The sequence below is a fragment of the Hypanus sabinus genome, chromosome 2 (genome assembly GCF_030144855.1).
Source record: "Hypanus sabinus isolate sHypSab1 chromosome 2, sHypSab1.hap1, whole genome shotgun sequence".
Taxonomy (NCBI): Eukaryota; Metazoa; Chordata; class Chondrichthyes; order Myliobatiformes; family Dasyatidae; genus Hypanus; species Hypanus sabinus.
This window is the reverse complement of record NC_082707.1, coordinates 15,053,138-15,197,316: the sequence shown is the minus strand read 5'-3', so window position 1 is coordinate 15,197,316 and position 144,179 is coordinate 15,053,138. Positions and strand designations below refer to the sequence as shown.

General features: G+C 43.3%; 1 protein-coding gene and 2 pseudogenes across 1 annotated transcript; all 3 read right to left on the bottom strand.

Moving 5' to 3' along the window:
• Positions 1-10,336: 10,336 nt before the first annotated feature.
• Positions 10,337-22,420, bottom strand: LOC132390549 (extracellular calcium-sensing receptor-like; annotated as a pseudogene).
• Positions 22,421-56,021: 33,601 nt separating this feature from the next.
• On the bottom strand, positions 56,022-61,271 carry LOC132404270 (extracellular calcium-sensing receptor-like). The gene is made up of 5 exons (XM_059988420.1): positions 60,999-61,271; positions 58,308-59,144; positions 57,969-58,196; positions 57,021-57,144; positions 56,022-56,932 (listed from the first exon to the last, which is right to left on the bottom strand). Exons 1-5 carry the CDS (start codon positions 61,254-61,256, stop codon positions 56,022-56,024), a joined length of 2,358 nt encoding a protein of 785 aa, XP_059844403.1. The 5' UTR covers positions 61,257-61,271.
• Positions 61,272-82,921: 21,650 nt separating this feature from the next.
• On the bottom strand, positions 82,922-130,138 carry LOC132390539 (extracellular calcium-sensing receptor-like; annotated as a pseudogene).
• Between the last annotated feature and the right edge of the window lie 14,041 nt (positions 130,139-144,179).

The window sequence follows — 144,179 nt, the reverse complement described above, 5'->3', positions numbered from 1 at the left end:
CCTCAAAGTGCCTTCCTGAGATATTCTTTGTGAAGAGCAAAATAGTGCTGGTGATTTTATAGTGTTTTTCATTTCAAACATTTTCAGGGTTTGCCTACAAAAATGATTGCTTTATTTCCTTCTTGTCAACTATCGCGTTATTTATCCAATCAAAACTGTCAATGTGAGGGAAATATCTGGAAAACATAATTTTATGGTGTCAATTTTCAAAATGCCCTCCAAGCTTCAGAGTACTCTATCCCTGACATTTACAATGCGCCAACCCCATACGTATCTACCGAATACTGAAAACCCTAGATAGAGTGTATGTGACAAGATGTTTCCAATAGTAGGAGACTGTACGACCTGAGAACACAGAAGGACATAAGGAGGAATGACTTTAGCAAGAGGGTGCTGAATCTTGGAATTCATTGCCACAGACATCTGTAGAAGTCAAATCATTCAGTATATTTGGAGCAGTGGTACATAGAGAAGACACTGTCTTTGGCCCAATGTTGGGTTATAAAGAAATAGAGGGCATGGGCTTAAATTGACACAGGGAATTTTCATACAGGATCTGGGAGGCAAGAGTTTGGTAAATATGAGGAAGCAGCTGTCAGAAGAAGTGGTTGCTACAAGCAATAACGTTAAAAAGAGACTTGAATAGATACATGGACAGAAAAGGTTAAGAGCGATATGGCCAAATCTGTAAAAACAGGGACTAGCATAAATGGGAATCTTGGTCAGCATTGATGTGTTGGGCTGAAGGGCCTGTTCCCATGTTTGATGAATTTATATCTGTGAATAAAACAAAACATTTGTGCAACCGGTATAAATTTAATATGTTTCCATTTAGTCTCACGTTCTGGCACTCGGCACACAAACCAAGCGGAGAATGGAAACATTCCCACACGACCATGCAGACGGTTGGAAAACAGTATAGACGTTTCCGGTCACGCACTTTACTAGAAAGAGCAAAGGTGTATAATATTTTCTAAACTGCGAAAAGCTAAGAAACAGGAAGTGCAAAGAAACTTGGGAGTACTCATGCAGGTTTTCCTAAAGGTTAATTTAAAGGCTCAGTAGTGGTAAAGAAAAGAATGTGCATTGTTAGCATTCAATTCAAAAAGACTCGAATATAAAGTAGGGATGAGGCCATAAAGACTGAGGCTTTATAAGAAGATATATAGAAGAATAAAAGGGGTGGGGTCTTCATGGAATCCTATGTCATTTGAAATGCCGAGATAGGTAGGAGGTGGAGAGGATATTTGCTACAGCCAGGAGTCCAGGACCAGATGCACAGGCTCATAATAGGAGGATATCTCTTTAGAAAAGAGATAAGTAGGAATTTCTACAGCCAGATGGTGATGAATCTGGGGAATTCATTGCCACAGATGGTTGTGGAAGCCAAGTACTTGGGTATTCTTAAATTAGCGGTTGATAGTGTCTTGGTTAGTAAGGGCATTGAAGGTAGTGGGAGACAACAAGATAATGTGGTTGAGAAACAAAATAAATCAGCCAGGATGAAATAGTAGAGCAGACTAGATCGGCTGAATAGCCTTATTCTGCTCCTTTGTTTTATTGTCTAAAATCCTGATCCACCCTGTGTCCCAGTGTCTGTATCAAGTATGAGTAAACCTCCTGTCATCCTCTTCCTGCCTCTTCTTTCAAAGAGAAGTAAATGTTAGCAAACTCAAGGGGCGGACCCTCACAGAAGAGACCATACTCTACTAAGACCCAATTCTGGTTCTCTTGGTTATTCTGTTACCGACTCATTAACAATTCTTATTGACAATATTGGCAAATTTGCGGGGGAGGAGGGAGAGTAATTTCAAACCCTCAGAAAGAGCAACATCATAATTAGAATCAGAATCTGGCTTAATATCACCGGCATACCTTGCGAAATTTGTTTTTATGCTGCACGACATCAGGGATATATGGGTGCGCAGGGATGGATAGTACATCTTCTGTAGGTCTTGTCGTGTCCATTCAGCGTCAACATGCTTATCTTTGGTCCCTGCCGACATTCACCTCTCTGCTGCGTCTCCAAATAGCTGTTTGTAACAGAGGCCACGAACCCGTTAACTTCTCCAACTACCGATCTGAACCAGGAGAGGGTCGTCGGAGGCCACATAACCCGGTGTGATAAGGACATGCTTGCCCTAACATGAAAAGTCAGCTCTGGCACATTTGGCTGATGAGATTTACGGTGAGATCCAACGGCTATTAAGGCGGTAAGGCAACGATCCAAGGAAAGGGAAGGCAAAGAAGGCTCTATCGTCGTCCACTGCAAGCAAGTCAGACACCATTTTGTGACGCTTGTTCTCACCAATGGACCTGGACTCCTGAGATTCAGAGAGTAGAACTTCCCCAGTGCAATAGCTTTTTTCCGCCTTAAAAACACTCCCACACTGCTTTCCTTTCAGCTTCGGATATGATCGACAACCAACACAAAGCAACACATTCAAAACATATAAATTAAAAGAAGAAAAAATCGATTTCATAAATAGTGCAAAAAGAGATCAAAAAGTAGTGGGTTAATTTTCATAGGTTAGCAAGTTTCTGTATAGAAATCTCACGGTGGAAGGAAAGAATCTGTTCCCTAAATTTTGAGTGTGTGTCTGCGGGTTCCTGTACTTCCTCACTGATGGTAACAATGAGAACAGAGCATGTCCCTATCGAGGAATTGCAATAATTTTCTACACCGCAATTCTACCCCTCGAAATTCCATTATTATAAACAATTTAGCAATTCTTATTAAAACTCTTTCAGATTTCAACACTATCTTTGCACCATTATTCCATTTTGCACTCTTCACTCTATTTATTGTTGTTATTATGGTTGCCATATGTACTGTTTACTCTGTGAGCTTAATACTATCTCATTGTGTCGCTGCCCATAATCTGAACGTAAACCCTCGATTATCACAAAGGAAATGTCTAAGGAAAAGGAATTCAAACATTCGTTTAATATCTGAAGTAAGAATACTTTGAAAAATCATCCAATACTAGATAAAGTCCAGAATAGACAGACAGAGTAAATCTTGGGAGATTACGCTTCTGCTGTCCATTTCACAGGAGGAAGCTACATATTGGGAAATGATTGGAAAATTATGAATGTATCGATAGGGTGTCAAAGTATATAGGGGTACGCAGGACAAGGGATGGAGAGCTGCTTTTTCTTCCTTCTTGTGATACAGCATGGTAGCAGGCTCGTTCGACTCTCCAAGCCTGCACCGACCAATTACACACGCGACGAATGAACCCACTAACCAGTATGTGTTAACAACGTTGGAGAATCGGGACCACACAGAGAAAACCTCTGCAGTCACGGGGAGAATGTACAAACTGTTACAGATATTGGCGGGTATTGTAACCAGGTCCCAGGTGCTGTAATAGTGGTTTGAGACACAAACTATCTGTGCACACCCTACTAGAATTCCCTGACAGTCCATGACAAGTCAATGAACAGAAAAGGATATTACCCGGGAAAGGAGTCTCTGCTGGCCAGGTGTTCTTCGTGGTTTCGATATTCACGTGTCCGTGGGGTCATTGTTATTATCCATTGCTACCTTGGGGATCTTCCTTCGCTCCAAATAGAAAGCGTCTAGCTCAGTCACTCTTCACTCATAAGAGAGGTTCTCTAATCCAGGCAGCATCCTGGTAAATCCTGGTAAAATAAATGCACCCAGATACATGGCCCGAACAGCTGTCTGTCGCAACGAACTCCACATATCCATCATACACTGGCTAAAGAACTTTCTTTTCAACTATGGACATCCCTCTATACTGAGGTTGTGCCCTCTGATTGTTAGAAAAGCACAATACTCTGGAGGAATTCAGCAGGCAGGCGACATCTATGAAAAAGAGTAAACAGTGGACATTTCAATCTGAAGAGGGATCTTGTCTCGAAACGCTGACCATAGATCCTGCCTGGCCTGCTGGGTTTCTCAAGCATTTTGTGTGCGTTACTTTGGATTTCCAACACCTGCATGTTTTCCTGTGTATGTGATACTACTACTACATCTGTGGAGTTTTCTCTGGTTCTTAGTTTGTTTCTTTGTGGATTATGGACTTCATGAGCAACAGCCCATCCTGAACTGCTGTTAAAACAGCTGGTGACTAACACCTTGGATTACTGCAGTCTTCTGGTGAAGGGACTCGCACAGTATCATCGGGTAATGCTTTAGACCCGCTGAATATGAAGGACCAGAGATATATTTCCAGATCAGGAAAACAGAAGTAAAGCAAAATCAATATTTAGATTACTGTTATCTGCACAAACGCATGTGTGCATAGCTGCAATAAAAAAAAAGACCTGAAGGAGCATCACAGAGGCATAGCGTCATATAAGCAGAAATCACAAGACTAACAATTTATACACAGTTTGCAGGAAATAACGCAATTCAGGCAAATAAAAGGCCCATTGTAGTGTAAAATTATCAGTGCTGCTAAACCGTAGTGCACTGGTGTCTTGTCAGCTGGTTCAAAAACCAAACGGTTGAAGGTATGTAGCTGTTCTTGATTTGGTGTGGGGTTTCTGTAACATTCATGCGCATTGGTACCTGCCGGAAGATGGCGGCCATTCATGACGAATGTTGCCTTCGGTTGGCAATGTCTCCTGAGATGGCACCAGTGGGCTGGAAGGATGTACTGCTCAGACTTTGTATTGATGTATCATTAGTCCTAGGAACAGAATTATGCCACATTAGCCTCGTCTGTTCTGACATTTAATCATGTGTGATATAGTTCGCCCCTATAGGCGGCACAGATATCTTAGCTGTTTGCAGACCACTATTACAGCACCCAGGTTTAATGCAACCAGTTTTATTCAACCCATAATGCAACCCAGCAAATATTTTTAATGGTTTTAAGCATCATGGGATCAATTACTGATTCTATACAAGACATTCTGTATCATTCTTGGATTCAATGTGCAATACATCAATTAGTGCAAGACACCTAATTTAAATCGGACAAGGGAAACTTCAAACTAAATTCTTTTTTTTTTTTGGGAAAGGTTCCGCCCGTAAGAAATCGTTTGGTGTTCTGCTTTGTTTTTAGAATTATAATGTATCATTTGGGAAAAAATATGCAGATTCGCTGGCCAAAGCTTGATGACAAATTGGCAATGATCTCGACAGCCACGGCGTACTTCCCAGGAGAGCTGGCTTAGTCCGGTATGAAGGCCAGCCACAACGCACAGAAGATCAGCATACTGAAGGTGATGACTACGGCTTCGCTGAAATTACCGGGGAGTTTCCGAGCCAAGTACGCGAGGACAAAGCTAAGGCATGACAGACAGCCAATGTAACCCAATACAGAGCAGAAGGCAGCCACCGACCCTAAATCGCACTTTAAGATAATTTGATCCTTATAGTACTTGGGAATGGGGAGCGAGGAGCAGCCACAACAGGCAGGTCACCAGCTGGACTGCTGCGCAGAGCAAGAACCACAGAATTTGCTGCAGAATCCGGAGACATTTCATCACGTTGCTGCCAGGAAGAGATGCCTTAACTGCTGTGAGCATCACCAGTGTCTAGGCCAGCACATAACAGATGCAGAGAACTTGTCTCTCAAGCCCACTATTGAAAATGACCAGGGCAGCAGATGAATCGGATCAACCCAATCTCCTATATTGACGTGCCTGATACATCAATACAAAGTCTGAGCAGTACATCCTTCCAGCCCACTGGTGCCACCTAAGGAGACACTGCCAACCGAAAGCAACATTCGTCATGAATGGCCGCCATCTTCATGCAGGTACCAATGTGCATGAATGTTACAGAAACCCCACACCAAATCAAGAACAGCTACATACCTTCAACCGTTTGGTTTTTAAACCAACTGACAAGTCACCAAACACGACAGCACTACGGTTTAGCAACACTGATGATTTTACACTAAAATGGGCCTTTTATTTGTCTGAATTGCGTTATTTCGTTTAAACTGTGTATAAATTATTAGTCTTGTGATTTCTGCTTATATGATGCTATGCCTCTGTGATGCTCCTTCAGGACAGTTTTTTTTCTTGCAGCTATGCACACATGTGTTTGGGCAGATGACAGTAATCTAAATATTGATTTTGTTTTACTTCAGTTTTCCTGATCTGGAAATATAACTCTGGTCCTTCATATTCAGCGGGTGTAAAGCACTACCCGATGATACTGTGAGAGTTTCTTCACCAGAAGACTGCAGTTATCCAAGGTGTTAGTCACCTGCTGCTTTGACAGCAGTTGAGGAAGGGCTCTTGCCAATGAAGCCCATAATCCACACAGAAACAAACGTTTTCAGAGAAAACTCCACAAATGTAGTAGTAGTATCACATACACAGGAAAACATGCAGGTGTTGGAAATCCAAAGTAACACACACAAAATGCTTGAGCAACTCAGCATGCCAGGCAGGATCTATAGTCAGCGTTTCGAGACAAGATCCCTCATCAGATTGAAATGTCCACTGTTTACTCTTTTCCATAGATATCGCCTGCCTGCTGAGTTCCTCCAGAATATTGTGCGTTGCTAAGAATCAAAGGACACAAACTCAGAATAGAGGGATGTCCATAGATGAAAAGAAAGTTCTTTAGCCAGTGTATGACGGATATGTGGAGTTCGATGCGACAGACAGCTGTTCGGGCGATGTCACTGGGTGCATTTATATTACCAGGGATTTACCAGGATGCTACCTCGGTTAGAGAACCTCTCTTATAATGGGAGATTTCCTGAGCGAGAGGCTTTCTATTTGGAGCGAAGGAAGATCCGAAAGTAGCAATAGATAATAACAATGACCCTATGGACACGTGAATATCGAAACCACGAAGAACACCTGGCCCGAGCAGACTCCTTTCCCGGGTAATATATTTTTCTGTTCATTGACTGGTCATGGATTGTCAGGGAATTCTAGTAGGGTGTACACAGAGACAGTTTGTGAACCCACGTGCATTTAGTTGAAACAACAATATTTATTTGTCAGTAACTACAGATTATCACTGCCTCACCGGTCGTTATTTCAAGGGGTGGTTCTTGTTGCCGAAGGTTTACAACAAAGCAATATTTAGAGGGAAGACAGAGGATTAGGAAGTTTTTCAAAACCCTACAAGAAGCAATTAAGATAAACATTAGAAGGGAAAAAAAGAAATATGAAATCAAGTGAGCAAAGAATATTAAATTGTATAGTAAAAGATCTTTTTCCAGAAGGTGAAAACATAAAAGACAGGTAAGAGTGGATATAGAACCTCTAGAAAATGGAGTTGAAGTAATAATAATGGGCAGCAAGAAGACAGCAGATGAAACAAAGTTCGTGTTCACAACACACGGCACCAGCAGTATGCCAAATGTTGTAATGTGTGAAGGAGTAGATCTGAGTGCAGTTACTATTACAACGGTGAAGGTGTTCATATAGTTGAAAGATCTAAAGTAATTATCTAAGGTATCTAAGGTATCGCAGATCTAAGGTATCTAAGGTAAAGATCTAAGATCTGGTCAGGTAAGGCACCTGGACCAGATGAGCTGCAGCCTAAGGCTCTGAAAGTGGTAGCATTTGTTGTTGTGGAGGCATTGGTAATGATCTTACAAATATCACTGTTCTCTGGCATGGCAGAGCACTGGAAAATTTGAAATGTCAGTCCGCTCTTAAAGAAAGGTGAAAGGCAGCAGAATAAGTGGCGTGACCACAGCATTTGGGAAGGTGTTGCAGTCAATTGTTAAAGCTGAGTTTGTGGAGCATTTGGTGACACAAGACAAGATAGGACAAGTTCAGCATGGTTTCCTGAAGGGAAAACCTTGCCTGAAGAAACTGTTGACATTCATTGAGGAAACTACAAGTATGATAGATAAATGGGACGCAGTAGATGATACATATTTGGACTTGCAAAAGGCATGTAAAAAGGGGCCACACATGAAGCCGCTTATCAAGTTAAGAGTCCATGGCATTACAGGTATATTACTAACATGTGAAAAAAATTGGCTGAGGATAGGAGGCTGCGAATAACAGGATCCTTGTCTGATTGGCTGCAAATGACTAGTAGTGTTTGGACCGCTTCCTTTTCTATTGTATATCAATGACTTAGATGATAGAATTGATGGATCTATTCCCCAGATTGTAGACGATACGAAGATTCGTGGAGTGGCAGGCGGTATTGCTGAAAAATGGTAGGCTGCAGAGGAAGGAAATGGACAATATAGCGACAAATTAAATGCAAGGTTGGCAAATGCATGGTCGTCTACTTTATCCATACAAATAAATGGGCAAAGGGACTTGTGAATCTCTGTGCAGAACACCTTAATGTTTAACCTGCAGGATAAGAAAATGGTGAGGAAAGTTAAAGCAATCTTTGCTTTAATTTCAACAGGTCTTGAATGGAAGAGCGGGGATGGGATGCTCAGGCTTTTTAAGGCATTAGGGAGGTCTCACTTTGAGTATTTTGAACAGTTTTGTGCTTCTCATCGAAGAACAGTTGTACGGGCATTGGAGAGGGTCCAGAGGGGTTCACATGAATGATTCAGGGTATGAAAGGGTTATCATACACGAATGGTTTGCTGGCTCATGGCCTGTATTTTGAAGCATGAGAGGGATATAATTGAAACTTTGCGAATTTCGAAGACGAAGACAGAGTACTTGTGGAAAGGATCTTTCCCCGGGTTGGATAGTCCAGGAAAGCGAACAGACCTTCTGGATAGAAGGTAGCTCATTTAACTCAGAATTGCCGAGAGATTTAATTCGACAGAGGGTGTTGAAGGATCTAGTTACCATAGGGAGCTGTGGATGTCAGGCCGTCGATTCTATTTATTGCAGAGATTTCTAGGTTGTTGATTGGACACGGCATCAAAGCCGGGAAATGGGGTTTAGGAAGGGGGAAATGATCACTCATGATTGAATCTCGGAGCAAACTCAATGGGCCAAATTGCTTAAGTCTGCTCATCTGTTTCATGATCTTTTGGTCCTAAAACATCCAAAATGTCCCGGAGATAAACTGGGGGTCCAGAGTCTCTTTACAACCCAGGTTAAATGTGGTCATCTCTTAATTTCATTGTTTCCGTATGTAACGCCCTGGGAAAGGTTTCCTTCTTTATGTAATGGTTTCTCTGTTGCAGTAACGTTTGGGATGCGACTGGAGACAACGGGGGCTTTGGAATATGTGCTCTCCAATGCGGGGAGTGTTTTTGCTCTTTTATTTCTTGTGCGTCCAAGAGCGAGGCATTCGTTGTATTTTGTTCGGCAGGAGATGGGGAGCGAAGCTGCCAAAACGGAGAGGTCGTAGACTGCAAGACGGAGTGGACTGGGATTGGAGCGGGGAGTCGACGCTGCCCGGGGCCGGCAACCGGTGCATTTCATCGAAATGGGTCCTTTACATTTTGGTTTCTTTACTAACACTCTTGTCAAGTTAAGAATCACAGAGCTTAATATGTACATATGATGTACTGTTTTTTATTTAGTGGTACCGATTTGTAACACAGAAATACATCACACAGAACCCACACAATCAGAGGTTTTGCCCCTCAGATTTCATAGGTTTGGTGGGGCCAAAGACTGTCTTCCCTCGGTAAACGTCGCCGGCCAAATCTGAGGGTTACACGTAGAACGTTAACAGTTTATTTCTTCGTTTGTTGCAAATTGCGTTTGTTCGCCCTTATATTTTATACCTGTGAGTTTTCCTACTTTCGAAAATTTAAGGTTTTTTTTTCAATTTCGATCTGCACTCTTTAACCCACTCACTTGCCAGAAGTGGGGTACGTTGTTCCTGTCCTTGGAATGAAAGATCCAATTAATCTAACCACCTGACAAAATCTTGTACAATTTCAGGAAGAATCTAAGATATTTTGAAAGCTATTGTTCAATATTTGTCTATCGCCCTTTCGATAATACATTACATTCTCAATCTTGAATCATACAGCCATCAATAAACAAAGAAACCAATGACTCCATTAAATTGTAGAGGAGTTAAAGTACCTTTATTTTACTGTGAAACCATGAGTGCATTCAAAACATATCAACATCATTTCCCAATTACAGTCTTCGATGGTAGTAACTTCGATGAAAAGGAAGAAATAATCTGAAATGGTTAGGATGTCACTATATAGCCAAAGTTACCTTTATCAAAAAATAGACATCACGGCCTCCAACACCACATTTGTATGATCTTTGCTTTAATTTTTGCCTGCACCGTTCTTTTTTCTAGAGATTTTAATATTCATTCTGCATTATTGTTGATCTCCTTTGTTTTGCCTCACTGAATTGATCTCTCAGAACAGCATGCAAGACAAGCATTCCACTGTATCTCGGTACTTGTGACAATAATAAATTCAAAGCCAAATAATATAACAAATGCTACTTGCAAATTTTTACGATGACACTTTCTCCATCATTTTTTTTTTGTATTTCTTTCTGGCTTTAACAATATGATGTAACATTTAGGCACAAAGATACAGACAAGTAAGCCAAAACTGGAAGCCAAAATTGCGAATACTTCCACGGCCACAGTGTATTTTCCGGGAGAACTGATGTCAGCTGGAATGAAAGATATCCAGACAGCGCAGAAAATCAGCATGCTAAACGTGATGTATTTCGCTTCATTGAAATTACCCGGCAAATTTCGTGCCAAAAAGGCAACGGTAAAGCAAACCAATGACAGGCCCCCAGTGTAACCCAGGACGCAGTAAAATGCTACTTTTGACTCGACATTACACTCCAGAAGGATCACTTCGTTCGAATAGGCCATGTTTTCGACAGGTAGGGGTGGGGATTTGATGAGCCAGACTGTACATATTAAGCACTGTAGTAGTGTAAGAAGAAACACAGTCCGGCGTTGTTGTAGGGGACCAAACCACTTGGCCACGTTATTGCTGGGTCGTTTCGCCTGAAAGGCCATCAACACAACAATCGTCTTGCCCAAAACACAGGAGACACAGAGAACAAAAGTAGAGCCAATCATGGTGTGGCGTACCATACAGGACCATACAGTCGGCTCGCCAATGAATGTAATTTAACAGAGGAAGCAAAGGGTCAATGCGAGTAGAAGAAGGAAGCTGAGCTCTGAATTGTTGGCCTTCACGATCGGGGTATCTTTATGAAGCAAGAAAATGCCGCCTATCGCGGCAGTGATGCAACATCCTATCAGTGCTAGAGTGGTCAGACCAATCCCCATCACCTCGGCAAATGACAGGAACTCAAGTTGCCTCTTTATACATTGGTCTTGCCGGTCATTGGACCAGGAATCGATGGCATACCTCATGCACTTAATTGAATCTTGAAGGAGGAAAGTGTAGGTTAATTTAATAAGCGGTCTGGAGACACCTGGGAAATCTCGAACAAAGCGAATTTTACCTGTCCATACCTGTGGTGTTACTGATCGTTCCTTGGGCGCACGGAATGCAATCAAAACAACAAATAGGCTGTCCCTTACGAGCTGCTTTTCATGTACCAGGGGAACAGCTGTTGGAACAAACTGCCTGGGGGATCTGGTGGCAGAGAACGATAACGCGTTTATGTCTTAATATTTCTTTCAAAAGCTCTAGGAGGGAAGCGACAATGACAGGGCATAGTGTTAAGATGAGTGTACGAAAATCTAAAATACAGAAATTTTTGCGTATATGGGACAAGCTTCTAAAGTAAGTGAAGGAAACAAAGGGAATAACAACATTCAGAATAAAGTTAGATGGTTAATAATTTCGGACGAAAGAATTGAACCCACGGGTCTATTTCGGTGTTGTATGACTCCATGAATCTGATTTTTCGTACACTGACCGATAATACGTACACCTTGTTATGCAGAGAAATTAATGACCCACTTGTCGAGAACCTTTCCGCTAGTAATAAAGGGAAAATATAAACGAATATCACTGTTCTCAGCAATATCTCTTTCAAGGAAAAATCTGATGTCACCCTGATATTATAGTATTTGCCCAAAAAGTTTATTGTCTTATGCTTGCAATAACATCGGTGAGGGAACTTCAGACATTCGTGTTGTTACCACACTTCAGTTATTAATGGTATTTTAAATGTATGAATTTATAATCGGGTGGTAATATACCATCTATGTCCATGTAACGATTGTACCGATTGTAAGCCCATTCCTCTGCAATTGTACTTTGGACTTTCTGACTAACAGGCTCCAATCTGTTAGTTCCACAACTTCTCCTCCTCCATTCTCACCCAGAATACAGGTGTGCCCCAACGCTGTGTGCTGTGCCTTTTTCTGCACTCCCTTTTCACCTATGACCGCGTTCCTGTACATGGTTCTAAGTCTATATTCAAGTTCGCAGTCGATACCATGGTGGTTGGCCTGATCAGAAGGGATAACGAGACGGTCTACAGGGACGGGGTCCAGCACCTGGCTGCGTGCTGAGCCGATAACAACCTGGCCCTTAACATCCAGAAGACCAAAGAGATCATTGTGGACTTCAGGCACGCACGGAGCCACAATCATGTCCCCATCTACATCAACGGAGCTGCAAACGCCTTGGTGTCCACATTTCGCATGATCTCACCAGTTCACTAGCCGGTTGGTGGCGCAATAGCATTAGCGCCGGACTACGGGAGCGAAGGCTCCCAAGTTCGAACCCAGCAGTCACCCGCGGCACGTGCCGGGTTGAGCTGCGAGCTAGCCACTCGGACTCGTATAAAACAAGGGTCGAGTCAGGAACGTTCAAACCGTGAACCGCTTAAACCGACAGAAGACCAATCCTGAAACTACGCGCCAAACAAGAATGACTGACTGCCTGCTGTGACAAGCTATGCAATGAAATGAACCTGGACCCTGAAAACCTCCATCCTGATCAAAAAGGTGCAACAGTTCCTTTATTTCCTGCGCAGCATCAAGAAAGCTCAACTCTGTCCCAGGATACTGACGGACATTTACCGTTGTACCATTGAGAGCATACTCACCAACTACATCTCAGTGTGGCATGTCACTTGTCCCGTATCTGACAGCAAAGTTTTCCAGAAGGTGAGGAAAACTGCCATCAGCAACGAATTGCCCACCATTGAGAACATCTACAAAAAACGGTGCCTGGGCAAGGCGAAAAACATTATCAAGGACGCATCACACCCTAACCGTGGACTTTTTATTCTCCCATCCGGTAGGCGCTACAGGAGCCTCCGCTCCCGCACCAGCTGACCCAGGAAGAGCTTCTCCCCTGGGTCTGTGACCCTGCTGAAACTCACATCGCAGTGTTAAGCAATATTGCACCCATATTGTACTGACTCAGTATTTTTACATTTCTGTGCTATAGTACAGACATTTTATTCCCAATACTTAGTAAATAACGCTAATCATTTGCACTTGTGTTTAGATACTAATTACATTACATTGGATTTGTATCTGTACTCGGCACAGTGACAGTAAAGTTGAATCTAACCTAATCTAAGCAATTCTGCCACAGAATGGAATGGATGCAAAATCCCCACGATAGGGTAACCACATCCCCACACTATTGCAATGAATAGCATAAAAAGCACATTAGTCTGATTTCAAAGAACAATTACAAATAGTGTAGTGTAGTGCGAGTGGGTGCGAGTGAAGGAGACAAAGGGAGAGAGAGAGATAGACAGACCGATAGATATTCAGTCAAGTGGAAAGACAGACGCAGAAATAAATAGATACGCCCTTCGAATCAATAAAGATGTATTGTTACGGTGGGGTTCATTTTAATAATGTTGATTTTAATAATCATCCAGTTCTTCTGTAGAGGTTTCCACACATTCGGACGTTCTGATGTTTAATCATCTCATGAAACTAAACATGGTTGCTCTGTTACAGAAATAATGTAGGAACTCAAGCTTCAAAATTACTTTTATAAAAATGCAATTAATTTTTCGCATATTACCTCTCTGCGACTACCAGTCCACATTATCGATTCTTCATTTATTATGACTTCTTCACCTGAAGGAGCGGATCCATCATAATGTCCAACAATCAAAACAGTGGTATCCCCCTCGCTGTTGACCTGCCAGTTCACAATATCGTACGTAGACGTCGAGTCGCCATTTTCGTCGAAATTTACCCTTTCCCCGACCTTTGTTGTGAAGTTTAGCGATGGCAAGTAATGCAAAACCTACCAGAGGAAGATACAGACGGTGGAACATGGCATTGGCCACATAATCATCAACAAACAGTAAGAATTTTAAGCGATAAACAAAACATACTTTGCGGATGCAGGAAATCTATTGCAAAACACAACGAATACGGACGAAACTCAGTAGGTCACTAAGTCAGGAGGCATCCATGGCAATGAACAGTCAGCGTTTCGGGCCGAGACCTTTCATTAAGACTGGAGAGGAAAGTGGAATATGCCAGAATAAGTAGTTTGAGGGTGGTGGGGACAAGGACAAGAAAGTGACATGTGAAGCCAACTGGACAGAGGAGGCGGGGTGGTGAGGGTTTGAAGCAAGGAGCTGGGAGAATTTTAACTGCGCCATGTTCGAATTGCTTAGTCAATTCTACGTACCTGCCACGGTTGGAAATGTGAAATGTTTCCACAAGACTGGTTGACAAATGGACCTTCGCTGCTTTTACAGAAGAACATATTGTGCAGTGCATGTGCTATAGTATAAGTAGCCTCATAAACTTTGTTGGTCACCCTCAGCTGAGATGTGTCCGTGTAGGTGTTAGACACAGTCTTCAGGGTCTCCGTTCCAGTACATTGACGAAGCTGAGCAGAGGCCAATGTGATCCCCGTGTTGTTATCTATTCTTTTCAGGCTACAGCCGAAGGTCTTTTCCCAAGATTCTTCAACTAAAAGATTACCAGGATACGTAGATGGATGAAGACCCGTTAAAAAGTCTTTAAACCCCGGGATATGCACATTACGTATGGCTACCCCGATGGACCCAGTAACGAATTTTTTGCTCTCCTCTGGATGTAGCAGCGAAGTGGCGATCCAACCCTCACTGCCCACCCACTGAATGTCAGTAATATTTTGTCGAACAATTTCCCTCAATAAAATGGTCATGTCGCCTTGACCAAGAAAAGCCACCACGACTTTCGTGGAGGCTGTGCGTATAACGCGGGTAACACGAAGTAATCTTTCTCTCGAATGCGTCCTGTGGAAAGTCTCGGAGAAGGCAATGCAAACCCCAAGTTGCTGAACCATTTCAGTGAAGGCCTGCATCCCAAAGTTTCCGAAATCACTATCACTCTTCACCGTTCTAATCCATGTCCATCCAAACTGCTTGACAAGTTGGGCCAACGCTTTAGCCTGGAAGTAATCACTTGGGATCGTTCCAAAGAAGGATGGAAATTCACGCCGGTTGCTGAGACCAGCACACGTGGAGGAGTAACTAACCTGGTCAGTAGGCACAAGAGAAAGAGAAAAAAGTAAACGGTGAAATTACGGGGTAAAGCCCATGCAAAGACTAATATCTACAGACGCATTGCTGCAATCAACGTATTCCTAAGAGGTGTAGATTCATGGAGTAGTACAAGATGGACACGGGCCTTCTAATCCAATTGTCTGGCAATCTACATCTCCATTAAGCTGGCCTCATTCTCCTGCTTAGCCCATGTACCTCTAAACGTTTATGTTTATTTTATATAAAGCACCAAATGTCTTCTGAATATTGTAATTGTTCCGAGTTCATCTACTTCATCTGGCTGTCCGTTCAAAACATCTGTTGCCTATGGGCGTGGAAAGACTTCTTCTCAGGTTCTCTTTAAAGCTTTTCCACCTCATTTTCAAACGATGCCCTCGAGTTCGTTATTCTCCCGCCGTGGGGAAAATCGCGCAATTCATACAGAAAAGTGAGAAAATAGCCCAAAGTCAGCCAAACAGAGGGGAGCAGAGGAGAAAACCTTTCGGATCAAACATCAATCAAGTCTTTGATTTAAGGTCTGTCAGCAGTTTTTATTTTTAATTTCAGATTCGATTGAGTGGTCATGATTAACTGAGCTTTTAGCCTTTTTTCCTGAAAGGGGGCAAGAATGAAATTAAACATAACAGAGATTTGCAAATAGGGCTTGGTAGATGCGTGGAGCATTTCATTTTTCACTTCCTTGCACAATGCACATCTCCAGATCAGGGCAACCTTGAGTGAAATGCAATCCCTGCTATCAATGGTGACACCGGGGTAACAAGTTCCCACAGACAGTTGGAATATCCAACCAGATTATTTTAGTCATAATGGTAGATAAAATACCCGATTGTTTCCTCCTGTGTAACATTTCAACAGTCTCCACCGGAAACGTTCACTGTTCATTCCCTTTCACAGACCCAGCCTGAACCGCTGGGTTTCTCCAGCATCTCCTTTGTAAGAGTACTTTTTGAAACCTACTTACACTCTTCGACCCCGACACTTTTTGCTGTTTGCGTAGAGTTTGCGTGTTCTCTCTGCGGCTGCAATACATTGTCTTACATGCTCATAAAGTCGAGGTATGCATGAAGTGGCCAAAATGTAATTAATGGACAGGTGACAATAGAAATATATTAGAGGAATGGCAGAAATGCGGCGCGATGAGTGGGGGTTCAATGATTGGTTGAATGGGATCAGGAGGGGCATTATACGCAGAATGTCCTCTTGCAGTGTGAGATTAAGTATTAGGTGGTGATATAATATACTACAAAACAAAATATGGACCCACAACCTGTGAACTGATCAACAATAAATAAACTAATATACTGCAGGGGCAATCATGAAAAAAAACTATTTTACCAGCAGGAAATAAAACCACGAGGTCTTGTATCTAGAGTCAATGTCGTACGCCCGTAGATCAAATATGACGACTTGAGAAGAGTCTAATAAGACTCCAGCAGTTAAAGACTGGATTACCATAGGAACTTTGGGAACAGTTTGCAGAACGTCCTATTGTAGTGTGGGATTAAGACTTATATGGTGATTACCACATAATGTAAAACAAAGAATGGCTCAACAGTAAATAAACTAACGTACTGCAATGGAAATCATGAAAAATTATTTTACCAGGAAGAAAAATAGAGCAACGGATTTTGTATCATGATTCGCTGTTTTATAGCCGTAAAGCAACTATAGAGCTTAAATATTTCCTTCTCTAAGCGTTAGCAGTTATACACAGGTCTTACCATAGGAACTTTGAAAGGACCTTTTGACGCTGCAACCGCCAGGGACTGCGAAGATGCTGCATCAGCCACGATAGCAGGGACCAGTGAACGCGGGGGGGCAGGATTGCTGCGAGTATGTTTGTTCCCGTCCATTGATCATTTCGAGAACGGCTTTCACTGAAAAGTGAGGTTGACTGCACGAATCATAAATCTTGTAGCCTAGTGTAATATTGGGAAGCAGAGAGGGACTCCGGTTTATCTCTTCAATCGCAAATATCATCGCCTGTGTGAAACGGAATTGGCGGAGTTCAAAACTGTAGGACAGAGATACACCGTTAATTAGTAAACTGGTAAATTGTTTTATGATCATCACGTGCACAACGAAAAGATCTTTGGCATGCCATTCATTCAGATTTCATTACAACAATAGTTTCATATAACACAAGGGAGTGCAGAATGAGGCGTCAATGTCGCAGAGAAAGTGCAGGGAAGGTTGACAAAAAGCCGTAAGGCCATAACGAAGTAATTATAAGGTCCTATCCATTTTATGATACGAAATGACCATTCAGTAGTCTTAGAACAACAGTTCAGAGGTGTCCTGCGCCTCGTGTTACATGTTTTCAGACCGTTGTTTCTTCATCCGGATAGGTGGATGGGGAGCTAGGAGAAGAGAGATACGGGGTGTCTGGGGTTTTATTACTGACAGATTGGAAGTAATGCACAGCGACTGTTTTTCTGCAATGTTCTTTCTTTTCAAAGAGACTAACTCGTTTAATATATAATTTGGGCAATTTATGGAGGTTTACAGCACTTTTTGTGTTTAAGTCAAATTCCCAACTTTTTTTGTACAGTTGTGATTTGTTTTCGGAAGATAAAGGCATTGCGATTCGCACCACCACGCTGTCGGGAGCAAAAGATGACGCGCTGCCGGACCTCAGTAATTCAGACAATTTTTGCCGAGGGAAGTGGACTGATGACGTTTGGAGTCGAAAACTTAGGTGACTTGTGTTGACTGCTCTTATTGTAGTCACGGTGCTCCTGTGACGCAGTTATTAAATGAAAAAATATTTTTGCATTTAAATGAATTGAAAAGTATTTTTGTATCCAAATTTTTGTAAGGTAAGCAGTTTTATTATTTTGATTACGTTTTCTAGCACTTTTATCAAATCTTTCTGGCGTTAGCACAGCTGCCATGGGTGCTTCAACAAAGAGGTTCGTTTCCAAGTCTCTAACCATGCCAATATTTTGAACACCAGTTCTGGTGCCAGTAATCTCAGACTCTTTACAGGGACGCCGGCATCACAACAGGGAGGACATTTAAGATTTCAGTACAAAAAATGCACTGTTTCTTTTCCTCCACTTATTCTGCCAGACCTGCTGAATTCCTCAAGTGTTTCGGTTGTGTTTTGCTCATTGATCATTTTTGTGTTATTCTTAATTGAGAAGATAAATCACTTATCAATATGACTGCGTGCTTTCTTAACGCTCATTCAGTTTAGAACAGGGTTCAAAACTGGCCACAGGTAATTTGCACTCTCATCATTCGTAATGAAGTCTATGAAATGCCTGGTCATGTCGTTTCTCAAACGCAGCACCTAAAATTTTCATGCTCCGCTGCTGTTTACCCACGGAGCAAACAGATCTGTAATTGATGCAGCAAAATTTTGTTTTGAATGCCAAATATAGCACCTCGACCTCCCTGATACATATGCCAGGATACTTTGTTGATTTCAGTTCAGTCTTCAATATCGTCGTCCCTGTGTTTCTGCAAGAACACCCCAAACTTAACATACCAGCTGCAGTCTACAGGTGAGTCACAATCATCCACTCTAACAGGAGGCAGAGTTTCTCATTCCAGTTTGTCCGCACTAGCGTTGCGTTCTCTCCACTCTTCGTTTCTGTCTACACAACAATAACTATCTTGAATAATATATCTGATAACTGAGGAAGTTTGCGAATGACACCATTGCTCTTGAAATTTCCAGACTTGACGAATCCAACTACTACAAGGAATTAAACAAATTAATGCCCTGGTGCAATCACAGCACCTTGAATCTGAATGCCCTCAAAACCGCAAATATATATCGACCAAAAGAATTGTTTCTCTTCTGCACCCACTTATCATCCAACAATTGTATAGTCACCACCGTTCCTACATTCAAGTTTCTGTATATCATTTCGTTGATCCTCAGCTGGGGACACCATATCTCCTTCATTAACAAAAGGCTCGACAGAAAACGTACGTCTTGCTACAATTGGTAAAATTCTATGTTCCCTAAAACATACTGGAGCAATTCTATACGGTCGTTATGGAAGACTTCTTCCTATCAGCCCACTATTGTCCAGTTTGTTGCAACATTCACTCAATAGATGGCAACTACAGCCAACTGTCAGGTCAGCAGAAAAGGCCATTGGCTACAGTGGATCGTCACCGCAGGACGTGTATGTAGTCAGGGTAAAGAAACAGGCAGGAAAACTCGAGCGGGTCGTATTCAGCCTGAAATCATCCGTTTCCAAACGCTGCCTCCTGGAGAGCACTGTAGAGTTATTAAACCACAAAGCTTTACGCAATCTTGAATGTCAGTTTCCCTAGGATCAATCACTCCAATTATCCCTCCAATTCTTCGAATAACTTGTCGTTGCATTGTAATCCCCTGATACATGTGTTTCAAATACTGTTTACTTTGCAAATGCATGCTTGTATTTATGCACATTTCATTTATTTTTTGTACTTGTACATATGTATTTATGCACATTTTATTCCATGTCTGCAACTTAAACTGTAATTTTATTTTATATAATTCTTATTGTTTTTTTAATATTTGACCCGTTATCTTTATTTTGATGTGTGTCGCTCCCTAACCAAAACCCCACATCAAGCCCTTAGTACATACAACAAACAGAGCTATTGCAAGTTCTACATATACGTTGGTGGTATTTATGGGATTATGTATAGACAGGTAAATTTGCTGAATCTATGATAAAGGCTTTATGTTCATACTAATACGTGATTAAATTCTGGACTACAATATGGAGACAGCAAAAAATAGGAACACAGACGGAAAGTTAATATAATTCGATCGCACACAGTTTTACGCCTTTGCTGTCCCCAACTAACAAGCTAAGTAAAATCAGAAAGAGTTGTAAACTTTCAAAAGATCAGGCAGCATCTGACGACAGAAAAACAAGCGTAAAATTTCGGGGGGCACGACCCTCCATCAGAACATGAAAAGAGAGAAAATGCAACTAGCCTTAATTTACAGAGAAAGATATAAACCCATCACTCGGCTCAATCAACTGACCTTTCACATTTCACCGTTCCGGGTTTGGTTTTAAATGAAAGAACTGATTTCTCTGTACGGGAGTGCAGAGCAAAAATTCCACCGATGCCGATGTCTCCTTCCTTCGATAAACTGAACAAATCAAACATTTCACTGCGTTTACACATCAGGCTGCCAGTTGACACTAACAGGGATCAATAACCACCAAATCAGCACACAACCCATATTTCCTTTTCTTCAGACTCTTGCTGACAAGGGACTACGCAGATTTATGTTAGAGCTCATGCTTGGGCGAACAATGTTGTTTTCCCTGACTGAAGAAATAACGCTCTGGAGGGAATATATTAGCATTTTAATCTCATTCCAGACATAAACAAAGAAATTGAATTAACGGTGTCATGCTGTGAAAGCCTGTAAATCGCGAAAAAAAAACTAATATGGCCGAGTTGTTCTTTGGGGAAAAGTAAAATAATCGAATTGATTGTAGCCAATTTATAGCATTTCTTGCTATGATAATCATTCCATCTGTTGCATTGCTTTCCCCAACCCAACGGGTTATATGCCCCGCAATAACTACTTTATCATTTCTCAATAGAGTCACCTTATGTACAGACATTCCCGTATCTTTCGTCTCTATATGTACATACAATCAATCTCTGTATATAGGCAATGTTATGTATTTATATCAAGTGCGCTTTTTTATTATTGTGTTCTTGATTTCATGTTGCATCGTAACCGGAGTAACGATTTTTTTCTCCTTTACTCCTCACAATTATGTAAATCCTGCTGCACTACGTACTGTCCGAATATGACAGAAGTTATACAAACTTCCCCAGAGACTATGTGCCCTTCAGACATAGGAGCAGATATTGCGCATTCGGTTGATAAAGAACACTCCACTATATGATTTATTAACACCCTCAAACTCATTTTTGACTTCTCCCCGTAACATATGACGCCCTTACTCAAATATCTTTTAACCTCCACTTTAAATATTCCAAATGGCTCTTCTTCAACAGGCATCTGGAGCAATAAATTCCATAGGTTCTCCACCCTCAGGGTAAAAGGCTTATCTGTTCAAAAGTGAAGTCCTATTCTGAGGATGTACCGCTGGTCCAAGTCCTCCCCACCCCCAAAACACTCGCCAAACCCTTGCCCCTTCCCACTATAGAAAACCTCCTGTCCCATTCCACTCCATCCAGATCTTTCAATATTACATATGCTTCAATGAGATCTAACTCACTCTTTAAACTGCAGCACGTGCAGGCTCAGAGCTATTTAGCGCTCCTCAAGTCGTACTTAAAACATTTTTATTACAGGGAATATACTCGTGAATATTTTCTCAACTCTCATCTTTGGCAGCAATAGCTTGTTAGATTAGGGGCCCAAAATTCCTCAAAATATTCGCTGATGTCTGAGTCATGCCTGATAAACACTCAGTATAATAACCTTTATTTTGTATCATAGTGCTCTCGAAAATAATGCTAACATTGTCTGTGCCTCACCAACGGTTCATTATAGAAGTTAATATTTTGGGATTCCTGCACGAAGACTCCCAACGCCTCCAATTCCTCATTAGAAAGTCATCTGCAACTTTACTTCTTCCACCAAAGTACAAAGCCTCATGTATTCCTACCATATTCCATCTCCCACACATTTGCCTACCCTCCTAATCTGTATAAGTCAATCAGGCGACCTCCTGCATCCTCAAAAGTATATAACCCTTCACATAAAATTGGTACCGTCGGTAAACGTGGTTAGAATGGCACAATTCCGTCATCAAAATTGTGGACGCATGTGAAAACAAGCAGTCAATAAATGATGCGGTACACCACTAGTTAACGACAGTCAAATAAAGACCACTTTATAACCATATTTTGCTTCCTGCTGTCAGGTAATCTGTAATCCATGGTAATATCTGCCCTATTTTACTATGGGCTCTTTTAAAGTCATAGACAAGTACAGTACAGAAATAGGCCTTTGAGCTCATCTAGTCCATGTCACTCCCACTTAAACTGCCTATACAAATCGACCTGCACTGTTACCATGGATTTCCATACCCCGATCAATCACGTACGCATTCAATCTTCTCTTAAACTTTGACATCGAGATCCCAAGGACCACTTGTGCTGTCAGCTCATTCGCACGTGACATCTTGAGTGAAGGAGTTTCCCCTCATGCTCCACTTCAACTTTACACCTTTCACTCAATCTCTGGTTGTAGTCCTGCCCGACATCAGTGGATTTCATTCTATTTACAGCCCTCCTGACTGTATATACCTCTAAAATCTCCTCACAATCTTCTGGCTTCAACGGAATACAGTCCTAAACTATTAAATCTTTCCTTATATCTCAGGTTGGCCAAGCCCAATATCGTCCTCGTAAATGGTCCCTGTTCCCTTTCAAGTTTGTTTTACACGTTAATATAGGTAGGTCACCAAAACTGCCCACAATGCTCCAAACTATGCCTCAGCAACGTCTTATACAATTCAACATAATATCCTATCTATGTACTCAATTTATCGGTTTAAGAATGTCAAACTATCTTTACGGCCCTATCTACACATGAAACTACTTTCAACAAATTATGGATTTGTATTCAATCATCCCTTTCCTCTGCCATATTCTTCAATAACGTTCGCTGCTTAAGGCCTACACCTGTTGGTCCTCCGTCTCTGTAAAACCTCGTACTTGTCTACATTAAATTCATTCTGTCATTTATCAGCCCTGTGTTCTAAGAGATGCAAAACGCATTGCAAGCCATGATAGCCTGTTTCACTGTCTTCTATATTGACAATATTGGTGCCCAGCAAATTTGCTGACCATTTCAACCACATTATCATACAAATCAATGATACAAATAACAAACAAGGATCCAGCACCGATCCAAACAGCACGCCAAAAATCATGAGCCTCCAGTCAAAGACGGAACCACCAACTTCCTCTCTGGCTCCTCCCACAAAGCTAACGTCTTATCTAATTTACTACTTCATCTTGAATGCCGAGCAACTGAAACTTATTTATCACCATCCCATGTACGACCTTGTCAAAAGTCTTGCTAAAGCCCACGTTGGCAACATCCACTACCTTGCCTTTAGCGACTTTAGACCACAAGATCACAAGATATAAGAGCAGAATTAGGCTATCTGGCCCATTGAATCTGCTCCGCCATACAATCATGACTGATCCTTTTTTTTTCTATCTCTTCTTCAACACCATTTCCCGGCCTTCTTAAATACACCCAACTACAAGGCCTCCACAACTGCATATGGCAGCAAATGGCACATATTCACCAGCGTTTGACTCAGGAAATGTCTCCGCTTATCTGTTCTGAAAAGGTGCCTCCCTATCCTGAAGTTTGTGCCCTCTTGCCATGGACGCTCCGACCATGGGCAACATCCTTTCCGCATCTACTCGGTCTATGTCTTTCAACATGTGAGATTTTGATGAGATCACACATGATCTTTCTGTACTGCAGCCTGTACAGACAAAGAACCACCAAGCGTTCCTGGTATCAATATTCTTTCACTCCTGGAATCAGCCACATGAACATCCTCTGCCACCTCTCCAATGAGAACACATCTTTTCCGAGATGGGGGGGAGGGGCAAAACTACACAATACTCAATATGTGAGGCCTCACCAGTGCCTTATAAAGCCTCAGCATCACACCTTTGCTATGGTATTCTTAACCTCTTGAAATTAATGCTAATATGGCATTGTAGCGGTGTGCTACAAACAGCGCTAAAATAACGACACGGAGTCGGTAACTGCAGTCGAAGGAAAAAACTTTATTCGAAAACTTCAGCCTCACGTTTAAGCCTCTGCCAACCGGCCCCCCATGGCGAAGAGGCTCCAAAGCTCTGTGCTCGCAAACCCCCGTAGGCTATCTAATTGTGAGTCGGTTCGCATACGCTAGGAAAAGAGCCGCCACATAACCCCCCCCCCCAGAACCGGCGATACACCCCCCAATGTCCACAGCCTGGGCCAGAACCTGCTTGGGAGGTCGGCCTCTGCGCCGAGGCGCCGGAAACTCGGCCGGTTGCGCCAGGTCCACATGGGCCGGCTTGAGGCGGTCCACCGTGAAAACCTCCTCCTTCCCCCCAACGTCCAGCACGAACGTGGACCCGTTGTTCCGGAGCACCGTAAACGGCCCCTCGTATGGCCGCTGCAGCGGTGGCCGATGCCCGCCCCTTCGTACAAACACAAACTTACAGTTCCGTAGGTCTTTGGGTACGCAGGTCGGGTGCCGCCCATGCTGTGAAGTGGGTATGGGGGCCAGGTTACCGAGCTTCTCGCGAAGTCTGCCCAGGACTGCAGCGGGTTCTTCCTCTTGCCCCCTCGGGGCTGGTAGGAACTCCCCGGGGACGGCCAGGGGCGCTCCGTATACCAACTCGGCCGACGAGGCGTGCAGGTCGTCCTTGGGCGCTGTGCGGATGCCGAGAAGGACCCAGGGAAGCTCGTCCGCCCAGTTGGCTCCTCGCAGGCGGGCCATGAGGGCCGACTTCAGGTGACGGTGGAAACGCTCCACTAGCCCGTTCGACTGTGGGTGGTAGGCAGTGGTGTGGTGCAGCTGAGTCCCCAAAAGGCTGGCCATAGCTGACCACAGGCTGGAGGTGAACTGGGCGCCTCTGTCGGAGGTAATGTGGGCTGGTACACCAAAGCGGGATATCCAGGTGGCGATCAGGGCTCGGGCGCAAGATTCGGAGGTGGTGTCGGTGAGCGGGACCGCCTCTGGCCATCTTGTGAACCGGTCCACGATAGTCAGGAGGTAACGCGCTCCGCGCGACACTGGCAGGGGGCCCACGATATCCACATGAATGTGGTCGAAACGCCGGTGGGCGGGATGGAACTGCTGCGGTGGGGCTTTGGTGTGCCGCTGAACCTTGGCCGTCTGGCAGTGCATGCACGTCCTGGCCCATTCACTGACCTGTTTGCGGAGTCCGTGCCAAACGAACCTGCTGGAAACCATCCGGACAGTTGTCCGGATGGAGGGATGCGCCAAGTTATGAATGGAGTCGAAAACACGTCGCCGCCAGGCTGCGGGGACGACCGGACGGGGCTGGTTGGTGGCGACGTCACAGAGTAGGGTCCTCTCACCTGGGCCCACGGGGAAGTCCTGGAGCTGCAAACCAGAGACTGCAGTCCTGTAACTCGGAATCTCCTCATCTACCTGCTGTGCCTCTGCCAGTGCCTCAAAGTCTACCCCTTGGGAAAGGGCATGAACGGTAGGGCGAGAGAGCGCATCCGCCACGACATTGTCCTTACCCGAGACGTGCCGGACATCCGTTGTGTATTCAGAGATGTAGGACAGGTGGCGTTGCTGGCGGGATGACCAGGGGTCGGATGCTTTCGTAAACGCAAAGGTAAGCGGTTTGTGGTCCGTGAACGCGGTGAAGGGCCGACCTTCTAGGAAGTACCTGAAATGCCGGATTGCCAGGTAGAGCGCCAACAGTTCCCGGTCAAAAGCACTGTACTTGAGCTCGGGTGGCCGCAGGTGTTTGCTGAAAAACGCCAGGGGTTGCCAGCGACCTGCGATGAGCTGCTCCAGCACCCCACCGACTGCCGTGTTTGATGCGTCCACTGTGAGGGCGGTAGGGGTGTCCATTCTGGGATGTACTAGCATTGCGGCGTCAGCCAAAGCTTCCTTCGTTTGAACGAAAGCGGCGGCGGACTCCTCGTCCCAGGTAATGTCCTTGCTCGGACCCGACATCAGGGCGAACAGGGGGCGCATGATCCGGGCAGCTGAAGGGAGGAAGCGGCGGTAGAAATTGACCATACCTACGAATTCCTGAAGGCCTTTGACCGTGGTGGGTCGGGGGAAGTGGCGGACCGCATCTACCTTAGCGGGCAGAGGGGTTGCCCCGTCTTTAGTAATCCTGTGGCCCAGGAAGTCAATGGTATCAAGTCCGAACTGGCATTTGGCAGGGTTGATTGTAAGACCGTACTCACTCAGTCGGGCGCAGAGTTGACGGAGGTGGGACAGATGCTCCTGACGACTGCCGCTGGCTATGAGGATGTCATCCAAATAGATGAACGCGAAGTCCAGGTCCCGTCCCACCGCGTCCATTAACCGCTGGAACGTCTGTGCGGCATTCTTCAGGCCGAACGGCATGCGGAGGAACTCGAAGAGGCCAAACGGGGTGATGAGAGCCGTCTTGGGGACGTCGTCAGGATGCATCGGGATTTGATGGTACCCTCGGACAAGGTCGACCTTGGAGAAGATCCGGGCGCCGTGCAGGTTTGCCGCAAAGTCCTGAATGTGCGGCACAGGGTAGCGGTCCGGTGTGGTAGCCTCGTTCAGCCTGCGGTAGTCGCCGCACGGTCTCCAGCCCCCCGTCGCTTTGGGCACCATGTGCAGGGGGGAAGCCCAGGGGCTGTCGGACCGCCGGATGATCCCCAATTCCTCCATTCTCTGGAACTCCTCCTTCGCCAGTCGGAGCTTGTCCGGGGGAAGCCGCCGAGCACGGGCATGGAGGGGTGGTCCCTGTGTCGGGATGTGGTGCTGTACGCCGTGCCTGGGCATGGCTGCTGTGAACTGCGGTGCCAGAACCGATGGGAACTCCGCCAGGACCCTGGTGAAGTCGTTGTCGGACAGCGTGATGGAGCCGAGGTGAGGGGCTGGCAACTGGGCCGCGCCCAGGGAGAACGTCTGAAAGGTCTCGGCGTGTACCAGTCTCTTCCTGGGCAGGTCAACCAGCAGGCTGTGAGCTCGCAAAAAATCCGCACCCAGAAGCGGTTGGGCTACGGCGGCCAGTGTGAAGTCCCACGTGAACTGGCTGGGGCCGAACTGTAGCTGCACCTGACGGGTGCCATAGGTCCTTACTGTGCTGCCATTCACGGCCCTCAGGGGGGGACACGGTGCCCTGCTGCGAGTGTCGTAACTTGTCGGAGGTAAAACGCTGACCTCAGCCCCAGTATCGACCAAAAAGCGGCGTCCCGACCTGCTATCCCACACATACAGGAGGCTATCCCGATGGCCAGCCGCCGTAGCCATCAGCGGCGGCTGGCCCTGGCGTTTCCCGGGAACTTGCAGGGCGGGCGGCAACGGCGGGCTTCTGCGCCCCACCGCTGGTGGTAGAAGCACCAGTGGTCATTGGGCCGGGGGTTAGTGGGCTCTGCGGCCGGGCCTGGACTGGTTTGCTGCCGGGAGCGTGGCTGGGTGATCTGTGCGATGGACGCCCCGCTCACCTTTTTGGCGTTCCACAGCAAGTCCGCCCGGGCTGCCACCTTCCGGGGGTCACTGAAATCCGCGTCGGACAGCAGCAGGCGTATGTCCTCGGGCAGCTGCTCCAGGAATGCCTGCTCAAACATGAGGCCTGTGTGTCCCTCGGCCAGAGACAACATCTCGTTCATTAAAGCCGATGGAGGTCTGTCGCCCAAGCCATCCAGGTGCAGTAAACGGGCAGCCCGCTCGCGCCGTGAGAGTCCGAAAATCCTGAGGAGCAGGGCTTTGAATTCCGTGTACTTGCCGTCTGTCGGGGGCGACTGTACGAACTCCGCGACCTGGGCAGCTGTGTCCTGGTCGAGGGAGCCCACCACGTAGTAGTAGCGGGTGTCTTCTGAGGTGATCCGGCGAACGTGGAATTGGGCTTCGGCTTGCTGGAACCATAGGTCCGGGCGCTGTGTCCAGAAACCCGGCAGTTTCAACGAAACCGCATGAACAGAGGCGGCGTCGGTCATTTCTGGTCCAAAAATCGTTTGGACCGTCGGGGTCACCAATTGTAGCGGTGTGCTACAAACAGCGCTAAAATTACGACACGGAGTCGGTAACTGCAGTCGAAGGAAAAAACTTTATTCGAAAACTTCAGCCTCACTTTTAAGCCTCTGTCAACCGGCCCCCCATGGCGAAGAGGCTCCAAAGCTCTGTGCTCGCAAACCCCCGTAGGCTATCTAATTGTGAGTCGGTTCGCATACGCTAGGAAAAGAGCCGCCACAGCATTTCCCTTCATCACCAACGATTCAACCAACAAGATAACTTTCATGGTCTTCTGCACAAAGACACCCAAGACACTCTGCATCTCAAATTTCTGTACTTTTCCCCCTTTCGAAAATAGTCCGCACGTGTATTCCAACTCCCAACGTGCATGACCACGCATTTTCCAAGGTTGTATTTCATTTGCCATTTTCTTCCCCATGCTCCTAATATGTCTAAGCCGTTCTGCATCCGCTGTTCCCACGACCTGCTCCTCTACCAGTCTTCGTATGATCTGCAAACTTGGCGAAAAATATATCCATTCCATTATCAAAATCATTTATTTGCTGCAGAAGAAGAAGTGGTCCCAGCACCGTATTGTTGCAAGGTGGCCACAAGGGTGCTGGGAGAGGACCCACAAGCAAGGCACAAACACATTCTTCCTTAGGTTCAATAAAATAGCCTTCATAACTCGCTATACAGAGAACCGGGAAAACAAGGAGGACAAAGAGTAACACCAACCTCAGTCTAGGAGACCAGGGACTTGGATCGCCACGGACTTTGGACATGGAAACTGGGAATTTGGATCGCCGCGGCCATGACTGGGACCCTGGGGACTGGGACCGCCGGAGAACATGGTACTGGAGACTGGGAGCTTGGAACGCTGCGGAACTTGGACCTGGAGTCCAGGACCTTGAATCGCCTCAGCCGGAACGTGCACACCAACGATCGCCGCAGCCGGAACGTGCACATTCAAACGCAGGAAAGGAACGTGGAGCATGGACTCCGCCTTCAACACAGGCACCCAGCCGGGACTCTTCTTCGAGGGACAAACACGGACACTGGGCATGAACATTGAGCCAGGACTCCACCTTCAACTCACCCCTGACGGTTTGCCCTTCCCCGGACCCACTCGAGCGAAGGAAGGCGATTTGCCGGCACACTGATGCGGGCTAGATAACTCAGGCTTGTCGTAGCGATGACGACTTGTTAATGCTTCTTAATACTCTCGCCACGAACGGCTAACGTCAGGGGCTTATAAACTGCCGGTTCGGGTCTAGAGTAGGTTACCTGAATGGCCAAGCTCGAGAGATACGTGAAACAGAATTCGAAGCAATCAAGGGGTCAATGGTACGGATCATAACGCAGCCTGACGAAATTTAAAGGGGAACCGATCAGGATCATGACAGGACTCCTGCAGAACACCAATAGTCACTGACAACCAACCAGAAAAGTATATTTTTATTCCTACTCGCTGCCTTCTACTAATCAGCCCGTGCTCTAACCATGTGTGTAACTTTCATTTTATACCATAGGCTCTTAACTTCTTAAACAGCGTCATGTATGGCACCTTATCAAAGGCCTTCTGAAAGTCCAGATATACAACATCCACTACATCCCCTTTAACTGTTCTATTTGAAATCTCTACAAAGAATTCCAACAAGGTTGTCAGCTAAGACTTTCCCTGAAGGAAACCATGTTGACTTTGTACTGTCGTATCCTGTGAAACCAAGTACTGCATGACTTTTTTCCTTAACAATCGACTCCAACAGCTTCCCAACCACAGAGTCAGGCTAACTGGACTATAATTTCCTTTAGGCTGTCCTCCTTCATTCTAAAAGAGTAGAGTAACATTTGTAATTTTCCAGTCCTCCAGCACCATGCCAGAGTCCAATGATTTTTGAAAACACATTTCTAATACCACAACAAACTCTAAACGTAACTCTTTTCGAACCATAGGGTGCACTTCCTCTTATCCGGATGGCAGATGTACCTTTAGGTCTTTCAACTTTCTGAGCACCTTCTCTCATGTAACAGTAACTGCACCTACTTCTGCTCCTTCACACACTGCAACATCAGGCGTACAGCTAATGTCTTCTACAGTGAAGACTGAGGCAAAATACTTAGATCAGCAGCCATCTCCTTGTCCACCGCTATTTCTTAGAACATAGAACATAAACCAATACAGCACAGAACAGGCACTTCGGTTCACAATATTTTGCCGACCCTTAAACCCTGCCTCGCATATAACCCCAAACCCACCTTAAATTCCTCCATATACCTGTCTAGTAGTCTCTTAAATTTCACTAGTGTATCTGCCTCCACCACTGACTCAGGCAGTGCATTACACGCACCAACCACTCTCTGAGTAAAAAACCTTCCTCGAATATCCCTCTTGAACTTTCCACCCCTTACCTTAAAGCCATGTCCTCTTGTATTGAGCAGTGGTGCCTTGGTGAAAAGGCGCTGGCTGTCCACTCTATCTATTCTTCTTAATAGCTTGAATAGCTTTATCATGTCTCCTCTCATAGAACATAGACCGGTTCTGCACATTACACGCCCATCGGCCCATAATATTTTGCCGACACTCAGTCCCCGCCTCCCATATAACTCCCCACTTTAAATTCCTCCATATACATGTCTAGTAGTCTCTTAAACTTCACTAGGGTATCTGCAGCCACCACTGACTCAGGCAGTGCATTCCACGCACCAACCACACTCTGAGTAAAAACAAATCCTTCCTCTGATATCCCCCTTGAACTTCCTATCAATTACCTTAAAACCATGACCTCTTCTACTGGGCAGTGGTGCCCTAGGGAAAAGTCGCTGGCTATCCTCACTATCTATTCCTGTTAGTATCTTGTACAGCTCTATCATGTCTCATCTCATCCTCCTTTTCTCCAAGAAGTAAAGCCCTAGTTCCCTTAATCTCTGATCATATTGCATACTATCTAAACCAGGCAGCATCCCGGTAAATCTCTTCTGTACCCTTTCCAATGCTTCCACATCCTGCCTATAATGCTTGACCAGAACTGGTCACAGTACTCCAAGTGTAGCCTAAACAAAGTTTTATAGAGCTGCATCAGAACATCGCGACTCTTAAACTCTATCCCTCTACTTATGAAAGCTAACACCCGATAAGCTATCTTAACTAGCCTGTGAGGCATCTTTCAGGGACCTGTGGACATGTACACCCAGATCCCACTGCTCCTCCACACTACCAAGTATCTTGCCATTTACTTTGTACTCTGTCTTGGAGTTTGTCCTTCCAACGTGTACCACCTCACACTTCTCCGGGTTGAACTCTATCTCTCAGTTCTCAGCCCACTTCTGAATCCTGTCAATGTCTCTCTGTAATCTTCGACAATCGGCTACACGATCAACAACACAACCAACCTTTGTGTCGTCTGCAAATTTGCCAACCCACACTTCTAACCCCACATTCAGGTCGTTAATAAAAATCACGAAAAGTAGTGTTCCTGGTACAGATCCTTGTGGGACACCACTAGTCACAACCCTCCAATCTGAATATATCCCCTCCACCACGACACTCTGCCTTCTGCAGGAACGCCAATTCTGAATCCACCTGGCCAAACGTCCCTGGATCCCATGCTTTCTGACTTTCTGAATAAGCCTACCAGGTGGAAACTTGTCAAATGCCTTACTAAAATTCATATAGATCACATCCACTGCACTATCCTCATCAATATGCCTGGTCAACTCCTTAAAAACTCTATCAGGCTTGTTACACACGATCTGCACTTCCAGCGCCATGCTGACTGCCCCTGATCAGACCATGATTCTCTAAATGCCCAAAGATCCTATCTCGATGAATCTTTTCCAACAGCTTTCCTAGCACAGACGTAAAGCACACAGGTCTATAATTACCCAGACTATCCCTAGTAAAATTTTTGAACACGGGGACAACATTCGCCTCCCTCCTATCTTCCGGTACCATTCCCGTGGACAACAAGGACATAAAGATCCTCGCCAGAGGCTCAGCAATATCTTCTCTCGCCTGAAGGAGCAGCCTGAGAAATATTCCGTTAGGCCCCGCAGATTTATTCGTCCTAATGTATTTTAACAACTTCAACACATCCTCTCCCTTAATATCAATATGCTCCAGAACATCAAACTCACTCATTTTGCCCTCACCATCATCGTTCCCTCACGTTGGTGAATACCGAAGAAAAGTATTCTTTGAGGACCTTGCTCACTTTCCCACCCTCCAGGTACATCTTCCCACCTTTCTCTCTAAACGGTCCTACCTTCACTCCTGTCATCCTTTTTTCTTCACATAATAGAAGAATGTTAGGGGTTTTCAATCACTCTACTCATCAAGGTCTTCACATGCCCCCTTCTTGCTTTTCTCAGCCGTTTCTTAAGCTCCTTTCTTGCTACCCTATATTCCTCAGTAGACCCATCTGATCCTTGCTTCCTCAACCTCACGTATAATGCCTTCTTCCCCCGACTTGATTTTCCACCTCAATTGTCACCCATGCTTCTTTCACCCTACCATACTTTATCTTCCTTAACGGGACAAATTTATCCCTAACATCCTACAAGAGATGCTTAAACATCTACCTTATTTCAATAGTACATTTCCCTGCAAAAACATCAGCCAATTCAAAGCCGCAAGTTCTAGCCTTATATCCTCATAATTTGCCTTTCCGCAATTAAATTTTTCCTGTCCTCTCTGATTCTATACGATTCCATGATAATGCTGAAGGCCAGGGAGTGGTGATCACTGTCCCCCAGATTCTCACCCACTGAGAGATCTGTGACCTGAGCCGGTTCGTTACCTATTACTAGATCAAGTATGACATTCCCCTCAGTCAGACTGTCAACATACTGTGACAGGAATTCGTCCTGGACACACTTAACAAACTCTGCCCCATCCAAATCCTTGGAACTAATCAAATGCCAATCAATAGTAGGGACGTTAAAGTCACCCATGATACAAACCTGTTATTTTTGCACCTTTCTAAAATCTGCCTCCCAATCTGCTCCTCGGTATCTCGGCTGCTACCAGGGGGCCAATAGAATATCCCCAAAAGACTAACTGCTCCCTTCCAGTTCCTGACTTCCACGCATACTGACTCAAAAGAGGACCATGCTACATTACCCACCCTTTCTGCAGCTGTAATAGTATCCTTGACCAGTAATGCCACCCCTCCTCCCCTTCCCCCCTCTCTGTCCCTTTTAAAGCACTGAAATCCAGGAATATTGAGAATCCATTCCTGCCCTGGTGACAGCCAAGTTTCTGTAATGGTCACTACATCATAATTTCATGTATGTACCCAGGCTTTCAGCTCATCCCCTTTGTTTCTGATGCCTCTTGCATTGAAGTACACCCACTTTAGCCTTTCTATCTTACTACCTTTGCACCCTTTATTCTGCTTCTTTTTCCTCAAAGCCGCTCTATATGTTAGATCTGGCTTTACTCCATGCACTTTTTTCACTGCTCTATTGCACCGGGTCCCATCCCCTTTGAAAATTAGTTTAAATCCTCCCGAACCATACTAGCAAATCCACCTGCAAACCTACCTCCTCCTCTCCAGAGAGTCAAGCCCTAGCTCCCTTAATCTCTGATCATAATGCATACTCTCTAAACCAGACAGCATCCTGGTAAATGTCCACTAAACCCTACCGAATGCTTCCACATCCTTCCTATAGTGAGGCGACCAGAAATGGACACATTACTGCAAATGTGGCCTATTCAGAGTTTTATAGAGCTGCATAATTTCTCCTGCTCATTTTCTAGTGGTCCTATGTCCACTATCATCTCTCGATTATCTTCAACATACATGGAAAATAAAACTTCACTATTCACTTAGATATCATTTGCTCGCTTACATTAATTTTTCATCCTTTCCCTTCTAATGATTTTTTTAGTTGGTCTCTGTAGGCTTTATCTTCACAATCCTCTGTCTTCCCACTAATTTAAGTATTATTGTATTCCCTTTCTTTTTCTTTTACAATAGCTTGACTTCCTTTATCACTCACCGTCGCACTATTTTACAATTTGAGTGATTCTTCATTTTTTAAAAACACATACCCTACACCTTCCTCATTTTTCTCAAAAGCGGACGCGATTGCTGCTTTGCTGATATCCCTGCCAGCTGCTCCTTCCAGTTTACTTTGGCCAACTCCTCTCTCATATCACTATAATTCCGCTAATTCCACCGAAATAATGCTGCATTAGACTTTACTTCCTCCCTGTCGAATTTCAGAGTGAACACAATCATATTGTGATCTCAGGTTCCGAAGGGTTATTTTACCTTAATCTCCCTAATCATCTCCGGTTTATCATAGGACACCCAATCCAGTATAGCTGAACCCCGGGTGGGCTCAACTTCAATCTCCTCTAAAAAGCTATCTCTTAGGCATTCAACAAACTCACTGTCTTGAGATTCATTGCCAACCTAATTTTCCCAATAGAACTGCATCTCAAAATCTACCATGATTACCATAATGTTGCCCTTGTGACTCACCTTTTCTATTTCCTTTTGTACCCTGTGATCCACCTCCAAGCAACTGCTGGGAGGCCTGTATATAACTGCACCATAATAGCACCAGGAACTGGAAGCTGGTAGGAATGACTGACATTACGTTCAAGAAGATCGAGTTTAACAGGAAACGAAAGTGGAGCACAGAATTAAAAGAGCGAGTTTAGGAGGTATGGCAAAGGTAATCATTTTGCGTCTGGTGGCCTCCTGGAAAGAGCGGTTGAGGGAGACAAGTCATGCTATTGGGGATGGGTAGATCTGGAGCAGAGAGAGAAGGATCAGATGGCATACTGTTCACTGAAGTCTGAAGTCTTGAGTGTTAATGCTGCTGGATTGTAGCTCCCCTAGATAAAATATAATGTGGACTTCCTGCAGTTTAGCCTCATCTTGGTAGTGGAGAGGCTCGAAGCAGGACATGTTGTTTGGCAATGAGGACAGAATTCAAAATAGCTGACACCGGAAATTCAGACAGCCCTAATGGATGGAGCTCAAATGGTTATTCTGATAGTTACCCAATCTATGTACAGTCACGCTGATATACGGGAAACCACTATTGGGATATGGGATACATTAAACAATGCCAGGGCATATGCATGTGAAAGGCCATCTCGGCTGGATGGGCATTTTTGGACCCTGCGTGATGTTGAAGAGACGGTAAAGGGACTACTGTTACATTTTTATTGCCATATGGGAAGGTTCCATGAAGGAATGTGGTATGTGAGAATAGATGAGTGCACCAGGGAGGGAGTGATCCGGAACAAAGTGGGATGGGAAGATGTGGCCGCTGAGGGAATCACGTTGTGGCTGCGAGAAGGTGCATAGAATGTTATGCATATTGTAAAGTCTGATCGTGCGTAGGTTAGATCAAGGTCAACCCTATAACTGCTCTATGTGGGGAATGAACAATCTGTCAGAGTAGAAGGTCGGGAAATAGAGGTGTACTGAGAACATCAGCAATATCTGTCAAATGGACACGCTGATTCCGGAAAACCAAAGATATCCCTGATATCCTGAAGTGGAAGGACCCACCTCGAGGACAGATGCGTGGAGGTGAAGAACTAAGGACAAAAGGGTGCCCTTCAGAGCAACAGGACGAAACAACGTGCAGGCAATGTATATGTAGAAGTCAGTACGTGTGTAGTGGAGGTTGGTGGATAATTTATCAGCGAAGATGGAGATGGAGAGATCAGGAGCATAAGAGAAAAATTCAGATGTTGGATCAGCAGCAGGTGAGGGTAGGAAAGGGGAAAGTTCATTCGACAAATAGATCGGGAAAGGGGAGAGAGGAGTCACAGTTGCACTCATTGATTTGATGGGTAGACTCGAAGTTGATAGCGAAGATGATGAAATTCACTAGTTGTTTGCAGGCACACGAATCATCTACAACGTCATTGTCAATGGAAAAAAATATAGCTGGGGTACTGCGCGTAGATAGGTGTGGAACATGTACTGCTCCACGTAGTCGAAGAAAAGATTTGAGTAATCCTTTGATTTGGAAAAAGTGGAAGGAGTCAAAAGAAGTTAAGTTGTTGACGATAAGTATAAGTTCTGTGGGACGGAGAAATGCGCTGTTGGAGGGTAAAAGTTTGCATCTCCAGTTTAGAAAGAAGCGGACAACCATGGTGTTTTTATTGTGTGACGATTTGAAGTGCAGAAGAGCTGGACGTCAGTTGTGAAATTAAACGGTGTGGTGCTCCGGAATTACAAGTTATCAATGTGGTTGATAAGCATGTGAAGTTTCCCGCATGAACGTGGCAACAAGTTGGACTTGCGGGGTGCGTGAACAGAAGATAGATATAAGGACTCAAGAAATTAGGAGATTATTTCAGACGAGCAGGAGAAGAAAAAGCTAATGTGACTACCGGTGCAGGCTTGTAGGGTAGGACTTATAAACGGGAGATGGATGGGAGCTCCCCAGTAGTGATGAGATCTGTGATGATATGGGATACAGTGGCCTGATATTTCCGGGTGAATTCCCATTTCACGGTAAGTTTGAAGAGATGTCCAAAAGGGGCCTTTACTTTATGTATGATGCTGAGTTTGCCATTGCTCTGAAAAGAATGCAAAGCAATGTACTTGGAAGCGCCAATGTTAGCATTGGTGAGAACTGAGGCCTGGTAATATGAACGTGGGGAGATTATTAATATTATGGTGGTGACTTATACAACAGCGGGCAGGACATATCAAGGGACTTACTGTGCTGTCTGTCGCGTTGACTGAGAATGACGATTCTATAATCATGCCTGCTCCAAGATTTGCATGACCTGTTCAGTTACGTTGTTCAACTTTTTCATCTCCGGTATCAGTTCCTGTATATTCTATATTGACCAGTTTGACTAATACATTTTGTAAAGGAGAATTAGCTGTCAGTTACTTGTCAATTTTGTACAGGAATCTATTATTAGCCTTTAACACAACAGGAGAAAATATGTTAATACTGGAAATCCAAAGCACCGCATAGAAAATGCCTGGAGGAGCGGGGCAGGTAAGGCAGCATCTATGGGAAGACTGAATCGTCGATATTTTGGCCCGATACCCTTCAAGAGGAAGGGAAGGCAGAGAAGAAGTCGCAGCAAGAAGACCGGGAAGGAGGAGGAAATCAATCATCATGGTTTTCTCTCACCACCCCGACCCTACCTTCTTAGTCTGACTTTTCCTCTGCCTTTCAAGCACTCATAACGCGGCTCGGCATGGTACATAGAATATATACTCTTTTCCATAGAGGCTGTCTGACCTGATGGGTTCCTCCGCATTTTGTCTATGTTCCTTTTCGCCTGTTTTGTTCTTTTTCCGTCAATTGGACTGTCTTGACACAGCGCTTGCTCACAGTTCAAACTGCAATCTTTTAGACCTGGAATAATTAAATGACTATGCGATTCTAACCGATAGAAGAAAGTGACCAGATTTTGCACCCAGTTTATTAAATAATTTAAATCAATGAAACATTGAATCACCATTAATTGGTTTGGCATAATATTGTGGGCAGAAGGTACTTTTATCGGGTTGTATTTTTCTATGTTTTTTTTCTGTACTCAAATTGCCGTACACTCTTTTTTTCTGGATTGCAAGTTCTGCTTTCTCGGTAATCAACTCCATATTTAGAATTTTTCAGTACTCAAACATATCCTGAATTTCTGACGAACTTTTCATACTTCTTACCCTCTTACCGTGTATTTTTTCTAGAAGCCTACTGCTAACCCTGTCTGGAAACGGAAGAATTAACGTAAAAGTGAAAGGGAATGGACTCAATGCAGACTTTTGTTTTAAGGAGAAGACAGCTAGCGCTCGGAATTCTGATTGTACGCCGGAGGAGCAAGAGTACTTGTTTAAACCCAAACATAACGAGAAATTGAACAGACTATCTCAATACACAATTCGACTTTGTTGTGTCAAGGATATCCAGCCCTTAATATGAAAAGGCGCTTTACCCAAGACCCTCCATTGAAGACAAAGTAACTAAATGATCTGGCATGTCCAAAGATCATTTCTGCTCCTGAATCAATCCGAAACTCACGATGAATATTTTAACTTCCTTATATCATTTCTGATGAAAAATTTAGCTTGTTTTTGCCATTTTTGCTTGACTTGTCTTTATTCTGCTGCGCCATCATATCAGTTTCCTGACGGCCGCCGGATGGATTCTGAAATGTTCTCTCCTCATCTCTCCCTGCCTAAACACCGCGAAATCCCTCTCCCAGACACATAAGAAAGACCTATATCCTGCTCATTGTCTGACATGCCTGTTATCTCCAGTCTTAATCAAAACATTGCTGCTACAGAGAAACTGCTATCTTAGCAATGGAACATTACAGAAAGGCCGTTAAAGTAGCAGGGAAACCTTACAACCTAGTACACTCACCCTCACCAAATTTAATCATGTCCTTATGACGGTCAGATAATTCGCCAGACCTTCCAGCAAAAGTCAAAGTCCATTCCAGCTGCACACGGTAGGGCTCACACTCTGTTCCTCTCTGCTACCTAGGTCAGCCTACCCGGTGGTCCCCTAATTACCTGAGAGCTGCGCACCGCCTCATCTAACTATTCAGGTTAGGGCACAACTGTGGATACTTCCGATCTACCTAGCGAGGCCTCCCCCGATCTATCATTCGTGCCCACCTGCAACTCAGAGCCCTCTGCCCGGAGGCCAAGCTCGCTGCCTCTCCTGCAGAATCCCGCTGCCACCCAGGCTAGTCACAGATAACTTCGCCTATCCCCAATTCACATGACTCAGCAGGAAAAGGGCCTGAGTCTCTTCCTCAATCAATGGGGAGTTAGCGAAAGACGGCATATACCACACATCCGGGTCCTCATACTCTGAATCGGCATGCCAGGAGTGGGGGCCGGCCTAACATCGCCTGATGTCGATCCTGCAGCATGCCCGCGTTTCCGCAGAATCCTCTTAGTAGTCGGGTTCCAAGTCGGGTTCTGGATGTACCTGCACCTCTTGTCCCTGGGATAGCAAATGGTTCTAGTAATATCCACTTCTCACGTCCAGCACACTGAAACAGTTCGCACCACTCGGCAGGCCACCGCGTCCGCAATCCTCGGGACAGTAAACTGGTCAGGGACAATCGCCTGTTCAGACTCCTATAGTCCAGACACATCCGTAACTTTCCATTCTTATTTTTGTGCCACTACTATTGGGGACGCATAGGGGCTTCGGTACTCGGTAATGGTAACAGCTTCCTTCAACTTACGAAAGGGCTGCCGAACGTCCTCCAACTCTGCAAGGGCCAAGGGCCGCGACTGATCGGGGTATCCCCGGTTACCCGGCTAGTGTGACGCATGCTTTTGGAAGAACTCATATCAAACTCGTCAATGGAAAAAACACCTTCCAGCTCCAACTTTTTCTTTACTAAACTTCTCCAAACTGCAGGAGCCGGGCAGACACCAAAGTTGAATGACTCAGCGGTCAACTTTCGCGCTTTTCCAATAGTTTCTCCCGGGTTTGTCTCACAGGGAAACTAAGCATTACCGCCAACGGGAACAAATGCTCCAGGGGTATCCCCCGCATGAAGTTGACCTCGCTCTTAGTAGTGTTCATAACAATCATTGCCATCCAGCCTGCCTGCACAACCGAGGGCGCCTGAATTCGGGCCGCACCAATGCCTCATCAGGAAATTCCGACTCCCCCTCATCGACTTCAGGAGTTTCCACTAAGAGGTTCTCGCCCTCAAGTACTCCCGCCACTCCCCCGGGCCGTACTACCATTGGCTTCGACTGGGTGAACAGCACAGTCCCATGTCTCATTTCGGTATCTGGCCTAATGCAGCCACGCACTTTCTCAAAAGCAGCTCGAAACGCCGGGTGAAATGCCCCAAGTTGCGAGAAAGCTCTGGCCAGCCTTCTCCTTGCAGGCCACCATTAGCCTCTTAACAAGAGACGTGTTGCTCCCCAGTAGAATTTAAATGCCACCCTTCTCAACAGGGTCCGGACAAACCTTCACGAATTTATTAAGGACCGCAGACACTCCCACATCGGCCTCCGAGAACACTAACTTGACTGACAAATAACCTTCGCACGGATAGTCACCAGTACTAAACCCCCATATCATCGGTGCCCTTTCTGGGGCCAAGTGTAAATGCTTCAGATAATGGTTGTAAATCTAACTGTACAACAACGTGACCTGCGACCCGGTGTCGAGTATGACTTAAGCGTAAATACCTTCTATCCGTCGGGACACACTGGAGTGTGGACCGACTAAGCCTTCAGGATTCGGGCCTTTCACTTTCGGGGATTCCTAGGTACATTGCTGGGAACGGGTTCTCCCAGATACATCAGGCCATTCCCTCTCTGGCTCTCCTCTAAGTTTTCCCAACGAATCTCTCTGCTTAGGTACCCGGGGATCTACTCTCCAACTGCCTGGTCTGGTGCCAGCAGACCTCCGGATTGTCCAACCCCATAGGAAACCCGCAGCCAGCTATCAGCTCCATCATACGGGGGGGGGGGGGGTGGTCATAACCGCTGATAAGAGCCGAAACATCTCCGTTCTCATCTCTGCCACAAGCTCCTCTACCGCTCTCCGGTGCAGGCTATCTGTGGTCACTTCACGGCAGGGGACTACCACCAAGGATTGTACACTGCTGACGGAGCCCTCCTGTGCCTCTGATGCGTTCTCCTCTTCCCGTATATCTCTGATCAGCTGAACAAAAGATTGCGTGGGGGGGGTTGCGCGTCTTCGAGACTGTCGGAGACCCCAAGCAATCAGGGCATGCGACAGGGCGCCCCTGGCTATCTGGTCTAATCTTAACTGATCCACCTCAGCCGCATAAATGGCTCCTCTGCGCTACAAGCAATTTTGCTGCCTCCCTAGCCGAAAAATTAAAAGCAGAAACCGTCCTCCCCTTCTCCTGACTCATGTTCTGAATCCCCACCATGAGCTCCGTTAGGCTTCCTGTCCGGCCAAAAGCATTGTCCAGTACTTGCATGTAATTGACAGCTGTTGCAACGGGGTACCTTAACCTAATGGCTCTCACAACGTCTGCAGCCGGCCCATTCAAACTATCAACAAATCTCTGTCGCTTTACTTCATCAGGGCACTGCCACTCATCTAACATCTAAGATATCTGCTCCGCCAAAGTCTCATCCTTCTCTTACCCTTTAGGGGCGGGCGTAATTCCAGAGAATAGGCGAAACCTAACACAGCTGGGACTTTAATCCTGTGCATTTTCCCATTTATTCGCTAGAGAGGTAAGGGCGAATAATACATCAGAATTCTCACTCTCCCCTGTGGTACGGAGACAAACTAGACATTCCAAATCCGACCACTCCTTCCCTTCACTCCTGAGAAACGATAGAACACTGCCTTTGAAATTTCTGAACCCAACTACCGCGACGGCAGCAGTGGTCTGCATTAAAGCGAAAGCTGAAGCCGCCATTATATAAAACACCGCCCCGCAATCGCAACTTTAACAGTACTTAAAAGGCGAATTAACAATTCATCTGGAGCACGAATATCTATCCCACTGTTTCAATACTCATGGTAATCACACAGCATTTAGTGGAATCAATCCCGAACGTAGCCCACTCAATTGCAACTTTCGGTTCGGCTGGCGGCTTAATATAGGCTTAATGTAGGGGATGATAGACCCCGGCTCGGCCAAGTATAATAAATCTCTTTTGCGAGGATGCTGCGCGATATGTCCCCTGTTACAACTTAGAACTCCGAAATAACAAACAGTACACAGAATACGATTAAGCAATTGAAATTTAGAATGGAACACCTTAGGAGTGGTACTTCACAGAAAGGCCATTATATTAGCAGTGAAACCTTACAGCGTGGTAAATATTCTATTCCCCTTGAAAGACATCAGACAGACAGACAGACAGGCAGATATACTTTATTGATCCCGAGGGAAACTGGGTTTCGTTACAGCCGCACCAACCAAGAATGGTGTAGAAATATGGCAATGTAAAACCATAAATAATTAAATAATATTAAGTTAATCATGCCAAGTGGAAATAAGTCCAGTACCAGACTATTGGCTCAGGGTGTCTGAAACTCCAATGGAGGAGTTGAAAAGTTTGAAGGCCACAGGCAGGAATGACTTCCTATGACGCTCAGTGTTGCATCTCGGTGGAATGAGTCTCTGGGTGCCTAACCAGTAAATTATGGAGTGGATGGGAGTCATTGTCCAAGATGGCATGCAACTTGGACAGCATCCTCTTTTCATACACCACCGTCAGAGAGTCCAGTTCCACCCCAACAACATCACTGGCCTTATGAATGAGTTTGTGGACTCTGTTGCTGTCTGCTACCTTCAGCCTGCTGCCCCAGCACACAACAGCAAACATGATAGCACTGACCACCACAGACTTCTAGAACATCCTCAGCATCGTTAAAGGACCTCAGACTCCTCAGGAAATAGAGACGGCTCTGACCCTTGTTGTAGACAACTTCAGTGTTCTTTGACCAGTCCAATTTATTGTTAAGTTTTATCCGCAGGTATTTGTAATCCTCCACCATGTCCACACTAACCCCTTGAATGGACACAGGTGTCTCCGGTGCCTTAGCCCTCCTCAGCTCCTTAGTCAACAGTAATTTGCCATCTTACCCACAGACCCAAACTCTGGGTGTCTTGCATGAGGACTATTAAGTCCTTTACTCCTCTCACTTAATTATGTAAATCCTGCTGCACTACGTACTGTCCGAATATGACAGATAAGTTATAGAAGTTATCTCACCATTTAGATAATAGTCCGCACTCTTGTTCATTTATACCAAAATGCATTGCTATACATTTCCAATCACTGTATCCCATCTGTCACATTTTGCCTATTCCTCCAATATGTCTAACTACAGCTGCATTCGCAATGCTTCTTCTGTACTACCTGCCCCTCCACCTATCTTTGTATCATCCGCAAAGTTTGCAGAACGCCCTCAATTCCATTATCTAAATCATTGACAAATAACGTGAAATTCGCCGTTCCTCTACAGACCCATGTGAAACAGCACTGGCCACTGGCAGCAGACCAGAATAGCGTCCTTTATTCCTACTCACTGCCTTCTCCCTGTGAACTATTCCTCTACTCATGCCAGTATCTTGCTTGTAATACCATGGGCTTTTATCTTGATAAGCAGCCTTATGTGTTCCACCTAATCAGATGCCTTCTCGAAATCCAAATAAATGGCATCCACTGCGTCTCCTTTGTCCATCATGCATGTTACTTCCTTGAAGAACTCGAATAGATTTGTCAAGCAAGATTGCGCTTCACAGAAACCACGCTGATTTTAACATATTTTATCACGGGTCTCCAAGTACGCCGAAAGCTTAGGCTTAATAATAGTGCCCTACAGTTTCCTTTCTTTTCCCTTCCTCTCTTGTTAAAGAGTGGGGAGAAACTTGCAATCGTTTAGCCCTCAGAGACCATGCCAAAATCAAGTGATTATTAACATTTGCATTCGTTATTTCTTCGGCACCCTCTCTCGGGAATCTGGAATCTAATCCATCTGGTCCAGGTGACATATTCGCCTTAAAACCTTAAGATTTTCCTTGCATATTTCCCTTTGTAATAACAATGACACTCTCCCCTGCTCAGGCTTTTCATTTGTAGCTTTCGCTTTTAAGCTTCAGGTCAATGTCTTGCTGGAAAACAAATCTTAGCCCAAGTCACATGTTCTTGCAGACTGCTTCATGCTTTCTTCCAGGATTTTCCTGTTTTTAGCTGTATTCATTTCACTCTCTACCTTCACAGGATCCTGCTACAATGAAGCATCCTGACACTTGATGCAGCCAGTACGATATTTCACGGAACGAATAGTTTTTGATTATGTGCGGAGTTTGGCTTACGCAAAGCTTGCGTTTAATTTGATGGCTAAAAAGTTCAATGTGGTTTTCATGCGACCATAGAACCTTCACTTAGCCTCAGCTAAACACAGAGTCTCCCAAATGCCTTCTGACAAAGTAGAGGCGATAATTCTTGTGTTTCTTTTCCCCAACAATGCCTTTCTGTTTGCCACACCTACATAATGCTCAGACTGCTGAAGCATCTGGATAGCAGTTGCTGAATGCGCAGTCTCGCTCATCTCCGTCACTCAAGCCTGTAACTCTTTCCGAGTTCTCTAAATACCCTCGCTCACGAGTCCCTTCTGGCACAGTCACACAGCTTTTGAGATCGGCCTGCTCTGCTCATATTTACAACTGTGTCATATTTTTTTTTCTTTTCTCGATGAATGACTTAACTGTATTCCAAGGGATATTCTGTGTCTTGGACATTTCCTTGTATCCGTCGCCTGCCTTATGTTTTTTATTGTCCTTTTCGCGAAGTTGCTTGTCCTTTTCTCTTCATGGCATAGTTTTTGCCTGGATTCTGAAGCATCAGCAGAATGCAGGTATATTCTTACTACAATTAATTGAAACACCGTGATTGCAAACAGGATTAGATAAAGCTGGGACATCTTAACTAATTAGGTAACTTCTAAATCCAATTGTCTGCGCGAGTCATGCTTTGATGTGTCATATTAAAGACGGTGAATACTCTGCAATCAATTATTCTGTATTTCGTATTTGTAATTAATTTGAATAAGTTTGCTGAGATCTGTTTTCAATTTGACACGAAAGAGTCTTTTTTTCTTGATCAGTATCCAAAATGCCAAAGCCAATCCACTCTGATTCAATGTTGTAAGACAATAAAACATGAAAATTTCTGGGAAGGGGTGAATAATTTTAATATACTTTGTGTATAAATTACACCCAATTTTAATGATGAAATACTGGGGTACGGTAATCGCCCCATCTATTAACAACAAAAAATAGCAACAAAATTTATGAGTCAAAACAGAGCCATTTTTTCCAAGTCGACTCTCTGGGTCCGCTATGGTGATGACGAGCTTCAAACCCGATCTCGAATTTACCGTATCGGGCGAAAATTAATGTCAAATCACAAGCAGCTAAATGAGCTGAGCTTCAACAAATACTGTAAGACTATACAACGATACCCCAGTACAATAAAATGGAGCCTTGATCTCAAAACTGCTTCTTTATGGCTTTGTGCCTTGTTGTCAGCCTGCTCAGCATTTACTTATGAACTAACGCTTTACTCTGCATTATGTTATCGAATTGCCTTGCTTTACATTAATGTACTGTTGTAATGAAATAAGCTGCACTAGTGGTTTGAAAAACACAATTTTCCTCGTGCTGGGATAATTACGACAATAATAAACCGATTTACCAATTTAGTAACTTACCAAACATCTCCTTCTTGCAGATTTAATTCTCCATGTTCCATTTCGATCGAGCCATGATATTTGCAATTAAAGACATAACCAGGAGTTCTGTTCGTCTTCCAAATCTTACACTCGGCTAAATGGTTTATCATTCTTGCAGTCTGCCTCGCTTCTCAGTGAAAGCGGCTTTCGAACGGTCTCAAGATCCGCACAGTTCTCCTGTTTCCCGCGCTGACTGTTTCCTGCCACAGTAGCGGAATTGGGATCTTCGCAGTTGCCTATATTGACGGCATCATTGGGTTCTTTCAAGGTCTACTTAGTAAGATCTCCCTGTTTATTGCACGAGCCTTTTCTTTTTTTATATATAGGTTCCTTCGTTGCAAATTGCCATAGTTCCTCCACAGGAGTAAAACTATGGTCGGGAATTCAACACGTCGAGCATTTGTTTGATCTTTTTCTCCTTATATTGGATATAAATTAGAGCAGGTACCAACACATACTAAGAATTGCTTGTCTCAGTCACTTATAAAATTCAGATAGAGCAGGAATCACAGAACAGATCCACGTTGAACACGACTGGTCACCAAACTCCAGAAAGAAGACGCTCCATTTTCCTCTGTTCCCTGCCTTGCCTGAATCCACACAGCTAGTTTTCTCTGCATTCGATGCCTCCTGGCTTTCTAAATGAGCGTGTCATGAGGAGTCTTGTGAGACCCTTTATTATGCACGTTACAGAATGACATAGACAGATTAGGAGAATGGGTAAAAAAACGGCATATGGAATACAATTCTGGGAGGTGCATGGTAATGCACATTGATGGAAAAAAAATAAAATTGTCGAGTATTTTCTCAATGGAGAGAGATTTAAAAAATCTGAGGTGAAAAAAGACTTTCCTCGCGTTGGATTCCCTAAATATTATTTTGCAGGCTGATTCAGCGATACAGAAGACAAATGCAATGCTAGCATTCAGTTGGAAAGGTCCAGAGTATATCAGCAATGACATAATGATGAGGCTTTATAGGGCACTGGCGAGATGTCACTTAGGGTGTTAGTCGGTGTTGCACCCCTTAACTAAGAAAGGATTTGCTGACTTTGGCTAGGATTTCAAGGAGTTCACACAAATGATTCTGGGTTTGAAAGCCCATTACAGCTGCTGGAGCTGATGGCTCGAAACCATCAATGGCTTTCAGAAGAATGCTGAATATTGAAGGGCCTAAATAAAGTGGATGTGGAAAGGATGTTTCTTCTGGTGGGGTTGTCTAACACCAGAGGACGCAGCCTTAGAATACAGGAACGCCGATTTAGAACAGAGGTGATGAGGAATTTATTTCACCAGGGAGTGGTGAGTATGTGGAATTCCTTGCCACTGGCGGCTGTAGAGGCCGAGACATTGGGTATAGTTAAAGCAGAGCTTCATGGGTTCGTGTTTAGTAAAGGCATGAAGGGATACTAGGCGAAGGTAGGTGATTAGGGCTCAGAGGGAAAAGGATCAGCCATGATGAAATGGCGAATCAGACTCAATGGACCGAATAACCAAATTCCACCTCGATATCCTACGTTCCGTCAAGTCTGTATACAGCACATCCACAACCCTACCTTCATCAATCTGGTGTCACATTCTCTGAGAATTCAACTAGGCTGGTGAGTAGGATCTTTCCTTCAGAAAGCCAGTCTAACTACTTGTCATCAGAATATTCTTCTCCAAATGCTCGTACCTTCTCAACCTCTAACGGCGGCGGACCAATGAATTCGAAAGAGAGAGAATTTCGCACAAGTCAGGGAGAATAGTTTAAAAAAAAAACAAGTGCTTAACAGGGCTCGGGGCATTAGAAAATGACTGTAAGGCCAGTTTTCCGTTCTGAATTGAATTGCATTTAATTGACTTTATTTCTTACATCCTTCACATACATCCATGAGGAGTAAAAATCTTTGCGTCACGTCTCTGTCTAAACGTGCAATGTGTAATTCCAGTGATTTATAATACTTTATAATAAGTAGACCAATCAATATGACATAGTAATACACATAAATCAGCGTGAGTTAATCAATCTGATGGCCTGCTGGAAGAAGCAGTTAGACCTGGCTTTAATGCTGCCGTACCGTTCCCCGGAAGATTACACCTGGAATACCTTGTGGTTAAAGTGACTCGAGTACCCAGTGATCCTTCGGTGCCTTTTTCACTCTGTCTTTGCAAATGTGCCGAATAATGGGATGTTCACAACTACAGGTGTGCTAACCTGTCCATACCGCTATCTGCAGAATCCTATAATTAAGGAATGTAAAGTTCCCATACAAGGCAGTGATGCAGCCAGTCAGGATGCAATCAATTGTACTGCGAAGAAATTTCTTAGGTTCTGGGTGTCAGATGTGGGATGTCCGGAAGACTTCCAATCTCTCTAATGGCCACATCAGCGCCAGGTACATTGAGCTGCAGCTCCTTAGAGACCGAGTTGGGGAACTGGTGATGCAGCTCGATGGCCTCCAGCTTGTTCAGAATATTATGGAGGTGAAGACAGGAGCTACAGGTAGGTATGCATCCCGGGGCCACAAGACACAGATAACTGGGTGACCGTCAGCAGAGAGAAGGGAGAGCGTAAGGTAGTGTAGAGAACCCCTGTGTCTGCCCCCACCCTTAACAATAAATACTCCAATTTGAGTGCTGCTGAGGGTATCACCTACAGATGGAGGAATCAGTAGCCGTTCCTCTGGCACAGAAACTGGCCCTGTAGCTCTGAGGAGTAGGGAACGGAAGAAGAGGGCAGCGCTAATAGAAGACTCAATAGTGAGGGTTAAAATAGACAATTCTGTGGATGCAGCAGAGCAACGGGGATGACAGTTTGCCTCCCAGGTGCCAGGGACCGGGATGTATCTGATGGCGTCCACAATATCTTGAAGTGGGAAGGAGAACAGCATGAGGACGTGGTGCACATTGGTACCAATGACATTAGTAGGAAAAGGGGGGAAGGCATGAAAAAAAGACTGCAGAGAGTTAGGAAAAAAGTTGAGAAGCAGGACCTCAAGAGTAGTAATCTCAGGATTACTGCCTGTGTCACTTGACACTGCGTATAGGAATAGAATGAGGTGTAGGACAAATGCGTAGCTGAGGGATTAGAGCAGGGGGCAGGGATTCAGAATTCTGGATCATTGGGACCTCTTCTGGGGCGGGTGTGACCTGTACAAAAAAAGCGGGTTGCAGTTGAATCCGACGTGGACCAATATCCTGGCGGGAAGATTTGCAGATTATTTGGCGAGAGCTTAAACTAGAATTGCTGGGGAGTGGAACCGACCTGAATTAATGGAGGAAAGGAAGCCCGGCTGACAAATAGAGTAAGTTTGGAGACAGTGCGAAAGGAAGAATAGACAGGTCATAGAGAAGGGACGCGCTCAGTCCGATGGTTTGAGATCCGCCTATTTTAATGCGGGAAGTATCATAACTAAAGCCAATTTACTTAGAGTGTGAATCAGCATCTGGAGCTATGATGTTGTGGCCATTACAGAGACATGGATTGTGCAGGGGCAGGAATGGCTACTTCAGGTGCCAGGCATTAGATGTTACGACAAGGATAGAGAGAGAGGCAAAAGAGGTGAGGGTGTAGCATTGTTGATCTGGGATAGTGTTACGGTTGTAGAAAAGTAGGAAGTCATGCAGTAGTTGTCTACGGAGTCTCTCTGAGTTGAGCTTAGGAACAGAAAGGGTCAATAACTCTCCGGAATGTTTCTATACACTACCCAATAGTAACAGGAACATCAAGAAGCAGATAGGGAGACAGATTTTGGAAAGGAGTAATAATAAAAGGGGTGTCGTGCTGGGAGATCTTAATTTCCCAAATATTGATTGGCATCTCTCCAGAATGAGGGGTTTATTTGGGGTAGAGTTTGTTATGTCTGTTCAGGAACGTTTCTTGACACAACATGTAGATAAGCCTACAAGAGGAGATGTTGTACTTGATCTGGTATTGGGAAATAAACCTGGTCAGGTGTCAGGTCTCTTTGTGGGAGAGCACGTTGGAGCTAGTGATCACAATTCTATATCTTTAACCGCAGCATTGGAGAGGGATAGGAACAGACAAGTTAGGGAAACGTTAAATTGGAGTAAGGGGAACTATGAGGCTATCACGCAGGAAATTGGAAGCATAAATTAGAAACAGATGTTCTAAGGGTAAAATACCGAAGAAATGTGGCAAATGTTCAGGGGATATTTGGATAGAACTCAGAGTAGGTCCGTTCTAACGAGAGATGGAAAGAATGGTAGGGTGTCAGATCCATTGTTCAGAAAGGCTTTTGTAAATCTATTTAAGAAGAAAAGAAGAGCTTACGAAAGGTTCAAAAAACTAGGTAATGATATGAATCTAGAAGATTACAATGCAAGCAGGAAGGAGCATAAAGATGATAGTAAAAGAGCTATAAAGGGCCTTGGCGGACAGAATTTAGCAAAACCTCAAGGCATTCTTCATGTATGTGAACAGCATGAGGATAAGACGTGAAAGAATAGGACCAATCATGTGTGTATAGAACCGGAGGAAATAGCCGAGGTACTGAATGAATACTTTGCTTCAGTATTCGCGACGGAAAAGGATCTTGACGATTGTAGGAATGATTGCAGTGTACTGAAAAGCTTGAAAATGCCGATTCTAAGAAAGAGGATGTGCTGGACCTTTTGTAAAACATCAAGTTGAATAAGTCGCCGGGACAAGAAGGGATGTACCCCAGGCTGCAGTGAGAAGAGAGGGAGGAGATTGCTGAGCCTCTGTCAATGATGTTTGCAACATCAATGAGGATGGGAGAAGTTCCGGAAGATTTGTGGGTTACTGATGTTGTGCCCTTATTCAAGAAAGGGAGTAGGGATTGCTCAGGATTTTCTCGGCCAATGAGTATTACTTCAATGGTTAGTAAGTTGATGAAGAAATTCCTCAGTAGCAGAATGTATGAACATTTGGAGAGGCATAATATGATAACATAGTCAGCATGGCTTTGTCAAAGGTAGATCGTGCCTTACGAGACTGATTGAATTTTTTGAGGATGTGACTGAACACATTGATGAATTTCGGGCCGTTGATACCGTGTATATTAATTTTAACAAGGCATTTGATAAGGCGCCCCATGCAGATCTTATTGTCAAAGTAAGGAGGCATGGGATCCGAAGGGACATTGTTGTTTCCATGCAGAACTGGCTTGCCCACAGAAGGCGAAGAGTGGTTGTATACGGGTCATATTCCGCATGGAGACAGTGAACAGTGGAATGCCTCAGCGATCTGTTCTGGTGCCCCTACTCTTTGGGACTTCTATAAATTACCTAGCTGGTGAAGTGAGGTAATAGGTTATTAAATTTTCCGATGACACGAAGGTTCGGGTTTTGTGAATAGTGTGGAAGCCTTCAGTGGTTAAAACGGGGCATAGATATGACGCAACACTGGGCTGAGAAGTGGCAGATGGAGTTCAGCCCAGATACGTGTGAGCTGGTTCATTTTCGTATGTCAAATATGATGGCAGAATATAGCATTCGTGGTAAGACTCTTGGCAGACTGGAGGAACAGAGGGATCTTGGGGTCGGAGTCCATAGGACACTCAAGTCTGCTGCGCAGTTTGACCCTGCGGTTAAGAAGTCATGCGGTGTATTACGCTTCATCAATCGTGGGATTGAGTGTAAGAGTCGAGAGGTAATGTTGCAGCTATATAGGAAACTAGTCAGACCTTACATGCAATACTGTGCTCAGTTCTGGTCGCCTCACTATAGGAAGGACGTGGAAACCATAGAAGGGGTACAGAGGAAATTTACAAGGATGTTGCCTGAATTGAGGAGCATGACTTATGAGAATGAGTCGAATGAACTCGGCCTTTTCTCCTTGGAACGACGGAGGATGGGAGTTGACTTGATAGAGGTGCACAAGATAATGAGAGGCATTGATCGTGTGGATAGTCAGAGGCATTGATCGTGTGGATAGTCAGAGGCATTTCCCCAGGGCTGAAATGGCTAGCACGAGAGGACATAGAAAGTGGTGAATGTGTGCAATGGTCTGCCGGCGGCGGTGGTACAGGCGGAAGGATAGGGTATTTTAAGAGACTCCTGGATGACTTCATGGAGCTTAGAAGAATAGAAGGCTGTGGGTAAAGGCTAAGTAGTTCTAAGGTAGGAACATGTTCGGTGCAGCTTTGTGGGACGAAGAAGCTGTATTGTGCTGCATTCTTTCTGTTTCTATGGTGACAGAGTAGACTGAAACGCATGAGCATATAGATATTAAGAAAAAGGATGTGCTGGAGTTCTGAAAAACATTATCCTAGATACGTCACCTGGAATGGACAGGATGTACATTGCAATGACCTTTGCGGCATTAGTAGGGCAGGGTGAAGTACCGGAGGATTTGAGGTTTGCAAATGCTCTTGCCTTCTTCAAGGAAGGGAAAAGAGATAAACCAGGAAATTATAGACCAATGAGTCAACTTTAATGGTGGACGTTGTTGGAGAAGTTCCTGACAGACAGGAAAGAGGACAATTCAGAGAGACATAATCTGATTGGGGATATTCTGTGTGGCTTTGTGATGGACAGCTGGTGCCGGACGAGCATGATTGAATTATTTGGGGATGTAACAAAACAGTGCGGAAGTTAGAGCAATCAAATGCAGTGTATATCGATTTCAGTTGGTGATTATTGATTGTCCGCAGGGATCTGTTCTGGGACCCCTCCTCTTTGTGTTTTTATAAATGACCTGTATCTTTCAATAATTTTCTCACTATTTATGTCAGGCTCACCGGTCTAAAATTTTCCGGTTTATTTTTAGAGCCTTTCTCAAACAGCAGAACAAAATAAACTATTTTCCAATAATGCGGTACTTCACCTGTCGCTAAGGATCATTCACATACATCTGCGAGGGCCCTTGCAATTTCTGTATTTGCCGACCTCAATGTCCAAGGGACACATTGTCATCAGCAGTAGATATGCACACCCAAATTTGCCACCAGACAGCAAACATCTCCACCGGTGTATTCTGCATTTAGTCCATGACTTCGTAGCTGTGGTACCTCGCTTCTATACACACAGTGGCCTTCTCCCAAGCGTACCATCTGTTTTGGCTCCACGCATAGATTACCATTCTGATGCTCCAGAGGATCAATTTTGTCCCTTGCAATCCTTCTGCTCTTAATATATCTGCAGAAGCCATTTGGACACTTCTCCAACTTTTCTGTGCGGGCAACTTCATGTGATCTTTTAACATTCCTGATTTATTTAACTGTTCTCTTCTAGCTTCTATAATCCATACCTTCCTCACTTCTACCTACCTATACCTGCTCTGCACTTCGTTCTGCTACTTAAGTAGAGCTTAAATAACCCCTGAAGGTCAATTTTCATTAAACTTATTATCTTTACTTCTTATTCTGACAGGCACATCCAAGGTGCTTACTCTCAGAATTTCAGGATAAAGCCTTCCCATTATCCAAGTACACATTTGCCAAAAAACAGCCTGTCTCAATTCACGCTTGCCAGTTCCTTTCTAATACCATGAGAATTGGCCTTCCTTCGATTTAGAATCTCAACTGACCTATCTTTTTCCTCATTTACGTTGAAACTAATGTAATTATAAACACTAGATTCAAAGTGTTAACCGACATAAACTTTTGCCACCTGCCCTGTATCATTCCCTAATAGCAGATCATGTACTCACTGTTTTTGGGACTTCTATGTACTTATTAAGGAAACTTCCCTAAGCACATTTGACAAACTCGATACCACATAGTCCTGTCAGAGTATGGGAATACAAGTCAATAGGTGGAAAGTGAAAAAGCACCTGCTATAACAACCTTTTTGTTTCTTTCTGTCGATAGATCTGTTCATAGAAATCCCGCAGAATATTAGGTGTTCTATAATATAGCCCTATTAACAGGATTAGATATTCCTCATTCCTCAGTTCTACCCTTAAAGCTTCGCGAGACAGGTTCCCCGTTCCACAATGATTGAACACTGACGCGATATTTTCTCTGAACTTCCTTCCTCCTTTAATCCCTTCCATTTTATCGTGTCTAAAACGAAGGAACATCGTAATATTGAACTGCCAATCCTGACCTGCCTGCAACCAAGTCTTACTAATGTTGAAAATATCATGATTCCAAGTATTGATCGATGCTTGAGCCATCTTCCTTTCCTACAATACTCTCGATTTGCAATGTACGCAGATCAGTACATTTGTTTCACCATGCTCAAACCTTTGATCCCCGACCTTTTCTGAAATTTCAACAACGTCTCGCCCTACACCCTCTTCACGTTTGTACTGCCGTTCTGACCCGTTTCCCAGCAACATTAGTTTAAACCTTCATCGTGTGTCAGCAGAGAACAGTCGTGCTAGCATTTCAATCCCCCTCCAATTCAGGTGAAAAACATGTGCTCGGTACAGGTCCCACTTTCCTTAGAAGAGAGACTAATAATCCAAAATTCTGACAGACTTTCATCGTGCACCAACTGCTCAGCCACTTATTAGACTGTATGAACTTGCTAATTCTGGCCTCACCAGCAGCTGGCATGGGCAGGAATCCTCAGATCACAACCCTGCAAGTCCTGTGCTTTAACTGAGTACCTTAGTCCCTGAACTCACTGAGCAGAAAACCGTCTCTCTTCCTACTTATTTTATAAGCCACGACATCTCGATGTTCACTTGCCCACGTAGGAATGTTGTCGAATCGTTCCGAAATGTCCCAGACCTTGGCACCTGAGGGGGGAGCATACCAACCGGAAAACTCGTCCTCGTACACAGAACCTCCTTTCTGATCCATCAACTAACAAATCACCACAGTTCACCTATTTCCCTCTGTTCCATTCAGAACCATAGAACCAAACTCAGTCCAGATCCCTGACCACCGTGACTTTCCTCTATTAGATCATTCCCACAACGGTGTTCAAAGTGGTACACTTACAGTGGCGGTGGTGGCTACATTAGTACTCTCGACAGGTTATTCAGCTCCATTCTCCTACATGACTGTTACCCAGTCTCCTATCTACTGTACTGGAGGCATAACTACTTCTCTATATGTCGAACCTATAACCTTCTCAGCCTCCCAAATGATCCAAAGTACATCCTGTTCCAGCTCCAGCTCCTTAATGCGGAGTGTTAAATGTTTAAGGGCGACTTAAGCAGGACATAAGGGGAGGGCTTTCAATATTTAGCTTGTGGCAAAAGTGTCGAACAAGAGGCATCGCAAATGGTGGATGCGTTTTGATCCGGGTTGGTGCGGGGCCGATGTCAACATTTAACAGAACATGTGGAAGTAAATGGATGGACGGATTATGGAGTGATATGGGCCGATTGCATGTCGATTAAGAGTCGGCAGAGACTAGAATCTGAGATGATGGGTGGCGGGTGAAAGAATTGTTTAAGGAGAACATCGGGAAAATGTCTTCAGACAGAGAGACATGCTTTATTGATCCCGAGGGAAATTGGGTTGTGTTACAGTCGCACCAACCAAGAATAGTGCAGATGTATAGCAATACAAAGGCATAAATAATTAAATAACAGGTAAAATATTCCAAATGGAATTCAGTCCAGGACGGGCTTATTGGCTCAGGGTGTCTGACACTCCGAGGGAGGAGTTGTAAAGTTTGATAGCCACAGACAGGAATGACTTCCTATGACGCTCAGTGTTGCATCTTGGTGGAATGAGTCTCTGGCTGAACGTACTCCTGTGCCTAACAAGTACATTATGAAGTGGATGGGAGTCATTCTCCAAGATGGCATGCGACTTGAACAACATCCTCTTTTCAGACATCATCGTCAGATAGTCCAGTTACACCCCCACAACATCACTGGCCTTTCGAATGAGTTGGTTGATTCTTTTTGTGTCTGCTGCTCTCAGCCTGCTGCCCCAGCACACAACAATAAACATGATAGCACTGGCCACCACAGACTCGCACAGAGGGTGGTGAGAGTTTGGACCAAGTTGCCAGCAAAAGTGGTGGATGCAGATTCAATTTTAACGTTTGATAGAAATGTAAATATTTACATGAATGGAAGAGGTCCGTGTGCAGGTCAATGTGACCAGGCAGAGGATTTGATGGCGAATTCGTCTGGATCTGTGCTGCAATGTTTTCTGACTCCATGACTGCATATAGATTAATCAAGTTCTGTATCTATGAATGTTGATTATCACAGATATCGGACTAACTGGGAATAGGGTGGCTTTTAAGACAAATTCATATTGGCAAAGACGATGTTAATTTCTCACTACAAAATGAATTGCGAAATAATGAAGTGGAGATGGGCGGTATTCAAAACTGAAATTTTTCAAACACCGTGGGACTTGCATAGTTTATTTTTCTCATTGAGAGATCCATTTTATTCTGCCATCAGAGGAACAGATTGCACTTCATTCTGAATAATGTAAAAGCTAATATATTTCGAATGCTTCTGCTCACGATAATTTCATACCCTTTCAGACAATGAAATACGTTCGCAATATATGAATCACGGATCCACCAATTGATAAGCAAATAGGGGATGCATACTGATAGGGAATGAATTAAACATATATTCTTGTACAGTGCAAGATGAGCGCATTCAAAAAATCATCAATATTCCCAATTAAAATTCAAGATGCCGGTAATTTAGAAGAATGCAAAATAAATAAAACGGATATAATATTATAATACAAGTACACTTTGCCAACAAATTTACTCACAGCCTTAGATTCGCATCGTTATGATATTGCATTTTATTCTTTACCAGCACTGCACTTTCCCGGCAGATTTTGAATATTGTTCATTTTCATTGCAGTACATTGTTCTACCTCATTGCACACTTTTAATAAGTGATCCTTATAAAGAGTATGATAGACAGGTTTTTCAGTGCCTTTTGGTACATGAAAAAATTATGAACCATTGTCAGTAAACTACTGTCAATGCTTCTTCACGATTTAGAACACACCTTTCCCATTAAATGCTTCTTTGTATTTCTCTCCGGCTTCAGCAATATAATGTAACATTTTGGTGCAAAGATACAGAAAAGTAAGCCGAAACTGGAAGCTAAAATTGCGAAAACTTCCACGGCCACAGTGAATTTCCCGGGAGAACTGACATAAGCTGGAATGAAAGATATCCAAACAGCGCAGAAAATTAGCATGCTAAATGTGATATATTTCGCCTCGTTGAAATTGTCCGGCAAATTTCGTGCCAGAAAGGCAACGGCAAAGCAAACCAATGACAGGCAGCCAATGTAACCCAGGACGCAGTAAAATGCAACATCTGATCCCACATCACATTCCAGAAGGATTACTTCTTTCGAATAGGCCATATTTTTGACAGGGAAGGGTGGTGATTTGATGAGCCAGACGGTACATATTAGGCATTGTAACAGTGTAAGAAGAAACACAGTCAGGCGTTGTTGTCGGGAACCAAACCTCTTGGCCACATTATTGCTGGGTAGTTTTGCCTGAAATGCCATCACCACAACAACAGTCTTGCCGAAAACACAGGAGACACAAAGGACAAAAGTAACACCAAACATAGTGTGGCGTAGCATACAGGACCATGCAGTCGGCTCACCAATGAATGCGATTGAACACAGGAAGCAAAGGCTCAGTGCGAGGAGAAGAAGGAAGCTGAGCTCCGAATTGTTGGCCTTCACGATCGGAGTGTCTTTGTGAAGCACGAAAATGCCACCTACCGTGGCAGTGATGCAACTTCCGATCAGCGCCAAGGTCGTCAGAACGATCCCCATCACTTCCGCAAAGGAAAGAAAGTCAAGCTGCTTCTGTATGCATTTGTCTTGCCGGTCATTGGACCAGGAATCTTTGGGGCACCTCATGCATTCAATTGAATCTTGAAGGAGGGAAGTGAAATGTGATTTAAAAAGTGGACTGCAGATTTTTGAAAACACGTAGGCAATGAAAATATTTCTTCTCCATACCTGTTGTGTTACTGATCGCCCCTTCCGCGCAAGGAATGCAATCAAAGCAACAAATCGGCTGTCCCTTACGAGCTGCCTTTCTTGTTCCAGGGGAACAGCTGTTCGAACAAACGGCCCGGGGGACCTCGGAGAAAAGAGTGGTGTTATATTACTGCATTTTCTTTTTGAAAGAACTTTCACCGAGATGGAATCAAAAGCGAGATGGCATTGGGCTTGAGAGGGGAAAGATTTAAAGGACTGATTCGAGCGACAACTTCTTCACACACAACACACACAACATATTGGGTACATGTATCCAGCTTCTGGAAGAACTGGTTGAGGCAGGTGCAATAACAATTTGTAGAAGGTACTTGGACAATTATATGCAGGAGAAAGGATCAGGGGAATGTCGATCAAATGGGGGAATAGGCGGCAATATTTTGTTGGTATCTAGGTCTGCACCGAGGGATTGGAACAAAAGGCCTGTGGCGCTGTTGTCTAAATCCAGCACTCTGATGTTCTATGCGATGGGTGAACATACATGCATGGTGTAGTTAGGATAAATTATTATTGTGAAATTTCCGCCAGTATTTCGCGGTAATATAAACGCGTTTTTGATCATAATTACCGGCGACGAAAGCATATGGCTGGTAACAGCAATTTCTAAAATTGGAGTGAAAGAGAGACGTATGTATAGAAGATGGGTGGATAGATAGACAGACTGCCTAAGAACAAATTTGGATGTTTAAATATAGGATATTTAAATATTGGATGTTTAAATATCATATTGTTTTTGGTACTTGTTCTTGTGTAGAATTGTTCGTAATTTGGTCGTTAGTAACTGGGGACAGTGTGTAATTATTTTGTTAAATTTCTTCACCAACCACGTTGCTATATTACAGAAAGAAAGTTGGCATTGATGCTTCAAATTCAATTTCTGAACACTGCGGACAGATTTCCATGCATTACCTCTCTACGACCACCAATCCAAAAAATAGAACCTTCATTTATCATGATTTGCTGGCCTGATGGTGCGGAACGGTCATAATGTCCAACGATCAAAACAGCGGCATTCCCCTTGCTGTTCACCTGCCAGTTGACAATATCATACGTAGCCAACGAGTCTCCATTTTCGTCGAAATTTACCCTTTCCCCGACGCGAGTTGTGAAATTTAGCGATTGCATGTAATGCAAAACCTTTCAGAGGAAGACACAGACGATACAACCTGACATCTGACAATCAACGTATTGTATGAGCATAGAAATTTAACTGGACTGCATTAGAATAATTAGGTCAGTTCCACGTACCTGCCATGGCTCAAAACTTGAAATGCTTGCACAAGACTGATTCCCAAATGGACCTTCACCACTCTTACACGAAAACATATTGTGAAGTGCATGGGCTATAGCATAGGTCGCTTCATAAACTTTGTTGGTCACCCTCAGTTGAGAAACCTCTGTATAGGTGTTAGACACAGTCTTTAGGCTCTCCGTTCCTGCACATTGATGAGGCTGTGCTGTAGGCGTTGTGCTACCTGTGATATTCTCGAACCTTTTCAGGCTACAGCCGAAAGTCTTTTCCCATAATTCTTCAATTAACACATTACCAGGATACGCAGATGGATGAAGGCTGGTTAAGAAGTCCTTGAACCCCGGGATATTCACGTTACGTATTGCGATTCCAATAGCACCCGTAACGAACTTCTTGTTCTCCTCTGGAGAAAGAAGCGAAGTGGCGATCCAAGCTTCACTCCCTACCCACTGGATGCCAGAAATATTTTGTCGAACAACTTCTTTCAATAGCATGGTCATATCGCCTTGAGCGAGAAAAGCCACCACGACTTTTGTAGATGCCGTTTGTATAGTGCGGGTAACATGAAGTAACCTTTCTCTCGAATATGTCCTGCGAAAAGACTCGGAGAAAGCAATGCAAACGCCAAACTCCTGAACCGCTTCAGAGAAGGCCTGCATTCCAAAGTTGCCATAATCGTTGTCGCTCCATACGGTTCCAATCCAAGTCCATCCAAACCGCCTGACAAGTTGCGCCAAGGCTTTAGCCTGGTAGTAATCGCTTGGAATCGTTCGAAAGAAGGACGAGAATCGTCGCCTATCGCTGAGACAGGCACATGTAGCGAAATAGCTAACCTGGTTAGAATCCATTATGCAGACAGTGAAACAGAGAAATTAGTTAGTCTCGACAGTATGAACTCCGAGAAAAGACCAATATCTATAGAGTGCTGCAATAAGCCAATTGCATATAGATATAGGTTCATCAATAGCATGGACATACACATTTCGGACCAGCTCTCCTATGCCATCCAATATACCCACTGACTTCGTTCCATTTACCTATATTTGCCCTCTAAAACCCTAAGCCTTTTTGGTCTAGATATCTCGCCAGGACCCTGCTAAATGTTTTAATTTGCCTGGCTCAGATATTTCCTCTGGCTGCTCGTTCCTTATACTCGCTGTTTTCTGTCAGAAAAAAAGCTTCCCCTGAGCTTCCTTTTAAATCTTTCCCTTCTTGTCTGAAGCTGATCGTCTCGTGTTCTTGATTCTCACGCTCTATGGGGAATAACGAAACTCTGTATTGATGTTACCTCGATCTTTTGCAGGGGATGGGAGAGATGCTTTAATGTTAGGGAAGCAGAAGAGAGAATACAAGAAAAAATTTGGGAACAATGATCCAGAACCAGTTTTCTATTGGCACCGTTAACATTTTCTATTTTAATTTTAGATTTCTGATGTGGCTAAGAAGGATGGACTTTTAACCTTTGATCTGTAAAGCAGCCAAGAGCGAAAGTAGCCATGAATTTGATTAGCAGAGCAGTGCGCCACAGCCACGTGAACCATCCCTGCCCTCATGTCTCAGCTACATTTCGAGGCGCCCGTAATTCCGTCATTGCAATTACAAATATATCTCTGCTCCAGATGTACGGGCCTAGGTACCAAGTCCCCATAAACAGAAAGACATCACGCTAGGTCAATTAGCAGTGTGGATAGACGGATAAAAGTTGAACAGGAACTCGATAGCTTTCGCGGTTCCAACAGTGCGTGGTACAGGAAGGGTATATGTTTAACATCCATGAAAAAAACTATGAATAATTTATGTTGTTAATATGAATGGTGTTTATCTGGTGCTATCTACCCATGACACTGCAGCAAGTAAGATATTCTTTGCACCTGTACACATATTTCCGGGTGCAGATAGCCATTGCGCAGACAATAGGATATTTTAAGACACTCTTAGAGAGGTAGAGGGACCTTAGAAAAATAGAGGGCTATGTGGTAAGGAAATTCTGGGCAAATTCTAGTGTATGTGCTGTAGGTGTCTATGTTCTCTGTTCCATGTCCTAATAAAGAATAAGCGAGGCTCGAATCGTTCTAAATAAATTGTACTTCAATCGCTGCTGATTACTACAAGTGGTACTTCTGATTCCTTGCACCAAATCCATTGTTAAACTAAATGTGACAGCGCTCTGGCATGCAAGTAACTGTAGGTAGAAGTACTGCACACATTGGACTCTGGAGGCGCAACAAAGATGCCGGGCGATGTCAACAGATCAGACAGGATCTATTAAAGTGAATGGACTCTTGATCTCTTGAAACTCTTGATCTGGACTGGCAACACCAAGTCCCTTCTTCAAAACTGTCGTTTGATGGATCCACCGAAGATGTATGGTCTGCACGCGAAACCTGGTTTGTACATTGATCTCCAAGGATCCAGTCTCCAGCATCTCGTTTGTCAGGCTAGGTAGTGTGCTGCCTTGCAAGACAGTTGAATCCCGACATCTGATACTGTTGGTGTAGAGTATTCACGTTCTTCCCGTGGTTGCACTGCTATACTCTCCGTCCTAATCATATGCCGTAGGGGAAATATGCAAATATATTGCAATGGAAACATGAAAAACAAAGCTATTTCACAACCAGGAAATAAGAGCACTAGGTGTTGTAACTGGAGCCGCTTTCTAGTCGCTGGCAGTAAAAGAATCATCTTACCATGGGAACTTTGAACGGACCTATTGAAGTCGCAACCGCCAGGGATAGTGAAGACCCCGATTCCGCCACGATGGCAGGGACCAATGAGCGCGGGGTACAGGACTGCAACTGGAATGTTGGATCCAGTCCGTTGATCAGTTCGAAAGCCGCTTTCACTGAGAACGAAGGTAGATTACATGAATCATAAATCCTGTAGCCAAGTGTAATATTCGGAAGCAGAACAGGACTCCTGTTTATCTCTTCAATAGCAAATATCATCGCCTGAATGAAGCGGAATACCCGGAATTCAAAACTGTAGGACAGAGAGGCATGGTGAATTAATGAATTGAGAAACTCGATTATTATAGTTACATGTGCAGAGCGGGTGCATTCGAGGCATGGAATTAAGCGTAAAGCTGGGACACACTGTCGGTGATATTAAGAGTCAATTTTAATGCACTAAGTTTCGGCATAGAACCTGCCCGAGAGCCTTGGGTTCCATGCTTTAAATTTTTATTATATCTCATGTTCGAGTGGGAAGGAAATTTCTGGGGTCATTAATACCGAGGCTGGGAGAACAGATTAGATTACCAGTAGATTAAGTCCAATGCACACAAATCATTTATCTGCATTGCTCCCTTGATGTATAACATATCCAATTATTGGAAGTAAAAGATTGAAGAATACTCCATAACAACGTATAATAGCACATTCATTATGAACTAATAGAGAAAGAGTTAAGACTACAGTTCGAAGAACTTTTACCAAGAAAAGGAAAAAAAAACGAATTCATTTTAATTTCGCCCTTTTGAACATTTATATTATTACTTCAATTCTTAGCATTGCTGGGTTGGTATTATTTGTTTTCAGGACATAAATGCGCTTCGGGTGACTTCACCTCGATGTCCAAAGACAATGCTGATTTGGAACCTGAGGAACTCAGCAATTCATGCAGCATCTGTGGAAGACAATGGACAGTCGACGTTCGGGGTAGCACCTTTTAGATGACATATGTGACATTTGTGTTTCAGCAACTTAGGTTTGAAACGACAAGCATATTATCTTGTCATTTTGACGGGTTCAAAACTAGCTTGCTGAAACGAATTTCCGCAAGGCAAAAAGTAGTATCTTGTTCTGATAACGTCATCTAATTTTACGACAAAACCAAAGGGTTAATCAGACACCAAAACAGCAAATGTTTAGAAATCCAGTCAAAACCCTTTCAGCTGTGGTGATGGTGAACTGAAACCTTTCGTTTACAACCTGATAGCTTAGTGGAATTCATCTGCAAAAAAAAAAAGAGCAATCCGCAATGTTGGTTCAATATTGTTAAAGCAATTTGCATTGGGGATAGATCAATTTTATCACGTTAACTGTCAGAATGTGAGCTTGATTTGTCTAGTGATGCGAAGTTGCTTTGCAGAACCGTTGTTCACAGGCAGAATAGAATGTGCAAATGCTGGTAATTTTGAGCGAAACTGAACACACACGAACATAAACACCGAACGCTCAAGAGGTAACCCAGACATCAGGAAAGATCACAGCCCGAATTCTCAGCTGTTTATTTCCTTCTGTAGATGGGGCCACAACTGCTGAGATCCTCGAGCATTTTGTGTGTGTTGCTCAGGAAGTGTGTTTTTTCTAATTTCCTTTGAGAACGCAAGTGACTAATGAGAATGTAATTACGCGATTTATTAAAACACTCCCAGAATTCCAAAGAGGACATGAATTGTTACAATAAATTTTAAGGGCCACCTGTATCAGTTGTGGATATCCATTTCTGTATTCTTATCTTATCGTAACTGAAAATATAACATTTGCCAGTATTGATGGGATTTATGAGGAGCGTTAACTCCATGATAAGATTCTTGAATTCTGGGTGATAAGTTAATAAGCATCGGGCAGCTGACGCACACAGTGAAGTTAACTTTGATTCTATCACAGGCAATGTTATATCTGCAACAAATTTTGCGGTCTGCAACTAATAAATTCAATAACACAATCAGAAAATGCTGGAAACACTCAAAAGGTCAGACAATATCTGATGACGCAGAATCAAGGTTGAAATTAAAGACCTAACACCATTCACTGAAACAGGAAGGAAGGAATAAAAAATTCATTTTGTTTTAAATTACAGATAGTGACAAACACATTTCTCGCCACTCTGAACTGACCTTTCACATTTCACAATTCTCGGTGTGGTTTCAAATGAACGTTCCGAATTCTCTGTACGAGAGTGTAGAGCAAAGATTCCGCCGATGTCAATGTCTCCTTCCTTCGATAAACTAAACAAATCAAACATTTCTCGGCGTTTACATATTAGATTACCAGTTGTCAGTGCAACGGGTAACAATAACCTCCAAATCATCACACAGCACATACTTCTTCTCCTAATGCCTGTTGCTGACAAAGGACAACGCAATTTTATATTGTAGTTCATGCTTGGGCAAACAATGTTGGTTCTCCTGATTAAAGACATGATGGTCAGGAGGGAATAAATCGGCATTTTAATCTAATTTGAGACATAAACAGGGAAAGTCAATTCCCCGTGTCATGCATACAAGTAAAACAGGAATACAGCGAAGCTCCTCTTTAAGGAAGAGGAAAATAACTGAATCAGTTATAGCCAGTGTCTAATATTTACTGTGATCATACACATTTCATCTCCTATTCGATGGATGAAAACATTGTAACTTGAAAAGCAATGACCTGTGTTAATACAAGCAAATCATTTACCGAGCCATTCAGAAGTCCAGACATTGCAAAAAATAACATCTATTCCAATGAATTGCACTGGATAGCATTGAAACTGAATGGGATTGTGAACTGATTTACATTAATTATGTTTTTCCTCCTGGATTATACGAAATTATTTACAATATATAAAAGTTTTCAATGGAATAATCCGCCGTCATGCAAAACAAATTGCCCATTGTCTGCAACACATTATCGCCTCGATTTATAACTTTCCCTCCTCTGTCGCTATTTCCCCACTGCCCTCCTCCAAAATCTTAACAATAGTCCTGCCCTTCATCATCAAAGACACTCGTGGGCGAAGTGTGTCCTCACTTCAGTCCCTCCCATCCAGAAAACTTGTGTGAATCAAAAGCTTCGCAATGTGCCGAGTGCTAAATAGGAGACCTTCTGGACTGGCGATCTATGAAAATAAAAGAGGTCCAAGTTTGACCTTAGGAAAACCATCTCCCTGCAATGTGGGAAATCCTGACTAAACCTGAATCACACAAGGATTCTCAACTTTTGTGACAGTACTTGAATGTCATTAGCTCCCTCAAAGCAAAACGAAGCAACATAAATGACAACAATGTTTCACTTAATGTCTTTTATGCTGAACTTTAAGTGCCAGAACATGAAGGCACTTTCACGAAACCCAACAGCCCCAGATGACCTTATTATGGAACGAGAGGGACAGGTGACAGCAAAGCGTGTAGGTTAACATTCTCAGTCTCGTAAAATTGGAAGGCAAATGGCTGAAAGTGGCAGATATTACAGAGACAACCGTACAGTTTTGCACTTATTAAAGACTTGACCAGTGTCGGGCACATACAGAGAACGTTCGGGCAGAGCGTAGGAATGTAGATCAAAAATTCGTGAGAATTGGCTTCATAGGTAGATAGGTTTGCAAATAGAAGATTTAGTACATTGGCTTTCATAAATTAAACCACTGAATACAGAAATTGTATGAGACCTAATTTGGAGTACAGTGAGCTGTACAAATCGCCTACATCGATGCGAGTCCCAGGATTCTCAGAGAGGGTTTGTTCCTGGAATGGTGATGTCTGTGATTTCTGATCGACATTGAGATAACAGATACATGTTCGGAAATTGGAAATATATGGACATTGTGTACTCATAACGGATTAGTTTAGCTGGTCCTTTGATTACTAATTATTTTTCTGCACAACTTTGCGGGTTGAAGGAGCCGTATCCCATTCTATATTTGTCTATGCTCTGTGTATGAGAGGCAATCAGCAAATGTGTGACAGGGGAGTGCAAATAGCGCGGGAAGTTGTGAGTTGAAAATGGGTTTGACATAGGGCTGAAGCAGGTGGAATATGACAGACGAAGATGGTGGAACATGCAATCCTGTGAGGGAGGTGGAGAGGACAGATGTGAGCGGGGTGTGGATGTGGGGAAAGGGAATTAGTGGAGCTGAGTGTTTGGGTGATAGAGAGGTGGAGACAGTGGTAGAGGGGGAAAATACTGTAATGTAGGGGATTGCGTAAATCAGGAAGAGAGAGAAGGGACAATAGACAATAGACAGTAGGTGCAGTCGTAGGCCGTTCGGCCCTTTTAGCCAGCACCGCCATTCACTCTGATCATGGCTGATCATACACAATCAGTACCCCGATCCTTCCCTCTCCCCATATCCCTTGACCCCGCTATCTATAAAAGTTCTATCTAACTCTCTCTTGAAAGCATCCAGAGACCTGGCCTCCACTGCTTTCTGGGGCACAGCATTCCACATATCCACCACTCTCTAGGTGAAAAAGTTTTTCCGCATCTCTGTTCTAAATGCTCTACCCCTTATTCTTAAGCTGTGGCCTCTAGTTCTGGAGTCACCCATCAGTCGGCACATGCTTCCCACCTCCAGCGTGTCCAATCCCTTAATAATCTTATATGTTTCAATCAGATCCCCTCTCATGCTTCTAAATTTCAGTGTATACAAGCCCAATCGCTCCAATCTTTCAACATGTGACGGTCCAGCCATTCTGGGAATTAACATTGTGATCCTACGCTGTACTCCCTCAATAGCAAGAATGTCCTTCCTCAAAATTGGAGACCAAAACTGCACACAATACTCCAGTTGGGGCCTCACCAGGGCCCTGTACAGCTGCAGAAGGACTTATTTACTCCTATACACAATTCCTCTTGTTAAAAAGGCCAGCATGCCATTAGCTTTATTCGCTGCCTGTTGTCCCTGCATGCTTGCTTTCATTGACTGATGTGCAAGAACACCTAGTTCTCCTTGTACTTCCCCTTTTCCTAACTTGACTCCATTTAGATAGTAATCTGCCTTCCTGTTCTTGCTATCAAAATGGATAACATCACAATTATCCACATTAAACTGCATCTGCCATACATTTGCCCACTAATCCAAGCTGTCCAAGTCACCTTGCATTCTTATAACATCCTCCTGACATTTCACACTGCCACCCAGCATTGTGTTATCAGCAAATTTGCTAATGTTCCTTTTAATCCCTTCATCTAAATCAGTAATGTATATTGCAAACAGCTGCGGTCCCAGCACCGAACCTTGCGGTTCCCCACTGGTCACAGCCTGCCATTCCGAAACGGACCCGTCAATCGCTACTCTTTTTTTTCCTGTCAGCCAGCCAATTTTCAATCCATGTCAGTACTCTGCCGCCAATACAATAGGTCCTCATTTTGCCCACTAATCTCCTATGTGGGACTTTATCAAAAGCTTTCTGGAAGTCCAGGTACACTACATCCACTGTCTCTCCCTTGTCCATTTTCATAGTTACACCCTCAGAAAACTCCATAAGATTAATCAAGCATGATTTTCCCTTCATAAATCCATGCTGTCCCGGACTGATCCTTCTACTGATATCTAAATGTGTCGTAATTTCCTCTTTTATAATTGAATCCAGGATCTTTCCCACAACTGACGTCAGGCTAATCGGTCTCTCATTCCCCGTTTTCTCTCTCCCTCCTTACTTGAAAAGTGGGAGGTTGAAAAGTTGAAAAAAGACAGAGAGAGAGGCTGGACAACTTAATGTTAATATAATATATATGAAACATCAGCTTGTAATGAAATATAAGCGGATGTTTCCTGAATTTACCCTAATCTTGTCAGTGGAAGAGAACGAGCACAGACGTATTGGTATGGTAATCAGATTTTTGAAATGACGAGCAACCGGGACTTTCTAACGGCCATGGGGGACAGAGATACGGTACTTAGTGAAATGGTTTACCGAGTCGCACTGTTATACGACAGTCAAATATGTAGACAGATGTTACAATATTTGAGTTGATGTGGAAGGCAAGGAACATTGGTGGAAATAGATGAGTGACTCAAGTAGAGAGCAAACTGCTGAGAAGGTAGGCAGGTGCGGGGAGGGTAAGATGTGGCAGGCGGCAGCAGCAACAAACTTACTGATCATGGAGTCTGTAACAGTGATGATGAGAACCAGAGGAGCTCCATTAGCGATATGCCAGATAAATGAACAGTAGAGCAAAGGCACAATTGATGGAATATGAAATGTGGTGACGACTCCATCGATAATTCCGGGATCAACACTCCTAATGCATGTGTATGAAAAAGAAGGAACCCTCTGGTATCTTGTGGCCATGCCGAGAATAGATGCGCAGTGCAGGAATAACTAATCAAAAGGAATGTCGTCCTTACAGATCGCAGTGTGAAACTGGTGTAGGTAAGGTACCTGCGCGAACAAGTGGCTTTACACTAGACTCATGGAAAAATACTGCTCACAAAGAGCCCTTTCGGCCCATTTAGTCGGTGCCGAATCGTTTAAACTGCCTACTCACTTCTGCCGGCAGCAGATCATAGACCTCCATTCCTCAGCCATCTCACATATTTCTAAATTTTCTTAAAAGCTGAAATCGAGTTTGCGTGCATCAATTCAGCTGGCAGAACGTTCAACACTCTCACGACTCTCTGAGTGAAGAGATATCACCGATGTTCCTTTAAACTTTTTACCTCTCCCTATTGAGAGTCATGAAAGTCATGCCAGATACGATCGACAAACTGATTTGAAGAACTGAAAGACGTCATTCAGTTATAACGGGCCGCCATTCCTCCGTTCCACTGCCATTCCACTGCTCGCAAGAAACACAGGAGGTACATACATCACAACTACATTACCGAAGAACAGAAGTCCAGGATGAGGTGAACAGAAATCTTGGCTAGGTTAAGACGACGCGCAAATCAGCCACCGTTCTCTCACAAACTCCCGGCCAATGCGCAGAATCTGGAGAACAAGCTGTGCGAGCTGAGATACAAAATGATCTACCAGATGGAAACAAAAGACTGTAACTTCTTATGCTTTACCGAATCCTCGTTGTCGGAGGAGATACCAGATCAAGCCATCAAACTCGTCGGGTTCCCTATGTTTCGAGTGGACACCTCTCGAAACATAGCTGGGAAAAGTAAAGGGTAAGAGGCAAACTTCATGCTGAACTATATTTCGTGCGACGCAAGTAACACGGACAAACTCAAGCCCTTTTGCTTCTCGCATATGGAATGCCTTTGGGGTTATGTTGACGTTTCTCGTTTTTTTAGAGAATTCACATCTGTTATTATTACAACTGTGTACATCCCGAGACCGATAGCAACCTGGACAGAGAGCTATACAGAGAGACAGACAGAGGGACAGAGACTGAGCCAGAGAGAGAGAGAGAGAGAGAGAGAGAGAGAGAGAGAGAGAGAGAGAGAGAGAGAGAGAGAGAGAGAGAGAGAGAGAGAGACTGCCTCAGCTAACGATTCTGGGACCCCTATTCTTCCTGATTTTTATAAATCAAATGGGTGAAGAGGGCCATGGATGGGTTAGTAAATTTTCTGATGACACTAAGGTTGGAGGAGTTGTGGATACTGTGGAGGCTTGTCAGGGTGTCAGGGTGCTGAAGCAGGGATCCAATTGCAGACCAAGTACTGTGAGCACTCTGATATTTCTGGAGTAGCAAATGCAGAGAGGCAACAAAGTTGGTGACAAAGTTCAAGCAGAGATCAAAAGATCCAGATAAATCCAAAAACCAGAATCACGAAACAGGCAGAGTCGATATTCAGCTGGACAGAGATCAGATACCAATGTTGGAATGGCGCAGGAAATCTCACTGGCACAATCTGGCAACAAGCCGGTGCCAAAGCATGTCTAAAATGCACTGATCAATAAACGGAGAGGCAGATGATAGTTGGAGCACAATGAGACAGGACGGGAAGCAAACGCGAGGAAATCTGCGTATGCTCGAAATTCAAGCAACACACACAAAATGCTGGTGGAACGCAGCAGGCCAGGCAGCATCTAAAAGAAGTACAGTTGACGTTTCATTCCGAGACCCTTTCTCAGAACTAACTGAAAGCAGAGATAGCAAGAGATTTGAAAATGGGAGGTGGGGGGGAAGATCAGAAATGACAGGAGAAGACAGGAGGGGCAAGGATGAAGCCAAGAGCTCTAAATTTGATTGGCAAAAGGGATACACAGCTGGGGAAGGGAAAGGATCATGGGACAGAAGGCATAGGGAGGAGGAAAGGGAGCATGGAACACCAGAGGGAGATGGAGAGCAGGCAAGAAGTGACTGTGAGAGGGGCAGAGAGAGAAAATAAAAAAGGGGGCGGGGGGAAATAGGTAGATAGATAGGGGATTGGCTAAGAAGCGGGGGGTGACATTAAAGAAAGTTAGAGAGATCAATGTTCATGCCGTCAGGATGGAGGCTACGCAGACTGAATAGAAGGCGTTGTTCCTCCAAACAGAGTGTGGACAGTAGAGGAGGCCACAGACAGACATATCAGAATGGGAATGGAACTGGCAACAACACGGGTAATAATAAGAAACGGGTAAGAGGCCGAGTACTTACTAATACAGGGGGCGTAGTAGAGCAGAAGCGGGGACAGGAGCACATAGGACATGAAAACAAACAAGAGCACATGGCAATGCAAAGCCACAGACTGATGGCTGGGGGAAAACACACAAAAAGTCAAGGTACATCTGGAGGTATTGACACAGAGGTTACAGCGGGACATTGAAAGGATGCAAAAGTGGGCTGAGAAGTGGCAGATGGAGTTCAACCCAGATGTGTGAGGTGGTCCATTTTGGTACGTCAAGTATGAGGACAGACTCTATTATTAATCGTAAGTTTCTTGGCAGTTCGGAGGATCAGGGGGATATTGGGGTTAAAGTCTATAGGGCACTCAACGTTGCTGCTCATGTTGACTCTGTGGTTAAAAATGGATACGGTGCATTGGCTTCATCAATCGTGAGATTGAATTTAGGAGTCGAGAGGTAGCTACATAGGTCACTGGTTAGTCTCCACTTGGAGTACTTTGCTTTATTCTGGTCGCCTCACCAGATGTGGAATTCAGAGAAAGGGCATAAAGGAGATTTACTCTGATGTTGACTGGATTGGGGAGCATGCGTTATGGAAATGGTATGAGCGAACTCGGGTGTTTTCCTTGGAATGAAGTAGGATGAAAGGAGACCTGATAGAACTGTAAAAGATGTTGAGAGGCATAGATCGTGTGGATAGTTAGAGGGTTTTTTCCCCAGGGCTGAAAGGGTTAGCATGAGACAGCATCATTTTAAGGTGCTTGGAGGTAGGTGCAGGTGATATATCAGGGGTATTTTTTTAATGCAGAGAGTGGTGAGTGCGTGGAATGTGCTGCAGGCAAAGGTAGTGGGGGTTGTTACGATGAGGTTTTTTTTAAGTAATTCCTGGACTGGTATCTGCAGCTCGGAAAAATAGAGGGCTATGGGTAACCCTTGGTAATTTCTCAGGTAAGGGCATGATCGGCACAGCTTTGTGGGCCAAAGGGCCTCTAATGTGCTGTACGTTTTCTACGTTTTTTCTATGTTTCTACCTTTGGTTTGTTAGGGAGAGTTAGAAGGTGATAGAAAGGAGCTACAGGCAGATAGTCTCCCCGGGCCACGGGAGATAGATAAAGTGTGTGACCGTTAGGATACGGACGAATGGGCGTCTGTTTGTGGAGAGCACCCCTGTAGCTGCCTATTTTAACAGTAAGCATTCCATTTTGAGTGCTGTTGGAGAGGGCGACGGCGACTGCCCGGTGGGGGGGGGGGGAAGCAGCAGTGGCATATGACCTAGAATGAGACGGAACAGAAGAGGAGGGCAGCGGTAATAGCAGACTCTATATAGGAGGACAGGTAGGCGACGCTGTGGATGCGAAAAATAAACAAGGGTGGTCGATCGACCCCCATTTGCCAGGGTTCGTGATACTGCTAAGGGCTTCCACAAGAAATAGAAATGCGGGTGCGGCAAGAGCAGCCAGAGGTCGTGGTACATATTAATTTCAACGTCAGAGATAGATAAGGTGGAGGTCATGAAAGTAGAATCCTAGAAATTAGGAAGGAAGCTGAGAAGCAGGACCTCAAAGGTAGTTATCGTGGGATTGCTACCTCTGCTGCGCGATGGTGAGTCTAGGAATAAAGTGAAGTGAAGGATTAATGTTTGGCTGAAGTATTGGAGCAGGGGACAGTGATTCTTATTTTTTGGAACTCCTTGGGCAGGTGTTGCTTGTTGAAAAAAGGACAGGTTGCACTGGAATCTGAGGCGGACCAATGACCTGGCGGGAAGGTTTGCTAATTTTATTGGGAAGGGTATAAAATAGATTTGCACTGGTGTGGAAACCGAATTGAAGAGGCAGAAGGTGTGGAGGTTGGAGCACAAGTAGAGACATCTTGCAGGGAGTCTGTGGGAAAGGATTGGCAGAAGTTAGAGCAAAGATGCGCTCAGCCTGATTGGTTCAGATGCATCTCTTTTAAGGCAAATAGTATCGTAAACAAGACGGATGCACTGGGAGTATGGATCGATGCATGGAACTGTGACTTCGTGGCCATTACAGAAATATGGAAGTCTTAGGTGAAGGAAGAAGCGCTGAGTGTGCCAGGCTTCAGATGTTTCAAAAAAGAACTAAGAGGGTGGCAAACGTCATGGGGCGTGGCATTGTTAATTAAGGATACCGTCCCGACCACAGAAAAGGGGGAAGTCATGGGTGGATGTTCAATTGAGTTAGTGTGGATGGATATCAGAAATAGCACAGCAGCAATGACTGCACTGCGTGTTTTTAACGAGTCACCCCCAATAGTAACAAGGTATTTTAGGAGCAGATCGGGAGGCAGGCTCTAGAACGTTGCAGTCGTAATAGGGTTGTTGTGATGGGAGATTTGAACTTTCCAAATATTGTCTGGCATCTACTTAGCGCAAGGAGTTTGGATGGGGTGGACTTTCTTATGTGTGTTCAGGAAGGTGTCCTAACGCAATATGTCGACATGCCAACGAAAGGAGGTGCTCTATTTGATCTGGTCAGCTATCAGGGACATCGATGGGAGAGCATTTTGGAGGCAATGGCAGCAATTCCATTTCCTTCACCATAGCGCTGGAGAGGGATGAAGCAGACAATGTCTGGAAACATTTAATTGGGGTAGGGGGAAATATGATGCTGTTAGAGAGGAACTTCGCAGCATAAATCGGAAGTAGATTTTCTCGGGGAAATGCTGGCAGAAATGTGACAAATGCTCAGGTAATATTTACACGGAGTCCTGGATCGATATGCTTCATTGAGTGAGGGAAAGGATAGTCGGATTAGAGGAGCATGGTGTACAAGGTATATAGAAAATCTATTTAAAAAGGGAAAATAAAAAGCTTACAAAAGGTTCAAAAATCCAGGTAACATTAGAGCTCTGGAAAATTACAAAGTTGCAAGGAAGGAGCTTAAGGATGGAACTGAGAAATCCAGAAGGGGCCTTGAGAAGGCCTGGCGAGCAGGATTAGTGAAACTCCCAAGGCATTCTACAAGTATGTGAAGAGCAAGAGGATGAGCCATTTGGAGAATGAAGTTGGAGGAAGTAGCGCTAATATTGGTGATCCTCCAGAATCTTAGCATCTCCGTTTTCGCAAGAATGGTTTAAATATCTGTTCTGGAGGTCCGGGAATTTCTGCACTTGGCTCCTGCAGACCCCGAGAGAACACCTTATGAGGCCTATGATGTCCTAATTTGCCTAAATACAGCAAACACCTCCTCCTCTGTAATCTGTACAGGGTCCATGAAATCGATACAGCTTTGCCTCAACAGTATAAACGCCACGTCCATTTATCAAGTCGATACAGTTGCAAACATATATACTTGTAATCTTTTTACAACTCGCAATATTTTTAATGTATCTGTGGAATCCATTATGATTCTCCTTCACAGTGTCGGATTGGGCACGCTCATGCCTTCTATTAGCTCTGCTGCATTTCGTCTTCTCAGTGAGCGCTCCATTTGTTCCAATCATCATTAATTGCTTTCACCCCCATTTTTCTAAACTAGAGCCTCAATAACTCTTAAAAGCAAGATTCCCAGCACAACTTATCTTTTGCTTTTATTCTGAAGGGCACATCCAGGTTTGCACCGTCTACAATTTAACTTTTTTGGCTCACCGGCCTATAATCTCTTGTTCTATTTTCATATTCTTTTGTAAACAGTCAGACAAATTTGGCTATCGTCCAATCCCTTGGTACCTCACCTATCGCTAGGAATGATTTGAGTATTTCGAGTAGGACTCTGGCAATTTTTCTCCCGTCGTCTGCAAGGTAAGGCCTTGTCAGATCCATAGGATTTAGCCACCCTAATTTGCCTCAGGACTATAAACCCTACCCCCTCTGTAAACAGGATAGTGTCCGTACATTTGTGGCTACTTTGCTTCACTTCGGTGGACGCTGAGTCTGTCCTCTGGGTAAATACAGATGGAAAGGAAACACTTCATTTTAGACATCTACAGTATGTTTTGGCACCACACATGGATTACCGTTCTGGTCTTCCAGCGGTCAATTTTTCCCTTACTGTCCTTTTGCTCTGCAGAATTACTAAGGATTTTCCCTCACCTTGTTTGCTAGGGCAACCTGGTGCCTACTTTTAGCCTGGTAATTTATTTATTGCATTCCCCTCACTCCATCCACACCCCATTTGCTCCCACCTGCTCAAATCTGCTATAAGTCTCTTTCTTTTTTCCTTTGAACTCCACCTTAATAACTATTGTAAAGCAAGGTTCCCTATATCTCCCTTATTTACGTTTTATTATTCTTCTCAAAATTTTACCTTTGAACGCCTTCCAATTACCAGCTACACTTTTGCCAGAAGACGGCATGTCCCACTGCACACTTGCCAGATCCTTTATAATACCATCAACATTAGCCTTTATCCAATTTACAATCTCGACGCCTGGACCAGACATATTGTCTTTCCATGTTTACTTTGAAATTATTAGATGCAAAATGTTCCCCCATGCAAACATCTGTCTCATTCCCTGACCGTACATTCTGGTTTTGGGACCTGTGCATATTGATTAATGCTAATTTTCTGAACACATTTAACAAACTCTGTCACACCTCGTCTTTTTACACTGTTGGATTCGTAGTCAATTAGTGGAAAGTTAAAATTGCCTATGAAAACAAATTTCTGCTTCTTGTGACAGTGTTCGATCTCTACAAAAATGTGTTCCTCTAAATCCTTCGGACTGCTTGAGGTCCGTAACATACACAGAACTTAGAACTGTACAGCACTATAAAAAGCTATTCGGTCCACAATGCTATGCCAATTCAGCTGAAAGATAAATCAGAATCGCCAATTCAAATTTCTTTCACTGATACCGTGTACATATCCATCCATATTACTGACTTTCATCTGCCTATCTTAAATGGCTGTAATATTTTCACCTCTGCCATCAGCTGCGTATTCCAGGCAGTTCCCACTTAGTGAGCTGAAATACTGATCCTTCACATCCTCTTTAAACCTCTTCCCTCTCGAAAGGAATTCATGCCTTCTGGTATTCGACCGCGGAAAAAAAAACACAGGTTATCGTCTCTCACCCTCTATCGGACCTGCCTGGAGAATACCTGAGGAGGAAGGTAAAGCTCCGCAAGCGCGGGTGACGTCAGCGACGAGCGCGGGCTTTAAAAAGCGACCCACTTTCAGGAGCGAGCAGCGGAGGGGGAGTAAGGAGTGCTCGTGATCGACATACGACTGGAGATCGGAGGATCAGCCGTTGTAGGTAGGCCGAGACCCTCGGACCTACCTGGAGAATACCTGAGGAGGAAGGTAATGCTGCGCAAGCGCGAGTGACGTCAGCGTCGAGCGCGGGCTTTAAAAAGCGACCCACTTTTAGTAGCGGGCAGCGTCGGTACAGGCAGCGGAGTGCGCAGGATCAGAGTGCTGGGCTTTGGCTCAGCGGGCTTCGGCGCAAGAAGACTTCGTCAAGAAGCCTGTTTTTCATTTATTCTGACAAATCTAGGATCAGGTAATGGGGGAGACAGTTAGAGCAGTGTTGTGTTCCGTATGCAGTATGTGGGAGGACAGAATCAACACAGTTGTTCCTGATGACGTCAGCTGCAAAAGGTGCATCCAGCTGCAGCTCCTATCAGACCGAGTTAGGGAATTGGAGCAGGAGCTGGATGAACTACGGATCATTATCGAGGCAGAGGCAGAGTTAGATAAGAGTTATCGGGAGGCAGTCACACCGAAAAGACTGGAGGTCGGCAAATGGGTGACAGTCAAGAGAGGCAGGGGGAGCAGACAGAGAGAGAAGACCACCGCTGTGGCCGTTCCCATCAAAAATAAGTATACGGTTTTGGATTCTATTGGTGGGGATGACCTACCAGGAACAAGCTGCAGTGGTCCCGTCTCTGGCACTTTGTTTGGACCCTTGACTAGGAATGGGAGGAGGGAAGAGAAGAGAGCGGTATTGATAGGGGATTCTATAGTCAGGGGGGCGTATAGGAGATTTTGTGGGGAAGATCGCGAGTCTCGGATGGTATGTTGCTTTGCTGGTGCTGGGGTCCGAGACATCTCAGATCAGGTACAGGTTATTCTCGAGAGGGAGTGCAAGCATCCAGATGTTGTGGTCCATGTAGGGACCAATGACGTGGGTAGGATGAGTGAGGGGGTCCTGCGTAGGGAGTTCAGGGAGTTAGGTGCGAAGCTGAAGATCAGGACCTCCAGGGTAACAATCTCAGGATTGCTACCTGTGCCATGTGCGAGTGAGGCAAGGAGCAGAAGGATTTTAAAGATTAATACGTGGCTTAGAGGATGGTGCAGAAGGGAGGGCTTCAGGTTTGTAGATAATTGGGCTTTGGTCCAGGGAAGGTGGGATCTGTTCCGAAGGGACGGTTTACACCTGAGCTGAAGCGGTACTAACATTCTTGCAGGGAAATTTTCTAGTGCTTCTGGGGGGGGGGTCAAACTAAATTTGCAAGGGCGGGGATCCAGAATGTGAGGGAGGATAGCGAAAGGAAGAATAAAGGTGGGGACTACACGGTTCCGGAATATTAAGTGTGTAGTAGAGGAAGGCGGGGGGGGGGGGGGATCAAGTGATAAGGAGGACTCATGTACAGAGGAATGGTCTAACGGAGCATGGAGATAAATGAGTTGAAAGAATAAGTAAATTTCGGAGTGACAACAAAATTCTAGGGGCTTATAGCCCGATGGGAGTTCGGGGAGCTGGGTTAAGCACAATAGGCAGCGATTCAAACAGAGAGAGGAGAAATGGATTAAATATTCTAAATCTGAATGCACGAAGTGTCAGAAATAAGGCGGATGAGCTTGAAGCCCAGGTGCGAAGGGGTAACTATGATGTTGTTGGGATAACGGAGACATGGCTGCAGGGAGATCAGACCTGGGAAATGAATGTACAAGGGTATACGTGCTACCGTAGGGACAGAAATGTGGGCAGAGGGGGTGGGGTGGCCCTGTTGGTGACGAATAAGATTCAGTCCATTGCAAGGGGGGACATAGGGTCAGGAGAAGTAGAGTCTGTGTGGATAGAACTGAGGAACAATAAGGGCAAAAGGACCCAAATGGGTGTTGTCTACAGGCCACCAAACAGTAGCATGGATATTGGGTGCAAGTTGAATAGGGAGTTAATTTGGAGTTAGTATTGTGGCAAAGGTTATGTTGCAGTAGTTATGGGGGATTTCAACATGCAGGTGAACTGGGAGAATCAGGTTGGTGCTGGACCACAGGATAGGGAGTTTGTAGAGTGCCTACGGGATGCATTCTTGGAACAGCTTGTACGAGTGCCGACCAGGGACAAGACTATTCTGGATTTAGTGTTATGTAATGAACAGGATTTGATAAGCGATCTCGCAGTAAAGGAGCCATTAGGAGGTAGTGATCACAATATGATAAGCTTTTGTCTGCAATTTGAGAAGGATAAGGGCAGCTCGAAGGTGTCACTGTTGCAGATGAACAGGGGAAACTATGGAGCCATGATGGAGGAGCTGGCCAAAGCTGACTGGACGGATAGCCTGGCAGAAAAGACAATGGAACGGCAATGGCAGGTATTCTTGGGAATAATGCACAAGGTGCAAAATCAGTTCATCCCCCAGAGAAGAAAGGATTCAAAGGGAGGAAAGGGGCCACAGTGATTGACAAAGGAAGTCAGAGATCGCATAGCATTAAAAAAAGGAAATATGTTAGAGCTAAGGTGAGTGGGAGGACAGATGATTGGGAAGTTTTTAAGGAACAACGGAACTTAACTAAAAAGACAATACAGGGAGAAAAAATGAGGTACGAACACAAGCTAGCCAGGAATATAAAGGAAGGTAGCAAAAGCTTTATTAGGTATGTGAAGAGAAAGAAGATAGTTAAGAACGATGTTGGGCCCTTGAAGAATGATTTGGGTGAAATTATTATGGGAAACAGAGAAATGGCAGAAGAATTTAACGAGTACTTTAGATCTGTTTTCACTAAGGAAGACACAAGCAATCTCCCAGATATATGGATGGGCCAAGGACATAGGGTAACAGAGGAAATGAAACAGATTGACATTCGGAAGGAAACGGTGATGAGAAGACTGATGGGACTGAAGGCTGACAAATCCCAAGGTCTAGATGGTCTGCACCCGAGGGTACTAAAGGAGGTGGCCCTGGAAATTGTGGATGCATTGGTAATCATTTTCCAATGTTCCTTAGATTCAGGATCAGCTCCTGAGGATTGGAGAATGGCTAATATTATCCCACTTTCTTTAAAAAAAAGAAGAGAGGGAGAAAACAGAACTATCGACCTGTCAACCTGACCTCGGTGGTGGGAAAGATGCTAGAGTCCATTATTAAGGATGAAATAGTGGCATATTTAGATAGCAGTGATAGGATTGGGCCGAGCCAGCATGGATTTACCAAGGGTAAATCATGCTTGACTAATCTGTTGGAGTTTTTCGAGGATGTAACCAGGAAGTTAGATGGGGGAGATCCAGTGGATGTAGGGTACCTCGATTTTCAGAAGGTATTTTATAATGTCCCACATAGAAGACTGGTGGGTAAAATCAAAGCACAGGGCATCGGGGGGAAGGCATTGACATGGTTCGAAAACTGGTTGGCAGATAGAAAGCAAAGGGTAGCGGTGAATGGGTGTTTCTCGGAATGGCAAGTGGTGACTAGTGGGGTGCCATAGGGCTCGGTATTGGGACCACAGCTGTTTACCATTTATGTTAACGATTTGGATGAAGGCATAAAAAATAACATCAGCAAATTTGCTGATGATACTAAGCTGGGTGGCAGTGTGACACGTGATGAGGATGTTAGGAGAACTCAGGGTGACTTGGATAGGCTGGGTGAGTGGGCAGATACTTGGCAGATGGCGTTTAATGTGAATATGTGTGAGGTTATACACTTTGGGAGTAAGAACCGGAAGGCAGATTATTATCTGAACGGTGTAGAGTTGGGTAAGGGAGAAATACAAAGAGATCTCGGAGTCCTTGTTCATCAGTCACTGAAGGTGAATGAGCAAGTGCAGCAGGCAGTGAAGAAGGCTAATGGAATTTTGGCCTTTATTACAAAGGGTATTGAGTACAAGAGCAAGGAAATCCTCTTGCATTTGTACAGAGCCCTGGTGAGACCACACCTGGAGTATTGTGTACAGTCTTGGTCTCCAGGGTGAAGGAAGGACATTCTGGCTGTACAGGAAGTGCAGCGTAGATTCACGAGGTTAATTCCTGGGATGTCTGGACTGTCTTACGCAGAGAGGTTAGAGAGACTGGGCTTGTACACGCTGGAATTATGGAGATTGAGAGGGGATCTGACTGAAACATATAAGATTATTAAGGGATTGGACAAGATAGAGGCAGGAAATATGTTCCAGATGCTGGGAGAGTCCAGTACCAGAGGGCATGGTTTGAGAACAAATCATAGGTCATTTAGGACAGAGTTAAGGAAAAATTTCTTCTCCCAGAGAGTTGTGGGGTCTGGAATGCACTGCCTCGGAAGGTAGTGGAGGCCAATTCTCTGGATGCTTTCCAGAAGGAGCTAGATAGGTATCTTATGGATAGGGGAATCAAGGGATATGGGGACAAGCTAGGAATCGGGTATTGATAGTAATTGATCAGCCATGATCTCAAAATGGCGATGCAGGCTCGAAGGACCGAATGGTCTACTTCTGCACCTATTGTCTATCTCGTGATGTATGTATAAAATGCCTTAATGTTTACCTTAATCCAAATGTCCAAGAACTTTCCACACCCCTTCCTAGATTGCCTAATTCTTATTTCTAGTTACTTTCTGGCTTCTTGATAATCGTCATGTCCTCCATTTTACACCAACTATCAAAGCTTTAGACACTTTTCATTTTTTGAAATCCAAAGTTCTATAATCGTTTCATCCTTGTCTTTTCTTCTAGCAGGAATATACGTTTCCCGTACATCGTGCAATTCGTTATTCAGCATCCTCCACATGCCTCATATAGACTTGCCTGAAAAAAATGTTCTCTATTATCTCTTCTTTGATCCTGCCGAATGATGTCGTAATTTGCACTACCCCAATTGAAGATGTTCATATTTACTGAATTTATTTACATATATTTTCGTCGGTGTCCCGATAACTATTAATGGAAGGGATCTGCAGTACAATCCCATCAATGGAATTGCACCCTTCATATTCCTGAGTTCTCCCGAAACAGACTCAATGACTAAACCCTCCATTATGTCTTCCATGAGTGCCATTGTGATACATTCCTTAGTTGTGCAAATCCACGCTCCCGCTCCGCTTGCTCCTGCGTAACTTTAATTCGTTCTTGCTAATCACTCCTGAGCGCTGATTAGCCTCTGCTGAGATCCCTATATTGTGTCAGATTTTCTCCTTAATTAGAGAACCTGAGTGAGTTGCATCTTTTCTTCTTCAGATCTGCGGCTGGGCACTGCTCAAAGTAACTGTAATGGTTTCTATAAGAAGATTAACGTTACGTACTCGTGACACATGACAGTGGTACCCTGGTCACGTGAATGGGGTTGAAGCTATACTGGACTTGAGGTAATGGTCTTGTGATGGTGGAGGGACGTCATTTTCCTGCCAGTAGAGATCATGTGACAGTTTTTTTTACAGGTTATAAAAGGAAGACCCCACCCTGTGAGGAGGGGTAGTTCTTGGCTGGATTTGCCATGTTGACTTCGTGCCACTGCGTGATTTAATGTGAAGACGCAGTTTAGCTGAAAGATAAAGTTTTATCGAATGCCTAAAGTTTAAAAGGTCATTGCCAGCAGGTTCTTTACAATACTGCTAGTTTGAGAATCAGTGGAGAGTGAAGATTGGAGTTCGGGGGTTAAAGATCGAGGAGAATCGATTTACTACGCTGAAACGGGTTCAACCTTATTTAACCCTTTTTCGGAAAGGAATTCGTTGACTGTTCTCGTGTTAATCTCTGCGGGATAGCAGAAGATTGACGATAGTGTGATAAAGGAAAGGACAGTGCCTTTAAGCCGTTTCGTTTCGTTTCGTAAATTATTCGTGGGAAAAGTTCGACGCCAGGGATCGAAACAAAACGACGTGAAAGAGAATTTAAATCTTCTTATAAAGTCTCTCCTTTTAAATGGACTGTGAGCATTTTTACCTTATGGCAGTCCTACTTAAAAGAACTGTTTTTGCAACATCGCTTTAAGAACTCTTTGAGCTGCATCGCTTTAAGTAATGTTTAAGCTGCCGCACAGCACCTGATTTCCGGTTACGTTAGCGTTTGTTTACTTTTGGGGGGTTTGTTTTCAGTGTTTAATAAACGTGTTGTTTGTTATAAAAACCCTTGTCGAACTCATATATTTATTGTTGCCTGAATACGTAACATTAACAATGGGGTAAAGGTAGAAATGAGGGAAATAAAGAAGCGGTTGCGGATCCATCTATAATAGTAAGAGGAACACGTCGTTTTTTTTAGAGTTGTTGAGTATGGTTTAAACTAATTTAGCAGTGATGTCGGAACCGGATTAAAGGGACTCAGGATAGCATGCTCAGGACTCAGGATTGTCAGGAAGTGTAGGCAGATGAAGGGCAAAGTCGCAATTAGAAAGTGATAATCATAGAACCATAGAACATTACAGCATAGATACAGGCCTTTTGGCCCTCCTTGGCTCTATCGACCCATTTTTCTGCCTCGTCCCAATGACTTGCACTTGGACCATATTCCTCCGTACACCTCTTATCCATGTCCCTGTCCAAGTTTTTTTTTTTCTTAAATGTTAAAAGTGAGCCCGCATTGACCACTTCATCTGACAGCTCATTCCACACTCCCACCACTCTCTGTGTGAAGACACCCCCCCCCCATGTTCCCTTTAAACTTTCCCACTTCCAACATCAATGCATGTCCTGTTTTCTTTTTCTCCCTCGCCTCAGTGGAAAAATCCCTCTTGCATTTACTCTATCTATACCCATCATAATTTTATAGACCTCTAAAATCTCCCCTTACTCTTCTACGCTCCAAGGAATAAAGTCCTAACCTATTCAACCTTTCTCTGTAATCACCTTCTCAAGTCCCAGCAACATCCTTGTAAACCTTCTCTTCACTCTTTCAATCTTAATGTAATTCCTGTAATTCGGTGACAAAACTGCACACAATACTACAATACTACAACCACTACATCTAAGAAAAGTTGTGCTGGCATTGGAGAGTTCACAAGTTTGATTCAAGGAAGGAAATGGTTATCTAACGAGAGCCGTTTGCTGTGTCTGGGTCTGCAGTCGCTGGAATTCAGAAGGATGGGGGGGGGGAATCTTATTAAATCCTTTCAAAAGTTGAAAGATCGAGACAGAGTAGATTTGAAAGGGATGTCTCCCCGGGTGGGGGAAGGAGTTCTGTGACAAGAGAAAAACAGCCTCAGGATGGAGGGTTGCCCATTAAAACAGATGCCGAGTCATTTCTATCGCCAGAGAATGATGAACACGTAGAATATGTGACGACAGGCAGCTGTGGACGCCAGGTCGTTGGGTGGATTTATAGCAGATGTTGATATGTTGTTGATTTGACATGATATCAATGCTGGAGAATGGGGTTAAGCAGGGCGGGAAAGGGATCAGCCATGATTGAATGGCGAAGCAAACTCGATTGCCAATTTAATTCTGTTCATCTGTTTTGCTGCCTTGTGGTCTTAATGCATATGGCATTAACCATGGGGTCCTGCGTACGTTTGCAACCCATTTTAATTTTAGTCAACTCTTCTTTTCATCATGTTCGTAAAAACGCTTCCAATTAAGTTTTGCGTTTTTTGTAAATTTCTCACAAATTCTACAGCGCTGTATCTTTTAAACTTGCAACTTTTCTTACTTAACGCCGTTTATTTTTTTATATAATCTACAGTGCTCGCAATGGTCTACTGCTCTGCTCGCAATCCAGGTGTTCCGGAGAGAAAGTTCTATTTAGTTCTGCCACCTTACAAAAGGATGTATATTTTCTTGGGCTATTACGTATCTAAGCTATTTGGAAAGCTATTCTTCTATATGTATCTATCGCTTTTCTGATGATACATTACATTCTCAATGTTTGAATCATGCAGCCATACATAAATAAGGAAAGCGATGTTTCCATTAAATTTTGAAACGGTTAAAATATATTTATTGTACGGTAACACTACGAATACATTCAAAATATATCAACAATATTTCCCAATTACAATCTTCAATGGTAGTAACTTCGATTAAGGAGAACAATTTAACTAAAACATGCACGACTTTACTGTACATCTGAAGGCGCCTTTATCAAAAGTCATTACATCTTTATCATATTTTATTTTACTGTTTATCTGCACTGCATTGATTCTGGAACTTTTACACTTTATTCTGCATTATTCTTCATTTTCCATGTTTTTCCCCGCTGCTTCGATCTGCCTGGATAGCATGCCAGACAAGAATTTCACTGCATCTCGGTACATATGACAATAATAAATTAATACGCATATAGTTAAACAAATGTTACATGAAACTTTTTACGATGACACTTTCTCCATCAAATGTTTCTTTGTACTTCTCTCCGGCTTTAACAATATAATTGTAAGATTTAGGTGCAAAGATGCAGAAAAGTAAGCCGAAACTGGAAGCCAGAATTGCGAATACTTCCACGGCCACAGTGTACTTTCCGGGAGAACTGACATATGCTGGAATGAAAGATATCCAATCAGCGCAGAATATCAGCATGCTAAATGTGATGTATTCCGCATCGTTGAAATTATCCGGCAAATTTCTGGCCAAAAAGGCAACGGCAAAGCAAACCAATGACAGGCAGCCAATGTAACCCACGACGCAGTAAAATGCTAATTCAGACCCCACATTACACTCCAGAAGGATCACTTTGTTCGAATAAGCCATATTTTTGACGGGTAGGGGTGGGGATTTGATGAGCCAGACGGTACATATTAAGCACTGTAGCAGGGTAAGAAAAAACACAGTCAGGCGTTGTTGTAGGGGGCCAAACCACTTGGCCACATTATTACTGGGCAGTTTCGCCTCAAATGCCATCACCACAACAATCGTCTTGCCCAAAACACAGGTAACACAGAGGACAAAACTAACGCCAAACATGGAGTGGCGCAGCATACAGGACCATGGTGACGGCTCGCCAATAAATGAGATTGAACAGAGGAAGCAAAGGGTTAGTGCGAAGAGAATAAGGAAGCTGAGCTCTGAATTGTTGGCCTTCATGATCGGAGTGTCTTTATGGAGCAGGAAAACGCCACCTATCGTGGCAGTGCTGCAACTTCCAATCAGTGCCAACGTGGACAGAATAATCCCCATCACCTCTTCAAATGAAAGAAAATCATTTTGCTTCTGTATGCATTGGTATTGTCGGTCGTTGGACCAGGAATCGATGGGACACCTCATGCACTCAATTGAATCTTGAAGGAGAAAAGTGTAAATTGATTTATTGAGCGGACTGTAAACACTTGGGAACACTTGAACAATTAGGATATTACCTGCCCATACCTGCAGTATTACTAATCGCCCCTTGTGCGCATGGAATGCAATCAAAGCAACAAATTGGCTTTCCCTTACGAGCTGCTTTTCTTCATCCAGGGGAACAGCTGTTGGAACAAACTGCCTTGGGGACCTCGTAGCAAAGAACGACAATATGTTAATATCCTATTTTTCTAAGAAGCATCACTATGGAGGAAGCAACAACGACAGAAAACAGATTTGAGGTGAGCGTAGAAAGATATGAAACATAACCCACGGCCATTTTGTTCATACGGAAATTGCGGAGTATATGAAATAAGCTTCCAAAGGAAGTGATGGACGCAAGGAGAATAACTACATTCACAATATACGTGCTCATGGACTTGGATGTATTTGGAGTGGAATAAAACTTTAGATGCATGTTTGCCATATGCATGCGGATATAACAAAGTTAGATGGATATGATTCTGTGTTGTATCACTCCATAATGCTCTGAATTTATCTACCTTACCTGATATTACTTACGCCTTGATATGCGAGAAAATAAATGACGCACTTATCTTGAAAACTTACGCTACTATTGAAGGGAAAGTATAAACGCATATCACCGTTCTCAACAATTTCTCTTCTTTGTAAGAATCAGCTGTCACTCTGGTAATTGGAATTTGCCGAAAAATGTTAATGTGTTATGCCTGCCGTAACAGCATCCATCAGGGAACTTGAGACATTCGAGTTGCTACCACATTCCTGTTGCTCATGGCATTTTAACTATGCTGAGATATAATCGGGTGATAATATGCTGTCTATGCCCGGGAACAAACCGTAGGTCAATTCTGCCGTGTCAGAATGCACCCAAAGTTCCCTCGACAGAGTAACCACACCGCCACACTATTGCAAAGAAATAGCTTAAAAACAAGTAAGTCTGATCTCAAAGAACAATTACAAATAGTGGTGTGTGTGCGTGTGTGTGCGTGTGTGTGTGTGTGTGTGTGTGTGTGTGTGTGTTTGTGTGTGTGTGTGTGTGTGTGTGTGTGTGTGTGTGTGAGGAATAGACAATTAGTCGGATGGACAGACTGAGACAAAGAGAAATTCATACGCCCTCCGAAGCAATGAAGTTAACCTTGTACGGTGGATTTCAGTTTAAGAGATTTATGGAATCTTTTTCTTCTGTTGGGATGTCCATGCATCGGCCGTACTTAACCTCGGCCGGAGAGATCTTCTGATGTTTAATCACATCATGAAACTGAATCATGTTCTGTGTGCTGGAAGGAGAGTTGGCACGTAAACTTAAAAATTTTTTTGATAGAATTCCAAGTATTTTTTTTTCGCATAGTACCTCTCTGCGACTTCCAATCCATACTGCTGATCCCTCATTGATTAGGACTTGTTTATCCGAAGGTGCGGATCCATCATAATGTCCAACTATCAAAACAGCGGCATTTCCCTCCCTACTCACCTGCCAGTTGACAATGTCGTACGTAGCAACCGAGTCACCGTTTACATCGAAAGGTATCCTTTCCCCGACATTACTTGAGAAATTTAGCGATTGCAAATAATGCAAAACCTGCCAGAGGAAGACACAGACGATAGAACCTTGCATTGGTGACCTACTGATAAGCAAATACAAAAAAAATTAATTGATGGCCAAAATGTATTTTGTGGAAAACTGGAACAGTACACAACTAATACTGACGGAACTCAACAGGACAACAGGTAGTACAATATCCATGGTAATGTACAAACAGTGGCGTTTCGGGCCGACAGCCTCCATTATGACTGGAAAGGAAAGGGGAATATCCCAGAATGACAAACTTGGGAGTTGATGGGAGAAGATGAAAGCTGACAGAAGAGGGTCGGGGGTGGGGAGGGGCGGGGTGTGTCGGTGATTGAAGTAAGAAGCTGGGAGAAATTTAATTGTATTGTGTTCGAATTAAATGGACAAATATACGTACCTGCCACGGCTGAAAATGTGAAATATTTGCACAAGACTGGTTGTCAAAAGGGCCGTCGCCACTTTTACAGGAAAACATATCGTGAAGTGCATGGGCTATAGCTTAAGTAGCCTCATAAACTTTGTTGGTCACCCGCAGCTGAGATGTGTCCGTGTAGCTGTTAGACACAGCCTTTAGGTTCTCCGTTCCTGTACATTGACGAGGCTGGGCAGTGGCCGTTGCGATCCCTGTGTTGATATCTATTTTTTTCAGGCTACAACCGAAGATCTTTTCCCAAAATTCTTCAACTATGTCATTACCAGGATAGACAGATGGATGAAGACCCGTTAAGAAGTTTTTAAACCCCGGGATATTCACGTTAGGTACGGCAACCCCAATGGCCCCAGTAACGAATCTTTTGGTCTCCTCTGGGGGCACAAGCCAAGTGGTGGTCCAAGCCTCACTGCCCACCCACTGAATGTCAGTAATATTTTGTCGAACAATTTCACGCAATAAAATGGTCATATCGCCTTGACCAAGAAACGCCACCACGACTTTCGTGGAAGCGGTTCTAATAACGTGGGTAACACGTACTAACCATTCTCTGGAATACGTCCTGTGGAAAGATTCGGAGAAGGCAATGCAAACCCAAGTTTCTGAACCGTCTCAGTGAAGGCCTGCATGCCAAAGTTTCCGTAAACACTGTCGCTTTTCACCGTTCCAATCAATGTCCATCCAAAGCGCTTGACAAGTTGGGCCAATGCTTTAGCCTGGAAGTAATCGCTTGGGATCGTTCGAAAGAAGGAGGGGAATTTCCGCCGGTTGCTAAGACAGGCACACGTGGAGAAATAACTAACCTGGTCAGAATGCAAAACAGAAACAGTAAAACAGTGAAATTAGTTCGATCGCGGGGGGTAAAGTCCAGGCAAAGACCAATAACTACAGACACTTTTCTACAATTGGCGTATTCCTAGCTTAGATTCATAAAGTTGTACAGCTCGGATACGAGCCTTCTGACTCAACTTTATGACAACCTATCTCTCCATAATGCTGGCCAAAATCGCCTGCTTTAGCCCATTAAACCTTTTCAATTCATGCAAAAGTCCTCATGTTCTAATTGTTCCATGCTCATCAACTTCCTCTGCAGCTCGTTCCACATATCCGCTGCCCTTGGTGTAGAAAGACTTCCTCTCAGGGTCCCTTTAAAGCTTTTCCACCCCATCTTCAACCGATTTCCCCGAATTCCTTATTGTCCCACTCTGGGGAAAATCTGGCAATACATACCGAAAGTTGTGAAAATAGTTCAAAGTCAGCCAAACAGAGGGGATTGTACTGATGACATGCAGCAGACTGAAAAGCTTGAGCATGTAGATATTAAGAAATATTATGTTCTGGAGCTTTTGGAAAGCATCAAGTTAAGTCGCCGGGACCGGATGATATGTACCCCAGGCTACTGTGGGGGCCAGTGAGGAGATTACTAAGCGTCTGGCGATGGGGTTGTGGAAGTTGTTCATTTATCCAAGAAAGGGACTAGAGATAGACCAGGAAATTTTAGACCAGTGAGTCTTGCCTCACTGGTTGGTCAGCTGATGGAGAAGATCCTCAAAGTCAGGATTTATGAACATTTGGAGAGATATAATATGACTATAAATACTCAGCATGGCTTTGTGAAAGGCAGGTCATGCCTTACGAGCCTGATTGAATTTTTTGAGGATGTAACTAAATACATTGACGAAGAAAGAGCAGTAGATGTAGTGTATGTGGATTTCAGCAAGGCATTTGATAAGGTAACTCATGCAAGGCTTATTGAGAAAGGAAGGAGGCATGGGATACAAGGGGACATTGCTGGTGGATCCAGAACTGGCTTGCCCACAAATGGCAATGACTGGTTGTCGACAGGTCATATTCTGCATGGAGGTCAATCACCAGTGGAGTGCCACGGGGATCTGTTCTGGGAACCTTAATCTTCGTGATTTTTATAAATGACCTGTATGAGAATGTGGAGGGATGGGTTAGTAAGTTTGGTGATTCCACAAATATTTGTGGTGTTGTGCAAAGTTTGGAGGGCTGTCAGATGTTACAGAGGGACAATGATATGATGTAAAACTGTGCTGGGAAGTGGCAGATGGAGTTCACCCCAGATAAGTGTAAAGTGGTTCATATTGGTAGTTCAAATATGATGGCAGAATATAGTATTGATGGTAAGACTCTTGGCAGTGTGGAAGATCAGAGGGTTTTGGGGTCCAAGTCGATAGCAGTTCAAACCAGCTACGCAGGTTGATACTGTGGCTAAGACGTCGTACGGTGAATTGTGCTGTATCAATCGTGGAATTGACTTTCGGAGCCGAGATGTAATGTTGCAGCTATATAGTACCCTGGTCAGACCTGATTGGAGTACTGTGCTCAGTTCTGATCGCCTCACTACAAGAAGGATGTCGAAGCGATAGAAAGAGTTCAGAAGAGATTTACAAGGATGTTGCCTGGACTGGGGAGCATGCCTTACGAGAACAGGTTGGGAGATATCGGCCTCTTCTCCTTGGAGTGACGGACGATTAGAGATGACCTGATAGAGGTGTATAAGATGATGAGAGGCATTGATGATGTGGATAGTCGGAGACTTTTTCCCAGTTCTGAAATGGTTGCCACAAGAGGACATAGGTTTAAGGTGTTGTGGAGTAGGTACAGAGGAGATGTCAAGGATAATTTTTTACTAAAAGAGCTGCCGGCAATAGTGGTGGAGGCGGATACGATAGGGTCTTTTAAGATACTTTTGTATAGGTACATGGAGCTTACAACAATAGAGGGCTATAGGTAAGCCGAGAAATTTCTAAGGTAGGGACAAGTTCGCAACAACTTTGAGGGCCGAAGGGCCTGCATTGTGCTGTCGGTTTTCTATGTTTCCAATACCTTTCGGGCGAATAACCAATCTGCACAGTCGGGATGAACGGGGCTTTAAGCTTTTATGTTTTCCGCAAGGGAGGCAAGAATGAAATTAAACATAATAGTGATTTGCAAAATATGGCTCAGCACCTACGTGGAACACTTCATCTTTCACTTATTTGCACAATATGTAACTCCATATCACATCAATCTTGCGTGAAACGCAATCTCTTCATCTGTGGTATGAAGCTTCCACAGTAGAGTAAGTATATCACGCCCATTCTTTTAGTAATACAGAATGATGGATAAATGTTAGCCTGCAATCCTGTAGTTTTTTCCTTGTATCTTCAGCAGTCTCCACGAGAAAGTTTGACTGTTCATTCCCTTTCACGACTCTGCCTGACCAAGTCAGTTTCTCTAGCATTTCGTTTGTGAGACTAGTTTTTGCTGCTACTGCTTCGCACAACTGTTCGACACCGAACTCTTTTGCTGTTTGTATGGGGTTTACGTGCTCTCCCTGCGGCTGTACTGCATTGCCCCCCCCCAATAAAGTGTCACTAGACATGACGTGTACCAGAAAGTAGTTAATAGACGGGTAAGCGAATAGCAAGACTAAAGGAACCTCTGACAGAGGCGCGAAAAGTGGGGACTGAGTTATTGGTCGAATGTCATTATGAAGGGCATTATATGCCGAATGGCCACTTGCAGTGTGAGAGTGAGTACTTGATGTTGATATTATATACAGGTATTATAAAACAAAGAATGGTCTTTCAATCTTAGAACACCACAACAGTAAATAAATCAGTATACAGCAGTGGAGATCATGAACAAATATTTCACCAGCAAGTCATAAAAACACCGGCTCTTGTATCTAGAGTAACTGATGACAGCTTAAGAAGAGAATAATAAGACTCCAGCAGTTAACGACTGCTCTTACCATGGGAATTTTGAAAGGGCCTACTGACGCCGCAACCGCCAAGGACTGCGAAGAAGCCGCATCAGCCACGATAGCAGGAACTAGTTAACGCGGGGGACAGGATCGCTGCGGGAAAGCTGGGTCCTGTCCGTTTATCCTTTCGAAAACAGCTTTCACTGAAAAGTGAGGCTGACTGCACGAATCATAAATCCTGTAGCCCAGTGTAATATTGGGAAGCAGAGTAGGATTCCGGTTTATCTCTTCAATCGCAAATATCATCGCCTGTGTGAAACGGAATTGGCGAAGTACAAAACTGTAAGAAAGAGGTTCACAGTTAATTAGTAAACTGGTAAATTTATGATATCACGTGTACAGTAAAAAAATCTTTGGTCTGCAATCCATACAGATTATTGCATTACAACAGTACTTTCATACAGCACCAGGGAGTGAAGAAGAAGGCGTCAGTGTCACGGAGTACAATGAAGGTTGGCAAAAATCGGGAAGACCATAACAACGTACTTATGAGCTGGGGTCCACATTATCATACTAAAGGACCGTTCAATACTCTTATAAAAACGACGTAGAGAGTTGTTACATGTTTTCACCTTTATTTCTTCATCTCGATGGGTGGATGGGGTGAGAGGGGAAGAGAGTATACCCGTGGTGTGTGGGGTCTTATTACTGGTAGATTAGAACTACTGCACACCGACTGTTTATCTGCAGTGTCTTTTCTTTTCAAACTAACTGGTACAATATATAATTTAGGCAATTTATGGAGGCAAATATTTGGTAATAACTCTCAAAACGCATTCATTCTTGTTGAACTGGAAATCAGTGACAACATGAAAAGAGAGAACATCAAATTAGTTTTAAATTACAGAGAAAGTAGTAAACCCATCAGTCGGCGCATTAAACTGACCTTTCACATTTCACCGCTCTGGGTCTGGTTTCAAATGAAAGTTCCAATTTCTCTGTACGGGAGTGCAGAGCGAATATTCCGCCGATGTCAATGTCTCCTTCCTTCGATAAACTGAACAAATCAAACAATTCTCGACGTTTACATATCAGGCTGCCAGCTGACACTGTAACAGATAACAATAATCCCCAAATCAGCACAAAGCACATATTTGCTTTAGTTCTGATTCTTGCTGACAAAGGAACACGCAGATTTATATTGAAGTTCATGCTTGAACAAACAATATTGTTTTCCCTGATTGAGGAAATAACTCTCAGGAGGGAATAAATTGTCATTTAATCTAATTTCAGACAGCTACAAAAAAAAGGAATTAACCGTGTCATGCTATGTGAAGCCTGCAAATCGCAAAACATGATAACGGCTGAGTTGATATTTTGGGAAAATGAACATAACCGAATTGGTAATATCCAATGGATAGTGTTTATTGTGATCATAATCATTCCATCTCTTGCATTATTTCCCCAGTCCTACGGGTGATAAGCCCCACCATAACTACTTTATCATTTATCGTTAGAAGCACTTTATGTAGACATTCCTGTACCTTCCGATACCCTATGTACATGCAATCAATCCCTGTATATACACTATCCTATGTATTTATATCAATTGCGCATTTTATTATTGTGTTCTTCATTTCATGTTGCACAGGATTCGGAGTAGCGATTATTTTGTACTCCCTTACACTTCTGCGCTGTAAAGAATCTAGATTCAATAATCGGGAATCACGAATCACCTATTTCAAAGCAATGTTAAAGGGAGAAAATCAATTGCGGAACCAGTTACAATGGCAGACATTCACAAAAGCAACTTCTGTTGCACTGAAATCAGATTCAGATTCAGATTCAGATTCAGTTTATTGTCATTTAGAAACCACAAATACAATGCAGTTAAACAATGAGACAACGTTCCCCCAGAATGATATCACAAAAGCATATGACAAAATAGACTACACCAGAAAATCCACGTAATGTTTGGCAATCCCAAATCCAGGGTCCGGAGAGGATGCTGCGAATTAATATCGCGCTTTCGTCTTAGCGCTTTCCCCAGAAAGGTGCTCCAAATCCACCAGACAAACCAGACCAAAACCTAAAGCTACAAGACCTGCACAAAGCCACATAGTTACAACATATAGTTACAACAGTGCACACAATAGCATAATTGATAAAAACAGACTATGGGCACAGTAAAAATAGTCCAAAGATGTTAAAGGGCTATAAGTTGAAAAGAAATCACCACACAGTTTCGATAAGTCCCCGAAGTCCCGACAGACTCGCCATCCCACGCCGGCGGCAGAGGGGAGTACCCCGGCTATGGACTTCCGAGGCTCCGCCCTGCTCAGCCTCGCAGACGCAGCACACCGAAAGCGACCTGACCGCAGCGGCCTCCGAGTACGTCGAACCTCCGAGTCGACAACCATCCCCTCCAGCACAGCTTCTCCAAGCACCATCCTCTGCCGAGTGTATTAAGACGGCCCCGCCAACGGCCACCGGCAACGCGACCCCGAGGACTGGGAGCCTGTTCTTCCCAGCAGAGTCCCGGACCTAACAGCAGCAGCAGCAACGAAGAAGGTCCTCCTGGAGATTTCCAGATGTTCCTCCGTGCTCCCAAGTCCGTTTTCAATCGGGTATGATTGCGCACGGCACCCCACTTCAAAAATAACAGATATCAGCTCCGCAGTGGCCGCTGCAAGCTGTGTCACGTCGCCATCTTCGAAATCTTTTAAAATGCACATAATATCAGTTTAATTTAGCACTTTGTAGTTGCACCATCGTGGCTGCTTCATTATCCCCCTCAAACCCATTTCTTGCCTTCTCCCTATATCGTTTCACACCCTTACTAATCAAGAATCTATCAACCGCCGCCTTCAGACTACCAAATGGCTTGTCCTCCACGGGAATCTGCAGCAATAAAATCCATAGTTTTACCACGCTCGGGCTAAAGAGCTCGTCTTTGTTCAACAGGAGGGTCCTATTCTCTGTATATACTTCTGGTTCTAGTCTCTCCCAAACCCACACCCCGTCCGCACTGTAGAAAACCTCCGCTCCACACCTCTCCTCTCTTCTTACCCTCCGTCCAGGCCTTTCAATATTCCATATGTTTCAATGAGATACAACCCAACCCTAATTCTTTTACACTGAAGCACGAATAGGTTCAGAGCCATTAAGCGCTCCTCATATTGTACGTTATAAGTTTTATTATTGGGAATATTCCCGTGAAAGTCCTCTCGACCCTGATCATGGCCAGAAAATATTTTCTTAGGTAAGGAGCCCAAAATTATTCATAATACGCCCTGTGATCTGTCCAATGCCTTCTAAATCCTCAGTATTGCAATCTTTATTTTGTACTCAAATCCTCTCAAAATAATTAACATTGTGTTTGCCTTACGAACGGCTCAAAATGAAAGTTAATCGTTTGCGTTTCCTGCACCAAGACCCTCAACACCATTTGCACCTCTTATCTTTGAATTTGTTCTCATTAGAAAATCCTTTACGCCTTTATGTCTTCCACCAAAGTGCACGGCCACTTGCTTTCCTGCACTGTTCCATCTGCCGCACATTTACCGATCGTCCTAACCTGTATAAATCAATCAGCAGACTCCTGCCTCCTCAAATATCTATGAACCTTCACCTAAAATTGGTACTGTCCGTAATCGCAGAGAGAAAGTCACTATTTTGTTATCTAAATCGTTAACTTATAATGTGAAAACAAATAGTCCCAGCACCAAAGCCTGCGGAACACCAGTAGTCACCGACAGCCATTCAGGAAATCCATGTTTATAACAACCGTTTGCTCCCTGCTTTCAGGTAATCATCAATCTATGGTAATATCTGTCCTATAATACTACGGGCTCTTATAGAGTCATAGACGAGTACAGCACAGATAGGCCGCTGGTCCTAACTAATCCATGTCGGACTCTTTTAAGCAACCTAGTCCAATCGACCTGCACTGGCAGCATGGATCTCCGTACCCCTATCAATCACGTAACCATCCTCTTAAACTTGGGCATTGAACTCACACGTACCACGTCTGTTATCAAGAGTGAAGGAACTGTCCCTCATGCTCCCTTTCAACTTTACACACTTAAATCATGATCTTTGATTGTAGTCCTCGGTGGAAAATGCCTGCTTGTGTTTAGCCTATCATGACTGTAGTTACGTCTATAATATTTCCACTCATTGTTCTACGCTGTGGAATAGAATCCTCACCTATTCCATCTTTCCTTATAACCCGATATCATACTCGTAAATTTCCTCTCTTCTCTTTGAAAATTGACCACAATACTCTATATTAGGCCTCCAAAAACATCTTATGCAACCTCAACATAACATCCAATTGTGTACTCAATACTTAATTGATTTATGAAGGCCAATGTGCCAAAAGCTATCTTTACGACCCTATCTTGATCTGACCTACTTTCAAAGAATTATGAATTTGTATACCCAGATCCGTTTGCTCTACCACACTGCTCAATGACCTATCATTCACCGTCTAAGGCCTAACCTTATTGGTCCTACCTAATTGCAAACTCTCTCACTTGTCTACATGAAATTCCATATGTGATTTTTCAGCCTTGTTTTCTAGCAGATCTAAAACCTTCTCTAAGCCATGATAGCCTTTCTCCCTGTCCACTGTAGTCCCAAATTTGGTGCCGACCACAAATTTCCGGATCATTTTAACCACATTTTCATACAGATCATCAATATAAATGTCAAAGGTCAAAGGACCCAGAACCGATCCCTACACAACGTCACGAGTCATCGGGCCTCCAGTCAATGAAGCAACCACTTACTGCCACTCTCTGGCCCATCCCAATAACCCAACGTCTAATCAAGTTTACTACCTCATCTTGAATGCCGAGCGACAGAAACTTCTTGACCAGCCTCCCATGTGGGACCTTGTCAAATGCCTTGCTAAAGTCCATCTAGAGAATATTGACTTCATCTACTTTCTTGGTTACATTTTCGATTACTATATAAGATTTGTTAGCATGAAGCTATACTGACCATCCTGAATTAGTTCATGTCTATCCAAATGCTTGCATGTAGAGTCCCTTAGCATATTCCAATAATTTCCTCAAAACTGATGCCAGACTCACCGACCTATAATTTCCTGGGTTATGTTTAGAGCCTTTAGAAACAGGGGACCATCACTGGCTTTCCTGCAATCCTCTGGTGCACATTCTGTAGCTGAGCATGATATAAGTACCTCTGATAGGGCTCTGGCGTTAAATGCAATTGCCTTCCGTGGGGACTGAGGGAACGTATCGTCAGGCCATGGGGACTTATCCACGATGATTAGCATCAGGATCGCAAGCACCTCTTCGGTAAAGGCCAGTGTTGGCCAGTGGTGTTCTGTTCTGAGACCCTCTTCTCGTTGTGATTCTTATAAATGGAGGAAGGGTGGGTAGATAACTTTCTTGATGACACAAAAGTAGTCGTTGTTGCAGATAGGATGCAATGCTAGGCTGAGAAGTGGCAGATGGAGTTCAACCCAAATAAATGTAAAGTTGTTGATTCAGTAATTCAAATCCGAAGACAGAATATATTATTAATGCTAAGACTCTTGGCAGTGGGATGTCCTAGCCAGGTGCGCCAAGACCGCGTTAGGGAACCGGATATTCAACTCGAGGACTTTTGTCTGGCCAGGGAGGTGATAAAGAGGAACTATAGGCAGGTAGTTACTCGGGGGCCTGGGGAGACAGAGAAGAGGGTAACAGTCAGAAGAGGGAAGAGCAAGAGGCCGATGCTAGAGAGCACCACAGTGGCTGTCCCCTATAACAAAAGGTACTCATTTTTGAGTACTGTTAGGGGAGACTGCTTACCTAGTGGAAGCAACAATGGCCGCGCCTCTGTCACAATGTCTTGACCTGTGGCTCAGAGGGTAGGGAAAGAAAGACGATGGCAGCAATGACAGGGGACTCGACAGTTAGGAGATCGGAAAGTCGATTCTGTGGACGCAGCAAAGTAACGCGGTGGCAGTTTGCCCCCCAGGTGCCAGGGTCCGGGATGTTTCTGATCGGATCCCGCATATCTTGAAGTGGGAGGCAGAACTGCCTGAGGTGGTGATACATATTCGTACCAACGACATAGGTAGGAAAAGGGAAGAAGTCTTGAAATCAGGCTACAGGGTGTTAGGAAAGAAGCTGAGAAGCAGGAACACAAAGGTAGTAGTTTCGGGTTTGCAGACTGTGCCACGTGACAGTGAGGATAGAATTAGAATAAGGTGGAGGATAAAGGCAGAGGGATTGGAGAAGATGGTAGGAATTCAGAATGATGGATCATTGGGACCTCACTTGTGGCAGGCGGGACGTGTGCCAAAAGGATGGGTTGCCCTTGAATCCGATTGGGAAAAATATCCTGGCGGGGAGACTTAATAAGGCTATTGGGGAGAGTTAAAACTAGGATTGCTGAGAGGTGTGAACCGAACTTAATTGATGGAGGAAAGGGACAATGACTCAGAAACAGAGAAAGCTTCAACACAGTACGAAAGGGAGGATGGGCAGGCGATAGAGAAGGGTCGCAGTCAGACCGATGGCATGAGATGTGTTCATTTTAATGGAGTATTATGTACATAACGGATGAGCTTAGGACGTGGATCAACACTTAGAGTTACGTTGTTGTGGCCATTACAGAGACTCGGATGGTGCAGGAGTAGGAATGACTACTTCAAGTGCCAGGATTTAGATGTTTCAGAAACGACAGGGCGGAAGGCAAAGGGGGTGGGGGCGTGGCACTGTTGATCAGGGATAGTGTCACGGCTGCAGAAAAGAAGGAATTCATGGAGGGGTTTTCTAAGGGAGTCCCGGTGTGTAAAAGTTAGGAATAGTAAAGTCTAAGAGCTCTACTGGATGTTTTTTTTATCGTCCACCCAAAACTAACAGGGAGATCGAGGAGCAGATAATGAGACAGATTCTGAAAAGGATTAATGATAACAGGGTGGTTGTGGTGGAAGATTTTAATTTGCCAAACATTTCCCAAGAGAGTGGGGTTAAGATGGGGTGGAGGTTGTAAGGTGTGTCCAGGCATGTTTATTGACTCAATATGTAGATAAGCCGACAAGAGGAGAGGCTGTACTTGATCTGCTATTCGGATATGAATCTGGTCATGGTTGAGATCTCTCAGTGGGGCAGTAGTTTGGAGATAGTGATCATAAATCTATCTCCTCTATCACAGCATTGGAGAGGGATAGGAACAGACACGGTACGGAAATGTTTTTTGGAGTAAGGAGAAATATGAGGCCAACAGGCAGGAACCTGGAAGCTAACTGGAAAAAAGATGTTATCAGGGAAACGTACGGTATAAATGCGGCAAATGTTTACGAGATATTTGCATGGGGTTCTGCATAGGAACGTTCCAATAAGACAGGTAATGGATGGGAGGATACAGGAACTGTGGTGTACAAAGGCTGCAGTAAGTCTAGTCAAGAAGAAAAGAAGAGCATACGAAAGGTTCAAAAATATAGGTTATGATAGAGATCTAGAAGATTATAACGCGAGCAGGATGTAGCTTAAGAATGAACTTAGAAGAGCCAGAAGGTGCCATGAGAAGGCTTTGGAGGAAAGCATTAAGCAAAGACCCAAGGCATTCTACAAGTATGTGAAATTCAAAAGGACAAGACTTGAAACAATAGGACCTACCAAGTGTGACACTGGTGAAGTGTGTATGGAATCGGAAGAGATAGCAGAGGTAATTAAAGAATACTTAGCTTCAGTATTCACTGCAGAATTCACTGCGATTGCAGGGATGACTTGCAGCGGACTGAAAAGGTTGAGCATGTAGATATTAAGACAGAGGATGTGTTGGAGCATCTGGAAAGCATCAAGCTGGATACGTCACGGGGACTGGACGAGATGTACCGCAGGTTACTGTGGGAAGAGGGGAAGGAGATTCCTGAACCTCTGGCAGTGATCTTTGCATCATCAGTGAGGACGGCAGAGGTTCTGGCGGATTGGGGGTTTGCGGATATTGTTCACTTATTCAAGAAAAGTGAGTGGAGTTAGCCCAGGAAGATGTCGACCAATGAGTCTTAATAGCGTTTGGTAAGTTGTTGGAGACGATCCTGAGTGGCAGAAATTATGACATTCCGAGAGGCATAATATGATTAGGAATAGTCAGCAAGGCTTTGCCAAAGGCAAGTTATGCCTTAGGATGCTGATGGAATTTTTTGAGGATGTAACTAAATACATTGATGATTGAAGAGACGTAGATGTGGTGTACATAGATTTCAGCAAAATATTTGATACGGTACCCGATACAAGGCTTATTTAGAAAGTAAGAAAGCATGGGATCCAAGGAAGCATTCCGTTGTGGATGCAGAACTGGCTTGGCCGCAGAAGGCAAATAGTGGTTGTAGATGTGTCATATTCTGCATGGAGGTCGAGGACTAGTCGTGTGTCTCAGATATCGGTTCTGGAACCTATAGTCTTTGTGGCTTTTATAAACATCCTGAATGAGGAAATGGAGGGACGGGTTAGTAAACTTGATGATGACACAAAGGTTGGAGGTGTTGTGGATATTGTGGAGGGCTGTCAGAGTTTACCGCGGGACATTAATCGAATGCAAAACTGGGCTGAGAAATGGCAGATGAAGTTCAACCCAGATAAGTGTGAGGTGGTTTATTTTGTTCGGTCAAATATAATGGTGGATTATTGCATTAATGGTAAGACTCTTGGTAGTGCGGAGGATCAGAGGGATCTTGTGGTCTGAGTCCAGAGGGAGCTCAAAGTTGCCATGCAGGGTGACTCTGTGGTTAAGAAGGCCGTTGCCTTCCTCAACGGTGAGAATGAGCTTCAGAGTCGTAAAGGTAATTTTTCAGCTATATAGCAAACTGATCAGACCTAACTTAGAGTACTGTGCAGTGCACATTTCTAGTCGTCTCATTACACGAAGGACGTGGAAATCATAGAAAGTGCGCAAAGGAGATTTACAAGAATGTTGCCTGGATTGGGGAGTAGGCCTTATGTAAATAAATTGAGAGAACTCGGACTTTTGTCCGCGCAGCGATGGAGAATGAGAGGTGAACACAAAGTATACTGCAGATGCTGTGGTCAAATAACACGTACAAATAAGCTGGATGAACTCAGCATGTCAGGCAGCATCCATTGAAAGGAGCAGTCAACGTTTCGAGCCGAGACCCTTCGTCAGGACTAAAGAAGGAGGGGGCAGGGGCCCTATAAAGAAGGTGGGGGGAGGGTGGAATGTGTCCGGTGAAAAAGCAATCAGAGCATAATCAAGCGGTATGGGAGGGGAAGCAGGGAGGGAATAGTCAGGAGAGGTGAAGAAGGAATCTAACGGGAAATCACTATGTGGAGAAGAAGGCAGAATCATGAGAGAGGTAATAAGCAGCTAGAAGAGGAAACAGAGTGAAAGTAGGATGGAGGAAGGGAGAGGGAGGGAATTACCGGAAGTTGGAGAATTCGATGTCCATACCAAAGGGCTGGAGACTACCCAGACGGTACCTGAGGTGTTGCTCCTCCAACCGCAGTTTGGCCTCTTCATGGCAGAAGAGGAGGCCATGTATTGATATATCCGAATGGGAATATGAAGCAGAGTTGAAGTGAGTAGCAACCTGGAGATCTTGTCTGTTGTGGCGCACGGAGTAGAGGTGCTCGACGAAGCGGTCCCCCAATCTGCGGTGGGTCTCGCCGATGTAGAGGAGGCCGCACTGGGAGCATCGGATGCAATAGATTACCCCAACAGACTCACGTGAAGTGTTGCCTCACCTAGAAGTACTGTTTGGGGCTCTGAATGGTGGTAAGAGAGGAGGTGTAGGGACAGGTGTAGCACTTCCACTTGCGGGGATAAGTACCAGGTGGGAGATCTGTGGGGAGGGACGTGTGGACCAGACAGTCGCGGAGGGAACGATCCTTGCGAAAAGCAGCAAGGGGTAGAGAGGGAAAGATGTCCTTAGTGTTGGGGTCCTGCTGAAGGTGGTGGAAGTTGCGGAGGAATATATGGTAGGTCCGGAGGCTGGTGAATGAGAGGGTGACCTGTTAGAGGTGAATAAGATAATGAGAGGCATCGATCGCCTGAACGTTCAGATGCTTCTTCTGAAGGCTGAAATGGCTAGAACGAGAGGACATAGATTTAAGGTGCTTGGAAGTAGGTACAGAGGAGATGCCTTGGATAAGTTTCTTTTTTGGCATAGAGTGGTGAGTACGTGGAATGGGCTGCCTGCGGCGGTGTTGGAGGGTGAAACGATATAGCCTTTTAAACCATTGCTGGATAGCTCCAGAAAAATAGAGACTATGGGTAAGCCTCGGTGTTTCTAAGGTAAGAGCATGTTCTGCGCAGCTTTCTGGGCCGAAGGTCCTGTATTGTGCTGTAGATTTTCTCCCAAGTTGAGAGAACTTGGGTTGTTCTCCTTGGAGCGATGGACGATGTGTGGTGACCTGATAGAGGCGTGAAACATGATGAAAGGCATTGATCGTGCGGATAGCCAGAGGCTGTTTCCCCGGATTGAAAGCATACCACTTGGGGGCATTGTTTTAAGGTCCTTGGAAATAGGTACGAGGGGGATATTTGCTTGTGTTGCACAGAGATTGGTGTCTCCTCGAATGCACTGGCAGCCATTAATACAATAGGGTATTTAAGAGAGTCTTAAAAGGGTACATGGAGCTAAGGAAAGGGGGCTGTGCGATAGGGATATTCTTGGCAGTTTCTAGAGTGAGTTAGAATACGTACACAAAGCTGGAAGAACTTAGCAGGTCAGGCAGCATCCGTGAGAAAAGAATAGACAACGTTTCGGGCCGAGACCCTTCATCTAGAGTGAGTTACATGGTCGGCACTACATTGTGGGTCGAAGGGCCTGAAATTTGCACTAGGTTTCTATGCTTCATGATCTATGTAATATGTATAAGGTTCATGAAGTTGATGCCGCTTCGCCACACTTTTGTATACCCTGTGTCGATATGCTGAGTAGATACAGATGGAAAATGTGCCTCCCATCAGTTTTAGATCCACAAATGAATTACAATTCTAACCTTCCTGAGGGCCAGTTTTTTTTTTCCTTTGCAATCCTTTTGCTCTTCACATATATGTAAAATCCCCTACAATTCTTCTTCTTGTATGCTCGCACAATTTCATGCTTTCTTTTAGACTTCTTGGTTTTTGTTTAATGTTTTCAAGAATATAATCTACTCTATATTCAACACATCTGTTGGACCCTGATTATACCTGCTATAACCCCCCTGTTTCTTTAAACCAGGGCTTCAGTACCTTTTGAAAATAAAGGGTACCTACAACTTTTATGTTCTGTTCTCATAAGATTTCTCTTTTGAATGCCTCCCACTTACAAAGAATGCCATTGTCAGAAAACTGCTTGTCCCAATCCACGCTTGACAGATAATTTCTGATACCAGCAAAATTGATACCATCAAAATTTAGAAATCTCAACCCACGGACAAAACCTATCTTTTTGCACAGTAACTTTTAAACTCATGGTCTTGAAGTCGCTAGATGCAAAGTTTTCCTCCCCACAAACTTCTGTCAGCTAACCTATCTGATTACATAATAGCAGATACAACCCGGTGGGCTGTTTAACAGCCTCGTGTGCAACATCGTTGTCAACGGCCTGATGAAAATCCGAGTTAACAACATCCACTGAATCTCTTTTTTCTATCCTGCCTATTACTTTGACCTCTGAACTGCTTCCCGCGGAGCTTTTAGTCATCATGCATAACAGAAATCAAATCCCCCGTAATTATCCGCTTGCCGCTTCCAGCTATTATCTCCCTCCTCTGTTGCCATTTTCACTCAACTCATCCCCCAAACCGTTAACAATATGCTTCAGCGCCCTCCTCTCCTCGATGCACTAATCAGCCGCCAGCTGTTGCTGTAATCTTTTTCTCCAGCTCTTCAGGCCAGCTATCAATTTAGATGAAGAGTCTCGAACTAAAGTTCCTTTCCACAGATGCCACCTGAACCGTTAAGGTTCTCCAGTATTTCGTTTGTTAGTTAAATAGCAGGCACAGTCGAAAGTGAAGTGCATGTAGCTCGAGATCCAAAATAAAAGTACAGGAAGGATAAGCGGAGGGGGCATTTTCGGGACTAGTTCCGTGGCGCGAGTAGAAGCGACAGGCTTTGGCTCAAAAGAGGCTTCGGCTCGGAAGAGGCGTCGGCTCTGCGTAAAATGCTTGTTAATGTGTCCCTTGACATAGTAAGGAAAAGCAGTGATGTCCTGAAAAGAGAATTTAGAGAGCGAGGAAGAACGTTGAGAAGCAGGACCTCCAAGGATTTCTGCTTGTGCCACACGCCAGTGAGGGTAGAAACAGGAAGGTTTGGCAGATAAATGCGTGACTGAAAAGCTGGTGCAGGGCACAGGGCTTCAGGTTCCTGGATCATTGGGATAACTTCCGGGGGAGGTATGACCTCTTCAAGAGAGACGGGTTGCACCTGAATATTAGCTGTTACGGAGAGTTTAAAATAATTTGGCAGGGATAGAAATATCAGTGAAGGGACACAGGATTGGACACACGATAAAAATGTAGAGAGAGCGTGCAGTCATACTGTCAGGAAGGGCAGTAAAGTGGTGGAACTTAGTTGCAGCCAGCATACTGAGTATGAAGTCATTGTGGATGCAAATCGGAAAAGATACCAAATATGGTCCTTTAGCTGTTGAATCTAATTACTCGTAGTATAAGAAATAAGTAGGATGATCTTGCTACAATACTACAGGTTGTCAGGTATGATATTGTGGCCATCTCTGAATCGAGGCTGAAGATTGTTTGTAGTTGGGAGCTGATTTTCCAAAGTTACACGTTATATCGGAGGGATAGGAAGGTACCCAGAAGGTGTGCTGTTGCTGTACTGGTAAAAATTGTATCAAATCAGTAGAGAGATGACACATAGGATCGGAAGATTTTGAGTCCCTGTGGGTTGAGTTAAGAAACTGCGTGGTCCCAGACGACTCGAAAATAGTAAATCTCACTTCACGCTTGAGGAATGAAGGAAGGGAAAAGAAAGGGCATTGTAGGCCAGTTAGCCTGAACCCAGTGGATGCGAAAATGTTGGACTGTATTATAAAGAATAACATTTCGAGGTACTTGAAACTAATGGTAAAATGAGTCAAAGTCAGCATGGTTATTCTGAAGGGGAATCTTGTTTGACAAATCTGTTAGAGATTTTCGCGGAATTAACAGGCAGATTGGACACAGGACAGGCAGTGGATGTCATTTAACCATAAAACCATGTCACAATTACAGCACTGAAACAGGCCATCTCGGCCCTTCTAGTCTGTGCCGAACGCTAATCCCACTGACCCACACTCAGCCCATAACCCTCCATTCCTTTTCTGTCCATATACCTATCCAATTTTGCTTTAAATGGCAATACCGAACCTGCCTCTGCCACTTCTACTGGAAACTCGTTCCACACAGCTACCATGTATGTCCTATTGGATTATTCCTACCAAATTGTAGCACCTTACACTATTAGCATTAAGCTCCATCTGCCATCGCTCAGACCACTCTTCCAACTGGCCTAAATCTCTCTGCAATCTTTGAAAGTCTACTTCATTATCGACAACGCCACCTACCTTAGTATCATCTGCATACTAACTAATCCAATTTACCACCCCCATCATCCAATTTACTTGGATTTTTAGAAGGGTTCACTAAGCTGCCATACATGAGGATGCTTAACAAGATAAAATCCTATGTCGTTACGGGAACGATACGAGCATAAATAGGAGAATGGCTAATAGGCTGCAGGCAGCAAGTGGGAATGAAGGGGGCTTTTTCTGGTTGTCTACCTGCGACTATTCGTATGCCTCAGCGGTTCGTATTGGGACCGCTATATTCGCATTATTTTTCAATTACTTGAATAATAGAATTGTTTACTTTCTGTCAAAGCTGCGTATAATACGAAAATAGGTGGAGGAGAAGGTAGTATTGAGGAAGCAATGCGATTGTAGCAGGACTTAGACGAATTGGTAAAATGTCAAAAGAGGCAGATGGAATAGGGTGTTGGGATAAGTATGATAATGCATTCTGTCGAAGGAACAATAGAGCGGACTGCATGTAATGGGAAAGTTTCAAACATTAGACGTGTAGAGGGACTTAAGACTCCTCGTGCAAGACTCCAAGAAGGTTAATTGAGAGGGTGAGTCTGTGGTAAAAAAGGAAAATGCAGGGTTCCCAATTATTTCAATGGGTATAGAATATAATAGCAAGGAGGTAAAGCTGAGGCTTTATATTCAATCCGCAGTGAGAGAACTGACCTGCCCACAAAATGGCCAACAGGATTCGGCCCCATATCTCATGAAGGTTGTATTGCCATTGGAAAGACTCCAGGGGAGGTTCACGCGGATGATTTTGAGAATGAAGGGTTTAGCATATGATAGCGTTTGGCAACTTTGGGATTGCAATCAATGGAATTTAGAAAAATGCGGGGGGTCTCTGTAACCTACCAGATTTTGAAATGACTGGATAGGATTGATGTGGAGAGGATGTTTCCTACGGTAGGGGTTACTAGCAGTAGAGGGCACAACCTCAATACTGAGCGGCGGCCCTTTAGAGCATAGAAGACAATAAGGCAAAAAGGTAGTTGTATGAGTTTGAGTGCGATCAGGCATCAGCCATGATAGAATTGCGGAACAGACTCGGTGAGTTGTAAATCAGTGTCAAGGGTGTTACTGGCATGAGAAATATAAGATTGGTTAGACGCGACCTACCAGGCAAGAAATCATGCTGACTATCCTTAATATTTCCAAATATATTTCTGCGTAATTATATATCCGATTCCGCAGAAAACATTTCAACATTGTTCGAGACTTTCTTGAACCCTTGGATCATATTAGTTAACCTCAAAAAATCAAGTACCTCACTTTTCGCTAAGGATGTTGTAAGTATCTGTTCTACAGTTTACCTCCCGCAGATACAGAGGGAATAGATTATGAGACCCATGGGATTCACACACCTTGATTTCCCTAAAGGCAACGGTACCTGCTCCTCTGTAATCTTTAGATGGCCTATGAAGGAGGTACCGCTTTGCCTCAGCTCCGTTTACCGAGTAAATACAGATGTAAAAATATATATACTTAATATTCTCCGATTTATTTTTGGTCCAAATGTGCAATACAGAACTGGCCTTACAGATGGCCAATTTTGTCACTTGCAATCATTTCAATTTTTAATATGTCTATAGAATTCATTAGGATTCTCCTTCACAGTTTCCGATTCGGCACACTCATACCTTCTTTTAGTCCTACTGTATTTTCAAATTATTTTGTAAATTGTCAAACAAAATTGGCTATCGTCGAATCCTTTAGTACCTTACCTGTGTCTGAAAATGATGTTAACATTTCTAGTACAACTCTGGAAATTCTGTACTTGTCTTTTGGCGTGTCCAGGACAACGTCTTGACAGATCGCGGGGATATATACACCTTAATTTACATCAGTACCTCAAACACCTCCCACTTTGCAATCCGTATAGAGTCCATGCATTTGATGTCGCTTTCAGTTTTCTGATCTCTCTATCCGTCTTCTCTGTAACTACAGATGCCAAGAAAAAAAAGCCATATTAAGATCAGTCCCATCTGTTTCGGTTGCAATCGTGAATAACCGTTCTGATTTTCAAGAGGACAGTTTTTTTTCCCAACGGTCCTGTTGTTCTTAACATATCTGTAGAATCACTTACTATTCTCGTTCAACTTGTCTGCTAGATTGGCTTGTCGCTAGCTCGAGGGGTTTAGATGGGGTGAAGTTTGTTAGGTGTGTTCAAGAAGGTTTGTTCACACAATTGCAGATAAACTTACAAGACGAAAATCTGTACTTGATCCGGTATTGGGAAATGTAACTGGTTAGGTGTCAGATCTCTCCGTGGGAGAGCATATTGGGGATAGTGGTCACAACTCTATCTCCTTTACCAAAGCGTTAGAGCGGGATAGGAACCGACAAGTTATGAAAAAGGGTTTGATTGGCGTAAGTGGAAATATAAGGCCATCAGTCAGGAACTTGGAAGCATAAATTGGAAACAGATATTCTCAGGGAAATGTACGGCATAGATCTGGCAAATGTTCAGGGGATATTTGTGTGGAGCTATGCATAGGTACGTTCAATGAAACAAGGAAAAGACGGTAGCGTACAGGCACCGTGGATTACAAAGGCTGCTGAAAACCTAGTCAAGAAGAAAAGAAGAGCTTACGGAAGGATCAAAAAACTAGCTAATGATAGAGATTTCGAAGATTATAAGGCGAACAGGAAGGAGGTTAAGCATGAAAGTAGGAGAGCCAGAAGGGGCCGGGGGAGAGCCTTGGCGGACAGGATTTAACACGCCATGGCTTTCCACTAGTATGTGCAGAGCAAAATGATAAGACGTAAGAAAATAGGTTAAATCGAGTTTAACGGTGGAACTTGTATTTGGAACCGGAGGTAGGAGCAGAGCAACTTAATGAATACTTTGCTTCCGTATTTAGTACGGAAATGGATCTTGGCGATTGTAGGGATGGCTTACAGCGGACTGAAAAGCTTCAGCCTGCAGATATTAAGGAAGAGGATCAAGATGGATGAGTCACTGGGACCGGACGTGATATTCCGCAGGATACTGTGGAAGGCGAGTGAGAATATTGTTGAAACTCTGGCGATGAGTTTCCAGATGATTGGACGAATGCGGATATTGTTCCCTTATTCAACAAAGGGAGTAGAGTTAGCCCAGGAAGTTATAGAAAAGTGAGTCTTACTTCAGTGGTTGGTAAGTTGATGGATAAGATCCTGATAGGCAGGTTTTAGGAACATCTGGAAAGGCATAATATGAGAATTATTTGAATTATTTTCTCCTTAGAGCGATGGACGATGAGAGACGACCTGATAGAGGTATATAGGATGATGAGAGGCATTGATCGTGTGGATTGTCAGAGGCATTTTAACAAGAGTTTTGATGGCGAGCACGAGAGGGAACAGTTTAAGGTACTTGGAAGTAGGTACAGCGGAGATGCCAGGGCTAAGTTGTTTTGTTTTTTTTAACGGAGAGAGTGGTAAGTGCCTGGAATGGGCTGTTGGCGTCGGCGGTGGATGCGGATACGATAGGGGTTTTTAAGAGTCCCCAGGATAGGACCTTGGAGCTTACAAAAATAGAGGGCTCAGTTACCCTGGGTAATTTCTAATGTGAGGACATGTTCGGCACAGCTTCGTGGGCGGAAAGCCCTGTATTAAACTGTAGGTTTTCCATGTTTCTATGTTGCTAGCATCCCCCACATATCTGATTTTGACGCAGGAAAATAGCAAAGCTTAGGCGTGGTGCTTGAAAGCTAGGAGTAACTGATTGAGGCCGGCTGGTTCAATAAGTGAACAAGGAATTTTGAAGAGAACTGGGGTTAAAAAGGCTGCATGTAATAAGTGTAGAATGGGAGGTGTTTGCACGTGCAGCTAGGGAGGTAACAGCGGGAGCGGACCTAGCATACAGCCAGGGCCAAAACTTTTGACTGTTTCTCTGCCACCATACTTGCCGCTCGACTGTATGAACTCCTACTGCAGTTTGCATTTTGATCTATATTGCAGCACGTGCAGCTTTTTATATTCTTGTGATAGGATAACAACTCTTCGATCCTCCGCTGTATCTCCGGGAGATTATTACATGCTTCTTTCTCACTTAGCTGCTAGTTTCACTCTCGGCCTGATGTCAGCACTGTTTAGGAATGGAGGAGTAAATCTGAGCGCAATGAGGAGTTCCAGAATTTCAGAGATTTACATTTTAAAAGAGAAGACAGTTCGTGGTCGTAGCTTTTTGATCGCTAGAACAGCAGGAAGATTTTGTTTAAATCGCGCCACAAAACGACAATGTGACAATGCCTTAGCTGCAGAGACAGCTTGTGGATTGTTTTGGGACATGATTTGTAGGTGTTCCCATTGTAAACAGCATCTTAAAAATAAATTGAAGTTCGTTAACACCCTGTGCATTACTTCTTAGAGTAATAGAATATCCAGATGCAATGTTCTTTATTATTATACCCAGGTCTTAAAAGTAAAATGCGCTTTATCCATGCCCGGTCTTTGAATATAGCGACATCATTCTGGAGGCTCGATTAGCGGCAGGAGCAAAGTACAACAAGGTGTCTCGGAGGGCGGCGGCGATTGTTTAAAAAGAGATTCGCGGGCATTCGCGCATTCCCGAGGTCCAATCAGCGGCTGGAGGAAAGAACAACTAATTAAAGAAATGTACAGAAGAGACAATGCCGCCGCGGCCATTGCCGGGAGCAGGCGAGTGGGTAGAGTAGAAGTGTGAGGCTTCGACTAGGAAAAGGCCTTGTCTCCGGCTAAATATCTGTTACGTTTACCGTATTTTCTCTCCTTTACTGTACTTAGTGCAGTAAATGACTGTTGTGCGTTTTTCATCTCGAATGCTGGGAGTCCTGAGAGACCTAGAGTCTCCTACGGAACTACATCTGTGTGAAGTAGTTCAAGCTGCAGCTCCTTGAAGACCGTCTTGGGGATCTGAAGCAGCAACTAGATGACCTTCGGTTTCTACGGGATAGTGATGAGTTAATCGATTAGAGTTCCAATGAAGAACACACCCCGAATTTGCAGGAGGCGAACATCTGGTGACTGTCAAGAGAAAATAAAATATTAATAGGCCGTTAGCGCAGAGCATGGCTGTGGTCATTCTACTAAAAAATGTAAACAGTTGTGGGTGATTACTTCCCAGGGGAACGCCACGGCGACCAATTTACTGAAACTGAGAAATGGTCCATGGGGCAGACGGTAAAGAGGGAGTAGAGGAGATCTGTGGTGATAGGGAACCCAATAGTCAGAGGAACAGACAGGACATTCTGTAGTCGTGATGGGGACCACCGGATGGTATGTGGCCTCCCAGGTGCGAACTCTTTAGGTGTAATTAAGACAGAGATTGAAAAGTTCTTGATTGGACACAGCATCAAGGCCGGAGAATGGGGTTGGGGGGTGGTGGGGAAGGATCAGGCATGATCGAATTGATTCCATTGGCCAAATGACCTAGTTCTGATCTAATGTTTTATAGCCTTACTCTCTTAATACATCTGCTACAACCCGCAGACGAATTAGCGAATCTGAGTCTCACGGGAACTCAAGCCAAACTTAGTCACCCCTTCCTTTCATTAGTTCCACAGCAACGATTACATTTTAATTTTGCGTTTATTGAAATCTCTCATGTAATTTACTGTGCCGTCTCGTCAAGATCATGGCTCTCATCTATTATACTTGCAACTTTTCTTGTTTTTGAGCTTATGTTTTTTTTTATTCCATTTCGATCTACCGTCTTTAGCTCTGCTCGCTAGCCAGAAATGGGTCGCTTTGTTCCTTTCATTTGAAAGAAATGTTCATTTAATCCGTGCGCCTTGCAAAATCTTGCATTTTTTTTTTCGTGGACAACTTCAAATCCAATATATTTCGCAAGCTGTTGTTCAATACGTGTTCAGCAACTTTCGAGGATACATTATATCCTCAATTTTTGAGTCATACGGATATCCTTAAACAATAAAACCGATGACTCCATTAGATTGTGAATGAGATAAAATATCTTTATGTACGGTAACACTATGATCGCATTCAAAATATATCAACCATATTACTCAATTTCAATATTCGATAGGAGTAACATTGACGATAGCGAAAAAATTAACAAAACAGTCACGGTTTTAATGTATATCGGAAGTTGCCTTTATTAAAAAATAATCCTCACAGCCGCCTACACCACATCCTTATGATCTTCCACTTTATTTTTCTCCATGCACGGTAGTTTTTTTTTTCTCCTGACAAAGGGTCTCAGCCCGAAACGTAGAGAGCGCTTCTCCCTTTCGATGCTGCCTGGCCTGCTGCGTTCCACCAGCATTTTGTGTGTGTTGCTTGAATTTCCAGCATCTGCAGATTTCCTCGTGTTTGTTTTTTTTTCTCTGGAACGTTTATAGTTTTTTTTTTGCATTATTGTTGAATAACCTTATTTTGCCTCGTGAATTTGATATTTCTTAACAGCATGCAACACACGCATTTAACTGTATCTCGGTACATACGACAATAATAAATTTATACCAATATAATATAACAAATGTTACTTAACGTTCTTTACGATGACACTTTCTCCATCAAATGTTTCTTTGTATTTCTCTCCGGTTTTAACAATATGATGTAACATTTAGGCGCAAAGATGCAAAAAAGTAAGCCGAAACTGGAAACCAATATTGCGAATACTTCCACGGCCACAGTGTATTTCCCGGGAGAACTCACATAAGTTGGAATGAAAGATATTCAAACAGCGCAGAATATCAGCATGTTAAATGTGATGTATTTCGCCTCGTTGAAATTGTCCGGCAAATTTCATGGCAAAAAGGCAACGGCAAAGCAAAACAATGACAGGGCTCCAATGTAACCCAGCACACAGTAAAATGCTACTTCTGACCCCACGTTACACTCCAGAAGGATCACTTCGTTCGAATAGGCCATGTTTTTGATTTGTAGGTGTGGGGATATGAGCCAGAAAGTGCATATCAAGCACTGCAGCAGTGTAAGAAGAAACACAGTGAGGCGTTGTTGTAGGGGACACAATAACACTTCGCCACGTTATTGCTGGGTAGTTTCGCCTGAAATGCCATCACCACAACAATCGTCTTGCCCAAAACCCAGGAGACACAGAGAAAAAAAGCAACACAAAACATGGTGTGGCGTAACATACAGGACCATGCAGGTGGCTCAACAATGAATGCGATTGAACAGAGGAAACAAAAGCACAGTGCGAGGACAAGAAGGAAGCTGAGTTCCGAATTATTGGCCTTCACGATCGGAGTGTGTTTGTGAAGCACGAAAATGCCACCTATCGTGGCAGTGATGCAACTTCCGATCAGCGTCAAGGTCGTCAGAACGATCCCCATCACTTCGGCAAATGAGAGAAAGTCAAGCTGCTTCTGTATACATTGGTCTTCTGTATACATTGGACCAGGAATCGCTGGGGCACCGCATGCACTCAATTGAATCTTCAACGAGAAAAGGGAAAATTGTTTTAATAAGCGGACTGGAGACACCTTCGAACACTTCAACAATGACGATATTACCTGCCCGGACCTGTCGCGTTACTGATCGCCCGTTGGGCACACGGAATGCAATCAAAGCAACAAATAGGCTGAGCCTTGCGAGCTGCTTTTCTTGTTCCATGGAAACAGCTGTTGGATCAAACTGCCTGGGGGACGTGGCACAAAATGATAATGTGTTAATTTCATATTTTTCAAATAAATATCACAAGGATCGAGTCAACAACGATAGAGGAGAGACTTGAGGTCAGTGCAGAAATACGTAAAATGTACCTGACAGCCACCTTCTTCACACAGAGGTGGAACAATCTTCCAAAGGAAGTGATTTAAGCAAGGGGAATAACTACATTAAAAGATACGAGGACATGCATTTGAAGGGATTAAAAAAATGAGGTATGTCTGCTATATAGTGGCGAACGTGACAAGGTTATGTCGCTAGGAAGAATTAACGTCAAGGATCTATTTCTGTGTCCTATAGCTCTAAGAATCCTAATTTCTCTACCTTGGCTGACGTTATGTACACGTTGATATTCTAATAAATAAATAACGAAAATGTCGAGAAAATTTCGGGAATTTCAAATGTTGGTTATCGTGTGGGTAGTGTGGAGGGCTGTCAGTGGTTACAACGGGGCATTGATAGGATGCAAAACTGCACTGAGAAGTGGCAGATGGAGTTCAACCCAAATGAGTGTGAGGTGATACATTTTGGCAGGTCAAGTATGGCGTGGCAGAATATATAGTATAAATGGTAGGTCTCTTGGCAGCGTGGAGGATCAGAGGGGGTCTTGGGGTCCGAGTACATTGGACACTCAAAGCTACTACGAAGGTTGACTCTGTGGTTGAGAAGGCCCACGGTGCATTGGCCTTCATCAATCGTGAGATTGAGTTCAAGAGCCGAGAGGTAATGTTGCCTGGAATAAGGAGCATGCCTTATGAGAATAGCTTGAGTGAGCTCGGCCTTTTCTCATTTAAACCACGGAAGGTGAGAAGTGACTTGATAGAGGTGTACAAGATAATGAGAAGCATTGTTCATGTGGATAGTCAAAGGCTTTTTCCCAAGGCTGAATTGGCTAGCACGAGTGGGCATAGTTTTAAAGTGCTAGGAAATAGGGACAGAGGAGAGATCAGGAGTAAGTTTTTTTTTATGCAATGAGTGGTGACCGTCTGGACTGGACTGCCGGCGGAGGTGGTGAAGGCGGATATCACAGGATCTTTTAAGATACCCTTGGATGGCTGCACGGTGATTAGAAAAGTAGAGGGCTATGGGTAAAGCCTAGTTAGTTCTAAGTTAGGAACGTTTGGCACAGCTTTGTGGGCCGAAAGGCCTGCATTGTGTTGCATATTTTCTATGCTTCTATATTTCTATGTACAGTAGAGAAAGGATAAACGCATATCACTGTTCTCAAGAATACACACAAAGTGCTGGAGGAAATCAGCAGGCCAGGCAGCATGTATGAAAAAAAAGCATCGTCAGCGTTTCAGGCTGAACATCTTCGGCAGGTCTGGAGAAAAGAAAAACTCAGGAATAGATTTTAAAGGTGGAGGGGGGTGCAGAGTAGATAGAGAAACCCAAGGCGATAGGTGAAACGGAAGGGAAGGGATGAAGCAAAGAGTTTGGAAGTTCCGTGTTGGAAGAGACAGAAGGGCATGGAAAAATGAACAAAAGGGGAACGAGCACCAGAGGGAGGCGATGGGCAAGCAAGGAGAAAACATGAGAGGATGTAAGGAGGATGAGAAATGGTGAAGGGGGGAGGAATAGGAGGGATTACTGGAACTTTAAGAAATCGTTGTTCATGCCATCAGTTTGAAAGCCGCCCAAACGGAGTATACGGTATTGCTCCTCCAACCTTATCACGACTGTGCAGGAGGATGGGATGGACATATTGGAATGGGAATGGGAAGTAGAATTAAAATCAGTGGCCGCTGCGAAGTCCCGTTTGTTCTGTCAGGCTGTCTGGTAGGTGCTTGACGAGGCTGTCTCCCAATCTAGTTTGGATCTCACTGATATACAGGAAGCCACTCCGGGAGTATAGAACAGAGTATATCACTTAAGCACACTTAGGGTAAAGTGTCCCCTCACCTGGAAGTGCTGTTTGTGGCCCTAAATGGTAGTGAGGGAGGCGGGGTAGGGTTAGGTGTAGCATTTGCTCCGATTGCAAGGAAAAGTGCCAGAAGAGAGATCAGTAGGAAGGCACGAATGAACAAGAGAGTCGAGAACGGAGTGATCCCTGTAGAAAGCAAAAAGTGGGGTGAGGGAAAGATGTGCATGATGATGGGATCCAGTTGGAATTGGCGGAAGTTTCGCTTAATTATATTCTAGACGCGGAGGCTGGTGTGGTGGCGGGAAGAGGGGATTATGAGCAGACAAGCGTGAAATCGAACATGTACGACTGAGGGCTGCCTTGATGCTGGAGGAAGAGATGATGCAAAAAGGAGGACTTTCCGCCAGCTTTATGTGTGCGCTGCTTGGATTTCCATCATTTTCGCTTGCTTGGGACTGTTCTCAGCAGTATTCCTTCCAGGGAGGAATCAGATGTCTCTCTGGCATTTGGAACTTCCCCTAAAATTTTAATGTGTTATTGAAGCGGTAACAGCATCTATGAGGGTACTTCAGATATTCGTGTTGTTACCACAGTCCAGTTACTAATAGCGATTTAATTATTCGAAAATATAATCAGGTGATAATATACCGTCTCTCGCTCGTACCGTAAGTTAACACTGTCGTAATTCGGAACAGACGCAAAAAGATCTCAATTGTTAATTCACACCGCCAGATTATTACAATGAATCCTATAGAAAGTGCATCCGTCTGATTTCATAGAACAATTGCAAAATGTGGATACTCTGCGTGTGTTCGGGGGGGGGGGGGTGGTGTTGTGTGTGTGTGTGTGTGTGTGTGTGTGTGTGTGTGTGTGTGTGTGTGTGTGTGTGTGTGTGTGTGAGTGTGTGTGTGTGTGTGTGTGTGTGTGTGTGTGTGTGTGTGTGTGAGAGAGAGAGAGAGAATATGAAGACAGCGTTTCTACACATGTGTGAGAGAAAGATTTAGTCAGATGATCAGAAAGAAACAGAGATAAGTAGATACGCCCTTTGAAGCAGTAAAGGTGCATTGGCATGGTCGGTTTGAATTTTATACTGTTGTGGAATCTCGTTCTTCTGCAGGGGTGTCCACGAATCCCGGCATTCATAGCTGAGCCCGCGGGACGTACTGATACTTAATACATCAAGAAACTTTTTGCTATGTTGCAGAAAGAATGTTGCCACTTAAGCTTCAAAATTGTTTCCTTAAAATTTCAAATATTTTTTCACATATTACCTTTCTGCTACTACCAGTCCACATTATCGATCCTTCATTTATTATGACTTGTTCATCTGAAGGTGCGGATCCATCATAATGTCCAATTATCAAAACAGCAGCATTCCCCTCACGGTTCACCTGCCAGTTCACAATATCGTACGTAGCCACCGATTCGCCATTTTCGTCGAAATGTAGCCTTTTCCCGACCTTTGTTGTGAAATGTAGCCATTGCATATAATGTAAAACCTACCAGATGAAGACACAGATGAGGAAACATGGAAATGGTCACCGACTGTTTAGCAAAACGAAGAATTGTAATTGATGAACAAAATATATTTTGCAGATGCTGGAAATACAGCGCAATACACAACTAACACTGGAGGAACTCAGCAGGTCAGCACATCGGGTAGTATCCATGGAAGTGAACAAACAGTCGGCGTTGCGGGCCGACAGCCATCATTAAGACTGGAAAGGAAAGGGAATTCCCCAGAATAAGAAGGTTGGGGTAGTGGAGCAAGAAGGACAAGGTGATAGATGAAGCCAACTAGACAGAGGAGGAAGGGAGATAAAGTAAGGAGATGGGAGAGTTTTATTTATACTGCCTTTGAATTATTTGTTCAATTTTACGTACCTGCCACGTTTGAAAATTTGAAATATTTGCACAAGACTGGTTGACAAATGGACCTTCGCCGCTTTTACAAGAGAACATATTGTACAGTGCATTGGCTATGGCATAAGTAGCCTCATAAACTTTGTTGGTCACCTGCAGCTGAGATGTGTCCGTGTAGATGTTAGACACAGTCTGTAGGCTCTCCGTTCCTGTACATTGACGAGACTGACGGGAGACCGGTGACTCCCAGAATTGTTATATATTCTTTTCAAGCTACAACCGAAGGTCTTTTCCCAAAATTCCTCAACTACAGGATTACCAGGATAGGCAGACGGATGAAGACCCGTTAAGAAAGTTTTAAATCCCGGAATATTCACATTACGTATGGCGACACCGATGGCCCCAGTAACTAATCTTTTGTTCTCTTCAGGCGGCAGAAGCGAAGTGGCGATCCAAGCCTCGCTGCCTACCCACTGAATGTCAGTAATATTTTCTTGAACAATTTCCCTCAATAAAATGGCCATATTGCTTTGACCGAGAAAAGCCACCATGACCTTCGAGGAGGCTGTCCGTATAGCGCGGGTAACACGAAGTAACCTTTCTCTTGCATCTGTCTTGTCGAAAGATTCGGAGAAGGCAATGCAAACCCCAAGTTGCTGAACCATCTCAGTGAAATCCTGCATCCCAAAGTTTCCATAATCGTTGTCGCTCCTCACCGGTCCAATCCAAGCCCATCCAAACCTCTTGACAAGTTGGGCCAATGCTTTGGCCTGGAAATAATCGTTTGGGATCGTTCGAAAGAAGGAGGGGAATTCCCGTCGGTTGCTGATACAGGCACATGTGGAGAAATAAGTAACCTGGTCAGAAGGTACAACAGAAACAGAAAGAGGACAGTGAAATTAGTTCGCTGCGGGGAAAAACTCCAGGCAAAGTCCAATATCTACAGACACCTTGCTACAACTGTTGTGCTCCTTATAAGTGTAGATTCATAGAATAGCACAGCACGGAGACGGCCCTTCTGGCCCAAATGTATGGCAATCTATATCTCCATTAATCTTGCCTCATTCGTCTGCTATAGCCATATACATCTAAACTTTTCAATTCATATAAATGTCCTAAAGTCTACTATATTTTGTAATTGTCCCGATCTCACCCACTTCCTCTGCCAGCTCATGCACATACCCGCTTCCCTGTTGGAAAGGCTTCCTTTCAAGTTCGCTTTAAAGATTTTCCACCTCATCTTCAAACGATTTCCGCTGGTTCTTTATTCTCCGACCCAGGGAAAAATCATGCTTTTCATACAGAGAATTTAAGAATTAGTCCAAAGTCAGGCGAACATAAAACAGCAAAGAGATACTTTCGTGACAATGGCAAATGAAGAATTTTATTTAGCACTGTGAGCATTTTTTTTATTTTTAATTCCGCTTCCGTTTGAGTGCTCAGGATGAACAGATGCTTTGAGCGTTTTTTCTGCAAGGGAGGCCAGAATAAAAGTAAACAGAACATATATTTGCATAATAGGGCTTAGCAGTTATGTGAAGCATTTTATCTTTGATCTCTGTATCACGGCACCGTGAAATGAAATGTAATCCCTGCTGTCGATGGAGCCATCGGGGTATCAAGTTCCCACAAACAGTAGGTATGTCATGCCAAAATCTCTTATTAATACGGAATGATGGATAAAAGTTGGCCTCAACCCAATAGCTTTTCCCTATTTAGCAGTTCGTGTATACGATGAACACATGCTTCACATTCTTGTAAAAATTATGAATAATTTGGTAAATTCATTTCTCTTGAGGATGCGTGTTTTTACTCGTGTCTGCTGCTGCTAGTGAGGCTTTCATTGCAGCTAATATACATGTACTTGTGCATCATGACAACAAACAGATTTGGACAGTCAAATATTTTGATAACGTTTTATTTTAGGTAGCTGCTGTCAATTGATTGATCAATACATGAGGCATTTGCTATATCTTGCCGCCAAACACATTGTTTAGCCCGGAGAGCGCTGTGGCATAACAGTTAATGCAGATGCAAGAGACTGTGCACCCTGGCATCTTTAACAAGATGATGGGGGAAGAAAACAGGTTATTCAGTAACTATGGAGTGAAGTGGACAGTAGATGTTTTGGACACCACACCATACACCTGAACCGACAACGCTTGGTCACTTCTACAACGCTGTCGTTTGACTTCTTCAACAAACGTGAAGATTCTCCACCCGAAACGTCGCCTATTCATTCCATTCACGGACTCACCCTGATCCGCTGAGTTTCTCAAGCATTTCGTTTGTGAGATTAATATTTGAAGCTGCTGTCTCGCACTACTGTTCCTCTGTGACGGGACCTCTTTTGCTGCTTGTGTGGAGTTTCCGTGTTCTCCATGTGGCTGCACTGCATTGCCCTGCTTGTCAATAATGTGTAGGTATGTATGAAGCAGATTAAAAATGTAAGTAATGGACATGTGAGGATACAGGTAGAATGGCGGAAATGAGCCATGCAATATTAGGTCTGAGTGATTGGCCGAATGCGATCAGGCAGGGCATAATATGCAGAACAGACTTTAGCTGTTTTGGATTAAGTATTAGGTGCTGATAAAATATACTATGAAACAAAGTATGACCTTTCAACCTTTACACAGCTCAATAGTAAATAAACTAATATACTGCAACTGAAATTATGAGAATACCTATTTCGTCAGGATGAAGTTAAACCACCAGGTCTTGTATCCAGCGTCACTGTTATACTATGACGGCTCGAGAAGAGAATAAGAAGACTCTGACAGTTAAATACTGGTCTTACCATGGGGACTTTGAAAGGACCTATTGATGCTGCAACCGACAGGACTGCGAAGATCTTGCATCAGCTACTATGGCAGGGACCAATGAGCGCGGGGGACAGGATTGCTGCGTGAAAGTTGGTCCCGTCCGTTCATCATTTCGAAAGCAGCTTTCTCTGAAAAGTGAGGCTGACTGCACGAATCATAAATCCTGTAGACCAGTGTAATATTGGGAAGCAGAACGGGACTCCGGTTTATCTGTTCAATCGCAAATATCATCGCTTGTATGAAACGGAATTGGCGAAGTGCAAAACTGTAGGAGAGACTACACGTAAATTAGTGAACTGGTAAATTGTTTCATGCTTATCACGTGCAAAGAAAAAACATCTTTGGCATGCCATCCATACAGATTACTTCATTACAACAGTAGTTCCATATACCACAAGAGTGTGCAGAATAAAGCGTCAGTGTCGCAGAGAAAGTGTTAGTGAAGGTAAGTAAAAAGCCAGAAGTCGATAACAAGGTACTTATGAGGTCGTTCCATTTTATCATTCCAAAGAACCGTTGAGCAGTTTTATAACCACGGTGTAGGGAGGTGCCCTGGGCATGGTGATACTTGCTTTCACAACTTTGTGTCTTCATTCCGATTCGTGGATGGCAAAATAGAAGAGCGTATACCCGGGGTATGTGGGGTCTTACTACTGGCAGATTAGAACTGATGCACACCGACAGTTTATCTGCCATGTCCGTACTTTTCAAACAAACTCACTCGTCTGATACATTATGTAGGAAATTTATGGAGATAAAAGATTGGTAACAACACTCAAAAATGCATTCATTCTCGTCGAAATACAAGGAGTTAACACTTCATGCCGAAGATCCTCACCAAGGAAAAGAGAAAAGGGTATAAATCTAATATAACAATTTACAGTATTTTTTTCTGTTTTTATGCAAATTGCGGGTTTTTTTAGATGGATATGATTGCTTTTCGCAAGATAAAGGCACTTTGATTCGCGTCGACACGCTGTCCACACACACTCTGCTCCAGAGCAAAAGATGATCTGCTCAACTAACTCAGCGAGTCAAACAACTTCTGTGGAGGGAAGCGAACTGACGACGTTTGGGTTCGAACCCAAATGTGGCTTGTGTTCACTGCTCCTTTTGTAGCTACGATGCTCCCTTGACGCAGTTATATATTTTTGCATTTAGTTGGATTTTAAAAATATTTACGTATCTAAATGTATGCAACGTAAACGTTAATATCAATTAGATTATATTTTCTAGCATTTTTACCAATTCTCTCTGTTGTTAGGACAGCTTACACAGGCGCTTTAACACAGGGGTTTGCTTCCAAGTCTCTAAGAAAGTCAATGTTAACAAATCCAGTTAAAAGGCTTTGAGTTCTGGAGCTTCTGAACTCAGACTCTTTATCTGGACGCCGGCATCAAAACGGAGATGACCTTTCTGAGGTGACAACCCGAAAAGTATACAGTCTTTTCCCTCTAATAATGCTGCCAGACCTATTGATTTCCTCAAGTGTTGTATGATTTTCTCAAGCGTTTCGTGTCTGTTACGAATCATGTTTGTTATTTTTTTATTGGGAATATCAGTCATTAAACGGAAAGCATTATGTGCTCTCGGAAAAGGTACTCAAATTTAGAATAGGTTTCAACACTGACTACAGGTAATTGGTACTCACATCAGTCAGAAAGAAGGCATTTGAAAGCTTTGTCATGTAATTTCTCAAATATATAATTTAAAATTTTCTCGATCTGTTGCCGCTCGCCCACAGAACTAAAATGCCTGTAGATGACGCAGTTAAATCCTATCTTGACTGCCTACTGTAGCACCACGACTCTCGTGGTACATATGCCACGATACACTTTGTTGATTTCAGTTTAGTCTTGAATGCCATCGCTCATGGGTCTCCGCAAGAGGAGCACTCCAACCTTAACATACCAGGTGCAAATACAGGTGGATCACAACCATCCTCTCTGACAAGAGACACTACGGAAGTCTACGCAAAAAGTCTCCACGTCCCACTCAGTCCACACCGGTGAGCCACAGCAATGTGTAGCGTTCTCACCCCTTTCCTATTTTGGGGGGAAAACCAATGACTGTGTTTTGAATAATCTATCTGATACCTGAAGACGTTTGCGTATGACACCACTGCTCTAGGACTTATTACCAGGCATGAAGAATCCAAGCACCACGAGGAGGTAAATAAGTTAACGATCTGGTGCAATCACAACTTCTAGAAACTGAATGCTCACAAAACCACGATATACCTGTCGACAAGCAGAAATGTTTTTCCTCTGCACCAACTCATCACCCAGCAACTTTACAGTCGCCAGGGTTTCTACATTCAGGTTCCTGTACGTCATTATTTCGCTGGACCGTAGGTACGTACAAAATATCTCCTTCATTAATAAAATGCTTGGCAGAAAATATATGTCTTGCGGCAGTTGGTAAAATTCACTCCCGCCAGAACAAACCGGCGTAATTTTACTCTGTCAACATAGAGAACATCCTTCTTTTAGCCCATTAATGTCCAGCTTGGTGCAACATTCTCTCACAATTTATGACAACTGTAGCGAACTGTCAGGACAACAGAAGATGTCATTGGCTGCAGTATAACATCATTGTAGGACGTGTATGTATCCAGGACATGGACGTTGGCAGGAATATTTCCAAAATCTCCCTTCTGGAAGGCCATATAGAGCAATTAAAACAAAATGCCTCATTCTATTTTTAACTTTTCTTTCCGCAGGGTCAATCATTCTAGTTATCTCTATATAATACTCTGTCACTGCACTGTATACACCTGACACAAGCGTTTAGAATACTGTTTACTTTAGAAATAAATGCAAGTATTTATCTATTTATTCACATTTTATTACATGTCCGCACCTTAAACTCCAATTTTATTTTATATAATTCTTTGTTCTTAATAATAGTTGCAATGTTGTCTCTTATTTGCTGTGTGTCACGCCCTGACGAACATGCCACAACAAAGTCCCATTGCATGTAAATTTCTACAACAACAACCACAATCATTGTCAGTTGTGCATATACGTTGCCGGATCTGTTGGGGAATGTATAGGCTGGTAAGTGTGTTGAACCTATGATAAAGGTTTTAGGCACGTATGCATACTTGGCTGAATTCTGGCCTATAATGTGCAGACAGCGAGGAACAGGAACACCGACGGAAAAAGAACTGAATTCTATCACAGACAGTTTGATATGGGTATAGGTATATCTCCAACTAATAAACAGAATAGCAAAACAAGAAAGCGCTGAGAACTTTCAATATGTCTGTTGACATCTACCGACAGAAAATCAAGCTTAAACATTCAGGATGACAATCCTTCATCGGAACATAAAAAGAGAGGAAATCTGTTTTTTTAAGTTACAGAGACAGTGATAAACGCATCACTTATCTCGCTAAACTGATCTTTCACATTTCTTAGCTCTCGGTCCGCTTTCAAATGAAAGTTCTGGTTTCTCTGTACTGGAGTGGAGAGCAAAAATTCCGCCGACGTCGATGTCTACTTCCTTCAATAAACTGAACAAATCAAACATTTCCCTGCGTTTACATATCAGGCTGCTAGTTGACACTGTAACGGGAAACAATATCCCCCAAATCAGAACACAACCCATATCTGCTTTCGTACTCACTCTTGCTGACAAAGGGCTACGCAGTTTTATATTGGAGCTCATGCCTGGGCAAACAATGTTGTATTCCCTGATTGAAGAAGCTACGCTCAGGGGAGAATAAGTTGTCTTTTAAATCTAATTTCAGGCATAAACAAAGAAACGGAATTAACTCTCTCATGCTATGTGAAGCCTGAAAATCGTAAAACACGAATACGGCCTAGTTGATCTTTGGGAAAAAGGCAAATAACCGAATTGGTTATAGCCAATAACTAGTATAGTTTGCGATCTTGCATTACTTTCCCCAGTCCCACGGGTGACATGCTCTACCATCACCACTTTCTCATATCCTTTTAGAGTCAATCTATGTACAGATATTCCTGAACCTGGTGTCACTATATGTACAATCTATGTATTTTAGCTCTGTTATCCGTTTATTTCTATTTTATTTTTTTTATTATTGTGTTATGGATTTCATGTTGCTTCGGATACGGGGTAACGATTATTTTGTTCTCCTTTACACTTGTTGACTGGAGACATTGAACAATCTAAATTATGATTTGCTTTAACTGAATCGCTGACTTTGTGGGTTCAAGTACGTGTACCTCCTATCTAATTGTAACAGTGAAAAATGGGCATGCCGAGGGTACTGTGGGGCTTAATAGTGGACGTTGCCTTTCTAAGACATGCTCCCTTAAGATGTCCTGGGTGCTATGTAGGCTAGTACCCGAGATGAACCGACTAAATTCTGCATCTTCTTCTGGTCCTGTCGAGTAGCCCTCCCCATACCAAGCAGTGTTGCAGCCTGTCCGAATGCTCTCCACGGTACATCTGTAGAGGTTTTTCAGTGTTTCCGTTGACATACCAAATCTCATCAAACTCTTAATGAAGTAAAGTCGCTGTCGTGCATTCTTTATAGCTGCATCGAAATGTTGCGACCAGATATCTTACCACCTAGGAACTTGAAATTATTCACACTCTGCATTTCTGACCCATCTATCAGGATTGGCATGTGTTCCTTCGTCTTATCAATTCTGAAGTCCACAATCAGCTCTTTCATCTCACTGAGTGCAAGGTGGATGATGCAACATCGGTGTTTGTATTGTCCAGGTGGTCTAAGACCGAGGGAAGAGCCATTGAGATTGCATCTGCCGTTCACCTATTGTGGCGATAGGCAAATTGCAGTGGGTCCAGATTCTTGATCTGGCAGAATTTCAGTGTAGCCATGACTAACTTCTCAAAGAATTTCATCACTAAAGATCTGAGTGCCACTGGGCGATAGTCATTAAGGGAGCTCATATTATCTTCTTATGCACTGATATAATCAATGCATTCTTGAAGCAACTGCGAACATCCACTGAGTGCGGCAGGGATATTTATAGCTGCATTTACAATCTCCCTTTCAAAGTTGATGCCGCTTTGCCACACTTATGTAGATTCTGTGTCCGTCTCTTGAGTAAATACAGATGCAAAAAGGTGCCTCCCATCTGTTTTGGTTCCATACATGAATTACAATTCTGGTCTTCGAGAGGACAAATTTGTGTCCCTTGTAATCCTTTGGAGCTTAACATACCTGTAAAATCCTTTACAATTCTCCTTCATTTTGTCTGCAAGCGCAACTTCATGCCGCAGCAGTATTTTTTCTGTTAGTTGTTCTTTTCCATATCATATGCTCCATATGGAACACATTTGTATCAACCTTCTTATACCTGCTGTACTCTTTTTTATTCTCTTAACCAGGGCTTCAATATTTCCTGAAAACCAAGGTTACCTGCACTTGTTATCGTTCCCTTTTATTCTGTATTCATAAGATTTTTCTTTTGAATACCACCCACTACAAAGTATACGTGGCAGAAAGTTGCCTGTCCCAATCTATAATTGCTAGATCATTTTGATAACATAAAAATTGATGCAATCAAAATTTCGAATGGCAACCCATGGAACGGACCTTTTATTTTTGCATAATTATTTTTAAACTAATGAATTTAAAGTCCCTAGATACAAAGTGTTCCTCACCACAGGTATCTGTCACTTGCCCTATCTCATTACCTAACAGAAGATCCAACGTTTTGAGCTGTTAAGCAGCATCAGTTGCGACAACTGTGCCAAAGGCTTGAGGGAAAATCCATATACATACTATCCACTGAATCTACTTTGGATATACTGCCTATTGTCTATCCTTTGTCTGTCTTGGCCACAGAGCTGTTCCCCACAGACCTGTTAGGCATCGTGTACTGTATGCAGAAATCACATTTCCCATAATCAGCTGTAGGTAGTTTAGGTACTACTTGGCTTACTGTGCTCAGTTCTGTTCGCCTCACTATAGAAAGGAAGTGGAAAGCATAGAAGTGTGCAGAGGAGATTTAGAAGGATGCTGACTGGATTGGTGAGCATGCCTTACGAAAGCAGGTTTACTGAACTCGGCCTTTCTTCCTTGTGGTTGGTGCGACGGAGGATGAGAGGTGACCTGATACAGGTGTATAAGATGATGAGAGGCATTAATCGTGTGGATAGTCAAAGGCTTTTCCCAGGGCTGGAATGACTAGCACGCTCGGGTACAGTTTTAAGGTGTTTGGAAATCGGTACAGAGGAGATTTCAGGGATAAGTTTTTTTTTAATGGAGAGAGTGATGAGTCATGGAATAGGTTGTCGGAGACTGTGGTGGAGGCGGATATGATAAGGTATTTTAAGAGACTCCTGGACAGGTGCATTGAACTCAGAAATATAAATGGTTATGGGCAACCTTGTAGTTTCGCAGGTAAGAATGTTTGGCACAGATTTGTTGGCCGAACAGTCTGTATTGTGCTGTAGGTTTTCTATGTTGCTATCATCTCCACACGTCAGTGGACATTTTCACCGACCTCTTCGACCAAACCCGTCACATATGCTTCGGCTGCCGCCTCACCTCTAAACACTTATCACCCGCCAGCTCCTCCTCTAATCTTTCACCTCTTCAATCCAGCTATCTCCTCTCTGTCTTTCAATGCTGATGAAAGGTCTCCACATGAAAAGTCGAAGCTTCAGTTATTTGCACAGATTCTCCCTGAACCACTTCAGTTCCTCCAGTATTTTGATTGTTGCTTAGCACAGCACGCACCGCCAAGAAGTAAGTGCATGTAGGTCGACGTAATAAAGGAGGGGCAAAATGTGTGTCAGCCCTAGTAAAGAATAGATCCGATCGCAATTCGCATTTGAGAATGAGAAGCATAACTCACATGTATCAGTATCGCAGTGGAATAAAGGGAATTGCAGAGTCATGAGAGAGGAGCTTGGGAGATGGGAGATGGATACAGGCAGGCATGACGGGAGAGCAGAGATGGATGAAGTTTCTGGGAAGAGTTCACAACCAGCAGGATAGATAGGTCCCACTGAGAATGAGGTTCTGCAAGGGCAGCGGTAGGCAAACGTGGCAGAAAAAGGAAGTTAAGGACTTCATGAAAGCTAAGGAAAGGAGATATTAGACAGCAAAAGTGAGCGGAAGTCGGATCATTGGGAAGCTTCTAAAATCCAACAAAATCAACTAAAACAGCTATAAGAAGGCAAAAGAGTAACTATGACGGCGGACTATCCAATAGTATAAAGCAGTACACCAAGAGGTTTTCTTTCATTTATATAAAGAGAAAAAAGGCAGGTGCCAGTTGATATTGGGCCAATGAAAAGTGATGCTAGCGAGGTAGTAATACCGGACAAGAAAAGGGCAGATGAACATGAAAACTTTGCATATGCATTCGCTGTGGAAGACACTTCCGGTATGCTAGAGTTCAGTGACTGCAAGCATTTAGAAGTAAGTATCATTGCTATTAAAAAAAAACAAAAGGTGCTCGGCAAGCTGAAAATATCTTAAATCACCTGAACTAGATGGTTGTCATCTCAAACTCCTGCGAGAAGTTGCTGAAGAGATAATGGTTGCATTTGTTATGATATTTCAAGAATCACTTGATTCTGGCACAATCCCAGAGGACCAGAAGATTGCAAATGTCACTCCACCCTTTAACCATTGGCATAGTGTTCGAGTCAGATTTGACCCATTTTGACATTTCGCAGCAGTAAAAACACAATTATTGCCATTTTTAGCCGAAAATTGATGACTTTTATGAAAGTGACCAACAGTGCTTTTTTTTAAAATTAAACCTTAAATACAAATTTATAAATTCTTGTACATTGAGGCTGTTCCGGGTCAAATATGACCCGTATCGAGTGAAATGTGTTTTGGATCTCTGAAATATTAATTAAGAATTAATCACCCACTTATTAATGTCAGATAGACTATTTATACATTCTAATTAGATCTGTGGTTCAAACTTTGGTATAGACACTTGTTATGAAGGGATTCTTGGACAGGATCAAAATTGATCCGGACCATACTGTGAAGGTATAGGATATGAACAGGTTGCCTGGTTAAGAAGGCCGTCTATTATTAAGGATGCGGTTCTGAGTTACTTGAACACTAATGATAAAATAAGTCAAAGTCATCTGGGTCTCTTTTAAACGAAATCTTGCCTAACAAATCTGTTAGATTTCTTTATGAAATTAACAAGTAGCATGGACAAAGGAGATACAGTGAATGTCATGTACTTGGATTTTTAGAAGGCGCTGGATAATGTTCCACACATGAGTCTGCCTACTAGAATAACATCCTATGGCGTTACAGGGAAGGTAACAGCATGGATAGCGGAATGACTGACACGCAGGATGCAGAGAGTAGGAATAAAGTAGTTTTTTTCTGGTTGGTTAGTAGCGTTGATTAGTAGTGTTCCTCCGGGATCAGAGTTGGACCGCTGCTTTTCAATTTGTTTATCAGTAATTTTGGCTGATAGAATTAACGGCTCTTTGGCCAAGTTTGCGGAAGATACGAAGATGGGTGGAATGGCTGAGGAAGCAATGTGATTGTAACAGGACTTGGACAAATTAGAAAAAATGTGCAAAACGTAGACCATGAAATACAGTGTTGAAAAATGTATGATAATATATTCTGTCAAAAGGAACAATTCTGCGGACGGTTATCGAATCTGTGTACAGTTTAGCTGATGTACAGGAGCCCACAATTAAGGATACGGGATGCATTAGGCAATCCCAGTGTATATGCATGTGGAAGTCTGTCTCGGCTGGTTGAGCTGTTTAGTACCAGGAATGATGTTGAAGAGACAGTAAAGGGACTGATGTTACATTTCTTGTTGTTAAATGGGGAAAGCGCCGCGTGAGGAAACTGGTGCGTGCTAATGGATGAGCGCACCATGGAGGGAGTGACCCCTGAAGAAAGCAGAGCGGTGTGCGAAAGGAAGATATGACTGCTTCTGGAATCACGCTGTGGCTGTCAAAAGCTGCAAAGAATGTTATGCAGATTGTACAGTCTGTTGGAACGTAGATGAGAACACGAGGAAATATATTACTGTTCTACCTGGGGAATGAACAATGAGATAAGAGCAGAAGCACTAGAAGTAGATTTGTGCTGAGATCAGCATCAATGCCAGTCAGCATCAATACGCTGTTTTCCGAAAAAAAAACAAGTGATATCTCTGTTCTCCTAGAGTAGATGGATCCATCTCAAGAACAGCTGTGTAGAGGTGTAGAAACTGAAAACAGGAATGGCGTCCATAGGAGCAACTGTATGTAACAAATGTAGATGTGGATGTCAGCGGGTGTGCAGTCACTGTTGGTGGATAATTAATCGGGGAAAATGGACACAGGAAGATCAGAAGCAAAAGAGATTCTTCAGATGCTGGTCGTAGGTGAGCAGCAGGTGAACGGAAGGGGCAAGTGGATTCGACGGAGAGATCAGAAAAGGTGGGGAGAGGAGTCGGAGATGGATCCATTAATTTGATGGGTGAGCTGGAAGTTAATAGCAAAGCTGATGAAAATTCACTACTTGGTTGCAGGCGTAGAAAGCAACCAACGACTTCCAAAATGGAATTATTAGCTGGGTTGTGTCGCATAGTTTTGGAACATGTACTTCTCCACGTAGCTGTCGAAAAGACAAGCACAAGTGGTTCCATGCAAGTACGTGTGGCTAAGTACGTGTAAAAAGTAGAAGGAGTCGAAATAAGAGGTGATAAGTTGTTGAGGGTTAGTATAAGTTCTGTATGATGGAGGAGTGAGTTGCTGGAGGAAAACAGCTTGTATCTGCATCCTACAAAGATGCGGACAATCATGGGGCTTTTATTGTGTGATGATTTGAACTACAGAAGGACGGGACTTCAATACTGAAATTAAACAGTGGGGTTCTCAGGAATTGACACTTGTCGATGTAATGGAAATTTTGTGAAATTTCCTGCATGAAGGTGGGAAGAACCTTCTCTTTGAGGTAAAGAGAAAATGATTATAAGGAATCAGTAAATGAGGAAATTGTTTCAGTATGGCAGGTACAGGAATAAGCAATCAGCGTATCGGGGTACACTTGTATGATAGGACTTATAAACAGACGATGGGACTGGAAAGAATTGAAGAATTTCGACGGGAGCTTATGGATGGGAGCTATCCAGTAGTGTTGAAATCTGTAATGATAAAGGATACATTGTCCTGGTATGCCTGGGTGGGGTCCCAATGCAGGGTAGATTTGTAGAGGTCTCCTAAAGCTATCATCTAGTATCTATGACGCAAATGTCAGTGGCCCATAATGCATCATTGCCCTACTCTTCATGTATTATGGTGAGTTTGTGTTGCTGTGAAGAGAATGGAGAGCAATGTGTTCAGAGACGTTAATGTTTGGGTTGGCGTGAAATAATGCCTGGTTATCCGAGTATGGGAAGATTACTGTGCTAATTATCATGGTGGATGACTCCTACACCAGGCGGACAAGTTATATCAAGGGATTTACTGAACCGTCTGTCAGGGTGGTTGAAAATGACGATTTTATAATTATGCCAATCTTTGCATGACCTGTTCAGGTCCGTGGTTCAACTTTTTCATCTCCAGTATCAGTTTCTGTCCATTCTGTTTTGACCATATTTAACCATATGACCATATAACAATTACAGCACGGAAACAGGCCATCTCGGCCCTCTGGTCCGTGCCGAACGCTTACGCTCACATAGTCCCACTGTCCTGCACTCAGCCCATTACCCTCCATTCCTTTCCAGTCCATATACCTATCCAATTTTGCTTTAAATGACAATACCGAACCTGCCTCTACCACTTCTATTAGAAGCTCATTCCACATAGCTACCACTCTCTGAGTAAAGAATTTCGCCTTCATGTTACCCTTAAACTTTTGCCCCCTAAGTCTCAACTCATGTCCTGTAGTTTGAATCTCCCTCCTCCCAATGGAAAAAAGCCTATCCACGGCAAATCTATCTATACCCCTCATAATTTTAAATACCTCTATCAAGTCCTCCCTCAACCTTCTACGCTCCAAAGAGTAAAGACCGGTTTGCAGGTTTATACGCATTCCATTTTGGAACGGGAAATTGCATTTTAGCTGTCTGTTACTGGCCGTCTGTGTACAGGAGTCAAATATTCGCCCGTTTCGTCAAATACTGAAACCCAAAGCAACACGCAGAAAACGACAAAAGTACTCAGCAGGTAAGGAAGTATCTATGGAAATACGAAATACGGGTAGTCGATATTTCGAGCCGATACCTTTCACGAGAACCGGAAAGACAGAGTAAAAGTCAGAGTATGAAGATGGAGTGAGAAGAGGAAAGCATGAATCTTTAAGGATTACTCCCACCACCACGCCCCCAACTTGATAGTGAGATTTTCCCTCTCTATTTCTTGCACTCATGAAAGGTTTCAGCCCGGAACATCGACTATTTACTCCTTTCCATCTATGTTGCCTCACATGTTGAGATCTTCCAGCATTGGCTTTTGTTGCTCTTCGCCCGTTTTGCTCTTTTCTCATCAATCTGCCAATCTTACACAGTATTTGCTCAAACTCCAAACTGCGGTCTGGTAGCTTTGGAACAATTTTAAGTTATTATGTAATGATAAGTAAACAGAATCAAGGTGCCAAGATATTATATGCAGATAAAAAAAATAAATTCAACAAAACATTAAATCACCATTAAATCATTCGGCACAACATTGATGGCCGAAGGACCTTTTCCCGTGCTGTATTGTTCAGGTTTATGTGTATTGACATTTTAATACACATTGTACTGTCTAGGTAACCAACTCTATATCCAGAACTTTTCACAACTGAAAGATATCCTGAATTTCTAAAGATCATTGCATACTTTTTTTGCCACATTCTGGTTATTTTCTTTCAAAGCCTGCTGCCAGATATGTCTGGAAACCAAGCAGTCATAATGAATGTTGACCCTCCATTGAAGACAAAGTACTTAAATTATCTGGAATGTGCAAAGATAATTTCGGCTTCCGAATCAATCCGGAACCCAGGCTCGAATCGTTCTGAATAAGTTTTACTTCAATGTCTGTTAATTACTGCAAGAGGTATTTCCTATTTCTTGCACCAAATCCATTGTTAAACCAAATGTGACAGCGTCCTGGCATGCAAGTAACTGTAGGTAGATGTACTGCACACATTGGAATCCGGACGGACAAATAAGGTGACGGGCGATGTCAACAGATCAGACAGGATTTATTAAAGCAAATGCACAGTCGGCTTTTCGGGTCGAAACTTTTGATCTGGACTGGCAACGCCAAGTCCCCTCTTCAAAACTGTCGTTTGATGGATCCACCGAAGATGAATGGTCTGCACCCGAAACCTGGTTTATACATTGATCTCCACGGATCCAGTCTCCAGCATCTCTTTCGTCACGCCAGGTAATGTGCTGCCTTGCAACACGGTTGAATACCGACATCTGATGCTGTTGATGTTGAGTATTCAGGGTCTCCCTGTGGCTGCACTACGGTACCCTCCGTCCTAATCATATGCCGTAGGGGAAATGTGAATACATTGTAATGGAAACAGGAAAAACAAAACTATTTCACAGCCAGCAAATAAGAGCACTAGGTGTTGTAACAGGAGCCGCTTTCTAGATGCTGACAGTAAAACAATCTTCTTTACCATGGGAACTTTGAAACGACCTATTGACGTCGCAACCGCATGGGACAGCGAAGACCCTGATTCCGCCACGATGGCAGGGACCAATGAGCGCGGGGTGCAGGACTCCGGCTGGAATGTTGGGTCCAGTCCGTTGATAAGTTCGAAAGCCGCTTTCACGGAGAAGCGAGGTAGATCGCATGAATAATAAATCCTGTAGCCAAGTGTAATATTTGGAAGCAGAACGGGACTCCTGTTTATCTCTTCAATCGCAAATATCATCGCCTGAATGAAGCGGAATTCTCGAAATTCAAAACTGTAGGACAAGGATGCATGGTAAATCAATGAACTGGGAAGCTGGATTATTATTGCTACATTTGCAGATCGGTGCGTTCTAGGCATGTGATTACGCGTTAAGTTGGGATGCATTGTCTGTGATGTTCAGAGTCAATTTCAATGCACTAAGTTTCGGCATAGAACCTGTGCGTGAGTCTTGGGTTCCATGCTTTAAGTCTTTATTATATATCATAACCGAGTGGGAAGAAAGGAGAATATATGGAAATTTTTCGGGTCGTTAATACCGAGGTTGGGAGGACAGATTAGATTATTAGCAGGTTAAGTCCAGTGCACACAAATCATTACTCTGCATTGCTTCCCTGATGAATAATATAAGAGGATTTGTGGAAGTTAAAGATTGATAAGTACTCGGTATCAGCAATTAATAACACAGTCATTATGAACTAAAAGAGAAAGAGTTAAGGCTACAGTTCGAAGAACATTTAGCATGAAAAGGAAAAAAGAAACAAATTAATTTTAATTTCCCCCTTTTGAGCATTTATACTATTATTTCAATTCTTAACATTGCTGGATTGGTATTATTTGTTTTCAGGACGGAAGTGCGCTTCGATTGACTACACCTCGATGTCCAAAGACAATACTGATTTGGAGCCTCAGGAACTCAGCGAGTCATGCAGCATCTGTGGAGGGTGGAGGGCAGTGGACAGCCGACGTTCGGGGTAGCATCCTTTAAATGACAATTGTGACATTTGTGCTCTGGCAAATAGATTTGAAATTGCCATTTGCCGGATTCAAAACTGGTTTGCTTAAACTAATTTCTGCCAGGCAAATGTGATAACATTTTCTGATAATGGCATCTAATTTTAAGATAACACCAAAGAGTTAATCAGCACAGAGTTTCTTTTCCAAGACTCCAAAACAGCAAATATTCTGAAATACAGTCAAAAACCTTTCAGCTGAGGTGATGCTGAGCTGAAACCTTTCTTTCAGAACCTGATCGTTTAGTGGAATTCATTTGCAAAAAAAAACTGAACTGAAACTACACATGGTTCAATATTGTTAAAGCAATTTGCATTGGGGATAGACCTATTCTATCATTTAAACTGTCAGAAGTTGAGCTAGATTTCTCTAGTAATGTATAACCATGTAACCATATAACAATTACAGCACGGAAACAGACCATCACGGCCCTTCTAGTCCGCGCCGATCGCTTAATGCGAAGTTGCTTTGCAGAACCGTTGTTCACAGACAGAATAGAATGTGCAAATGCTGATAATCTGGAGCAACAACTACGCACACGAACATAGACACTGAATGCTCAAAACCGTATCAGGTAACGCTGCCATCAGGAAAGATCGCAGCCCGAATTCTCGGCTGTTTATTTCCTACCGTAGGTGGTGCCACAACTGGTGAGATCCTCCAGAATTTTGTGTGTGTTGCTCAGTGTTTTTTTTTTTTGCTAATTACCTTTGAGAATGCAAGTGACTAATGAGAATGTAATGACGCGATTTATTAAAACGCGCCCAGAATTTCAAAGAGAACATGAATTGTTAGAATAAATGTCAAGGGCCACCAGTATCTGTTATGGATATCTATTTCTGTATTCTTATCTTATCGTAACGAAAAACATAACTTTTGCCAGTATTGATGGGATTTATGAGAGGAGGGTTGAATGCATGATAGGTTTCTTGAATTCTGACCGATAATTTTATAAGCATCGGGCAGCTGACGCACACAGTGAAATTAACTTTGATTCCATCACAGGCAATGTTACATCTGCAACAAATGGTGCGGTCTGCAACTAATAAATTCAATCACAATATCAGAAAATACTGGAAACACTCAGAAGATCACGCAATATCTGCGGACACAGAATCAACGTTGAAATTAAAGAGCGAACACCGTTCACTGAAACAGAACGAAAAAAATCCATTTTGTTTTAAATTACAGAGAGTGACAAACACATTTCTTGCCACTCTAAACTGACCTTTCAGATTTCACAATTCTCGGTTTGGAAGTTCCGAGTTCTCTGTAGTGGAACGCAGAACAAAGATTCCGCCGATGGTAATAACTCCTTCCTTCGATCAACTAAACAAATCAAGCATTTCTCTGTGTTGACATATCAGATTACCAGCCAACAATAACCTCCAAATCATCACACAGCACATACTTCCTTTCCTAATGACTGTTGCTGACAAAGGACAACGCAGTTTTATATTGGAGTTCATGCCTGGACAAACAATGTTGCTTCTCCTGATTAAAGACATGATGTTCCGGAAGGAATAAGTGTGCCTTTTAATCTACTCTGAGACATAAACAAGGAAAGACAATTCGCCGTGTCATGCTATACAAGTAAAACAGGAATATAGCCAAGCTCCTTTTTTAAGGAAAAAGAAAATAACTGAATCAGTTATAGCAAGTGGCTGGTATTTATTGTGTTCAGAAACATTTCATCTCTTGCATTCCTTTCCCCGATCTGATGGATGAAAACATTGTATCTTGAAAAGCAATGACTTGTGTTAATTAAAGCAAATCATTTGCTGAGCCAATCAGAAGTCCAGACGTTGCCAAAAATAACATTTTATTCCAATGAATTGCACTGGCTAGCATTGAAACAGAGAAACTTTGTGAACCGATTTACCTTAATTATGTTTTTCTTGCTGGATTATACGAAATTATATACAATATATTAAAGTGTTCAACGGAATAATTTACCGTCATGCTCAACAAATTACACATAGTCTGCGACACGTTGTCGCCTCGATTTATCACTTTCCCTCCTCTGTCGCTATTTCCCCACTGCCCTCCTCCAAATTCTTAACAATTGTCCTGCCCTTCATCATCAAAGACACTCGTGGGCGAAGTGTGGAATCACTTCAATCCCTCCCATCCAGAAATCTTGTGTGAATCAAGAGGTTCGCAATGTGCTGAGTGCTAAATCGGCGACGTTCTGGAATGGCGAACTATGAAAATAAAAGAGGTCCAAGTTTTACCTCAGGAAAACCATCTCCCGTGCAATGTTGCAAATACAGACTAAACCTGATTCACACAAGGATTCTCAACAGCTGTGACAGTGCTTGAATGTCATTAGCTCGCTCAAATCAAAACGAAGCAACAGAAGTGACAGCAATGTTTCACTCAATGCCTTTTATGGTCAACTCTAATTGCCGGAACATGAAGGCACCTTAACGAACCCCAACAGCCCCAGATGACCTCATCATGGAACGAGACAGGACAGGTGACAGAAATGTGTGTAGATTAACAATCTCAGTCTCGTAAGATTGGAAAGCAAATAGCTGAAAGTGGCAAATGTAACAGAGACAACTGTACAGTGTTGCACCTTTGAAGGGATAGATCAGTGTCGGACACATACAGAGAACGGTCGGGCACTGCAGAGTAGGGTGTGGGGATGTTTATCCAGAATTCGTGAGAAGTGGCTTCATGGGTAGATAGGCTTCCAAAAATAGTTTCACCAAATTGGCTTTCATAAATTAAACTACTGAAAACAAGAGTTGAGATTCTATCTTGAAGTTGTATGAGACCTAATTTGAGTTCAGTGCGCTGTTTAAATCGCCTACATCGATGCGAGTCCCAGGTTTTTCACAGAGACGTGTGTTCCTGGAATGTGCTGCCTGGAATGGTAGTGTGCGTAATTTCTGATCGACATTGAGATAAGCAGATACATGTTAGGAAAATGGAAAGATTTGGACATTGTGTACTCATAAGGGATTAGTTTAGCTGGTCCTTTGATTACTAATTATTTTTCTGCACAACTTTGCGGGAAGAAGGAGCTGTATCCCATTCTATATTTGTCTATGCTCTGTGTATGAGAGGCAATCAGCAAATGTGAGACAGGGCAGTGCAAATAGCGCCAGAAGTTGTGAGCTGAAACTGGGTTTGACATAGGGATGAAACAGGTGGAATATGACAGGCGAAGATTGTGGAACATGCAATCCTGTGAGGGAGGTGGAGAGGACAGATGTGAGCGGGGCGTGGATGTGGGGAAAGGGAATTAGTGGGGCGAATGTTTGGGTGATGGACAGGTGGAAACGGTGAAGCAGGGGAAAAGACATTAATGTAGGGGATGGTGTAGATCAGGAGGAGAGAGAAGAGACAGAGAGCTCAGCTGGACAACTTAATGTTAATAAAATATATATGAAACAACAACTTGTTATGAAATATAAGCTGATGTTTCTTGTATTTACCCTAATCTTGTCGGTGGAAGAGAACGAGCACAGACATACAGTTATGGTAATCAGAGTTTTGAAATGACAAGCAATCACGCCTGTCATTTAATTGGGGTAGGGGGAAATATGATGCTATTAGGAAGGAACTTGGGTGGATAAATGGAAGTAGATGTTCTCAGGGAAATTCTGGCAGAAATGTGATAAAAGTTCAGGTACAAAGGACCATGGTGTAGAAATTATATAGAAAATCTATTTAAGAAGGGAAATAAAGCTTGCAAAAGGTTCAAAAATCTAGGTAATGTTAGAGCTCCAGAACATTACAAAGTTGCTAGGAAGGACCTTACGAATGGAACTAGGAGAGCCACAAAGGATCTTGAGAAGGCCTTGGTGAACAGGATTAAGGAAACGCCCAAGGCATTCTACAAGCATGTGAAGAGCAAGAGGATGAGCAACATAAGAGTAGGCCCAATCAGTTGCAATAGCGGAAACTTGCCAATGGAGTTGGAGGAAGTAGTGAAGTAGTGTAGGTACTTCATATATATATATATTGCTTCAGTATTCACAGGTGGAAAAAAAAAATTGGGAATTGTGCGAATGACCTACAGCGGGCTGAAACGCCCCAGGCAGAGGCATATTAAGAAGAAGCATATGCTGGAGATTTTGAAAGAATTAACTTCGATAAATCACCAGGACAAGATATGATATGGCTCATGTAACTGACGGAAGTGATGGAGGAGATAGCTGAAACTCTTGTAATGATATTTGCATCATCAATAGAGACGGGAAAAATACGGGATGATTGGAGGGTTGCAAATGTTGTTCACTTTCACAGGAAATGGCGTAGAGATAACTAGGAGATTATCGAGTAGTAAGTCGGACTTCAATTTTTCAAGCAGGTTGTTAGAGAAGATCCTGAGATTCAGGATTTCTGAGCATTTGGAGTGTCATAACCTGATTAGGGATAGTTAGAATGGCGTTATCAAGGTCAGGTCGTGCCATTAGAGCCTGATTGATTAATTTGAGGATGTAATAAAACACATTGATAGATGTAGCGCAATGAATGTACTGTATATGGATTTCAGTAAGGCATTTGATGAGATTTCCTTTGCCAGGCTTATTCAAAAAGTAAGGCGGCATGAGATCCAAGGAGATCTTGATTTGTGGATGCAGACCTGGCCTTCCCATAGAAGGCAAAGAGTGGTTGGCAGGTAGTTCGTATTCTCCATGGAGGTCGGTGACCAGAGGTGTTCCCCAGGGATCTGCTCTCGGATCCATTCTTTTGTGATTTTTATAAATAATCTGGATGAAGAGATAGAAGGGTTGGTTAGCATGTTTGCTGATGACAAATGTTTGGCGGTGTTGGGGTGTTCTGGAAGGTTGTTAGAGGTAACCACGGGACGCGGATGGGATGCAGAACTGGGCGGAGAAGTAGCAGATGGACTTTCACACAGGTAAGTGTGAAGTGGCTCAGTTTGTTAGGTCCAATTTCAAGACAGTATATGCTATAAATGGTAAGACTCTTGGCAGTGTGGAGCAATTGGGAGATCTCGGGGTCCATGTCAATAGGGCAATCAAAACTGCTGCGCAACTTGACAGTGTTTTTAAGAAAGCGTATGTTTTTTTTTTCGCATTCATCAACCGTGAGATTGAACTCAAGAGCCGCGAGGTGATATTACAGCTATTTTAGAACTTTGTCAGACCTCACATCGAGTACTGTCTTCATTTTGGTCAACCTACTACAAAAAGGATCTTGTTACTCTGGAGAGCTGCAGAGGAGATTTAGAGGGATGCCTGGTTTAGAGAGTGTGTGCAATGAGAAAACCTTTTGTGTACCTGGCCTTTTCTCCTTGCAGCAACGGAGGATGAGAGGTAACCTGATTGAGGTATATAAGATGATCAGGAACACTGATCGTATGGATAGTCAGAGGCATTTTCCCAGGGCTTAAATGGTTAACAACAGGGGCATAGCTTTAAGGTTTTTGGAAATAGGTACAGAGCGGATGTCAGGGTTAGATTATTCACAAACGGAGTGATGAGTACGTGGAATGCACTGCCGTTTTGTTGTGAAGATAGCGGATAGAATAGGATCTTTTAAGAGCCTCTTAGATGGGCACACGGACCTTAGAGAAATAGAGAGCTATGCGCTAGGGAAATCATAAGCTATTTCTATAGCAGATTACATGGTCAGTATAACGTTGTGTGTTAAAGGACCTATAGCGTGCTGTAAAATTCTATGCTATGAAAGTTTTGCCAGCTCATTGAGCTGATCACACGAGGAGGAAACATACTCGACGACTGATACTGCCACTTCGGCAGCACCTACAAAACACTTCTCCTGCCTTCTTGTGGAGTGTCTGACCATTCTTCCAACTCTGCTGCCGGCGTAGAGCCAGATACCGAAACGTGAAACTGACATAGTGAAAAACACATAACGCGAGACCAACTACTCAGACTCAATATTACAAGACTGGTTTAATTGCGTCACCTGCGAGGTATTTCGAGCTGAGAACGTCTCGAAATACTTGGAAGAGGTCACAAGCTTCATTTGGTAGTCCATTAAAGGCATTGTTCCGCAAATTTCTGTATGAACTACCCAAACTAGGAGCCATGGATAAATAGTTAAATGTGTGTTGCTCTAAGTGTGAGGGTAATTCCCTCCGCCTCCGGAGACCAACAGGAACTCAAGAGATACCATTCTATTACTCCGCTACTTAACAAAGCTGGCAAGCAGAAAAAAAAGTAAACTATAGACCAGTTAGCCTGACATCAGAAGTTAGGAAGTTGTTGGATTTGATTATTATGGATGAGATTATTGAGTACCTAGGGATACATGACAAGACAGGCCAAGTCCAGCATGAGTTGTTGAAAGGAAAATCCTGCCTGGGTAACCAACTGCAGTTTTTTTGAGGAAATCATAAGCAGGATAGACAAAGGAGATGCATTAGATGTGCTGTATTTGGATTTTCAGAAGGCCTTTCTCAAGGTGACACACATGAAACTACTTAGCAACATAAGATCCTATGGAATTACAGGGGATTACTAGCATCGTAGCACATTGGCTGCTCGACTGAAAACAGGAAGGGCTGTGGAAAGTTCTTGGACATTTGGATTAAGGCTTTTTATATCTACATCACCAGCAAGAGGGTAAGAGTCCATAACGTGTATTTTTCCCCCACGGTAGAATACCAGAAGGTGTAAATTCCTTATGAGAGGGAGTAGTTTCAAAGGGGATGTGAAAGATAAGTTTTTCAACTCCGTAAGTGGGAACTGCCTGGAGTACGCTGCTGATAGCGGAGGTAAAACTGTTAGAGCCATTTAACACGTACAACACGCTGGAGGAACTCAGCAGGTCGGGCAACTTCCGTAGAAAAGAGCAGACAACGTTTCGGGCCGAGACCCTTCATCAGGACAGACGAAGGAGGGGGAAGGGGCCCTATATAGAAGGTGACAGGAGGGTGGGAAGGAGAAGGCTGGTAGGTGCCAGGTGAAAAACCAATCAGAGGAAAGATCAAAGGGTGGGTCAGGGAGGGAATAGGCAAGAAAGGTGAAGAAGGAATATATGGGGAAAGCACAGTGTACTTACATCAAGAATTCAGAAAGTCTACCAAACAAAGCTCAACAGTAAAAATATAACAAAGGCATTCAGACCTTTCTCTGTACTTATTTAAACGTAGTCTTCTGAGACCTATCTGGAAATTTTACAAGACATATAAGAAAGGAAATGGCAAATTACAAAGACAAATTACAGACACTCAAATGCGCTAAGATAATCTCTTCCTCGGACAGAAGTGGGTAAAGGAATGACAGATATTAAAATCTACACAACCGCCAGATAACGTTTCCGAAACTCTATTTTCATAAATGGAAACAGAATTCCGCACTGTCCGTGAGCATATTAATTTCTGATGTATACAACATTAACCTTAATTGCGAGCATAACTCAGAAGAAAAAGAGAAATTATACTCATCGAACACAATGTTACCCACTGGAAATGCATGACCATCCATGGAAGACATCCACGCAAACTGAGCAAACCAATTGTCGGTAAGGAGGCGTCCGACATCTGGCACAAATTTGGAGACCTCTTCCCAGAAATGAAGCGCTCCTTGTTGCAATAGAGGACCAGGTGGTTAACACAAAAATTATCAAAATACATAACAAATAGCCAACAAATTTAAGGAAATTCATGCAGAAAATGCCAAGCAAACCAGAAACAAACCAATCCAGTACAGGATCCTGCAGCTATTTCACACAATCCGATAACGTACATCGGCACAATCAATTGACAAATATCAGTCAGCAACATTTTGCTTTAAAATACAAAGTTATAAAGGAAACCATACCTTACTACAAATGCAAACCTAATCCAGTTTTAGTGCTGGACTCCCACAAAATTATATTATAATTGGTCCGTTATTACAGATAGAACAATTAATAATAACTGTCTGATATAATAATACCGAATAAACAGGCAAGACGTACTTACTTAAAAGATATAGCCATCTCAAACACACATATCTTACATAAATTAGCAAGTGAAAAACACTAGAAATGTGATGAATTTAAAGAGGAAATTGATAGACTTTGGAACATGAACTGCGTATACGTTGTCCAATAGGTAAGAACTCCAAATGTAATCATTCCAAAGACACTACACGATAGCATTACACGATTATGGCCACTCAAAGTATGCATGTGAATCTTTAAAAGGTGACAATACGAAGCAGCACTAGAATAGTCTAAAATATCCTAGCAATTGAGAAATGACCAAGAGTCAAGAGTCTAATTGTTGAAATCCTCCTGAACTTTTTGGTTACGTCCTCAGGCTCTTGTACCTCCCATAAAGGGTGGGGGAAGGTTGTCATAATTGTTGATACATGGAACATGCTATCAGGTATAGTCATTTAGGAGCATTAGAAATGTTTATACAGTTTTTTTCCGGTGACGTCATGGTCGAGAATGGCTGCTGAAGTCACTAGCTCCTCCGGAAAAACGCGTATTAAGCCCCGTTAACCCATCAAATATAATATTTTTCGAAAAATATTTGAAATGAAAAGAGGGGCAAGAATGGGGAAAAAGAATTGAAATTAAAAAAGCGACACTGCGGAGCCTGAGACCGAGAGCAGTGCAGCGAGCGGCTCTTTTACCCGACTGTTTGCTAGCGAGGCGGTCGCTGGGCCTCGTTCCGGCGAAGCGGCGAATTTATTCGAAATCCTGAAAGAGGTAAGGTTAGTTCCGAAAAGAAATAGAGCAGCAGCTCCGTGATGATAAGTCAGAGCTCGCGAGCGTCAATCAAACAATAGCGGTGGCAGAGACTCGAATGGAGAAGGTGGAAGATCGTGTACAAAACGTGGAACGGATACTGAGTAAAACAATGAAAATATTACATCACCAAGAAGGTAAACTGCTTGACCTGGAGGGAAGATCACGGTGGAAATATATCGGAAACTGCAACGTTCTCGAAGGAGCGAGCGGAGGGCTCGTCTATGATGGAGTTTGACGGAAAGTTATTGCGGGACGCGCTGGATATTCCCTCGGCTATGGAGCCGGAAGTCGAAAGAGCCCATCGTGCGCTCGTCGCGAAACATACCTGGGGTAAAAAAAAACTACCCCGGGGTAGAAGCCACGCTCAATAATAATTAAATTCCTTCGGTACAACACCAAGGCAGAGATTCTACGAAGGGCCTGGGGTAAGAAGAGAGTGTTTTTAGACGATAAATTAATATGTTTCGACCAAGATTTCCCGCCCCCCATCTCCCTCCCCCCGCGGTCCTGCAGAAACAAAAATAATACTCTTGTAGTAAAGCGAGTACTAAAGCAAAACAAGATTAGATTACAAACTCCGTACCCCGCTAAACTTCGAGTGTTTTATGACAACGAGACGCGGTTGACATGAAGACATGGCCAGAGGGTTGCCTGTCAGAATGACCAAAACGAGCGAAAGACTAGCTGAAAAATTATCCCGCTCCACTTGGGAAATAGTGCGAGAATCGAGAAGGCAGAAGACGGGAGGAGGCCGAGAGAAATATATCAGGAAGAGACCAGGAGTTTCCCAAAGATAGTCCTCTCCCGCTTCGGAAGAGCCATAACGTTTGGCTAACTTTAAAAATGTTGAGAAGCTAAACGAAAGCAAAAGTACACGGCGATATACCTATTTCGAGAAATACTTATTATAATGTGGATTTTATACTATTTAATTGTTATTCTTTCTTCGCTCACTTACTCCTTTTTCCTCACCAAAATGAGAATATATATGTGTGTGTGTGTGTGTGTGTGTGTGTGTGTGTGTGTGTGTGTATGTGTGTGTGGGTGTGTGTGGGTGTGTGGGTGTGTCTATATATATAGGATGAGTACACAGGGAAATTTTCCTGTGTAATGGATTTGTTCACTGAATTTTATGAATAGACTGGGCTTCTGTAATCTGTTTTTCTCATATAATCAGGACATAGGAGAGCAGTTGCTATTCTTATATTAAGAAAGCTAAATTTTGAAAACGTATTCCAAATAGGAGATAAAAAGGGCAAATATATTCTGGTAAGGGGGATTATAGAAGGAAATTTAGTTACTCTATAGAATATATACGCACCCCCGGGAAGTGATATTGGTTTCATTCAGAAAATTACTGATAATATGGTAACGGAAACAGAAGGTCTCCTGATATGTGGGGGAGACTTAAATTTACAATTACAACCAAACTTAGACTCTTCCAATAGAAAAACCGATGAAACTAAATCTTTATATAAGAAAGTTTATACAGTTATTGAGGAAGTTGGTTCAATTGATATATGGAGGGACCCTTTCCCCAGCAGAAGGGATTACACTCATTATTCTGCTTTCCATTCTGTACATACAAGAATAGACTATTTCATAACATTTGGTAAAGACAAAAACAAAATAAACACCTGTGGAATTGGGACAATAGATGTAAGTGACCATGCACCTATGTATTTATCTGTTGATTTTGACCTACAACTAAAGAATACTATTTGGAAACTAAATTTAAATCCACACAATGATCCGTACTTTAAGGAACAAATTAAGAAAATAAATTGGTCTCTGGTTAGAATGGAGAGGTTTTACCTCCCATTTTATGGGATAATCTAATGGCCGTCTTAAGAGGGAAAATTATATCGATATCTTCATATAAGAAGAAAATAAGGAATAAAATATTATAGAAATTACAAAATAGGCTGAAAGAACTAGAGAAAAAAGACAAATTGAATTTGGCACAGGATACATTAGGGGAAATTAAAAGAATTAGGAATGAAATAAATAGTTTGGCTTCGCAAGAAATCAGGAGAAACTTAATGTTTCTGAAACAGAGACATTATGAAAATGGATCGAAATCTATGAAAATACTGGCGTGGAAAATGGAAAAAAAAGATAGCAGGAAATGCAATTCATAGAATTAGGGACCCAAGAACGAAAATGATAAAGAAAATAAGCTAAGTGAAATTCAAGAAACTTTTGAAGTGTTTTTCAAAGCTCTATATTCCAAAGTTCCAGGGGAAGCATAATCAAAATTGACACCTTCTTGAATTATCTAGAGTTGCCCTCTTTAAGTGAAAGCAAAATAGAACGATGACTGCTGACATAACTGAAGTTCAATTAAAAGCTGCAATTAGTAGTCTTAAATTAAGCAAGTCAGTAGGATCAGATGGGTATACCGCAGAGCGATACAAAGAATTTAAAACTGAGTTAATTCCTGTTTTACTCCCCACACTGCACTGTGCTCTAAAAAAATCACAAATGTCACCCAGTTGGAGGGAAGTGATAAACTCAGCTATACCGAAAGACGGCAACGATAAAATGGAATGCGGATCATTTAGACCAATATTCTTTCTTAATGTAGATTATAGATTATTTACCTCCATCATGGCCAAAGGAATAGAGGAGTTTCTACCCATACTGATACGTAAAGTTCAGACAGGTTTTATACAACAACGCCAGACACAAGACAATATACGAAGAACACTTCACATTATGGATCATATACACAAAAAAAATCGAAGCAATAATGATAAGCATGGACGCTGAAAAGGAGTTTGATTCGGTTAAGTGGAATTTTCTTTACAGAGTTTTACATAGATTTGGTTTCCAAGACACAATTATTAATTCTATACAGACACTATATGGCAACCATACTGCTCGGATTAAGATCAATGGACATTTATCAAATACTCTTACTCTGGAAAGGGGCACGAGACACGGTTATGCATGGTCACCGCTACTCATCGCGTTATATCTGGAACCATTAGCTCAATACATCAGAAAAAAATGAAGATATCAAGGGAATTACTATTAAAGGGACAGAGCATAAATTACCTTGTTATGCAGATGACATTTTGATCTACCTAGGGCAATCGGCTTACCTAAATTGATGCAATCCTTTGAACAATATGGTCAATTAACAGGATACAAGATCAACATAGATAAAACCCAATTATTTTCATATTACTATAGCCCACCAAGATAAATTGAAATTCGATACCCCTGGGCATGGCACATTGAGTCTTCAAATGTTTGGGCATCATAATGTCAAAACATTTGGCAAAATTATCAGAATGTAATTATCAGCCTTTATATAAAACAAATTAAGGAAGATGTGGCAAGATGGAACCTGATTCCTTTTGCAGTCTCAGTTCAAGGATTGAGTCTATTAAAACGAATATGCTGCCCAGAATGCTATATCCCTTTCAGATCCTACCAATAGAGATTAATCAAAATCAATTCAATGAATGGAACAAGATGCTATCAAGGTATATTTGACACGGTAAAAGGCCTAGAGTTCGTCTCAAAACTTTGCAATTAGCGAAGGAAAAGGGAGGATGGGGTCTACCTTCTCTTAGAGATTATTATTTTGCAGCACAGTTGAGAGCTGTGGTATGTTGGGGCAACTCGTCATATGATGCTCAATGGAAAAACATTGAGGAGCGGGTACTTCACATCCGCATAAAAGCAATTTTGGCTGATATTAACCTGCAAATGTACATGAATACTATTGATAACCCATGGGTGAAATTGACGCTTAAAATATGGAAAACTACTATAAAAGAATATCATCTAGTGGGAGATATTGCAATTCTTAAATGGTGTGCATATGACTAGGATTTTACACCAAATAAATTGGATGCTAGATTTACGGACTGGCCAGCTGAAGGAATAACAGTTCTTTGCAACATAATGAAAGAAGGAACACTGTTCAGTTTTGAAATGCTTAAAGAGAAACACATTAGAAAAACATGATTTCTATCGGTATTTACAGATGCGACAATATGTTAATATCTCATTCTGTAAAAGGGCTCGATGGTTTAGAGTTTGTGAAATGTGTGCAGGATAGTTTTTTGCAACAATACATAGAAGTACCGACTAGAGATGGGTCCAGTGATCAGAATAGCATTACCTTCAATATGATTATGGAGAAGGACAGGACAGGACCTAGAGTTGAGATTTTTGATTGGAGAGAGGCTAACTTTGAGGAGATGCGAAGGGATTTAGAGGGAGTGGATTGGGTCAAGTTGCTTTATGGGAAGGATGTAATAGAGAAATGGATGTCATTTAAGGGTGAAATTATGAGGGCACAGAATCTTTATTTTCCTGTTAGGTTGAAAGGAAAGGTGAAAGGTTTTCAAGGGATATTAGAAATTTGGTTCGGAAAAAGGAGGATGTCTACAATAGATATAGGCAGCATGGAGTAAAGGAATTGCTCGAGGAATATAAAGAATGTAAAAGGAATGTTAAGAAAGAGATTAGAAAAGCTAAAGGAAGATACGAGGTTGGTTTGGCAAATAAGGTGAAAGTAAATCCGAAAGGTTTCTACAGTTATATTAAAAACAAG

Excerpts from the sequence above, each read along its gene's own strand:
- LOC132404270 (XM_059988420.1), bottom strand. The coding sequence starts at position 61,256 with ATGATATTTGCTATTGAAGAGATAAACAGGAGTCCTGTTCTGCTTCCG. Across the intron at positions 57,145-57,968 it reads GGATTGGTGGTCGTAGAGAG|GTCCCCCGGGCCGTTTGTTC; the intron begins GTAATGCATGGA and ends CTTTTCTCCGAG. Across the intron at positions 56,933-57,020 it reads GGCGATCAGTAACACAACAG|ATTCAATTGAATGCATGAGG; the intron begins GTATGGAGAAGA and ends CCCTCCTTCAAG.